Raw genomic sequence first — 144,179 nt, 5'->3', positions numbered from 1 at the left:
TCCAGTTGTATACACTTACTGGTCATGATGAAACTAAGTTGTTTACCAAGTCAGCACACTGCCTACTGAGGTACCATGTTATTCCGTACAGCTAGGATAAGAAATATCTGAATTTTCATGCCATTCATGCCCTGATAATTCAAGAGGGACTCATCATGCTGCCCACCAAGCTGAAGCCATTTAAGTAACGAAGGCTGATGAGGCAAAATACTGTATGGAAAGGGACCCAACAGCTTCCTCAGTGAAATGCCAGAGCCTGCCTCAAGAAACTCACCCTTAGTTCATGCCCTAACAGTCTCCTGATTTTATTAATAAAATGCTTCTTATTGGTGTATGGTTTGGTTAAAAGAAAGTCTCTAGTTGGGGATCTACTTAAGCATGTTCTACCTCTGCTTAAAGCCAAGCGCACCCGTGCGTGCTCTCCCGACACACCACCCAACGGAAGGTGCTTCAGGTGTTGCATTGTCACGGAACCGTGACAAGCTGATGGAACTCTGTGGAGCTGCAGAACCAAGCCCGTCATGCGGCATTTGCTTATTTATTATTTTTACACTTCCCCATTGAAGAAATTTTCCTTTTGTGATCACCTCTTTTGTTCCAACGCTTTTAGCAGCACTCCATTGCATACTTTTCAGACTTACAGATAAGCATACAAGACTGAAAAAAGAGTTGCCTATTTCGAGCCTTGTGTACAATGCATACACACATTTATTAATAAAAACTTGTCTAAACATCTATTTGTTCTTTGGACCAACTCCAGCCTCCCTAGGTAACTGTACACATCTTAGAAACCTTTCATGGAAGATTTAAAAAATAGTACTTCAAGACAAAAAAAGGAAAACAAATACATTAAAACATCAACACAGAGACAAAAGGGGGAAAACAAAGCGGAGACATCCTGTGCCAAATTCACTGCTGGCACAGGTTAGCAGTGTCCTCTTGAAGTCTGCTTTCTGCCTTCTTGCACAAGTTCTTTCATCTCATGGTCTTAAAAGGGAGCCGCAAATCCAAGAGGAAATTCCACGTACGCCCCCAAATATGGGTCACACACTAAAATCCTTCTTAAGAAGGGAACATATTAGCACACAGCCTATTTCAGCTCTCTGTCCTAACAGACCTTCTGTGCATATGCACCTGTAAAACAGGGGTAACAGTATTCCCTTACCTCAGAAAACTGCTATAAGAACAAATGCATTTATGGTTGCCTGGACCATAGTCACGGCAGTAAGTTTACCTCAGTACCTAAAATACAGCCTTGCCTCGTTCTGCTGATCCCTGTGAGCAGAGCAGGTAGCACACAAGAACTACCAAGAGCAGCATCGGTAACGGAGTGTTTTACAACACTATATAGTAGTGGCTGATTCAGTTCAGCAGAATTAAGTTTCATAATAAAAACTCCCTAAGATTTTTTTTTTTAATAAGGTAACAACAGAAGTCAGCTTAAGGGATTGTACAAGAATGACCCTAATTGTATCCTGTGACTCAACACAACAAGCAGTTTCAGAATCTGTCCACATCTGATGATGGTCCACAAATTCATACACAAACACATACACTGGTTGTACCAGGGGCAAAAATAGGAAATTATTTCCAGCCTTGGTTTCCATTTCTGTGTCCTGTGATACTGGGCACATACCACACACAACTGACATGCTATGGCAATAACCCATGCAATCTGTATTAGCTTTCCTCACCTGTGATGTAAGACTGATACAGCGTGTTAATAGGCAGAAGTCAGTTACTTATTGCATCAAACCTCACCTGTAATCCATGAATTCATAAAGATATTACGGGCTATCATCAAGGAAAGAGATGATCTTCATTCCTAAATCTGAATTCCCTGTCTTTCACTGAGCTATTAAGAACAAATTCCTCAAAACTTTCAAAGTAAAGTGAAGCAGAAGTTTCAGCTGCAGAAACGTAGTGCAAAGGTTCGGTTTGGCACTGCAACGTTATGGACAGACAAGATTAGATTTGGAAAAAAGAATCCTATAATTGAACCAGTATTGTCAAAGGTATTGCATACTATTGTGACTTCACAGTAATCAAAATCAGACATCAAGGTTTCTATAGAAGCAGCAATCACAGATTGCAGTAAAGTATACCACTCAAGGGAAAAAAAAATTGCATTTTGGCAATTTCATAGTCAAGTGTTCCTTATGCTCCTCCAACAGTCATTTGTCAGATATTTTCCTGTTTAAAAGGTGCACACTGTTTCTCCTCAGTCCTCGTGAGACTTCTCTGCAATGACTTTGCATTCATACTGAAAAACAGAAGTTGACAAAATTAATAATATTAATTTACGTAACTAATGAGAAAGACTGCTATGAGGGTGATCCTTCTACAAAACGGGCGATAGAATAGCTTAGCTTACACTGCACCCAGGTAAGTTTGGTCTCCCTGAGTTCAGCACATGCACTATTGGCTGCAATTTCTGTCTCCTCAAGCAGCAGAAAGAACAGTTCAGACTTAGGGGATGGCCTGACTCCTCACCAAACACAGGAGCTCTTATTTAGCTCCTGGTCCTGAAAAGACTAGAACTATGCAACCAGGAGCACCGAGCAGAGTCACGGGCTGTACTCCGAGTAACAGTACCAACAGCTCACTAACTAGATCAAAAAGCAATGATTACTGATTTCCACCTTACTCCACATCCACAAGTCAAATAGCTGGTTGGCACACAAGAAGGAAGGAACGACATGTAGCCTAAAACTTGTACTAGAAGGCAATTGACACCCCCCCCCCCAAACTTACCATTGCCAGCTGCCTGCCGATATTGCCCATAGTTATTCCACCAGCAAAAAATATACACGGCAACCAGGAGCGAACATAAAGGAAATCCGGAGACGTGTATCTAGAAAAGAACACACATTTTTGAGTTCAGCATTGTGCAATGAGTAGGCTCCTCCAATCACGTGAGACAAATCCACAAATTTAAACATTAGGACATTTCAACTCATAAAGACATGTATTATAGAAATTTAATTACTCGCAGCAAGTAACAAAGGAGGTTTTTTGATTACAATCCCATTTGTTTAACTAAAAAAAGCACGATACATTGTTGGTAAGGTAGCAATTTTATTGAAATAAGCAACTACCAACTAAAAGTCTCACTTTCATGAACAGTCCAATTTATGTCACACTCAAAATTAAGTGCTGGCAGCTTTGGAAATCATGTCAAATTCTACCTTTTCAGTTATTCTGATTTTATGTTACACCTTCAGGAGACTATCATTCAACCTTACAGGAGTAACTACTCACTGATAAACTCCATTGTAGACCAGAAGTTGTGACACCAATGTGGCCAGGAAAGCAATTCCCACTCCAAGACCAAAGCCACTTCGTGATCGATCAAACGTCCACCACAGTCCAATTGACAAGGCTGCTAATGTGAGAGACAACTGGATATTGTTGGCAAAATCCACCTTCTGTGTTGACTGTTAAGGATAAGCTTGGAAATATCATGTACAAGTGTAAAGCCGTTTTCTTCATTGTGTTTACCATATTTTGGAACCACTGAAAAAACCACCATAAAAAACCCACATCACTAGCTGTGCCAGCTATCACACAGCTATCAGGCGTAAGGAAATAAGCCTTGCTAACTGTGGCCACTACATCAGGAAACTAAAAACTTTTGACACTTCTTCACCTTTTTAGGGTGTTCGCACCATACCAGACAAGGCAGGTGTTTTATACAGACATACAGTACAGATGTTACTGTTCAGAGTAAGGACATCTCATCCTCACCTGGTCCTTTGTTACACCAAGCTTGAAATCTTAAATCTAGCATTAGATTCCTCCAAATGACAGCTATTTAGTGAAAAAAAGGTATTTGTCACTCTTACTTAATTGCAATTTTAATTTACATGCTAGTTTACATTCAGCCAAAAATTAGAAATGTTAACATTTTCTATAAAACAAAATGTAAGTAATGTTACTGTAAAAGTATTCCTGTAAATCAACATTGAAAATCAGCTTTGTCAACTCTGTGATAAAAGTGTGAAGTCACTCCAGATACCTTTGCAGTGTTTCACATTCTTCAAACTGTTTTGGAAATACTACCTCGTCCTCATTATTCCTGCCCAAAACAGATTATTAAAAAGGAAGCTGTCAAGTTTCATAAGCCTGAAAGCAAATTTATGGGATGACAACATAAAAACCCTGCCCTATTTTCTCAACAAAGACCTGGAGAGAGACCTAGAGGAAATGAGAAAGTTCAACTTACTGAAATAAATAATTACAAGGTAAAAATCAATAGCATCAGAAAAAAATGTCAAAGACCAAAAAACACACCAAATATGGCAATGGGCAGAACTGGTAATAAGCTGAAAAGAAAGCAGTCTGGAGAGCTGTCAAGGAGGAAATACAGACAGTACATTAATGATGTGCTGGAATACGTGTTACAGCTGTTAGAAAACTGCAGGAAGGTTTGCTGTAAATAACCTGACCCATGCAGAGAGCAGCTGTCAATCCTCCTGTATTTCTCAAAAGCAGCAAAGCTGCATGTGCTTACGCAACAGGTACCGTCCAGGCCGGTGAGAACCGCAGGACCAGATTAATGCATCTTTGGCAGGGAGAGCAAGGGCTGTGAGGGACAGTGGGAATGACTCTGAGCCTTGGCAGCTCCAGCTCATCCAGCCATGCTGGACAGGACGGCTGGTGGGAACAAAACCAAACAACAACTAAACCCATCCGAGGGCCAGGCCACCTCAGTAAGAATTCAGCCAGCTCTCACATCTCTCACTCAACCTGCCCTCTTTTCCTGGAAATGAGGAGATTCAGTAGCACTCGGTCAGAACTTCTTAGCACAGTTTCTGCAAACCCTGTTGGAGCTGACACTGAAGCAGATGAGAGCTCCAGAGATGATCAACTTTCTAATTAGAGTTTACAAGACCCCAGCTTTCACAGACAGATCCTGGTTTTACCTGACAGAGGAGGCACTAGGCATGACTACATAAAATCACTAAGACACAGCCCTGCCAGTAAGGTGTGTCAGTCCACGTTAGAAGCACCCCGTCACCCAGCATGCCCTCAGCTGCTTCGGAGGGAAGGGACGCCAGTTTCGAGCAGACTGCTGCAAGGATGTACCTGAATAGCTACACAATTAGGAGGAGTATAATGTACTGCAACACACTGACTGCCTTCTAATTGCTCTTACTGAATGATCACAGGAATGGTGGCCACTCTTTCAGCATCAAGGCATTATTTCCAGAACGGGGTAACAACACTCACTTGCTTTGTGTAATCCTGGGTATCACCTGGTCCCAAGTTTTCCCCGTTCTTTGCAAAATGCATGTGCTTCACTGATGACCTCAAGACTGGGTTTCAACCTCTTACTACGGTGTTAAAAGGACATCAACCCTTGGAATGTCTTAAAGCACTTTTCTGTGGTAATGCCTACCACATAAATATTTCCCCACACTGACTTTAATTATTCAAAGAAAATAAAGACTGTAAGCAAGACAAAGCCCAATACTGAGACATTTCTAATGAAAAGCTTTTTCAGAACAAAAAGACATGAGACTTATCACAGCCAATACTGCTACAACAGTTTAACACTGTTAATATTCTGCAATTCCCTTACAAAAATGCTGCACGTTATATCTTTCACAACATATTTACCATGACTGACTATGTGAGCTTTGTTTTAGCAGAAACCCGTTCATTATCACCAATTTCATTAGAATATAGGATACAGCGCTGGCATGATTTATTCCCACAAAGACTGCTACACATCGCATCACACTGGACCATTCTCTCTTAAATTTATGTGGCTCTCCCAGATGTCTGTCCATGCAGGGGTACAATAACCCAATCACAGCTGTGGAGACAGGAAAGAAAAAAGGTCCAGAAGGTAAAGAACTGGCAATATTTAACTAAAATAAAGACTATTTAGATTTCAATAATTATTGTCGCTACTGAAACAGATCTTTTAAGGATAAATCGTACAAAACACACATTGTAAAAGAAGCGGAATTTCAAACAATTTCATTATTTTAAAAAGTCCTGTAAAACTCCAGCAGCATCTTCAACCACTGCAGCAGTGACCTGGCAGAAGTAGCAGAACAGAGACAATTTGAACTAGGGGCGGAGGATGACAGAGCTCTGCACCCTGCCAAAATCTGCAGCCTCACATTATAGTTCAAAAAGAGCAGGAATAGCTCGCAGGCTGGCCCTTTTGAAAATCCCACATGTCAAACATACATGTTTAAATAACTGCAAACAAACACACCACAGTAAGGGCAAAGTGTGGTTTGTAACATCAGGATTTTGTGTCTTCTTTCATTGTTGTTACAAGCAGTTTTTGTTTGGATAATGTTTTTCTCTTCTTCAGTGCTGCTATAAAGGCTCACACAGGAGAGGGAAAGCCAAGAGCCTACCATAGCTGCTGAATACAGAAAGCAAACGGGACTTTCAAGCCCATGGAACTGCCATGCTCTTCAAACATCTCTTCATAAATGTGTTCTCTGCTGCAACTGCAGCTAGAAAGACAACACCGCTGAGGAATAACACTGGTGCTTAATGTTAAACTGGTGCCACAGTAGGGGAGCAGAGTCTGAGTCACTGATACGGACTCCAGTGCCCTCAGCCTGGCATGCTGTTGGAAGTACGTTATGGCAAATGCTCTTTATTCTGCCAGAGAGGAAACTGATCTCCAGGATTCAGGAAAATAAATCACCAGTAAAGCTGGAGAGGAAAAAAACCTCCCTGAGTAATTTTCTTGCCAAAGGCATTGGGCCAAACTGATGACTAACAACACTGACGGACTTCTCTGAAAGCAGCCTCGATCACCACTGATTATAAACATTTGAAATACCTTTACTCTGTTCATAATAATAAACCATACTGCAAAGAAATGTTTCTGTCAATTCCAGGAAGGCTGTGCAAGTATGAATGGTAAGAACATGGGTAAATTATCAGCATTTACCACAGAGGTTCCCTGTTTGTATGCTACCAGAGAAGATAAGGAAAGAAAACGGAGAAGAAAAGATGATAATAAAAAAGAAAGAACTTGAACACCTCAACAGGGGTTACTCCTGCTGGGAAAGGCCAATTAAGGCAGTAGTATCTTTAAGTCAGGTGGCTTAAAAATCAAGTAGTGCAAATGCCTAGTGACTACACTTTGCAAGTCACATCCAGTCTTTCCATCAAAACCACCAACCCACCAGAACCAGAAAGGTGCACGAGTTCCTTCTGAGACAATGGCAAGACCTAGCCTTCACGACATCCCACATGCAGCTGCAGACAGTGTTCTCAGACGACCCAAGAGAGCAGAAGGTGCAGCCTGATGCAAACATGACAGTGAACACTGCAAACCTTACATGGTGCTGCTGCCATTTCAAGGGATCCTGCCATTTCAACCCCCACTACTCCATATATAAAAGATCAAACCTTTACCAGACATGTTTGTCAAGACAATCAGTTTAAAGTAAAAAAAGAAAAACACAGCAAATGCAGGATACAAACCAAAAAAACTAATCTACGATCTTGGCAAGACCACAGAAAGAGGATTAAGACAACTAGCAGATAAAGCAGGTATGTAACTGCTGCCACAACATGCCAAACGTTTTTCCACAGGAGAGAAAAACTGACACATTCAGAGAGATATTTGGAGGGTTTCCTTTCAAATCAAGCTTCTCTATGACATCTGGGGTGCAGTATTTCAACAAAGTATCAAAAAAAAAAGCAATTAGACAAAGGGGAAAAAATAGACTTAAGTATTTTCATTAGCAAAACAGTAATGCCAACTCAAAAGCTTATTTATTGACTCATATTAATACCCAGAAATATGAGCTTCTCATTTTTTTTAAAACTGATCTCTAGGAAGATACCACCTTTACTGTAAAGGTTTGCTAAGGCAGAATCTTCCAGTAGCGGCTGCCAAGAACATTCCCTTAGTAAAGCACAAAACTGACGCATGGGATCAGTGATCTTCAGGGCCAAGTAGAAAGCCAAATTCCATCAGGCTTGTAACATGGACTACATCAAAGAAGAGGAAAAAGGGTTATTTCTTACTACCTACAGTAGACATCTCACTTAAACTAGCTAAACACGCAAAAGCCTCAACTCCCTACGTGGCCACGGGAGAAACGGAGCGTGTTCACACCATCCGACGATACATGAATCTAACCAAGGTGCTCTGTTCTGCAGCGTGCCTCTACAGCCACAAACTGCATGCCTGGCCTCAGCGCCCTGAGACACAGCCAGGTCTCCCAGCTTTACGGAGTTAAAGCGGTACCTCGAACTGGAAGGAGGGACAAATGGGAAGCTGGACCGCAAAAGGGAGCGGACCGCAAAAGGGAGCGGACCGCAAAAGGGAGCGTTACTCAGGGTGGTTTGCTGCGCTCAAGGTGCTGTGTGCCCCAATCTGACACTTCCAGGGTATTTTCAAGGGCTGCCCGTAGAGCACACTCCTGTAATTCAGCCTCAAGTTTACAAGTGGCACAACATTCTAAAGTCTGTTGAACTTCTACTCTAGCCAAGCAGAAAAAGCAATGCTAACAATATTACAGTAAACAAGGTAGCAGAACAACAATTTCTGGACACACGCATGCATATTTGTGATTACACAGGTAGATCAGAAGGATAGTAATAGCTCAAAAAGGGCAGTGATGCTGGAAGAGAAATTTTTACCTTCCACACCTTTCATATAGTTTTTTATAACTACCTATCCACTCTTTCATCTCATGCCAGGCATACATACATGACTGAACTTACCTGACGCTGTCCCACAGCAAGGTGGGACCCACCAAGCTGAGGAGAAGATGCTTGTGATCACATCAGGGGGGAAGAGAGTAACATTTCTCTGGATCTGAAGCAAGTTTAATACTAACGCAAGAAATACGCCAATAAAAAACAGCACTATACCACGAATTACCAAATTCATGCCACGACTGGTTACAGACGAAATGTAGGGGCCACACTTTTTTGGTAAGGTTGGCATTGCATCGTTTTCTGCCATGACTTCTTATGTTCTCAGAAACATCCAACAGACTGACTAAGGAGGATTCACTTGCAATCAATATTTTGACTCTTCTCAATTAGGAGACACCCAAACCCTGAAAAATAATAAAAAAGGGTGAAAAATGCAGCTATAAGAAATATTAAAATATATTTCTCTTAAATAAATTGGAGATTGGTTAAAAAATATGGCTATTGTATTTGTCTGAATTTTCTGAGGAGGCAGTTAGCCATTTGAGAGCAGAACCAACCACAGCTGCAAAAAATGCCTTACAAATAAAACAGGTTTTACAAATAGCTTGCCTACTAGGAGATGGAGGAGAAGGAAACACGTGGGTTGGGACAGTTAGGAATGTGAAACCAGAGGTGAAGAAAGGAAACCAGTATCAGATGGAAGAAAGGCTTGCTTTGCAACAAGTTGTGTTTCTCCCCTCCTTTAAGCAACAACTGGAGATTATGTAATTCAGAAGCAAGTAAACACAGCCCTTAGTTTCAAGTCAGCCCACAGGGGTTCAGAGATCTTGAAGAGACGCCAGAAAACATTTCTCGACTGGAAAGTGAAATCTGAGAAGTATTTTTGAGGACAGAGTCAGAATTTCAGCAATCCTGCAGCACATCCATTTTTATAAACCCAAACTCATCAAACCAGGCAAGTAATCTCCATATAGAGAAGTATTTACCAAAGTAACACACTTTTGGTGAAAACTGCCTTACATTATCACAAACCATAATTGTAATCAGGCACAAAAAACCCTGGGACTGAAGGGAAAAGGAGCCCCCCCTGCCCGTGCACTAGGTAGAGTCCTACATGAGTAACTCTGCCGGCACTCCAGGAACGGCCGAGTTCCCATCCCAATCACTCTTTTTGAGAAAAAAAAAACAACAAAAAAACAAAAAACTGTCCATCATGAGTCTTGTTATACATGGATTCAGTGCCACATTCATGTATAACAACAATTTTGATCGACAGCTTAGCCACCTGGAACTTAAGAAAAAAAGCCCTGACATTGTTTTTAAATTTGAAACTGCCAACTGGCGGCGGCTTTTGTTAACTCTTACTTAAGGCCAGGTGGGCACAACGGGAACCAAACCAGCACCTCCATCCCCCTTCCTCCCCGGCTTCAGCAGATCCCAAGGAAGCTCTCAGAAGATGCAGCAGCAGCGCAGAGGACGCAGCATTCACTTCCGTTGATTGAAAGCCAAAAGGGAAGTTGAGTGCTTCCAGGCTCGTTAAGACACTACAGGTGATGTAGTACAGATGCAATGCCACGCCGTGGCATCCCCCATCACTCAGAAAAAGTTCCAACAGGCAAAACAAGAGGAAAAAAAAAAAGTTCTGAGCACACATAACTTCCCACTGGCAGTTCGGGGAGGCAGCAGAGTCCTCCTAAAAATGCACAATCTTTTCTACACATCTGATTCCCCGCGTTATTTGTAATCATGAACACATCTTGGGGGGAAAGAGGGCAAGGCGATGTCTGGCTTCTTAGTCAGCTTCCTGGCTTGCACTGAGCAGATGTCTCCATCAAGGCTGGCACTAGCACTGCCACGCACTTCCCTCAAGCAAAAAGGAGGTGCTCCTCACTTTGTTTGTTTTTTCCCTCCTCCGGATGGCATGACAGTGGAACTTGGACAATACATTTAGCCTCCGGGAAAGAAAGCACAGAGTCACAAATACATCACTATTTCAGCTGAGAGTCTCCCCTGTCCCTGGGGCTCTGCCCACCAGGTGATCCCAGGAACAGAAATCTTTCCAATACACAGCATTGGAGACCGTAGGTCTCAATCACAAACTCTGCAGGAATACCGTACCTAATGGGGGCTTTTAAACTGTAACGTCCCTTCTTAGCTTCAGCTTGACTAGGAAAACAAGCTAAACTCTTGACTTTCCACTTACTTCACCATCCCAACAGCTCTTGGCCCTTCCTGAAGTCTGCACATCCCTTTTTTTTTTAATGCATGACCAGGGCTGATGTATACAATCCCAGGTTTGGCCCTTAGAGCCTTGGGCAAGAAAGTTCACACTTTTGTCCTTCTCTTTAAATGAGCTCTTCTGCTGCACACCGAGGATCACAATTTCTTTCTTCACTGCCATAAAGCACTTGCTCACACCTTGTGATACATTACTACGCTCAAGTCTCTCTTCTTTCCTGTTACTGAACTCCTTGTCCCTTGGTACCAGCCCCAAACCTTGCACGCTGAATTTCAGCCCATACGTACTATTTACTCCGACACTCAATGTCACCGCATTTTTCCTGTAGGCTGTCTCAGTCCTCTTCAGCCCTGCAAATGGTTTCCAGCTTTGGGTCATCAGCAAACATCATTGCTGCATCCTGTTTTGTGCACCAAGGCCATCAACTAAAATACTGCGCAAGACCAGCCAAAGTCCCTGTCTTTGATGAAATTAATAATTTCCCCGCAGCCGCTATTTCCCCATTTTATACTATCTCCTGATATCTCCCTCTAACGAGACTTTGCTTCTTGTAGTTCTTCAAATACCAAAATTTCCAACTTAATTAAGAATCATCAGCTGTCCAACATGGCAATACTGACATAAACACTGATCGGAGCTTACTTTTTTTTTTTTTCCTAGAAATGCTGATGATCAAAGGTCCAATTTTATTCTGGCATAAACCAGTTTCAGTATACAAAACCTGCATTTACCTGATTTCCATTTATTTAATATGTCATTCAGCAAATACATGACATTTAATTGTGAAAGCTTATCAAAATGTAACAGGACTTTCCTATGCAAGGAAATCACTTACTGCTTTTATACAACCACTGCAGCTGCAAGTTATTCAAGGCACCAGCAACAGATTTTTACTACGAGGTAAACAGCCTCACCACAACAAGGGCACTTGGGTGCGTACACATCAGTGAATGTTTGTAACAAGCAACGCAAGGTCCCAAATTAGCATGATGCAGTAGTTTCTGTCCTGGTTTCTCACCCTACACATATTGTTCCTATTTGTTTTATCCCAGTTTCCAAATTTTCTCTGCCCACTGGCTCTACGACCTTCTGGCATGCCTCAAACAGAGCAACGGGGGAAGGGAGCAAGGTGACCAACACTCACGTAAAGATTCTTCAGTGCCTCAGACAGCCTGAGTTCACGATGCTCAGACACAGCAAAGATATTTACTGTTATCACCTTTCATGAAAATAGAAATTAAGATCTCTGAAGAAGACATCACCTCCTTCTTCTGGACCGGGAAGCTAGCGTGCCAACAGACAGAGGAGACCATGTCTCTTTCCTTTAAGCCTTGTATTTTACTCAGGGTTTCCTCTCAGATGGGAACAGTTCACATGTTGAACCAACACTACTTCTGAGCCTTCATCTCTTGGGAATGCATATTCGAAACTGTAACACCACACTGAAAGCTACAGGCTTGGCACTGCCACAAAGCCTCAGCTGCGCTTCCCCTCCTCGGTGGCACACAGCTTCAGCCCAAGCTTTTTAACGCGCTATGCAAGAGCATTATATATGATTCGCAGGGCAACCACACTATGCCTGGCATTGCGCAAAAAGTTAACAACTAAATTATCACCCTCAACATTTTCAAAACACTTAGTCACTTAACTGTCTTCTAATTAGAAGATCCATCCTGCAAGCGCTCCCCGGTGCGCTTCATACTCATGAAGAGCCTTCTGCTGTGTGCGCGAGTCACAACTTCCGACACGATACAGACACATGAGGAACAACGGAGTGTAGCGGGGGCCAAGAAAGAGAAGATTTATTTAAGCAACACCGGGCAAGAGATGGCAAAAATGGTGAAATGACAAGAAACCATCTGTCTTCTGCGAGGCAAGGCCAAAAGCAAGCCACCCCCCTTCTCCGGGCACCAGGGGAGGCGGCTCTCCCGGCCGCTCTGCTCCGGATCCCCCGAGTCTGAGGAGCCCTGTCCGCCTGGGCATCAAGCCGGTGGGTCGCTTCAGGCCAGCGGCAGGACCTCTAGCCCAGGCCGGGCCCATCAAGCAACACCCGCGGAGGGGCCGCGGGCCCGACCGCGCAGGGCCCAGCCCGCAGGCAGCCGTCCCGGCCCCGCCTGCCCGAGGGAAGCCTCGCCAGGCAGAAGGATCAACCACCGCCGGGGCGAACGGCCCCCGCCGCCCTCTCCTTCGCTCAGCCACTGCACCCGGACACGGCGGGCAGCCGCCGCGGCCCCGTCCGGCGCAGGGGCAGCCGGGCCGCCCGCCGCTTAGCGCCGCGCCCTCCAGCAGCCCGGCCGCGGCGGGGCCCGGCGCCACCCCCGCCCCGAGGCAGGGCTCCGGCGGCGGCGCTGCCACGGGCTCAGCCGCCCGCGGGGAGGACGCGGCCGAGGGCGGGGGGCGCCGCTGCCCGCCCGGCCCGGCTCGTCCCCCGGCGCCTCGCACAGCCCCGGCCCGCCCCCCGCGCCCCGCTAGCGCCGGCCCACCCGTCCCCTCGGCGCGGCCGCCGCAGCCCCTGCACTCACTCGGCCTCCGCCATCTTCTCCCTCCCCGCGCCAGTCCCCGCCCCGCGCAGCCTCCGCAGCGCCCCGCCGGGCCCCACCGAGCAGCTGACGGGGGCGGCGGCGGCGGCGGCGGCGGAGGGGCGGGCCGGGCGCGGAGCCGGGCCTGGCCCGGGGCCTGCCCCGCCGGGAGGGAGCGGCTGGGCGCTCCAGGCCGGCCCGGCCCGGCCCGGCCCTCGGGAGCCGGCCTCCGCGCCCCGCCGCGGCGATGCGAGTTGGCTCTCGGGGGGGGGGCTGGTGAAAAGGGCCGGGCGTGCAGAATGGACGGAGTAACTCAGAAACTTCGCTAGGAGTCTGATCTGTGCAGCGCTGCTCGTCCTCCGGAGAGGGGTTTGTTACCAAGATTTAAACAAACAAAAAAAAAGGCGTAGCGCCGTTAGGCTCCTTGCCCCGTGCTTGTGCTTCCAGCCGCACACGCTGGGGGTCTGGCGATGCAGGGTTGTGCGAGATCCCTGTCACCCGTTTCGGTCGCAGAGAACGGGCCGATGAAACACCAGTGCCCCGGCTCAGACCGCCTGCCCGGCTCCGGCTCTGCGGGGCACCTGGTGCCGCAAGGGTTTTCCCACGGGCTGAATGTTATCGACCGGGGCAAAAATGACACAGCGCGTTACTCCAGAAGCCACATTTTCATCACCAGCCTGGGGCCGCTTGGGGAGAACGTACAATGTGAAGCAGAAAACAGTTTGCTTTCACCCGTCTTAATTAGTAGAGGCATCACAATAAAAAAAGTCCATTTATTGTATATATGTGGGCAGAAGAATAACGCTGTTACATTGATTTATATATGTTATATATTCATTATAACATTGTATTCATTATTATTATTCTGTTAATGAAGGTTTTCCTTTTTCGTTGCACTGATAATTAATACAATTTATTAAAAATATTTGCACGTTGCCTTCCCCCAAGCTTAGTATTTCATTGCAAAGACTTTGATACAGCTTTCCATATTACAAAGTCTGCAGTGATTCAGTGCAGATCCCATTACAGTTCCCAGAATAACAATTGGATAGGATGGAATTTGTAACTATTTACTCCAGCGGCATCTTTAGCGATAAATGTGGTTTCTTCGTGCTGGTATGTTGTGAACAACAGTGTCACCAAACATGTACAAACTCAGAGGAGAGTATATGGGTCTATAATAGACACATTAAGAATGGAAAAGGGAGAGATTTACAGCAGCAGAAACCCATTGTGGTTTAGATGAGCAATAAATGAGTTTTCAAATCATTCAACTTTGGTTTTCGTCACACAGAAACAAAGTCTTTTTATTCTCAGTAATTCCTGCTGAGCTGCTTGCCCTGCCTGTAGTTTAGATAGTTACTTTACTGTACTTGAACTCCAAATTTTGAATTGAGAAAGACAGAAAGGATTTTTAATCAAATAAAATAGCTTCCCCTAATGTCAGATAAATGCCTTTGGCCAGCCACATGCCTGAGGCAGAGCAAAGCGCCCTGTCTTTTTATGGCTTAAAGACTGGGACCATCAGAAAGCCTGAAAGCAGAAACTTTGTGAACATCAATTGTGTGCATTAGAGAGGAAAGTGTGATGTAAGTAGATGGAGACTGCAAATGATTGCTGGATCTTTCCTTCTCTGGACACGTGTATATATAGTGAGGTAATGATTTGTCTATAAATAAATTTGGATTAGTTATAGTCAGGTCTGCTGCTGTGTTTGGTACTATGAAATTATGAGAGCTTAATTCCTACAAAAAATAAACTGATCATATGACAAATATTAGCTATATTGGTAGAGGGGTATTAAGGCAAATATGTGAGAAAATAAATAACCAGTGCTGATGAAAATCAGTGCAACTCCAAGTACTATATTGGCATTGCCAATTTACGCCAGCTGAAGACTCGGTCCTTACACCCATCTGGTTATCCTAGAGCGTACCGTGTCCTGTTGCACAAAAATGGGAGGAGCATGAGGGAAAAGCATACAAAAACATATCTGAATTGGAAATTGCCAAAATAAATACATCAGCAAATAGTTTTGCGGACAAAGGAGACAGACATATGACCTGCAGAGAAATGCCACTTGCCCCGACTTTGACTGGAATTGCTATGAAACATCATGGGAGAAGCTTCTTTTTTGGAAAGCGTAGCGGGGTTGTTTCGTTGCACTGGCTGCAGAACAAGACAGTACAGAATATTCTGGATCTAGTTTTGGGACATAGGTATTTCTCTGGATATGATAAAACTAGCAATGAACAACTCAGCAAAGTTCATACAAAGCAGAGGAGCCTACAGCAGCCACATACTTACAGAAAATGTGGAATTGCTCTCATGTTCTTAGCAGTGGCTTTTTAAAAGTATTTAAAAGTAAAGGCCTTCATAGCTGCCTGATACACTGGTTGAATGAGCCAAGGCCAGTCCGCTTGGCTGAAGGTGTGTCCATAGCAGGACAATAAAGGAAGAGTGAGAAGTTGGGTGGATGGATGGATGGATGGATGAGAAAGACGGTAAGAGAGTAGGTAGAAAAACCTACTGTTGTTATTGTTCTTCCCCTGACCATGCCTTTACTGTGTGGAGTAGTGGGGCAACCACAGAGTGCGTTCAGTGTAAGACCATCTGGGTAGGGGTCTTGTTCTCAGGGATTAGGCCAGGTTTGCTTTCTGTTTGGTATGTGAGTGAACATCAGTGGAGCTCTTCAAGCACAGTCTGCAGATCCTGAATATCTATGGCCATGCTTTAGCAGCAGTTCTCAAGAAGCCTGTTTGTGAAAGATGGCCGATGACCAACAGCAGTTTCACAAGAAGGAATGACTTTCCCTTCGTCCTTCCATGTTCCAGGCAACTGCATCAAGTACTGCTGTTATTTGGGGCCTTTAGCTAGTATTGTAAAAAAATATTGTACATTATAGAATTTTCTTTATCAAAATATTCTTCAGGAAAATAAATCTCCTTTGACGCCTTCTTGGAAGTTCTCCATGTGTACAGAAGGCTTGTGGAAGGCCCTCAGAAATGAAGAATTATAGAACTGGGCATGTTTTCCACAAATGCCTTTTATTTCACCAGCTGAGGCTGCTGTCTCATCTCTTTTATTATCTGCAAAAGAAGGCATCGTAGCCATCCTAGTTAGCACGCAGCTGGGTCACAGGCAAAGATCAGCGTGGCTGACAAGTCCTGCAACATATGGGGAGCTTGTTAGGCACACAGAGGCAGTGTACTGTGAATGAGTCTGGGGTCTTGGCAAGAGCATAGCGTGCAGTGGGTAAGTTCTATAAAACTGATTTTCCAATAGGGTTGGCATTTTAGAGAGGGAAGGAAAAAGAGACAGTAGCAATGTGAAACCAACTGATCACATGCATTCTTACATACGAAAAGGGCTTTTGCTTATCTCAGGTTAGCAACAGGAAACACAATTCTAGGGCTGATATCAAAAGCATTTTTATTTGTTTAGCCACTTGCAAAAGATGCTGGGTTGTCAGCTCCAGAGGCTAAAGGCCTTTATTTATTTACTGAAAGGTGCTGCACGGACAAATGCAGCATGAGTTTCCCTATATTACTTTGCCAGTGTGGCTCAGCCCTATGAGTTTCCAAACTCATTCAGTACTTGCTAAAATAGTTACCTAGGGAGTAAACACTGCCAGCCGTGGTCGTGGTTGCTGAGATATGGAGTCCAGCCCAGTCACAAATTTACCAAGATAACCTCATTGCATCACGTGCCAAAGAGCAGCAAACAGCTGTACTGTAGGACTATGACATTTAAATGAAATATTGCAAATGCAAGGTAATCCTCATCATGTTAGAATGCATCCAAATATGGGATTTTGAAATTAAAGACTTCCTACTGTATTTTTATAGCACCATATGACATCCAGATTCAATGGACAGACTAAAGAGCTGGGACACTGAGCTTTGTCAGGGCATATTTTTTTCAGTGATAAATTCTGGTGGGAAGCAAGGACAGTATGGAGCCTGAAGATACACAGAGGATGTATATGAATGCGTTCCAGTCCTAGATGTGTGTGCGTGTATCATAAATGTGTCACTTGCTATGAGTCAAAATAAGGTCAGTGCAGATGAATAAATATATGCAAAAAGGGCAGGAAGGAAATTCATGTCAAATCAAGCTAAAAATAGGTGGCTGAGTGGATGAGAAGAATGGCATAAGAAATGCAAACAGAAAAACTGCAGTTTGAGAAGGAAAGCAGCCTTGCACAAGAAGTACTCAAAAAGCAAAGATTTAGTATTTTGTAGTCTAATAGGGAAGTTTGGTTAACTTCATCCCAAATTCATATTTATGGAATCTTGTTGGTGATGACAAAGATCAAAGTAGCCTTCTCCACTTAGTCTAAATAGTCCAGTGGAGATGTTTCACCAAATCCTAGAAGATACTGACACCAGTAGTGAAGACATGGCTTTTAGTGGAGTCTCATGGGTCAGCCAGGTTTGGGGTTGCACGAGAAGCTGGAAATATTTTAAATATACGTGCCACTGAAGATAGAAGGAAGTGGTTTCTCTATTAATATATTTAAGGTTTGGAGGTTCACAATTTCTCTGCAGCCATGAAATTGAGATTCTTTTCCTTCCTTCCTTCCTTCCTTCCTTCCTTCCTTCCTTCCTTCCTTCCTTCCTTCCTTCCTTCCTTCCTTCCTGCCTTCCTGCCTGCCTTCCTTCCTTCCTTCCTGCCTTCCTTCCTTCCTCCCTTCCTGCCTTCCTGCCTGCCTTCCTTCCTTCCTGCCTTCCTTCCTGCCTTCCTGCCTGCCTGCCTGCCTTCCTGCCTGCCTGCCTTCCTTCCTGCCTGCCTGCCTGCCTTCCTTCCTGCCTTCCTGCCTGCCTGCCTTCCTTCCTTCCTTCCTGCCTGCCTTCCTTCCTGCCTTCCTGCCTTCCTTCCTGCCTTCCTGCCTTCCTTCCTGCCTGCCTTCCTTCCTCCCTGCCTTCCTGCCTTCCTTCCTTCCTTCTTCCTGCCTTCCTGCCTTCCTGCCTGCCTTCCTTCCTTCCTGCCTGCCTGCCTTCCTTCCTTCCTGCCTGCCTTCCTTCCTGCCTTCCTTCCTTCCTGCCTTCCTTCCTGCCTGCCTGCCTTCCTGCCTGCCTGCCTGCCTTCCTTTCTGCCTTCCTTCCTGCCTTCCTGATTTTCTTTTGCTTTTCTCTTTCTTTCTTCCTCCCTCTCCCTCCCTCCCTTGCTCTCTCTCTCTCCCCCCCCCCGCCCTTTTCTCCTCCCTTTCCCTCTCTCTCTCTTTCGTTCCATTTAACGCATCTCACATCATGAGGAAGGAAAAGATTCTAGCAACGGCATTCGAAAAGCTCTACCCAGTGTCACAAGGCTTGCCGTGTAGTCATTAGCAAGCAATTGCAACACTTCTTGCGTTTGGCAATACTATTGACTGACCTTATTGCAATTTACATTATATTTGTAGAGACACAGACCTTATATTTATGCCTACAAAAAATGTTAATGACTCATTTTAACTTGCTTTGGGATAGGGCAATAAGCCATCCCTATTTTGCTGTTCACTGTACAAATACGGAGTGCGAACCAGTCTGCTCCTGCGGAGTTTACAGTCTAGAGAGAGCAGCAGATTCCTCTGCAGGTGGTAGAGAGAAATAGCACATATGGATTGATCCTTCTGCTCATTTGATGTATCTATTTTAAGTTAAAAAATTGTCTTTCTGGAAAAGCCTGTTTCTTTCCTTCACCTGTTGCAGACGGAAAAGATGCCAAACTTCGTAGACATCTAACTTTTAGGGCTCAGAATAAGGAGATAATGATGTTATCCTGTGTAATTTGTTCAACAGCACAGGTTATCTGGGTCAGCGCTCAGGAATGTTTGTGTTGCAATGAGTCTCAGGCATGGCTGTGTTGGACAGCAATCACTGCTGGCATTGACATTGCTGGGAAGGACACATTACAGAGCAGTTTGAAAAATGTCTGTTTCTCTTAGCCAACGGAAATCTGCAAATTTACAGTGACAATTCAAATACCAGAAGTTCTTGTTTCCAACAAATATTTCCATTTTGCAGCATTCAACTTCCTCTCAAATTTGACCTTTCCCTCAGAAAGCACACAATGCAAAATGCAAAAATAAAGGAACCAAGACCTCACTTAAAACCACATTTTTCCATTGAAAGCAGTTTTAATTAGATATATTCCATCAGCTTTAGTTGCTTTGGACAGTCAGTAAGTGACTTAAGTGCCTAAACATAGGATTCAGGCTCTATCTTAGGAACACTTTAAGGCATCCAGGACACCTGCACGGAGCTGGGGATGTGACAGCCACGTGCAAGACCCTTACCTTCCTGGGGCTGCAGCTGGGGCTGGGGAGGGACACTCTAGGGCATCTGGAATAGCATTACTCGCCCTCGGTTAGGCAATTAGTCTCCGAATCTCTCCAATTTCAAACAATCAAACATCTCATCTGATTTTGTTATTGATGGTCTGTCAGAGCCTGTTAGTGGAGAGAGGTCAGCAGCATAGTGCTCTCAAGTCACACCCTACATTCATGTCGCTCTTTTGGCCCCTCCTGGTCATTTCACACCAGAACAGCCAAAAATCCCTGCGCTGGCAGCTCCATGCCATGCCCTCCAGCAAGCGCTGCGCACCGGGTAGGTGGCTCACCCACCGCCAGCAATGCTGAGTCCTAGGGCAAGAGGCAGTTTGCAATCCAGGCACCTGCAGCAAGAACTCGTGCTCTCCTGGGAACCCTCCTGGCACATGATGTGTGGACTCATCAAGCTTGTCAAGAAAAAAGCAAAGCCTGGTGTTTGGCAACCTGATTGTGCAAGGAACACAGGGATAAGCAGAGCGAGAGCTAACAACCAACTCCACATAACTCTCCCTGAAGCTATAGAAAGACAAGAAGGATTAATAGTTGTCTGAGTCAGCACTATTATTTTTTTGAGTCACAGAATCACAGAGGCAACACTGGAGAGCCATATGCTGGAGAAGGAAAGAAGACAGAAGAACATAATATAAAATGGTAGTGATCAACAGCTCAATGTCCAGATGGAGATCGGTGACATGTGGTTTCCCTCAGGGGTCCATACTGGGACCAGCGCTGTTTAGTATCTTCATCGATGACATTCTCTGGAGATATTCAAAACCTGCCTGGATGTTATCCAGTGCAACCCGCTCTAGGAGTACCTGCTTTGGCCGGGGGATTGGACTAGATGATCTCCAGAGGTCTTTTCCAACCACTGCCATACTGTGATTCTGTAAATAATATAAATGGAATTTATATTTTAGAGGTTTGGGGCCTAAACCATTGAAACCCTTTTCCTCCTTCCTTATTATTTTACTGCTTTAGCTATAATCTTTATGAAATATAAAGAGTTGCCTCTTTATTTCTATAGTGGCCCACCAGTTAGTGTTGGCAAAGAGTTGTTAGGCTGTCCTGGATTTCTGGGCTACTGCTTCAACTTGTCCTTTTCTGATGAAAGCAGGGGTTTAGCCATGTTGTGTAAGATTTGATGAACCAGATCATGGGGTATGAACCATCTGAACTTAAATTTTAATGTGATGGCAAATGGATCTGTTAACAGAGTTGGTTATCTTCTCTTCTACATATTTTTTAAGGTTTAATGAGTAAGGTTTAGGAAGGTTTAATGAGGAAGATTTTTAAATTCTTATCTCTTTTAGTAGAATTATTACACACAAGTTGAACCAAAGTATGTAAGACTTTACGTGTACTGAAAAATATGGACCCAGCTGCATTGCTGATGTGGATCACTGAACTACGACCAGCCTAAACTGGCTCCTGGATTTAGTCTTATCCCTTTACTCCTAGGCTACACATTTTGGACCTGAATTTCTGCTGGCACTGGAAGTTTACCCCAGTGAAGAATTTGGCCTTCATGTTGCAGAGACAAATAAAATCTCAGTATTGTGTTTGTGTTTGGATTGTTCCTAGTGTTTTTTATAGGGACTTTTTTTTTCTTCTTTTTGCTCCAGTGATTCATTTATGAAAAAGGATGATGAGATTCAGGCTTCTGATAGTATTTCCATTACCCAGGAGTTGAAGTACTCTGAGCAGGCCAGGACTTGCATAAAGATAAACACACGTACCCAAATACTTCAATACAGAAAAATATTACAACTTGTGCCCTGTGCAACTTACCCAGCAGACCTTCTGCTGTGGATTTATAGCTGGTGTCACAATACTTTCTTCCCTGGCTTTTCTCCGAAGAAAGCTTTTTCAAGGACTAAATTAATTAAATTCATAGAGAGTTAAAGTAAAAATATTGTCCATATAGATATGCACATATACACATGCATATGCGTATAATTAGCAATGGATTCTTACAGAGATTTGATCTAAATCCAGCAGATTAGATGATCTGATAATTAGTTTGGTTTGAGTTCGGGTCTGCAGGGTAGATGCTGGACTCCAAATAACATAATTAGTTTGCGAAAGGGCACCAGCTTCTCAGCAGTTCACTGTCATTTTCTCAAATGTGCTTCCTGAGAGTTGTATGAAGATCTTCCATTCCAAATAAATTCAAAGCCATGTGTCAGTTGCCAAATTTATTATAAAAAATAAGGGAATTTCATGCACCAGTCTTTTTGAGAATAACTTGCTTATACAATTTCTTGACTCTTAGCTCAGTATTTTCCAGCATTTGAGGTGCAGCAGAATAAAGATCATGTTTTATTCTAGTTATGAAATTTTAGCTGTATATTATTAGAGACTTTAGCAGTATTTTGACGTGCTTGTAACCAGAACATGGGCCAAAATGAGTGATGTTTTGTCATCAGTGAATTTCTGCTGCTTCAGAAAAAGTGATCTTGCCTTCATAACCAGCAATGATCTTACATCTTATATCTTCAGATGAGACTTGTTCTCTTGTTGCTGTGCTAGAAAACTGATATATTTTCTATTTGCTCTATAAGCAGAATTTCAGTTGCCCTGGCTTTCTCTTTTGCAGCATAATAAATAACGAATGTCGTTCAAGTGTTATTTTTCCTATTCATAAATAAGAAATCTCATTCTCATTTGGTGTAGAGATGCTTCATATGCTTTACTAACATTTTATTGTCTGCCTCAGTAACAAATACGCTGTCTATCTGGAAACACTGTGGCTTCCATTAGACCGTTCTATTCATTTGATTCAAGTGGACAATAAAACATGCTGAATGGCAGCGTGTCACTGGTGACTATAGAGCTTTAAAGAAAAACCATTCTGCCTCCTGCTTTTTCATCGGTTTTCCTATATCTGAGCGTACCCCTCTCCATTGTATTCTAATGGAGGCATGGCCTTGTTGATATATTTCTATTAATTTTCAGTGATTAGCCCAGTGTAAAGCCTTGTAAGATAACACTGATTAAATTATTTTTTCCCAAAGGGCAAAGTGGGTACCACAATCTCAAAGACTAGTGAATACTCTGCCATTGGGAAATGTTGGTTAAAAGTATTTTTGGTAAATTATTCTGCAGTACTTGAAAAGCATTGGAAAACTGGGTGAGGTCCTTTAAACAAAAGTATCTGTGTGTCCTTCTGCTCTGGGCATAGATGGAAGAGATGACTGAGAATCAGTGCTAAAAATGGTTAATCTGTGTCTCATATTAGGGGTATGAATTGTTTGAATATCTGGTGTGGTAACAAAAGACATTTCTTCCACTCAGGCTGGAGTTTACTGTGTTGCAGAAGCCCAGTACAAAGCCAGCACCACTTATGTTCCTGTTTGGCTTACACAGTGCATAGGTTTCACGTGCCGCACAGGGATGAGGTGTCATTTGCATTTACATTCACTTTTTTTTTTTAGTCCTACTAGTCAAGCAGAAGTTTAAGAGATTGTAATTCTTCTCTCTATTAACTAGATATGACATTTCAGCAACTTCTGCCTGACATATGTCTGGTTTTCTGGAGTCCATCAGAAGTCCCTTATCCCAAGGGAGCAACTGGACCTTCAGATGCCCTTCAGGTATTAGATATCAACATGTGATTTTTAAGGTAACCCAGGAAATATTTATTTCTTTCTGAAATGCAGGTAGGTTGTTGGTTTTTTTTTTTTCTGTTTATTACATATTTCTTCTATGGGGAAGGAATATTCCAAAGCGTATTGGAAATACACACACACACACCCCTTTCTTGAATGCTTACATTCTGTTCCTTAATTAGGGAGTGGCTGGAGGCTGTAACATAGATGCACCGGTGTTCTTCCAAGAAACTAGTTTTTGAAAACTTGGCCACAAGCGACCGGCGAGGAGGGTTTTCATTTGTGCTTTTTTTTTTTTTTTTTTCCAAGATGGAAGGCCTAACACAGCATTATTACAGAAACACAAAGTGCTCCAGCGAAAACATCCCTCATGCTCTAAGTGATGTCATACCTTGTGTGCAGCCGTGTGGAGCCCAGACTTTACCTCATGGAGGGAAGATCTATGGGACAGCAAGCTCTTTGGGAGAGGCAGCATCTTTTCATTACATGCGAGTGCAAGATGTAGCATAATTGTGACATCTAGAAGCCACTGCAACATTTCTAGGACCAGACTGTGAATCTGTGTTGTAATAAACCTTTGCTTACCCAAATGACCTCTGTAAAACTGGTGCTTGCATGATGGACCATAATAAACAATAATGACAGAAATAATACTAACAGTGCATTTTTGTGGCTGCCTCCCTTTTCTATTACACGGGAAACATTCAGGCCCTACAAGATGGATACAGTATAAAATATAGATGTGTTTTGTTTGGAAGTAGTAATAATGGCAGCACATGCCAGGTAACTAAATGAACTATCTTGGAGAGTGATGATAGTGTAGGCTCAGAATGTTACATCTCTCCACCTCTTAAAATTACGTATACTATTTGCAACAGCTCTTGGTTGAGTAGGAATTTATTTGTGTTGCTCCACGTCCAAGTAAATGTTAAATATGACGTCATGCAGTACTGCTCCATCTCTGGGTGAAAGTACGAGTGGAAAGACATACAGAACTTTCTTCTGTGACATTCCTATCTACAGATACGTATGAATTGATAGAAATAACCTCTTGTAATACGCACAATTTTCTGTAGTTCTAATTTTTATTGTGCCTGCTGCCTGAAAGATGATAAGACTTATTCATAAATTCACACTCCAGTAGTTTGATAAATATATAACAGTCTGAAAAGGAGTTTCTTGGTGCAGTGCATGTTATTCATCAGGTCTCAGTTTTCCTTGGTTTTTGTCCTAAGGCTTATTCTTTTTTAATTTTTTTTTTTTATTTGACATTTTTGGCTGACTTCTCTGATCCTCTTCCGACCAATAGACACAAGGAAAAATAGCACTTGGGACTAAAACTAAAACTAAATATGGCGTGACGAAAAATATGTTTATAACCGTTTATTATATTATCTCTTATTCTCTGTCTGACAAATGAGGAGGTGAGAATATTGTAAAGTGATATTCTATAGCAGGCACAAAGCTTATCAGTTATTTTCCTTTGACCTTCTGCCTTAGAGAATTAATTCACTTGAGCTGCTCGTGCGCTAGAACATTAGGGAAAAAATAATGTTAGCACTAGTGAACATAATCTCTGCAGGAAAGCTGGGCAATTATTCAATGGTCTAATCTTATCTCTTGTTTCATTTTTATATGGCAAGTCTACATTTAAAGTATTAGATATACTGTGCTTCTGCTCAGTACCATCAAACCACGGTAAATAAATGCCGCTAAGTGCCACCATGAGTGAAGGAGCTTATAATGAGAAGTGTGAGTAGACATGTGCACCATTCATCATTCTGTTTGGTCCGATATTGGGGCTCTTTTTATCAGCAGTATTCGTAGCGGTGTCATCACCTCTGGTATAAATCTTCTGTCAGTGCCTGTCGTCCCCGTGCCCTATTAAACTCATGCTCTCACATAATCACTGAGTGACCTTTGGATGTCTTTCATTAACCTCTGACCCAAACCCCGCTGGCTTCTTGTTGGTAGGTAAATCTATAACATGACATTTGCTTACGACTCAACCTTTATCCTTGCTTAATAGTCATGCCTTTCAATTTGTTTTGTTCTGGAGCAAAAAGATAGTTACAATCTTAAAGCACAGCTTGGATTTCAAAGGTTGGAATACAATATTCATCTAAGTGTCTCCTAATAGACTTTCAAATATTTTTTGACTGCTGCTTACTGAATCTTATCAATTGTAAATTGATGCAGGGTGTTAGCCTCACAAATAATATTTTTGTTTCTGTTAGAAGTTTATTTTCTCTCAGATATTTTCTTCTTGCTGTGCTCCCCTAATCAGAGATTAAGAACTGATTAATTCAAATTCAGTTGTGCGGCTGTGCCACATCTTAGCCTAAAATTTCTGGGGCTGGAGATGAGGTTATCTATTACACAGCAGTAATTGTAATAAAAATAAAAATTAATGCAAGACTGTGTTCTCATGAGGATCAAGTGGGCTGGAAAGTAGTTACTCCAATGCTCTATGGTGCCGATGTCTTACTGCAAAGCCTTGGTCAAGCTACTTGCATTTTCTATGACTCATTTACCTCACTTGTAAAACAGGCCATGGTAAAACTGCACTCTGCAAAATAAAACATGAAAAATGGCTTCTATTTATCTCTTGTGTGCTTGGGAACTAGGCTGATGCTCTTATTAACCCTGCTCAGCTAAGTGTGTGTACAGAGTTGAGAGCATACTGAATTATATTTCTCCTCCTTCAGCCCTACCTTCCCCCTGTACATGTGCCCCTAATTACAGTTAACTATAATTAGTACAAATTAACTAAAATTCTTAGTGGTTGTATTCCTGCAAACCCACTGATGCAAGGGGCTCAGCAGCAAACAGGAAAGTAAGCGGTTAGGATTTGTGTGGGCATTGGACATGGGGTGTTCGTGGAAAATTGCAGGACTGTCTGGTGCTCCCTGGGTGAGGGGTGGTGGGACTTGGGCTCAGTCTTTGCAGGGAGATGGGAGAGAGGAAATGGATATGGCACCGAAGGAACTGGGGAACCGAAATGCGGGTATTAACTGTGAGGGAGGTTGTGGGGAGAGAACGGGATGGATGAGTTTGACAGGGGTCTGTCTGCAAGGTTCTGTGGTCCAGATTCAGTCTTTTGAATCACCACAGAAAAGAGTACAGGGCTTCCTGTGGGAAAATTAAGGTAAAAATCTGAGTGAACGTACGTGGAACGGCTCTTGCATTTTCTGCTCAAGTGCTGTAAATCACCCTGAAGCAATGTTAAAATAAGAAAGGATTGGATGACATTATCTTCTCCTCAACTTTATATATACCTTTAATAAGGGTATTTTAGCAGACTTGTGTACTTTAAAAAAAATCTACTAACTTGTATAGTGGCAACAGTGTTTCCTGAGCCATATAATGCACACACACTCATTAAATCCATGTCTTGGTGATTTTGCTACGCGGAAAGCTAAAGCAAAATGCCAGCAGTTTGTTCCTGAGTTTTTCTCTCTCCATTTCTTTTTACTGTGTTCAGGAATGGCAAGTAGGTTATATTTCTCTGTCCTGTTTCAATATGAGGTGTCTCCTCGCGGCTGGAGGGCCCAACTTTTCTCAGCTTGTGATCAAGCACCATCAAAATGGGGAAAATTTCAGGGAACTGGGAATGGACAGATAAGCAGTTTGTCTCTTCTTTAATGTACTGTGTTTTGATATAGCTTTCCTCCCTGTTTTTATCAGTGTTGTCCTCATTTCTCCTTTTTCTCTCTTCATTTTCTTCTTCTCTTTTGATACCAAGGGCAAAAAAACCCTAGTGTTGATATTTGGCACTTCGTAAAATACCTGGAACAAGTTGCATGGATAGCAAAGGGAACTGTAGCAAACCACAGGTGTCAACACATAACCATTCCTGGTGTGGGCTGACTGCCATAACTTCTACCTCTCTGAAAAGAGAGGTTTTCTAGGCATCGGCCATCTCCGCTAGAAAGTGACAACACCACATGTGCTTGGGATCAGTGTCCCATGAATGACTTGGACACCACCTGAAACAACATCAGCTTCCTTGTGCTGTCTGAACTCTGGATACGGGAGATATCAAGGGATGTGTCTGCGGCCCTTTGGTGGGGAGACGGGATGACAGCGTTGGTGTCTGCTTCAGTCCTTAGAACCATCTTCCTCATTTTCAGTCACTACAGAGAAATATTCATGTGCAGATGTGGAACAACTGAGAACTCATTTCCTGACAACACGCTCGTTACATGGATGGTATTAACATATGTAATACAACTTATGTGTGGATAGTTTGATAACTCTATGCCTTTTATTCAACATATATATAATTTTTTTTATCTTTCGCTAAATCAAAATGGGAAAGGATAATGATAAGGTAAGGAAAGAAAAGATTTCCATTCAGGTGTGATAATCCATACTTCCTAGCTCATCTGTAAGCACCTTGCCCTTCCCCAGTTTAACATACAGCTGTTTTGGAGCTCATAGACAGCACATGGGGAGAACATTGAGCAGTGTGATGGGATTGGTTAGATGCCAATTCCAAGAAAGAGTGTACACAAATGTCCTGGTAAGAGGCTGTTGCCAGGGCAGCTCCTTTCATTGGCAAAAGGGAAAAAAACGGGGCAACACACTGCGCTAAGGCCCATTAGTGCCCTCAGGGGGCTGACACAAAGTCCTGAAGTGGCAGGGAAACAGGGGCAGAGAGCAGGGAACCATGGAAAATGTAATGGAAAGGTAATTTCCCCCAGAAGTGCCTAGTGCCAGTCTTCACTTGGGCCCCAGCATCCCTGGTTGTGCCCATGATGTGACCTGGAACCTGGGCGCACATTTGTCATGCTACTTCACAGGGAGCCGTTATGTCAGGTTTCACTGGAAATAAATGTTATAATTGCGAATAACGGTAGCAATAATGATAGTAACAATAAGATACTAGAGTACTGCTGCGCTATAGCTATGGGTCAGAGCAACATCGTGCTAGGCACAGCAAAGCCCTTTCCATCACCACTGGAGAGTGAGACGAATAACGTCACAAAAGCATGGAAATAGAATAGGAAAATAAAGGATTGTAGCTCTCTACTTTTTATGTGATTTACAAATACATTTGGAAATGGTTGTCAGGGTGGCATTTGGCAAAGTGCAGTTGTGAACCTCTGGTAAAAAATGGATTTTGAGGAGAAACATAGAACAAGGACCCTGTCCGACAGACCTGAGTGGGCTTTTTTGATCTGGCTGTGGCAAAGTAGTAGATTTTCAACTGATGATGACAACTGAGAGGACTTGGGACGATGGCAGCAAAGAAACACAAATGAGTGGTTAATTGTGTGACCCACAGGGAGCACTGGAAGACATTAATGGGTATAAAGAGGCCATATTTCCATAAATGACCATTAGTCTTCTGCAAATGTTCCTTGAAATGTAAAGGAATGATTTTCTCTCTCCAATTAATCATCCTAGAAATCCTCCTTCGTGTAATCTTGAAAACACGGGAGAGGACTTAGTATCAGCAAATGTTGCCAGATGTACAACATGGCAGAGTAATGTGTTGTATAAAATGATTTTGGGTGGCAGAAACTGGATAGGAAGCCAAGAATACTGCACCAAGATTTGAGCTTTTCTGCAAGAGGCGTTGCCAGCCTCAGGAGGGAGCACTGGATAATTTATAGGTTAACATTTTCTTTTTATGTGAATAGCATTTTTTCTCATTTATAGTTAATTAGGTTAAGCATGCATGGGGAGCAAGGGAGGAAAGACTTTCAGAGAGAATCTAAGCGATTAGTAAATTGAATGAAGTAAAAGAATCTGCTAAAAGATGTAGCTCTGGAATTAGATATGTTGCTATAACAAGTGTAAGTATCAGATAGGAATTTTAAAGGCTCTTACATTAATTATAGCAGCAGCATAAAAAGAGCTAGAGCATATTTACAGATTTAGCACGTGGATTCTTTACACAAGTAGCTGCTGTTTCATTTTACTAGAGGAGGAGAAACTGTTTGTCCCACCATTTCACAGGTTTATATCTTTTGCTCCCGTTTCTTGTCTCGGGGGTTTTGGCTTGCATATAGGATCAGTTAAGGTGAATTACAAAGTAAAATGAACATTGACTTAACCACTGAGTTTCTTCCAATCTTTTCTCCTGTATAAAATCCTCTTGACATTTCCTGGTTGGCTGAACATTTTTTTGGCAGATTCTGTGCGTCCATCTATCCGCAGAGAGTGGAACAGTTTCACTAAGGCCCATCTTAAAATGCTGCACCATATCTAGACCGGTACAAACTTTCATGCAGATACTCAGAATGATTCAGGGTGTTAAAATCACCTGGGCTGCAGTCAGATTACTGGTATACAGACTTGTCAAATCCATCATCGCACCATCATCTCCCATCTCCCACCACGAGGGTACATGTCTCCTTTGCAGCACAGCACCGCGGGCTCTCTCCCGTCCTGATGCCCCATTTGCCTGAAACAACTGGCTGGTTTCCCCCCCACGACCAGTTCTTTCCTCCCTGCCTCCGTTGGGTGATCCAGCGCACGGCTGTCGTGGCCAGAGCTATCACGTTCCAGGATATCTGTGCTGAGGAAGACAGAATTTTACCAGAAGGAAGACATTTATGAAAAATTAGTTAAAATGCTGGAATGCCTTCCACTGTGTCATTTTTGAAATCACACAGAACAGTTTTTAGCTAATTTTCAGTTTCCTTTGCAGATTACCCTTAAGTGTTGGGTGGAGTTTTTAAATGTAAGCATGTGAGTTCAAATTTAAGCACTTTTATCTGAGAGATCTGATGTACAAGTTCTCCCAGCTGAAGAGCATGCAGTACTTCCAAAAGTCAGGTAGGACTTTGAGTTAAGTACTAAGTATACATGACACCCAAATAATTCAAGTGAATGATTATTTATACTGGAAAACACTGCTGGTTTTATTGCACATGAACAGTTCCACATGAAGAGTTATTCAAAGTGGTTTAAAGTTTGTGCTGTTCCCATAAAAGCCAGTTTCTTTTTCTAGACAGGGATCTTCAACATAGCCTAAAGGAACTGAATGCTGAGCCTCAGTGAATGTCAGGCAGAGATAAGCACCCATTTCCTTTACATCTTTTAGAAAAACCCTGTGTTTATTGGCTTACCTCCAGCTCTAAGTTAAGCCCAATTGCTGCACCAGTTGTGCCACCGTGGTAGAGTTTGCAGTTCTCTCTGTTGGGCAACTCAAAGGAAGATGCACCCCAGGTTGTTTGGATTTACACTGGCTGCATGCTTTTGTGTTTTTAAAAAGGAGAAAATAGAGTATGCACCAATTGTGTGTGGCTGCTTCGTGTGTGGGATGTAGTGAAGGGATGACTGACTCTGGTCAGAAGTAGAGTGAAGCTCGGTGGAGCACAAAGCCCAGACCAGGGGAGCCAGGTCTGGAGCCAGCCAGGAATGAATGAGGGCAGCCCTGAACTGCACTGCCCTGCCCGATGTTGCGCTGACACAACAACATTTCAGAAGCAATTTTGGTTCCTCTGACATGACACGTGCGGTGCAATGAGTTTAAATGCCTTGCCTTAGGCCACGCAGGGAAGCAGCCACAGATGTGGTATGAGACTGGAGCGCCTGGCTGAGAGCCCAGTCACCTTCTGAACCACAGGCCTTCTGTCAGAAGTCAAAGGGAATGCTTTCACACGTGCAAGGGGAAACATCAGAGAACACAACAGTTCATCCAAGCTCATAGTGAGCTTGGATAAATAGGTTTTGGTCGAGCAGCCAGAGCTGAGGACCAGAGCCCAGAAGTTTGAGTTCAATTCTTGGCTAACTGCATCTGTGCCTCTGGCAACTCCTGCAAGTCCCCACCAGCCTGCAAAGCCGAGGCAGAAATGACTTATGGAGTGATTGTGAGAATTAGCTAATTAACATCAGACAAAAATTCTGCCAAAGAGCTGCTCTGCCCTCCGGAAGAGACTGCGGTGTGTGCTCTGTCCAGGGGTTACAGACTGCTCTTGCAGGGTAGGATTTAATTGCAGAAGGGCTCATCTGTTGTGGCTGTGATCATTACTTTGAGGTATTTTGACCCACTCTCTAGCCTGTGTACTGGTCCCAGCAGCTCCTTGAGCAAAGACATACTCAAGCAGTGACTGGTGCAGTGGGAGGTGAGTTTAGGCATTTCGGGCATCATCCAGCTCCCACAATACCATGCAATATCCATGCAATACCTAAAGCATGTCTACAGCTCTCCATGAAGTGATTTCAGCACAGCTAGAAAGCTAACAGGGCTTGACCTTCTGCCCATGTGTTGGTTCCCACACACAGCAAGAAGGGCCACAGCAGGAGGATCCAGGTGAGGAATCACAAGACTATTCATTTCCTAACGTCCCTTCTGCTTAGAGAGTCAGGCCAGTTCACAGGGGGACAGCTTCAGGTGAGTGGACTGTGTGCAGCTGCTGTTTTCTTTGTCCCAGAAGCATCAAATGTCTCCTGTCTTGGTCTGCGAGAAGAAGGGAGGCAGGCACAATATTCTGTCACTGCTAAAAACTGCAATACCTAAGGTGAGGGATCAAGAAGGGATAAGAAGGTTTGATGTGGCATCTCTTCCTTTCAAGACCTGGACCTTACCATTGTCAGGGGAAACACTTCTCCTTGGACCAGTTGTTTTTCCCATCCTTGGGAAGGCATCCTTCCCTTGCACCCGGGCTGTGTCTCTCCTCCACTCCTACACCTGACCATCAGGGCAGTGGGAAGTGCTGGGGTGCTGTAACATGCTGTCTGAAGAACTGCATAGCTCTGCACAGCTTCTGCTGTTCCCTCATGGTATCAATCCTGGAGCCTGTGCCAGTGGATGTACCAAGGCTTGGCTCATAGTAACGTTCCCTTGAGAAATAATGATTTCACTGGAAGAAGTTGCCAGTATATTAAAAATGTAAGGACAGCATTTTTCATGCAGACACTTGCTGTCTGTATGGATAACGAGCTTTCTGCTGCTGCTTTCTGTCTTTTTTGGGTGGGAGGCAAAGGAGAACTGGACTTCATGCTGAACGGACAGTTGTGAGAAGTCGGTACTATTTGGTCATTTGCAAGCAGCTTGCAGACATCAGAAGTAAAGGGCTGTTACATCTCTAATTTTTTTTCTTCCTTTGGGCAAGTGGCCTAACAGCCCAACAGCTGATCCTACCTTTAAAATTTAATTTTAATTGAATGCACTGCTAGAGATGCCTTAAATTGACTCTTTTTGTTTGAATTTCCTAAGGGAGCTTGCCCCAAGACCTCTATCGTAGTGATAACTTATTCTGGCCAATGAAGCCAGTGTGTATTTATTGTATATCTCTCTGTCCCTTCTCTGGCTTCTGCTACCATGAACACTGCAGTTGCTGATGACTAGAAAATTACTCAAGTGTGAACTGTTTCACTGTCTGTCACTTTCCTCATTAGGCTAGTGAGAAAATGTATCTACGACTCTGTCACACACAGCCCTCATTAGGTTAGCAGCACATTGAGATCATTGCCTTTTTTAAAGATGGCTGCAGGAAAATGGCTGGGTAGTTTGATGCTCCTCAGTAATAAGTGGAAGTAGCAAAACTAGGGCTCACTGCACTCTCCTCTGAAATAATTGCATTGTTTGCAGAGCCTGATCAATGCAATGAAGTGTTACTGCTGGGAAAGTCAGATGGCAGTGCATAAACCCATTTCTTACCTCTTACTCTGAGTGGAGGGGGCAGAAGATGCTTGAGGTAAGACTAATTCATTGTGCAAAAAATATTTAGGACACAAAGAGGATCCATTTTTGGCATCTGCTTCTCCTTGTGCCTGTTAAACTGGAGGAACCCTATCGAAGGTAGTGTGTTTTCTTTTGTGTGTCAGTACAGGCAAATTTAGGTCTATCAGCTATGGCTCTAACTGGTAGCAATGAGGGCTACCAGTGTGTTCCCAGTTCCTACCTTGAGCAGTTAGCCAAAGTAGCACTAATCAATATAGACCCATTTTAGCCATTCTCACAAGGCTGGATTTAGACACTATCACTGCTGAGTTTCTGCTAGAAAAGATGCGCTGAATGACAGCATGCCTTCTCTCTAACTAGTGCTACTTTCTTTTTAGTTCACTTCTTTCCCTAAGCAAAGACTGCCACTGCCTTCCACATTGGCATTTCCCTTGAAATTGGTCCATTAACTCCTATATGCTCTAGAAGGACAGGTAGCTATATTCATGCCTGGATTTCTTTATCTGTAGAAAGAAAGAAAGAAAGAAAAAAGAGCAGTAGTAGCAGTAGTAGCTACTGTTGAGCTGCAACATACTCCAACCGCGAGAGCCACTACACAATCCTACTTGCAGTAGAGCCAGAGTGTTGCATGGAACCATTGTATTGACAGACACTGCTACTTGCTTTGCTGGAAAGGGTGCTTCTGAAAACGGCAGTACAGCCTAGCCTGCTGTGGCTGTTACATGCTTGCTTTGGCGCAGTCCACTGGTGCACCAGTTTGATGCAGACATAGTCTAGCTCACCTACTTACTAGATGTAGTTAGCACTGGTAGGTGAAGGTTTTCATGTCACACTGCATACAAAACTGCTCAGAAAAGTCATTTTACATGAGGAACTCCTTTTATGCTTTCATTATAACGTATTTCTATTGCTGATTGCTTCCGTATCATGATCCCAAAGACCTGAAATGCAGTTTACACATAAATCTTTGCACCCACTGAATTTTGACCGAAATGTGTAGGGCAATGTCTGGTTGCCACATGAGACCTGCAGTGCCGATGATCCATTTCTGTTCTGCCATGTAAATGTTCATTCGTTAGCACTGGCATAGAGGATCAGTGATGTACTGTAGTTGATTAGATTCATAGCAGATATGTAGCCCCTAAGGATAAGATCGTGAAAAAAAACCTTATGGCCTTTTTGCTTATTTAAAGTTGATATCCAACTTCAAGTTAAATTGGATATCAAGTACTTGACTTGCTCTCATATAATCTCCTCAATTCCATATATGTATGATTCTTCTCATTATCTACATTTACAAATTCAAAGGCAATTAGCCCTGAAATAGTAGAAAGAAATGTTTGAATTTTTATTTCCCATAAAGTTAATATTTTCTTTTTCATTCAAGGGTGACTTTTGTTTCTTTTGAAGAACAGAAGACAAACGTTAAAAAACAAGAAAGCCCCTCATGGGACTGGAGGCTGAAAAGGACCATTATCATGAAACAGAATATTTACTTCCTAGGCTGGTGATTCAAATATTTTTTGAGAGGCTGAGTCTACACCGGCAGGTAGAAAGCAGCCCCTGATCTGTCATCCACGTGTTGAGACTGCCAGCACTGGGATGTCTGGGCTCTGGTATTTTGTTTCTTCTTTTTCTCTTGGCAGCTGCAGCTCAAGCTGTGTGCAATGCTGAGTATTTCTAGAGGGCAGTCTGGTTTGGCTGTTCAATACCAGCCTACAATGTCACGTCAAAGCACTGACAAACCTGCAGCACACCATCTGTTGTGTCCAGCCCGGCTCTGCGGTGGGCTGGCATTCCGCTCGCTCTGTAGTCAGTAGTAGAAGCTCCAATTTTCATCTGAGCCAAGCTTTGGAGCTACCTGTACAGGAGCACCTGTGTTCAGTCAGGTGCTGAGTGGATGTTAAGGAACATGTGAGCTCAAGAAAGGGCTCGAATTCACATCTAAAACATAATCCTGGTGTAGCCTATGTGAAAAAAAAGCCGTTCCAGTTCCAAAGGAATTTTCTTAAAATCCAGTCACTGAGCAGCCATAGGATAGGAGCCAATTTCTTGGATTTTGTTCCTTTATATCAGGATCGCACCACTTTGGTCAACAGGAAAGCTTGAGTTGTGACTGCAGTGCCTGGTTAGGAGGGGAGCTCTGGGAACTTCTCTCCAGCTCTCTTCGCCATCGGTATGGTATGTTCACTGAAGACCAGGCTGTACACCCCTACGCCCAAAATCAAGCAGTATTTCACATGGCTCATCCCAGCTTCCCAAGGGTGAGTAACAGGTTCACACTCTGTGTTGATTTCATAATTGCCTTCAGTTTTATATCAGCAATTAGGTTTCCTTTCCACACATAACTTGTCTTCAGACACACTAACTTGTCAGGAAAATAATTCATTTACAGTGGTATTACTTAGTTCATCCGACTTGCTGATTGTGCCTTATTAATGCCTAGGTACAAGACTGGTTTTTTTCTTCATTCTGACAGGGATTCTTGGCGTCTCAATGAGCAATTAGTTTAAAGAAGCTGTCCTGGGGAGACAGAATTAATACTAAAAAAATCCAAGCCCAAACCTGTAAATCTTCTACATGTTTGGAATTTTGCACATTTTTTTAATTCATTTAAGGATACATTATTAACTAACAATCTTCCCCACGAAACATATCAGCTATTAAAAAAAGAAAAAGAGTGATAGTTTTTTCTTAAATGTTTTACAAGTTTATTTTAATAATTTTCATCTAAAGTAAAAATATAACATCATAATCCAAGAGCTCAAACAGTGTCCTGTTTAACAGATGATGCTTCAAGAGTTGTTGGGTTTTGTTTGTGTTGCTTGGGTTTTTTTTTCATAGAATGACATTTTCATAAAGAAATTTCCTGAAGCATAATTATCACAGGAGTTTCCATTTGGACTTTTAAAGAACTGTTGGTGGCTCCAGTTTCTTTTTCTTTTTATTAGAGCTGGTGGGAGCCAAGACTAGGTTATTGGGTTTTTAACGTCTGTAAACTATGCAATACCTTCTGCAGTAGGAAAAATAAATAAGTAACAGCAATGCATGAAGACATTATATGTAACATGGCCCAAACTAGTATCTCACTAATGTGTATGTAACCTACTTTATAGAACCATATCTTAACCAGGCTAAGGGCTTAATTATTATTGATTAGTTCTGCCCACTGTTCCAATATCGGTTGTTATTGAAATAATCTCCATGTCCCTCATTAAACATGCATCTGTTTCCATGGGAATGCATTTTTAAATAAGAAGTGCTCTTTGAATATTATTGGTTTCACTGGTTGTTCAGGCACTTGGTAGTGTGGTCGCCCAATCTGTCATAGTTAATCAACTCGCATCTCTTAACACTGGCTGCAGTTATCAATGAGTTGAGGATTAATATTCTGGGCGAAGCAGATGATAAATCATTTGTATATAATTAGTGTACAGCAAGGTTACAGCTGACATGAATTTTTATCTTAATTATGAGAGAAATTTGTTCCATTAATTTAATTTAGTTTGCATGAGTGGCTAGACACCTAACAAAGTTAATCTTACACCTGTCATTACAACATTAAAGAGAGTCTCATTTTCAAGCTGTAGACACAGATACTCTAGCATACAAGGATAATGTTGCTCATTCTGATGTGAAAATAGATGATCGTAGACAGAAGATACAGAGCCTACTCTTTTTAAAGTCTTCCCAAAGGATTTATGTGCGAATATTACAGAGATTCAAACCCGGTTACCACTGTACTGAAAAGACTAATTTGCCTTCAGTCTTCCTTCTGTACTTCCTCATGAAAGAAGCATGCAGTACTTACAAAAAAAGGGAAAGATTTCCCCCTTACTTTTATAGATACGTGTTTTAATTACTTTAACTATATACACATAGTTAACGTGTGACAATGCCATAGCACTTGTATGACATGATATCTGCATTAATGGCAATGAGTGAGGAAATATGTGCTGCCTGCAATCCAGCCTTCATATTTATATGAAAAAGAATTATTCATAACTTCATCTACTACACAAATGGCAATTATGCAGGCATTTCTGAGGTTTCAGCACACTGAGTAAACCTAAATTCTGTGTTAATTATCCAAGCAATTATCAAGTCTGATAAATCATACATGATTGATAGATAAGGTGGGGCTGTTTGGGTAACAGGATATGGTGTTAGTTATTTTGCTGATAATTAACCAAGCACCTAAATGAAAGAAGACTATTTGTGGCATCCCTTATAAAAATGTTTATCTTTATAGATTTGTTGATTATAGTTATTTTATTCTGGTAGGATGACTTCGGAAAAAGAAAAGCCAATACCCGAGTCTTTTTACAGCTAATGAGATGAGACTGAATACAGTGGAGACAGAAATATCACTGAAAATTGCATTCTGCAGTAGCTCAAGTCCAAATACATATTTGTAATACAAGCCACAGTCTCCTTCACATTTGCAGCATAAAAATAACCCTCGAACAGAAACATTAATTGAACAGTAACTCAGATTAATGTTTTGTAATATTAGTTCACAATTATTACTCTCAGCTAGGGTCAAGAAGTATATAGTTGGATATTCACAAAGAAATGACTGATTTAAAAACAAAGAGCTCTAATGGAATTCAATAGTGCTTTTCAGTCATTCCAGTTGGCATCTCTATTACCTGAAATGATTCACAGTCCATTATGGGAGCTTCCATGCTAATAGAATGTCTATCTTCTGTAATACAGACACATCAGGGCACTAACTGAGAATCTGTCACAATGAATTTCATCTAGATTTCACTTCATCTCTTCATGGACTGTAAAATTTGCTCTTGTACAATGCCTAAATTTACTGTGGGTAATTGAGAGAGATCTATAGATGCGGCACACGGTAAAAAGCATTTTTCCAAAGATCTATTGTAAATTGTGTAGATTTGGTTCAGCTGGGAAAAGATTATGAAGTGCTGGACACTGGTCTCTACTAATTAAATGTTTTTGGTGAGCTCTGAAAATATTTTGAATGGATCATGGTGAATAGAAAAGAGAAAACAGCAGCCTAGTTAAAATGTCTTTCTTGCAGCTAGAAAGGCAATGAAAAAGCTTTTGAAATTTAAGAAACCCCAAAAAGACATAGGCAAATGAGGGAAAGTAGGCTCCATTACCCCTTGTAAGACTTATGGATCACACCAAGTAGACCTATGATATTTTTTATTTGTCTTGTGTTTACATAGTGCAAAGTGGGATATTATCCACTTAATCTGACTTCCTTTAGTTCTTTAGAAAATCCTCCTTAAGCAGGGCAGGCAACTCCATCTTATTTTTGTGACTGAGATGATTCATCCTAACTGAAAATGTTGCTGTTAAGTTCTATGCATGGACTGTTGATAAAAAATTAAAATAACGTTTAATGCGTGGGTCATTTTTTTTCCCAGCTGAATACTTGCTGCTCTGCTCAGGAAATAGTTATGCTGAGCATTTTCAACCATTTCTGTCTCTCTCTCTCTTTTTTTTTTTTTTTTTTTTAATTGTACTTGTTTCCATTAAAAGCTAAACAAAATTATTGGTATCCTTACTGATCACAGACTCTAATATTTGTTAGCCAATTACAATTGTGATATATTCTATAGCTTTTTTCCTAAGCAACAAACAGAATAATAGCATCACGCTCCACTGCAAGTGAAGTGATCTCAGCCTTTACATTAGGAGAAAATCAGAATGGTATGACTGCAGTTCATTACTGAAATAGGTAACTGATGAACTGAAAAGACAAAGGGCATTGTTAAATGAAATGTCATTATTAGAGCTGCTCATGTTTAACAAATGTACTGTAAGTTAATTCAGTGGTGTTTTCTCCAAAGTTCTCTGTAGGATGTTCACTGTTCATGTTTATGTTCTTCACATGTTCGAGGTATTTTTATTTTCTTTGTGGAAACAATGCTAACTAAATCTTAAATAAATGCCAGTTAAACTGTTGCAAAAAATGATACATCAACTTCTGTCCAAGGTTTACCTCTGGAGCTATTGCTCACCCAGTGATCTCTGAAAGACAAGCTCTTTTGAATACTTTTAAATGCTTATTTACATTATGTTTGAAAAAATGCCTTGTTTTCATTGAAGGAAAATCGAAGGCAAATTCTGAGTTTCATGGGGAAAAGATATAGTCTTTACGTTCCAATTCAGCAATCTATGACTATGCAACAAAGCACTTTGGCACGTGTTTAATGTCAGGACCTGAAGCATCTGTTTTAATATGTTGCTGAATTGGGGCCTTAAAGCACAAGCAGAATCTTGGACCTCGTATTTTAAGAGCTGTGTAAAAGTGGTGTTCTGATATTAAATAAAAAACATATCATACTTTCAGCATCTGTGGGAAACTGTTTGCATTGCCCCAGAGGTGATAAAAATAATTTATGGACCTCAGTATTTTTCACAACAAGGAAATGACCTCAGCTTTGGCAATCTGAGGTAGTTAGTGAAGCTTTTCTGCTACATTTAAGGATTTACATGAGCTACATATTCTTTGACCTGTATTTTAGATTTATTGGCAGATACATAAGTTACAGTAAATAACCTAAAAAGCAACTGATGCTCTGTGCATTTTGTGCATGGACTGATTGACAGATTAAGAACGGCTGCTTCTTCACAAGTGATTGAGACTTGTGCCCTCGCTTGTTATAAATATGACTGCTGGCGTGTCCTGCACATTTTTAACCAAAAATTTTAATATAACTGGAGGATTAAAAGCATATTCAGACTATAGTATGTGTAAATATGAGCTTGAAAAGAAAATATGTAGTTATGCGTGCTATAAGGGCATTCAAACTCTTGAGAGAAGCCTTGAAGCCCTCTCTTCTCTGGGCAGTCCCACTGGCTTGATACGTCCCACGAACAGGACTTTAGAGTCCAAGTCTGTGTTGCAGAACATTAATGGTCCAAAAGAGGTGGACAAGAAAGGTTTCTCTCCTTCTGCTGTCACACTATTGACATTCAGATCAGCATTGTTAATAGCTGAGGGCTTCAGCCAGAGCCTGCTACTGTCTTGAACAGGTTTTGAAATGAAGCTCTGGGCCTCGAGTGCTGTATGCAAGGCACTCTTTGAGTGCTTTGCATAATCATACAGGATTGAGTAATTACCTTGGTAAGTGATGGAGGGAGAGTCATGCTGGGTTTCCTCAGGTGGATCAAGCACTGAGAAGTAAATAAGGGAAATAGTGTATTTGATGGTCTGGCATCTGATTGGAAATCACAAACCCCAGAAGAATATTTTTTTCAAGACACTGCTATGGAACTAGGCTATTAATGACATTAGGTAGATATCCCTAATATCTTTCCAGCCCTTTTTCACTTTAGGCAAGGAACTTAAAAGTTGCAATCAAATATCTCTACTGACATCTCCATCATTTGCCTGCTGGAAATCGGAAAACAAACAGCCCCCACTCCCATACTTCCACCAGAAGTAAGATTAATTTGAAGTGTAAGGCAGGACTGTAAAACTTTACTCTCAATCTCTTTGTTCCTGTGGCTTTAAACTGACATCTTATTAACCGTTTAACGCAGCTTTTCTGTGGTAAAAAAAATTGACATTATAAAAGTTTTAAAGCAACCCATGGCGATATATCTTCATTCTCTCAGATGTAGCACAAGATACATAATAAAGAATAAAAGTTTACTCACTTGAAACTGAGCTTGATCCTCATCTGTTCAGCTATGCATAGGTTTTAAATACAGATGCAAGAAAGAAATTATAACAATCTCTCTGTTCTACTGTTTCTATGACCAAAAACATGACAAACAAAATAAAGATGACTTGGATTACAAACAGCTATGGATGAATTAATATTTTCTGCTACCTGAATGTGCCACGGGTGATCTGTGCACTGGAAATGAACCTTGCACTGCTTGAATATGCACGGAGCTCTATGAGCTCTCTGCAGCGACACCATCCAGCAGGCAAAACACATTTTCTCGATTTCCACCCATTTGTTTAACTTCACTGCCATCTCCTGTTAAAGAAGGGAACGTGTAGCGCAGGCCCGGGAAATATCTGTGATGTGCCCAGGTATCGATTGCCATAGCACTTCTCACTCTTCCACATTTTAATGTGCTGTAAAGAACCGGAGGGAAATATTTGCCCATAAGGCTTGTATCCCACGGGACACTAGGCTACCTCTACTATTGTCGGGAGCTCTTCTAATAGACTAGAAGGTGCTGTGTTCCTAATAAATTAGGCGTTAAAACGGCCACTGACCAAACCTGAAGCAAGCCTGGCCCCTAGTACAGATTGCTGCTTGATGCCATCCTGTGCATGTTTATACCCCGCCCAAGGGAGCGTTTTGTTGCCATCACATCTTGCGAAGACGCCAGCAATACCATCCTAAGTAATGCCATCATTCTTTGTGCACGCTTCCCCTTCTGCATCTTCCTCCCCCTCTTGCTCTAGAGAGAAAGCTTTCCTCATGTTCCTTTTCAAAGTACTGTTGCTCTATGTTCCTTCAAACAGATCCTGGAAAATCCCATCTCTTCCACTGAGCTTTAAAGAACTTGGAAGAACAGCTTGAAAAGTAATCAGTAATTAGAACATCTCTCATTCGGTGCAATGGAAGCGCCAGCAGTTTATTAGGCAGAGAGGACGGGACCAGATGGATCATCAGCTCTTGTCATTCAGTATGTCAGGTAGTTCCTTCCACTCTAATTACTCAATGTTGGCATTTTCACTGTATTTAACAAATAGAAGTACTCAGCATGGGTAATGGGTTGCATCCAGAAAACAAAACAAGACAAAACAGGGCTATATATAAAGACTATGAATTAAAAAATAGAGTTTGATTACGGAATAGAAATTAAAAGTGGAAAATATTCTACCACTGTTGGGTGTAGTTAGAGATAGAAAGCCTGTAAAATCCTGACATTTTCTGTTACTTCCTATGTTTGCTTATCCAGCTTTCACTTAATGACTTCATTCTTTGGCCTGATTCAACATAAAGCAACAAAAACCTTTGACCTCGGTAGGATTTGGATGAAGCTGTCATTAAAACTACTGCACACGCTAAAGTGATATTTGAAGATTAACCTAAATACTGTGTTTAGATAGTTAATCTGATGGCCTTGAAAGGTAAATGATGCTATTACGCAGTTATATACATTTATTACAAATAGTATATTTTTCCTTTGCAGTGTCAGAGATAGGCTCTTGGCAGAAGCATGTTACTAATCTAGCATTAACTCTTTCCCCATAGCAACACCTCCTATCTCCTTGCTTTTCTGATTCTTTTTTTAAATTACTAAAATGCTTGATAATCAGTACTGCTGTAGAAAAAGCAAGATACAGTCTCTCTCCCCTTATGCTTTAGCAATAAAATTGCAATTCAGTCCTGATCGCAGAATATCTGCTGCTATCAAAGCTAAGTTACGAACTATGTGGCAGAAAAAATGTAGCTTGGTTTTCATATACTCTATTAAGTGTAGACCTGGCAGTTAGAAAAATCTTATTTTGCCTTATAAATGGAGTGAATTTGATATGGAATTCAGTGAAAAAGCATCAGGATGGAATACCAACATGCCAGTTCCCAAGTAGAACAACATCCCTCGGGGCAACGAGATTTGTATGAAAAAGTATTATCCAGCATTGGGTTATCTGTTAGCACCAGAGTGTGTTCTGGTGGACAGAATATATTAACAGTCATACTCGTGTCCACATTGCCTGAAAAACCTCTGTATGAGACATGGAACAAAAATCTCTTAAAATTAAAGAGTTAAGTAAAACACTTTGGAAAGAGGTTAGTCTAGAGCTGACCACGGCCAAAGGCAAGATATATGAGGTTTTTTCTTTATGTTTTATTTCTCTATAAAGTGTTTAAAATAATTGTTCTGCCTCTAACTCTTTCACCATGCACCACTTCTTTTCTTTGGTTACTATTATGAAACAAGTAGATGTTGTCCTATGAACATCCACTCTTTTGCAGAGCCACCCAGCACCTATGCAGGCAGACTTTCGTAAACCAGGATCTCTTCAGAACTGGCTCAACATCTGAAATTCTGGCTCAACATCTGAAATTCTGCCCCTGCTGGCAAGTTCATGGGAAATTGCTGGGACTTCTGATTTAGTGCATGGCACGTGAGCTGCTGCTTGCCGTCTCACTTTGGAACTCCCAGTTCACTTCATCTTACTGAAAGCAGACTTGGCTTTTTCTCTCTCCCAGAGACCAGCAGAGACCTGTTTTCTCTGCACAACGGTGAAGCATGCTGCTCCACTTCATACACACGTACAGAAATAAAGGCAGGCGACTCCTGATGTGATGTTCTGAAATAGCATATGCAGCTCATTTCATCTTACTTGCTAAATCAAAAAACTGCAGGATTTTTTTCTGCTATACAAATGGAGAAGTATAGCAGAAGGATCACCGACAAGGCAGCCAGCTAGGGAAGCAGAAACTGACAAAAAAAGAAAATGCATTGTCAGATTTTTCTTTAAAAAGCAGTAGAAAGGGAGCTGGGAGAGAGTCTAGCCAGAAGAGATGAAAACAGAGAAGTGGCTTTAAACTTAGTAGAGCAATAGTCAACATAAAAGGTAATTATTCTCTCTGTGGAAGTTATAGTCCCTGAATTAAAGGGGGCAACTGCATCTTCCCCTAGAAGCAGTTACTGGATTCGGTCATTTCTGCTCCACACGGACTGTGCAGAACTGCCGATTTGTAGCATTGCTCAGTGCTCACTGCTCAGCTTCCCACCAGCCCTAGGCTTCCCAAAGTGAAAGGAAGTAATTTCTGCTAAGTCCATCTGCAGGGAACGGAAGGGTTTACAGGACAGCATTTCAGTTTACAAAAAGTCTGAATAAAGAGAAGCAACATGTCTCTTCAATCACAGCTCATCACAGCCAGGGGTATGGTGCTAAAGGAGTACCGGCAAGTTCTAAGAGCAGGACCAAGAGACAGAAAGGTGGAAGAGGTTATATTCCCTACACAGAGGCAGATTTTGGAGAGAAGAAGTAGTTGCACACCTATTTCTTGTGCTAAGCAAAAGTAACACAGATGCCAAGAAAGAGGGCAGCAGCAATGGGAAGCAGAGCTTGCTGGAGCTTTTAGTGCTTGCTTTGTGAATGAGCTGCTGCCATTCCGAACACACTAGATTGGACAGTGTAGGGGATAACCCAGGTGTTTGTGCATTTCTAGGAACTTTCTTCCTAATTTCAAAAGTCGTGGAAGTTACAAGGCATCCTTTTCCACCTTTGGTTTCTAGAAGGCATAGTCACTAACAAAAGGGCATGCTTTGGGGATATGCAGTGTAACTCCAGACCTACTACTTCCAGCCTTTCAAACTCACAAGAATATAAACTACTGGAGACAGTGGAGAAATTGCTAGGAGAATTCTACAACAAAAAGACCTCATTAGCCTTGAACTATAAAAAAATCCAACACAGTCACTGGAGTCAGCCAAACTGCTGCTTTTGAGTTGACTGATAAGAAAAATGCTAACAAACTTGGAGGTAAATCTTTGTCCTAAGTGGCCCTGCATAAAGGATGTGAAGCTGTGTAACAAGGCATTGCCAATTCTCCCTATTTTTGTTATGGGCCTTCCAATATTTGGTGCTTGTTTCAAGCGCAGCTCCTGGAATCAAGAGATTAGGTGAAAGTCTCTGTTTTAATTAAGAAACAAACAAGAAAGGTTTTCTTCATTATGTGGTTGCTGGAAACAAAAAATATCTCCGAGGGTGCAAAAGCCAAAACAGCAGAGAGAAAAACCTTCATACTGATATATGATTAAGCTATATTGAATCACCTGATTTAAGTTGATTACATTACTTATGGAGACTGAATTTTTAATGTTCACTGTTTAGTAACACTGATGATGCCAAACCCAAGAGAAGATTTCTTTTTTAAATGACCCGTGCTTTAACTAGCAACAGAACAGCTTCAGAGAGATCCAAGCTCAAGTCAGTTGATTCCTTTGTGATAGCACTTGTGAAGGAAAAAATGTCAGGTAGCACCGATAGCTGATGTTACCTGTATGACGGCAACTAAGCAGGATATACAGTATAAAGACAGAGCACGAATCCCCAGCTGTTTCCAAACTGAGTTCCCACATGACTGACATTAGATGCAAAAGATAATGTTAATAGTATCACTCTGCAGCACACAGAAAAGGAAATAATCTTGTCTGGAACATGTAGATCTGCCAAAGAGGAATCTCCGCCTTCTGGCATGCGACATCCGATTTTTGGCAAGACTGAATTGCAGATATCTGATGCTAAAAGCAAGAACCCTCACTGAAGTTGACTCTCAGTTGTAAACAGTATACACCTTTCTGGCCACAATGGGCATCTGGTCTTCCCTCCGAAAGGACAGAAAGCTATCAGGAATCAGTGGAGGCTGCTTACTGTCTCTGCACGAGACAGCTTCTTCCAAGCTGCAGAGAGCCCTGAATTTGATGAACCTTCACTGTGAATGGAACCCTACTAGGCTGCCTTTTAACAACTGAGCTAGAACCTGGGTCTTCTGGACTTGGGTCTCTCTTGCCTTCTATTTTTGACTTCTTGCCCTCTAAGAAGCTTTAGAGGTCTTGTACAAATTGGAAGCTTAAGCTTTTGGAGCTGTAACTGTTTCCTCCCTCATTCTTTTGGGCAATAACGGACCTTTTTTCTAAGTTACTGTTTAGTATGAGTGATTTTTCTCTGACTCATGAACTACTGCAACCTTCCTCAGTATTCCTCACTGCACAAAACAGTAGACTTGCCACTCGGTGTTTCTCCTACAGAGTGTTCCACATTGAAAAAAGCTTACCACTTTTAGATGGCATCACAGGCTGCTGGGAGATGGTGGGAGGAAGCAGGACATATCACTTTTCTTTCAGAATAATCACCATACATTATGTGCAGACTTATTCAGACATGCTGCCCAATTTTATGCTAGGCGATATTCTGATTATTATCTTTACACTTTGGAGATGCAACATTTTATTGTCTTATTAAATCAAAGATTAAATCAGTATTATGAGGACCAGGTTCACATGATAAATTAAAAAATAAGCTGGTAATTATATGACCATGTTCTTAATGAATTATATACTTGAGTCCCACATGACAGTTAAGAACATCCATGGTTCCCACATTCTTGACCTTTGTCTAATTTTTGCCAAGGTATCCTGAGGTTTAGGGGTTTGCACTGCTTTTGAAGTGTGAGAGAGTTTGTGCAAACTAGAGCCTTAGAAAACCAGTTCTTCACAGACCAAGATTCCAGAAAGTGTTTTCTAAGCTTATTATAATTACTGCTTTTATTAATTCTTAACTAAACTCACATTAACTTGCTTTTGAACTTTAATCAAATGTGTGCTTTCATCATTGTGAAAAAGAACCTATTCAGAAAAATCATGTATTTTATTTGTTAGCACAGTCAGGTTCAATTTGTGCTGAAATCAGCTATGATTTGCCAATAATAGTCAGGTTAAGATCCATCCTTTTTCCTTACCTCTGAATAGCTAGAATGGTAAAAGGTAATTCTTTTTTCTTAATAATTGCTTCTGTGGAAAAAGAAAATCTTTGAAGGGACAGCTAAGCCAAGTTTCTTGAACACGGTAAGAAAACACCTGGATCACACACAGAAAAACCTTGAAATGCCCAGTGCAATAAAACTTGGGACTACATTTCATAGTGCCCATGAAATCAGCTCCAAAGCCTCCTAAAAAAATGGCTCAGAACAATTCAGAAAATGTTCAATTCAAATTACAAGAACTTCTCAGTTATTTAAGGGATAGTGGAGATAGGGTCACTGTCAGCTCAGATGTGTTTTTAGGAAGTTCACTTTTGTACTTCTTACGCATAACTGAATAATGAATTAAAAGATATTAAAACAGGCTTTATATTAATATTAAAAGATATTGAGACAGGCTTTCCAAAATACAGGCTGTACACCACGAATATGTTTTCTAATGGCAGCAGAATATAGTGATGTGCCTGGCGTCACCAGATGGTGCTCTTCCACCAATCTTCGTGTAAGATTTGATTCTTAGAAAGCTCTGTTGTTCTAATGGCGGGTTCGGATTATGCCAGAATCCACGGCTTAGAAGTAGTCTGAAGGTGGAAGGAGTAGAGTGAACCATAGCAAAGTTTGGTTTTCATTTAGGGTTAAGTTGCAGTCAGGCTGAAATTCGTAAAAAGCATTGCTCTGTGGGACTGTTTCACTTCAGATTGCATACATGTATAAATTATTCAAGTTAAACTTGATGCCTACCCAGACAGTAGACAGCTAATTTTTTTCTGCAGGCAAGCTGCATTGTAAAGCAGCTTGTAAGTGGATATCTTAAAGGTGTGTTATTAGTGTCATAATGAGACTTTAGTGTAAAATAAAGATGGAGGATTGGAAAAGTTAACATTTTTCATCCATTTTTTTTTTTCCCGGGAATAAAGGCTGTAGATTATTTTAAACGTAATGAAGTGAAATAATTGTTGATGCAGTGCTTGTAATTCACAGAAAAGGCAAAATCCTGTTTACTTGAATAAAACAGCAACCAGATAAGTGGGAATGTCTTTGTTACTTTGCAGGCCTTGCCACTCAGTCTTCAGCCTATTTTCCTTTTTGCTTAGCTCTGTTCAAGGCTAGATTTCAAGTGCTCACCTTGTGTCTCTATTTCTGTCTCTTCACCCTCTACATCACTGATACTTTATCTTGCTCCTCTTACTACTTCTCTGCCTTTTCAATTCTCATCGCAAAAATTGACATGGAAGAAGAAGAGCCAACGAAACTCCTCCATTTTAGATCGTCTCTCTCTTGGGAATGAGGTGTACCTGAGAGAAGCCTGCTACTGTTTCAGATTATCTGGCTCCATTGGAGAACTTAACTGTTCATTCTTACATCTATTTTAAGTGAAGGATGTGCCATACTATTATCACACATAGAAGGTAAAGTCTAAATCCATATATTTTGCCCAAAAAAGCCACAGTGAAAACATATAGCTCTCTGCTCCTTTGTAAGGATTTTTTCCAAGACAGCCAGTAATCCAGCAACCTATATTCTTTTGTTCTCAGAACATCAAATAAATCTTAAAGCGTGATTCTGTTTGGAAAAGTTTTACCTTTTGAAAATATAAGTTCCTGGGCTTTTTGTTTTCCAACAATTCCAAATCAGATTTGCTCAGTTTAAATATAAAAATGAAACAAAACATTTCTTCCCAGTGCTACCATCACAGACACAACTGCGATCTGAAATTTAATATCCTGGCCCAAATCGAGGACTGCATGATGCTCTTACAGCACAATTGTTCTCATTTTCTTTGTACCTTCTTAGGTAAAGGCTCGATGACTCAGACTTAATTAGTTGTTCCACGGATGATACGTGAGTCAGAAAAAGCCTCTTTATTCTCCCATCGATTAATTTCTCTGGACTGTAACAGCTACAGACGCACTGAGACTTTCAGAAGAGAAGATGTGTAACGGCACTGTCCTGAACAAACTTTACTGTGGGTAATTGCTCTGTGCCAGGGTGTACTGTGCCTGCCCTTGCCTTGACTTTGCAATGTAACTCCTCAGTAGCCTGATTTTCAAGGAGGGCACAGTAGGCACTCTCTGAACATCAAGCCTCTTATAAAGTTTCTCAAAAATCGAAGTACCCAAAATGAGTAGTTCATTGAATATTCTGACCAGTCTTCCAATGTTGTGGCCAAAATCATGACGCTGCAAAAGTCTGGTAAAAACTTCAGTATTAATCCGATAGTTGGTTACAAAAGTATCTTATTCTCCAGACAGACTGCTATGGGAGAGCTAGTATAGATGAAACCGTAAGGAGGACCAGCCACCAATTTTGTCAACTTCTGTCATGTAGACCATGAGGGAGCTGTGGGGTTTTTTCTTACCAGAATGGCAGCATTTTCACTATTGGACCGTCTTGTCCTCTACAAATTCCACAGGCCATAACAACTTTCCTCCTCTTCCTGCTTAAAAAAGGAACTCTTGTGTGGCCCTTTGCTAACTACATCACCAAGAAGGTGACCCTGAACAGGAGCTTCTTCTGTTTTCTTATCCATTACTCCCACCTGTTTCACCTGTGTTCACATTGGGTTTGGTTGGGATGAACTTACAGCTTGGTGAGCTAAAAATGTTCGTGTTAATATTGCCAATCTTAATAAAACAGTATTAACAATGACACAAAAATAATTTTCAAGAAAAACGTCTTTCTATCTCCCTGTATGTTTTAAACTACTAAATGCTGAGACTAGGAATCATTCCAAGGAGAGACTAGATAGGATCTTGGCTGGAGTGTACCTTCAAGATGTCATCAATGGATGTGATAGCGAGCATGTTTAAAACATCACTATTTAATGTTAGATGTGACTGCTGAAAGGGCACTTTACTGTTTCTTGCAAAACATATCAGCCTGTTTGATGGGATGCAATGGTCTGCTGCAGCCTCCAACACAATGGCTGTTGTAACAGGTCTGTGACTTTTTCATTTCACAGTGCAGAGTCTCACTTCCACCGATGATAACTGGGAATTTGCAGTTGCCTACTGAATGGTTCATATTACTTCTCAAGCAATAGATGAAGGGGACCTGAATAACTGTAAGGAGATGGGATACTTCCAAGAGAAGAAATAAAAAAGAAGAGCGAATGTACAGAGGAAGATATTGCTGCTGTGCCTGGCAGTACTGCTGATTCCAGAAAGCTAGATGAAAACCTTCATGGCAGGAATCACTTCATTAGGGACCAGGATGGAAGTGATCTCTGTGCTAGAGCTGCCAGGCAACAAAATGAGTTGAAAACGGACCTCATCCAAGATATGAACCACAGAAAACAACGCAAAAATTGACACTGACTTTGGAAGGTTTGTGTTCAGTCCCCTACAGATGGCTTCGGCTTCTCCTGTAACCAGGAATACAACTCAGAAGATGGAGTCATGGCATTACTGAGGTCTACAGTCCTATCCAATCACTGGGATCCTTTCCATCTACTCCAAGATCTGTCCATGACACTTCGTTTTATGGTATACATAAAAGAACATTGTACCCTAACAAAAAGATGCTGTACAAAGGACCATTGCGCAGTGAGTTATACTCACTTTATTTTATCTATCATACAGAATTTATGGAAATAAATCTGTCTTTTAGGCCTTCTAGCACAGAGAACATTGGAAAATTACTTGTCTATCTATTTATTTATCTAACTGTTTATCTAACACCCAACAAAGAGTGAAGCCCTTGCGGTTGCTGCTATAACCCCATTTCACTATTTCATTCTTGTTATGAGAAAAAACAAATACGTGCTAAAGGATACAGTGAAACCTACTGCTACATTTTCAGTGGTGACCAAGTCTGATGTTGTCAGAAATCCAGACTGAACAGCAAAATAAATCACATAGTTACAAAAAAGGGGAGGAAACTCTTTAGCTTCATGGGGTCAAGATTAATGAAACTGAAAAACCAAGACAGGATTGTTCAAAGCAGCTGCACCAAGAGCCAGAGCTTACTTACCTTCACAGATCAAAATAGAGCAGGGAAAAGGAAAAGAAGACTAAAGCTAGAGATTTGCAAGCACAAAATCTAAAGATCTGAAGGAAGGAAGGGTTTTCTTTTTTAGACAGTACCCCTCTTGGGACTTTTTTTAAACCTAATTGGTATTTAGAAGATTGATTATCCGAATGTCATAGGGGACAACAGCTCTGTCTGGATAACCGGGTGAATTTGCATCACAATCAGGTATTGGGAAGCAATGCCTTTGCAGAGTATTTTATTGAGGTTCGAGTCATCAAAGATGAGTTGTAATGACAGCAGAGATACATTTTTTATTTTCATGCCTTTCCTTTTAATTTCCTAACCATATGCCAGGTATAGGAAAATTCCAGCCTTCGCTGTAAAGGAGGAAAATGTTTCTAGTCCTTGTGGTCACATAGACGTAAAGAAAGTTAAAAGAACCTATTACTTTTCTGTAAGTATATCACTTCAAGCCAGGTTTGTGATTTTGGGCGCCAGCTGCATGAGTTTTAAAATCCCTAGGAGTTAATTAGCCCTGTCTCCCGTCTTTCCTTTATGATGCTTTAAAAAGCCAGAGAAACAGCTAAGTTTTCCAGGGTAGGTTTGATCTTTCCTTGTCTGATACTCATTTACTACTTAAGGCCCTAGTTTACACTACCCTTGGCTTTTTATTTATCCTTTTTCTTTAACGTGTTTCTTTGAAAAAGAATTGTATGACCATAGCACGGCTCAGGAAGCTTTTTTCCAAGTTGATGTTTCTATTCAGTAGTTATCTTACAACCTGCGCTGGCTGCTGCATCTGAAGGTCATATATGTCCCTTCCCAACACTCTTCTGTTTCAACCGTTCTTCTTCCCTGTTTTTTGTTTGTTTGTTTGTTTCAGTCTTCCTCTCCATGACAATCAAATTAGAGCCGTACAGCTCTCTGTGAGGAGAAGGCAGACAAAAAGCAGAAAGCCTGTATTGCTCTGGTGACCATGTTAGCCTCTGGGGCTGCATAACAGTTTTCTGCAACTCCAATTAAGACGTGGCTTGTGGTTACACCAGTACGCAGCCTGAGCCAGTCTGGCATATTTTTGCCTTTATTATTCTTGTTTTGATCACTCTGTCAGGGCAGTAGCCGGTATGAACTGCTCATGTGTGCTCTGCTGCCCTCCAACGGATGGAACCGGTGCTCCAGCATGGCTTTTCTTGTTCCTTCACCTCCCTGAGATGTCTCTAATCACAGCCCAACTCAGAGTTTATCTTTGATAATGCTCTGTGTATGGTGAAGAGCCTGGAAACTGAGCACCTGGGGTAGACTTGAAAGGAGACCAGGTATTTCCGAAGCTGTAGTCAACAAGAAAGGCTACCCTCCCTCCAAGCTGTGGGTGAGTTTACTACCAGGCTGTTATCACCCACTAAATCCTTGGGCATCGGAGTAATTTTATTCACGAGCCCAAAGAGTGGTGGAGCTGGAGCAGGGCATTAGTGACCGAGCGGTGTCTGGGCGCAGCTTTCCAGCCCCTGGCCCTGCCAACGCGCGCCCACCACAGCGCAGGGCCTGCCTGGCGCTGGCAAGCGTGCGATGGGAGGCCAGGCTCCAGCACACCCCGGCCCTGCCCGCAGGCAGACACCCACCCTCCCAACAGGGCTGTGCTTAGGACACAGCCCCGCCAGGCGCCCGCTGCCAGGGGACAGGGGTAGCACCGGGGTAAGGGGGTGTGAAGGGACCTGTGTGCAGGGCAGAAAAGATACAGTTAACCCCCCCTCAGCTGATGGGTCACCCAATGAGACCCAGCTGCTAATGAGGAGTGTCAGCGCCCTGTGGGGCCTGAGAGGCCCTGAGGCACCCCTCAGGTCACAGAGCACTCAGGAACTTGTCCTCCAGGCCGGTGAGAGGCCTCAGGTCCCCTCACAACAGGACAAAAAAAAAAAAAAAAAAAAAAAAAAAGAAAGAGAACGGCGAACGCCACTAAAACGGAGGGGAAGTGCCCAGCAGCAGCGGCTGCGGGCGGGAGGCGACGGGCCGTGAGGGGAGGGCGGCGCGGCCCAGGCGCGGGCACGGGGCACCCGGGGGGCCCCCAGGGGCGCCGCCCGCGGGCACTGGCGGGCGGGGGCGGGACGGCGCTCCGGCGGTTGCGCTCCGTGCAGTCAGTCACATGAGCCGCCGGGGAGCCGCGCAGCCCCCGCCCTCCTTCCCCCGCACCCCTTTGGCCGTGAATGGCACGGCCCGGATGCGCTTGTACGCAAGGAGGGTGCGGGCGAACCATTGAGCGGGGGCGGGGGAACCCGGCAGCCACCGGCTGGGAACATCCCTTCGCCCGGGCGTTGCGGCGGGGGGGAGCGGACGTGACAGGCGGAGCGGCTGGGCGCAGGCTGCCGGAGACGGAGGGCGATGGTCGTCCCCAAGGGACAGGAGTACCAGGCGCCCCAGGAGGTACCGTAGCGGCGTCTCTCCCAGCCCCCCCCCCTACCCCCACCCGGGCAGAGCGGCGTTGGCGAGGCGCGGCCGCCCGCTGCTCCTCCGGCCCCGCTGCACTGGCTTCCCCGGGCTCCCCGCCGGCTCCTTCCCCTCCTCGCCTCCCCGCGGATTGCGGCGCTGACCGGCCCTCGTCGCCGGGAGCCCGGGGGTCACCGCTGTACAGCGGGCTCGGCCCTGCGCCCTCCCCGGCCCGCGGCCCCCTGCGGTGGGTCTGTCGGGACGTGGGGAGCCGGGCCCCTCTCCGCCCCGCGCCGGGGGGAGGCCCTGTGGGGCTGCGGGCAGCGCCGGTGTAGGTCACCTTCTGTGAATCATTACGTTTCCGTGTCCCCTCTGCTTGCGAGGCTTTTCGGGTTTCCGTGGTAGGGAGAGGAGAGGAGGAGGCTGTCGGAAAGATTTTGGGGAAGAGGGAGGTGGGGAGGGTTCGGAGGTGAGTCCCTGCAGCCCCTGAGGGGGAGACCTAAAGCCCTGTTAGCTGTCTGTCTGGCCTAGGTCTGAGATGTTTGGGTGCCTCTAGTAAATCGTGGAGCTGTGGGGTTTCATCCGGTAAGGTGGGGACAAAATACTGCTGTGCTGATGAGGCTTTGGAGCACTGAAACTATCCAGACTGCCCGTGAGATTTTACTTTTTGTTACTGCTGTACTGTGAGTTTGCTTGAAACTGCATGACGCAAAAAGTGGAATCCCACATTAATTTCTCCTCCTTTTTTTTTTGGAAAAAGATTATAGAAGCATTAAATTGCGTAATTAAATGGAGTATGATTTCATGAACCCTGAAATGGAAAGAAATTTGCAAAATGGAGAAGAAATTGTCTTATGGCAGTAGGAGCAATCGGTCTGGCTGGAGGCAAGCAGTGGACCAGGAGTTTGAACAGCAAAAGCAGATTAAAGTATTTAACTGGGTGAAGAAAATGCGATGCTAAATCCATATAGAAATGCATTACTCATTTCTTTAATGTCTTTGAAATTGACAACCGAGTTGCTGATGGAAGTCAAGGTTTTCCCTGATAAGTGGTCTATGTTAAGATAAAGTTTGGGGAATGTTCATTTGAAGAATGAAAGAGAAATAATGAACTAGTGTTGTGTTGTTCATTTGTCAGGTTGAAACAAGAGAAGATGAGGAACAAAACATCAAGTTGATTGAAATTTTGGAACTGTTGGTGGCTGCTGGGTATTTTCGAGCAAGAATCAAGGGGTTATCACCCTTTGACAAGGTGAGATCAGTGCAGTATTTTTAGAAAGCTTTTTTAAGTATATGAGGATTACATATTTTTTGTAAGTTAGTTTAGCAGTTCTAGGTGACTTCAAAAAAAAAAAAAAAAGACACTTGCAACACATGAGGCTTTCCTATGTAAATAATTCTGCAAATGACCCAGTTTCAGGCAGATAGGACCTCTTCAGTCTTGAAAAACAATTTTGTGCGGCAAGGCCTGTTTTAAAGGAGACAATTGGGTGCAAGCTAATTGCTGGTGTGCTTTTTTGTGGGTGTTGCGGCCTAACTTGGAGTCATATATGGGGAATTTTGCCCCTTTCTCAGCTGCAGTTAGAATAGCTAGAAAGACTTGATACTTGGACATAGCATGGTGATTTTAAAAAGAAGTATTCATTAATGAGAAATGAGGAATTATTTGTCTTGAGGGGCTCTGTGTAAGAATGGAGCAGTTAGCCTAGTGAGATTATTTTTGGGCTGTTTTTACGTGTCTTCAGAGTGTCGTGTATGTTAACCTTTCATTGTCCTAGGCAGGAAGTATATGTTACTGACAGTGAGCAAAGTTCAGGTTGAAAAGAGACTTCTGAATTGTTTTAGTGCTGACTCTTTGAGAAATTCCTGAAGAAGGGTTTGAAAACACAGCACTTCAGCAGCCTTGAAATGGACTCTTCTGTTTTCTGCTGTTTCTTTGGTCATAGCACAGCCTTACTTTGCCAATGCAGTTTTAGTTTCTTCAGACTGCTTGACATTACTGACCTTAGCTGCTCGGGAGGCTGTGCACACAGGCACAAAGTAGGTTTCTAAGAGACCGCCTTAGGATGTAATATCGTTGCGTTTATGTGTAGAAATGGATGTATCAGGTTAATACTTGCCTAAATACAATTGCAAAATTACCATTCCATGACAATGCCCAACCTTTACAAAAATGAGCATTCCTATTGGAAATGATCTAGCTGCTAGTATAAAAGAGATACTGGTTAACTGTTTCAGAGGGCAATGTGAGAGGGGTAATGTGTTAGAAAACCTTGTATAGAACACCCTAAGTTGCTGTGTGATGTTGGTAAGTTATTCCACATTTTAATCCCTCTTCCTGTTCTTTGCCTTTGCATCCGTTCAGGTTATCTTGCATATGTTTATGCAAGGTTGTCTTTTTAAATATTTATGTAATCTATGTAAAGATGAAGTGGCTCAGGAGTTTAAATGTGCCTAAGTATATGTAGGAACAGGGCCTGAAATAGAGATTTCTACAGAGCTGGGGATTTTGGTACTGTGCCTAGCACTTGGTGTTGCATATGTCAGCAAGCACAGAATAATAGTAGCGATGGTGTATAAATAAAGGTAAATATATGAATACAGAAATTATGATCCTTGATAAAATTTTGATAAGGGCACTTTTTAAAGATCATGACATTTAACACTGCCCTGTTTTATCTCTTGGGCTTTTTTTAATCTGCGAGCTGTTTCAAAACTAATCTATAAAGCTAAGAGAGGAATTTAGAATGTCATTGACTGCTGGGTTTTTTTCTGTCGTCTTGTATACGTATATTGTATGTAGAAGTTGATGTATGCATCTATATGAATTTCAGTCTATATGAGAATACTGAGGATGGAGAAAATACTAAGCTGTAGTTTCTAAAATAAATAAAGTCTTTAAGATGTATTTGGTTTTACCCCTTCAAATTAAAAGGGAACTAACCATGCTGTTGCTCCTTTGCTAGGTGGTAGGCGGCATGACGTGGTGTATCACTACTTGCAGCGTTGATATCGATGTTGATTTATTGTTTCAGGAAAACTCTACTATTGGTCAAAAAATGTAAGTTGATTAAACGGCAACTGTGGTATTTTTTTTTCTTCTTGGAAAAGAAGCAGCAGGTGGGGGGAGGAAGTTTGCTTGTTTGTAAGAAAGATTTCTAGTCCAAGTTTCCTGCTTTTCGAGACCACCAATTCTCAAAACATTGCACTAGTTTCTGGCTTTCTCAGTCTGTAGTTCCACAAACTTTATAAAACCAGAAAGAAGCTTATTCCAAAAAAGGCAGTGCTGTTCCCCTCTGGGCTGCCATGTTCTTATATCCCTGCTAAGCAGTGAAAGCGTTTATGTGGCTCCACATTGAACTGGATTGGGAACTGATCCAGATTAAAACCTACCAAAAAATAGAAGAAAAATAGTTTTAACATGAATCAGTTCCTGGATTCAGTTCTCTATGCAGCTGCACAGATGCTTGTGCTGGCACAAGGGGATGATGCAGAGGCCAAAACGAAGGGCAGAGGGGGACCACAGTGTTGGAAACTAGAGTGCAACATTAGAAGACTTTGCTTGAGTTTGTTATGTCTGCAGTTCTGCTGTGTGAGTAACCTGTAATTCTCCCGTATTGGTTCTGGGTTGGAGCTGTTGGCATCAGCAAACAGAATTTAAAGCATGACACTGTTGCTGAGGCAGTTACTGCCCCATGCTGAGGAGGAAGAGTTCCTTCCTGATAGTGACCCAATGAGACCATTTTAGTTTGATTTATTTCTTAGGCATGGCATTTGCTCGTAAGCCAGCTAATTCCTGTATTAGGGAGGTTGTAAAAATGGTTTATGCTGAGAAAGGGAATACATTCTAAACTACATTATGTCTTTATGCATTTCTGTAATAAAAGAGCTGTAATTAAAATTTGCAGGAAGTGAGAATAGTCTGTCAAGTTACAGTTCCTTGAAGAGTCGTGTTTGCTTAGTGTAGTTGAAAAGAACATCTTTCTCTGCTGTTTCCTTGAGAGCCGTTTAGCATCGGCAAGGCTATTAACACATTTAAAAATAAAGATTTGGGTTATTGCCGTTAAACTGGGAGATGCTCAAATCATCATAGGTAACTGACTACATAAAGCATTGTTAAGTGTACAGAACTAAGTAGAGACTAGGAATGAAGATGGTGTGGTAGGTTTTATAATTGCCAAGATTTTATAATTGCCATCTTTGTTATCCTTAAGAACAGCAGGATGGGAAACAGTTAAGTTGTTCTGAAAATGCTCTGTTATCTTTCCAGCTGACTGGATGCAAAACTGGCGAAACAAACCCAGGCTCCTCTCCCAAAACAGCAACAATGATTTATTTGTAAATCTTAAGTGTTCAGAGTCACACAAGCATAGCCGGGTTTGATGTCCCTGTAATGTTTATATTAGTGGTGGGTCAGCGCTTCTGTGATGTTGTGAAGATAAGGAAAAGTTGTGTTTTCTCAGTATTATTCTGAAGACATTTTGATGGTGCCCTATTATTTAGTTGCTGGGTTGAAATAAACATGGAAATATACATTAGGAGAGGATCTTGTGTCTATTGGATAAAGAATTTTTTTTTTTTTAATTGCATTTGCTTTGATCATGCTGAGAGGCACTGCTGTTTTCATGTTGTAGAATAATATGTTGTAGTATGGTGCCATAGTGGAAATTGCCTTATAAGGGTTATGTCAAAGTTTTCACTTCTCTTAAGAGGTATAACTTTTCAAGCTCTGTTCCCAGACTTTGGTCTCTGTCTAGTATCTCTTGCTCCCCTTTTGTCCTTCCAGAGTATCAGTTGTCCATTTGGGCAGTACTGAATACCACTGAGGTCAGGACTGGGCCAGTTAATTTTTTTCCTTCATGGAAAAATAGTTTTAGTTTTCCCAGTACAGTGTTCACCCTTAGTGCTGACACCTGCTTTAAAAAATGTGCTTGGTGGCATTGGCAGTAAAAAAATACCTTGCCCTAAAATAAGGGATTTGGTGGAAGCAGGGTGATGTTCTTGTAGATGAATCCTTTATGTTAGGGTAATCCTTTCACTTGACCAGCTCTTACCTGAGCTGTAGAACGAGATGGTTGCCAGCAAATTCAGGTTCACTCACCTCAAAACTGTGAAGTGTACACAGTATTTATTTAGTTTTTAGATGTAGCATATATTTAAACTCATAAAGTTTCAGTAGTGATGTCAAGATAGATTTTTGGGTGTTTGGCTAAACAGATTTTTAAGTCCTTACATTTGATTCTGGACTCTTATTGAGAGCCTATCTTTTACTTATTCTAACTGTCCTTAAAGCTAATGTTTCTTCATGTCTGCATATATTATAATGCACAAAGGTGTTTGTAGATATATCTTACGTGGGCATTTCATCTGACCAGACATGCAGATCTTAAAATTGTGTGTGTATTGCTGTAAATGAAATCACAAGCTAGGAGCCTGCAAGAGGAGTTTAATCATTTCCTCACAGACTAATAATATATGTATATAGTACCATGTAAAAGCTATTTTGTAAATGAAAGTTTTGATTGCTTTTCACAGCTGTATACAACAGAAGCCCCCAGAGGGAACCTTCTAACTGTGTTTGCAAGAATAATTTGTAATTTACGAAAGAAAATTGTAGCATATATACACACGTGTGTTTTTGTTGTTTTATGATAGTGCCTTAACTGAAAAAATTGTGTCAGTATTACCAAAAATGAAGTGCCCTCATCGTTTGGAACCACATCAGATCCAGGGACTGGATTTCATTCATATATTTCCTGTTGTACAGGTAATAATTTTGTGATGTATCAATACTTTGCTGAAAAAGGCCGTAAAACATGCATAAAAATTTCAACAAAGATCTGTGTAATTGTTTGGCTCTTTATTTAACTTTGAAATGGATAATTGCAGAGAAGCAATTGAAATGAATGTTTTTAAAGAGTTGAGTGATGTTATGGACAATAGAATTCTTAAGTATAGTTTGGTCCATGTTTAAGAAAAACACAAAACAAACTCTTTAAATTCTTTGAAATGGAGTCAGAGTCTGCCTTTTGTGGAATGTCTGCTTAAAGAAACTGAAGTTGAAGCTTGTTTTGGAATCTGATAATCTACTTTGCCCGACTAGGAAATAGAGCAAATATCTTACAGTCTGTTTTAGCTTATGGAGTCAGTTATGGAGATAGTAATTCAGTCAAAAGGATATGAATAAGGCAAAAGCCAGTTGGGGTTGTTTCTTTAAGCATAATTCAACCTTCATTCATATCACTTAAAAACTGTATGGGTAGAAAAATAAATTGCTCTGACGTGTGATCCTATTACTGTGTATTTGTTGAGCACCACTAACTGGCCATGTGCGTGCTCATAGTTCTCCATTTTATTAAGGTTTAAGCTAACACGTGATGTATTCCAGTTATGCGTGGTATCTTGAGAATCCTTGGTATGTTGTTATCTTTTTTTCTGTTTTTACTTTCATCTGCACACAGAAATGCATCTTTGATAAATAGGAAAGATGAAGACTGTTAAGCAAGTTTCTTTTTCGTTAGGTATCTCCTGCCTGTAAAAGAATTTAGCAAGTAAGAGTTTAATCTAAATTCCAACTTGTAAGAAGTGGGGAAAACTTCCTATTGTCTCTTTCTTGTTATCTTCTAGTAGGCGGCTCTTTAGGAAAACCGCACTTAACTGCACTCCCCACAAAAGGTTATGTGGTATTATTGTTATACAGCTTGCAAGCTGTGTTGGTGCTGCCGAAGATGGAAAGTTTGTATGTTGTTAATGTGAGTTTTTACTTCTAAACTTGTGTTTTCCTACCAAAAAAAAATAAATAAATCCGAACCTCAGTTAATTTCTTGCCCTGGTCACTTGATGATAATGATCATGATAAGGAATGGTTACATTGATCAACTAAGACTTCTCTCACAGGAAAAATAATTCCTCTCCTAAAGTGAGAACATGAGCTATTATTTCTGCTGTGAAAACTGTGGCACTAGATATTCTCTTCTCTGATCTGCTTTATCCAAAATCCTGATTTGGGATATTTCCTCTGGAAAGGAGAAACATTAATTCTAAGCAGGGAGGAAATCAACTCATAGATTTCTCTGAGCCGTGATTCTCAGTATTAGTAGCTGGCCAGTAGGTGGTATATCTAATCCTTACTTGGTGAAGAAGTCTCTCTTGATGAGCTTAGGTTTTTGTAAGTAGAGGATCTTTTTTTAGAAATTGTGGCTTTCTGTCAGATCCCCGTGAAGTTCTGCCTGTCCAAGATACTGTTGGTTCCTCATTTTGTCCCAGCCAAGATAGACTTGCAAGAAAACTTGTTGGTGTCATCAGTACACTGTGTTCTGAAAAAGACCATGCAGGAGCTGTAATAGGCCGAATACACCATGGCATGTAGGAATTATGTATTTGATAATGACACTTTACTCAATGACCTGTTAAATTCAAGATTTCACTTGCTATCTGTAGATTTCAAATCAGTCCCCAAATAATACAGAAGCTCTTTCCTCCAGTTGGCATTGTGTCCCGATAGCTCTTACACTGTGCAAGTTAGGCTGGTGAACTTGACGGGAGGCATTTAGAGGAGTCCTTCCCTACAGGAAGAAATCAGATTGAATTGGCTCCCTGCCATAGGCTGTAGCAGACCTTAAAAAACCAACCAAACAAAACCCTAAAAAAGATACCAGCGGGCAGAGATGATGCTGTTCTTCCTAGTAAATTCTGCTTGTGTTCACAGAGAAAAGCATGCACACAATCTTGTGTTGAGATGTGCTTTGTAATTAATAGTCTGCATTTTATCTCTCTCGTTGTCATCATCTTCCTCTCGCTTTCCAGGGGTTCATGGTTATAGCACAGAAAACAGTTGCTGGTTCAAACTTGGATCCCAAGGTTGATTTGATCTCTTATGTGACCTCCTGCACAGGCTGTTAACAGCTGACAAGATTTATCTTCTTGAACATTATTTACAATGTACTTCAATCTTTTGTGGCTTTTTATGTGGTCTTATAAATGTCAGAAGAAGACTTTTTTTTTCTTACACGGGCATGTGGTTCTTGAACAATTCATAGGCTTGAAGAGATGCCTCTTTGTGGTGGAGCTGTAGTTTTTGAAAACAGTAAGTGATATGTAGTAGCAAAATTTGATAGAACTGCATATAACCTAGCTGTAATGGGTTCTGCCTGGAGTACAGCCTCACTTCATGAGAGGAGGTTGTGCTCCAGGTAGTGTCTTCTGGCAGAGTATGATGGACTAATGATACAAGACAGGTTCAGTGTTGGGTCCTGACACTGACAGCCCAGAGCATTTTCTGTTCAACTTGAATTCCTTCAAATTCCAGCACAGCTCCAGCCTGTCTCCTCCCACTCCAACTGATAGAGATGAGTGTTGTGAACAGTTCAAGCTTGCTTTGTAGAAGGATGGCCATACCGTAGCCCACAGACTGTATGAAAGCCACCTGGACTACCCATTTGTTTTAAAGTACGCTCCCAAGGGATGCTTTGGAGTAGAGAGGGATGAACCTGTATGCCTGCAAAGTATAATCCCATTTTTGTATATGTGCTGCAAATTCAATGTTTCCTAGAACTGAGTGATTTATAACTTATTCAGTATGGCCTGCTCAGTAGAAGGACAATATCAATAGCTTTTAGAGTACATTAGAGTTTTGGATCTTTTGAATGTAGAATAGGGTGTATGTTGTGCAGGCTGGTGCAGCTGAGCTCTTGGCCTGGTGAGCGTGAGGTGTGCTGGCTGTTCCATGGTACAGCTGAAAACAAAAAGCCAGAAAATTGTCATTCCTTTATTTCGTGGACTACTGCTGTATATTTTTCTATATTATGCTTTATTCTGTGTTTTGATATTGTAATGTTATTAATGGTTAACAACTAATGAATACTATAGGTAATATAAGTGCTTAGCATAGTGAAATGTAATTTGTTAAAACTTATTTTTAGCTTAAGTAGATTTCTTCTGCTAGGAGGTAGGGTTTATGCAACTCAGTTTTTTGGGAGGGCACTTAAGGGGTTTTGGGGGGGATATTTTTGGTTTTTCCCCCTTAAAGATGCAAGCTGAAAGAATAATGTTTAAAGTGGCTCACATCCATTTCTATTCCACAGATGGAATTATTTTCCTTTTTGGAATGATTTTATTGAAGATGTAAATATTTGGATTACAGAAATTCATTTGGCAAAATTCCAATGAACTTTGCTTATGCTTGTGAAGATTTCACATGGTTTTGTTTATAAATCAATGTTGACTAAGAATTCCTAGTAGTTGAAATTTGCAATAGAATTTTCTTTCCATACTTACTATCAGAAATCAATTAGAATGTAAAGGTAATTCAGTATGTGAGACATTACAGTGCAAGCTATATAAAGGGGAGATTACGCAGCAAAATTTTGCAGTACATGATTTACAAATAACACTCAGAAAAGCAGGCTCTGCTCCAAGGAGCTTATAAGGGAAGGCAATTTGATCTTCTTTGGACTATTGGATCCCACTGTAGTATGAACAGTATGGCTCATCGGGGTTTGTATGGTTCAGTATAGTTCAACAGAAGAGTATTTAGGTTTTTATATGTAAAACTTTGATTATAAGAAAAGCCATGTGGTTTCTTAGCTCATGTATTATCTTTTTGCTCTACTGAGCTTTTTAATAGATAGAAGAGCAGCAAACGTGAAGTTTAAAAAATAGCTAGTGCTGAAACGTTTTGTTAGGAGTAGGTCCCTGAGTTACCGTAAATGTTCTTGTTTGTGTGCTTAAAATGTGCTTTTAGCTTTTAACATGTATTAAAAATAATTATGCAGTAGTTAGGTGTTTGCTGCTGTTCTTCTTCCCCTTTCCACTGATAGAATTTTTTTTTTTCCCAGTGGCTGGTGAAACGTGCAATAGAAACAAGGGAAGAAATGGGAGACTATATTCGTTCTTACTCTATATCACAGTTTCAAAAAACTCATAGGCTACCAGAGGTAAGATCAAGCCAGTTCTTGTTTCTGTTATGTCAAATATTCAGGTACAGTCCCAGCTTCACAGCTCTGAAATCAGCACAATATACCGGTGTTACCTTTGCTATCATTTTGTTAATCAGTCCTAGAGGAATCTGTGTACAAATTCAGCTGGGAAAAAAATGAAAACGTTATTATGACACAGAGTTCATAGATAATGGTTTATTAGTTGCCTTAGTTTTTCTGCAATATTTGGTGCTTCTCTGTCAGTCTGGCTTGCCAGGTAGCTCACTTAGGGAGTGGATATCAGGCTCTGTGCAGTGTATCCAGGCTAACCGTGTGACTGGAGCTGCATTGCCTGAAAAGTGTTTGAGAGCACCAGGCGTGCTGTGGAGACGCTGATCTAGCTAAATGAAAATTGATATGCCGTTTATGCTTTTTAACTTGTCTTTTGTTGGAGAGTGCTCAAAGTCAGCTCCTGTCTCCCTATATCCAAACCCCAGCATTTGTTCTTGTAAACCAGATTCCTAAAAAACTTGATTCAAAAACTGAACTTGGGGAAAGCAAGAGAGACAGGTTTGGGTTAAAAGGAAATACATTTGTCTCTGTACAATACAATTGCCAGAGGAGTAAGAGGTGCAGTTTTGTCGAGAAGTGTAGTGGTAAGAGTAATGTTGCACAGTTTGAGACACCTTGATCCCATTCCTTCTCCTTCTGGTAACAGTCAAATGCTGCCCACTTTGAAGCTGTGTGCTTAGAACAGTGTTGTGATCCTCTCTTCTTCCTGTTCTTCAGTAATGCTGTGAAGTTTCCTTGGTGCAGGAGGAGAGCTGGAAAGAGCTTGGATTTGTGCCTATAGTGCAGAGCCATCTGTTCCGTTCATGCATATCCCAAGGCAATTCCCTATGTAAATCTAGAACCCAAATTTCGTCTCTAATTCACTAGCAGCAGTAAAGGGAGATGTCCCTAGTATTGGGAAAGGCAGATGGATTTTATTAGCTTGGGGTGGTTTGGATTTTGTTTCAGGGTGGGGGGTTTTTCATTGTTTTCAATGCTTAGAAACTAAAATAACAGTAGGGGAAACTTCTCTTTTCCATGTTAAGCCCATCCCAACTTCATTTCTTCATAATGTAGTAATGATTGGAGATCCCGGAGGTGAGCTGGGATTGCATTTGTGTCAGGTACTGTATAAGCGGTACTGCTGATCTGGGTACAGTTTTAAAGACCTGCCTGCCTATCTGATGAGAGAAGCAAGTACTTTCTGCGTTGCAGGAAATCACTAACTTTTCACCAAATAATTGGGCAGCTCAGCTAGAAACTATTTGACAACTTTGTTTGCTAAACTCATTACAATGGTTGCGATTTAATCTCCATTCCTGGTATTTTAAATCCCTTCTGTTAATGTTTTGCAGGATGATGAATTTATGCAAAGAAAAGAGAAGGCCATCAAAACTGTTACTGATATCTTTGTAAGTATGTTAGACTTTGATGCTCAAGAAGCAAGTGGGTTTATTAGTGAAATGGTGGTGGTTAATTCTGTTTAATGCAGCCAGTCCTGGGTTTTCTTGTGAGACTGTCCCAATTAAGTTACATGTTGAGCTTCATTCTTAGAACAGGTCTCAACATACCAGATTGAAAACCTTTTAGGTGTGCACCATACGAGTAGATAAATCATATTAGCTGCCTGCACAGAGAGTGCGGAGTTCCACGCTATCAAACAGCAGTCATAAGGTAGCTTACAGGCTATTCAGCCCTCAGCAGACTTAAGTGTTTGTTTGACGCTGTCAACAGTTGGACTGGTTATGTTGAAATTAATCAAATCAAAATGCTGATGATCTCCTCAATTTAAATGTCTGCATTTCAGAACTTATCTTTTTTTACTTCTTGTAAGTAGCAATGAAAGTACACACCCTCCTTTGGAAATGTCATGTGAAATACATAGGCTGTATCAGTGTCTCATACCTAAATTCAGATGCCTAGCTAGCAATTTGAGTTTCTGTCCTTGCTGTCTCTCTAATTTCCCTGTTTGCTTAGGACTGTCGGTTTACCATTTCTGACTCCCAGCAGTTCACTACCTTTTGTTGGGTTTTTTTTTTTTTTTGGACCATCTTGATAAATTCACAGGCCAGCATTTGAGAACGGATGAGAAATCTGGGTATGCTTTGAATGGGACACTTCCAAGGCTCTTCAATAGGTGGTGAAAATCAGTGCTATTTCAGGTAGCTCTAGCCAGGCACCCTGAACTTCTCATCCATGGTTAGAGGTGTCAAGTGTCAGTGTAACAAGCTATACGATAGCTTGCATAATGGACCAGACAAGTCATCTTACTCTTTTGTCATGTTTTGGAGGCAGCTGTATTTCCATGTTAACCACCAGAGTGCCGCTGAGCCTAATATATGTGCTTGAGCCACAGTGTGTGTTTATAGAAAAACATTGCTGTGAAAGTCTCCAGGTGATGACCAGTGCAAATCCTTTGTTAACCTATTTGAATAGTTACTCTTGCTTTGAAAATTTCAGTTGCAGTTTCGAACTGTTGTTCCCCATGGCTTGGTTGATTTTTTTTTTTTTTAATTTTTTTTGTTGTTGTTGTTATTAGCAGACTTACAATGAGTCTTTCACTCCAACCACCAATACTTGTCTTTCCAGTGAGATCTGTTTTCCATTCTACAAGTTAGCTCCCCTTGAAAACGGCTATTATTGTTTTGTTTGAGCTCCTGTATAACCCTTTAAATTAAGAGAGTGTGCAAACCCATGTAAGAAAGCAGATTCCAAATGTGCGTTGTATCGAGCAGCACTTGAAATTCATTGAGCTTCTCCTTATTTTTGATTTTTCAGAATGATTGTCCTGATTTTTCAACTGTTTCAAGTGTCTCCATTTTCTACCTGCATGGTCTCTAAATAGCACTAAAGATTCTGTATCCAAGTGGCTGATACCAACCTTGTCACTGAAGAGACAGAAACAAAGTAATCACAATGCTGGTATGAGACACCAGTGCCTAGAATTTTAGTGTCACTTAAAAATATACAGAAGATATTTGATTAACAGTGATGAAGGGATCCCTTTTGGTTGCTGAGGAACAGAGGTGGTTTCAAGGTTTATTTTATGTTCTAATAATTTGGCTTTTTAAGTTTATTCGGTTTCATTAATGCATTTATTCAGAACAACTTGTCTGCAAAGAAGGAATGCAATCTATTTTCAGCGTGCAGTTACCTACTAAATGTCAGGTCCATTCAAGTGGCTTGTCCTAAGTCCTGTGGTGCTTGGTTGGGTTTCCTTTACGCATCTGCCTTCATGTTTTCCACAATTCCCTTTTAGGGCTTGGTGAGAATGACATGGCAAAGATGAAGCTGGTACGTGTGTGCCAGATCAGGTGTTTCTTTGCTGGCTGAAGACAGTGAATGGGTTTTCACTTGCCCCAGTATATTAAGGCTGTTACTTATTCATAGGTCATGGTCCTGGAACTAGATATGCATGTGTCTATTTCTGCAGCTAAGGGAATAGTTCCATATTCAGGGTCCAAGAATGAAACAGATAATGGAAAGCAAGAAAAACAAGGTACGGTTTAAAAAGTGTGGTAGTCTTTTGAACCATTCAGGTAGCCTGTCTGAATACTTCTGAACAGCTCTCCTGCCTTTGAGTGTGCTGGCTGCTCTCTCCAGTTTGGTTCTATCTTCAGGGTTGATAAAGGTGTATTCTTCAAGGTTGATAAAGGTGTATTCTTCAGGGTTGATAAAGGTGTATTCTTCAGGGTTGATAAAGGTGTATTCTGTCTTCCCTGGATCACCGATCTCTAGTTTTCAGGTGCATCTTCATGGTGAAGTTTTGACGTTAGTTCATAACTGCTCAGGGTACCATTACACAAACACCTCTTCCTTGAATATATGAGCTCTGTCAGGATTATATCTTCTACAGCTGGCACCTGATCTGGCAACAGAATATTAGTTCATGAGATTTCTTAAGGCATCAAGGCAGGAGTGCAGCCTAGAAGAACACACAGAGTGAATTTTTAGGGCAGAAGGTGCGCAAGCATTCCTATCTGTCCCAGGAACTGGAAGAAGGAGGAGGTGGCTATTCGATGAAGGCTCTTTTACAGGTCACCTTTAAAACATTATGCATTGGAATTGGAAGAGAAATCCACTTTCCTAAAAGAGGACCAGCAAGTGTGAAAGATTAGTCTGTTGTCTGAATTCATTATTTTAACTCCGGTCTAAGGACCTACCCTTCTCTTCTCAAGGGGACAATACAGTGAGATTTACGGTCACGATCAGGCCTAAAGGTTAGAAAAGGGAATATAAAATATCAGCAATTGGTTATTATGCTGCTGAAAAGTGACTGTCTAGTGAACTGAGATTATCTTGGCGGTGGTTTTGTTCAACTACTCAATTATCTGATGCCAAGACTAATGTTTATGGTATGATGTTTGCACTTTATATAGCATAGGTATAATATGGAATGCCATCCTAAAAGCTGTAATTACTTTTCTGACTTACATGGCTTTTCTCTAGGTGTGAAAGTACATTTTGTGGGAGATTCTTGATCATGAAAAGCTTTCTGATGTGACAGTCAAAAATGTAGCAAGATTTAATAGCTGGAAACAAAGGTGACAGAAATTGAGGTTAGAAATGAAGTAAAAATTGCAAGGGGTAACCGACAAATTCAGGAGAAACATGCCAAGGAATACTGTCTGTTTTCACTTGTTTGAAATGTCTACTTTGGGATTACTTGTCTTTGAAAAACATTGAAAGCTGTTTTGGCAGTGTTATGGTGCAGGAATTGCTTGTTGAAAATACTACTTCGTGTGGGACAAAAAGTCAGATCAACCAAAAAATAATTCTCCTTTTTTATTTTCTTTTAGAATCTTTGCAACTTTTTGCATGGGGTCTTTTGTCCCATGTGAATAGTGTTTTCTGAAATTTAATGTGTATGTGGAAAGCCCAAGCTTTGATTTCAACTTTTGTTTTTGTAATGTGTTTGTTCTAAGTGTTCTGAGCCTGGCCCTCAAAGGATTTAAAATACATGAATGTGAAACAGACCAGGAGAGAGGGGTGTGTTCCTTTTTGATGCTGGTTATTTGGTGGTGGTGATAAGGTTTTCTCTTCTGTGATGAGAGCTGGAATTTCATTTCAGAACAGGAAGAGAAAATTTCATCTCATTGATTGAAGGGGACACTTTTTAAAAAAATACCAATTGGAGTAAAAAGAAAAAGTCTTTTGAGACCACAGGTTCTTGATTAGTTTTTTTCAGTATCCTTGCTAGCAAGATAGCGCTAAATACCAGACTTCAGTTAACTTCAAAGTCTTTATTGCAGCAGCAGAAATGTTGCGTTGCAGACTCATTGCACCCTAATCTTTCACCAAACCAACAGCAAAAATAATTGCAGTCAAAGTAAATGTTGTCTTGGTTCTGATTTCTAATTTGGGGAAAGCTGAGGATCTCGTGATTATTTTTTGTTTGGTTTGTTTTTTTGCTTTGTTTTCTTCATGCTTGAGATAGAATAATTTTTCTAATATTGTTGTATAGACTTTTATAATGATATAGTTGATCTATATGGAAGGAGGAAGATAAAAGGTACTTTAATATGTGCCGTATTTACAGTGCTATAAAAGTTGTGTTTGTGTTAACAGTCAGGACAGTGGCTCTGTGCTTTTGTTTCCTTTGTTGTTTTTTTTTTAATTTGGAAGTAGCTCTGTCGCCACAAAATATGAATCCCTGTTTTATTTGATGGGCTGTTGTCCAGCTATAGGATCACATTGGGATAGCATGGGATTGAATGATTTTTTTAGTATCAAACTTCTTAAGATATTTCTGTTCCTTAAATTGCGATAAAATCTGCTTTAATTCCATTGTAACCTGTGATCATTGAGAGGATAATAATTACATTTAATTGTCTAGTAAGAGATTAAAAACAGAATTAACTCACAAAGGAGGTAACACTTCTAGGCACTGGCATTATCAGCTAAATCATGGGCCTTTTTTTTTTTTTTAATGGATGTTGCTTGTGTTATTTTTGACTCTTCTTTCAAATGCGGTGGAGGAGGTGGTTGAAGAAACCGTGTTTGTTGTTAAACATTTATAAAGAATTTTTAAAGTCTGGAAAGACAGGTCCTTTAGCAAATTGTGTAGAAGTAAATTTGGTAAGATTTTTATCATGTAATTCCAAAAAGAGAAAGTGAAGGATGTTTATTTGTGTGAGTATATTGAGTTGGAAAGCAAAGAGTGGTATACAGCACTCTGGATAACAATTCATCATTCACTTCAGAAAAGCCTTTTACAAGCTCTGAATTCATTCACTGTCTTACAGGAGGTTTACAAACCCCAGAGAAAATATAAACGTCAGAAGGGAGCTGAAGAACTGCTAGATGAGGAATCAAAGGTTCATGCTACGCTTCTGGAATATGGCAGGTGAAAGGCTTCATTTAATTGTCTGTGGGGTTTGTATTGTGTGTATTTAGAAGCATTCTCTTTAAAATTTGGATTGTGGGGGATTTTTTCCTTCTACTTGAGAATCAAACTGGTTTGGATTTACTCCTGTCTGGTTTCAGATTTTGTTTGCTTACCCTGTAAATTCTCTGGGGACTGCAGAGTCCTCGTGTGTGGAAAAATGTTTTGTACAATGGGAGCCCAAGTTCTGACTTTATGTTGCTAGTAGGGTATGTTTATTTAACACATTTGTTCTTTGCTGCTTAAAAATGGCTCCAATTCACGATGCTTCTAGGTAGTGTCTGTCAGTCAATATTGCCTCTTTGCAAGCAGTCCCCAGAAAGTGCGGGGAAAGGAGCTGAAGCTGTTACTGCTTCATTTTGTAGTTCTGATGTGGTTGCTCATCAGGAGGCTGAATCATGGTTTAGTGCTTTGTCTTCTTACTTTCTGCAGACTTCCGTATAGAGACAAAGTTACCGAGGTTTGCACTTACCAGTTACCTTTGAAAGTCCCTCTGTTTTACCGAGAGCTCTCCAAACATGGAAAAATAATGTTACAGAGTTTTTTTTTCTAGTTTCTATTTCCAGTTTTCTTTTCACAGTTTAGTGATATGGACAGCTTGCCTGCTGTCTGAGCTCTTAATCAGTGCAAATGACACTTGAATTTGGTTTTGGGTCTTTTGTGGCTGCTTCTCCCGCAAAGTCATATTTTTTTTTTTATATTTTCTTTTTGGTCTCACTGTTTTGAGTACCTTCCTTTTACCCTTTTTCTGCATGTCTCTTGACACACTGTTGAAATCAGTGCGTGTCCTTGTTGCAGATTCCTTATAATCTTCCCCTTTTATGGTGGTATTTTGGGAGGCCAGTGTGGACAAATTAACATCTTTCAGTTTATTTCCCATTTAAGTTTCCCATTTATTTCCCATTAAGAGCGAAATCCTCTAATGGAATTAAACTATTGGTAGACCTCTGAGTGTCCCGTTACTCAGCAGAGGTCTTCTAACCTAGTGTGGTGGGTTGACCCTGGCCAAAATGCTATCGCTCCCCCTCCTTAACTGGACAGGAGAGAGGAGAGGAAAAAAAAAATAACAGGCTTGTGGGGTTGAGATAAGGACAGGGAGATCACTCAGCATTTACCATCACGGGCAAAACAGACTCAACTGAGGGGAAATGTAATTTATTACCAATTAACTCAGAGAGGAGTAATGAGAAATAAAACGAAATCTTAAAACACCTTCCCCCCCCCCCCCCCCCCTCTCCTTCCTTTCCCAGGCATAACTTTGATCCCGATTTTCCTCCCTCCTCCCCTCCGGTGGCACAGGGGGAAAACAGGGAATGGGGGTTAGGGTCAGTTCATCACACTGTTGTTTGCTGCTGCTTCTTCCTTCTCAGAGGGAGGACTCCTCACACGTTTCCCCTGCTCCAATATGGGGTCCCCCTCATGGGAGAAAGTCCTCCATGACTTCTCCAACGTGCGTCTTCCCACGGGTTCAGTCCTTCATGAACTGCTCCAGCGTGGGTCTCCTTCATGGTGTGCAGTCCCACAGGAACCGCCTGCTCCAGCATGAGCCCCCTTCACGGGGTCACCAGCAGCAAACCTGCTCCAGCATGGGCTTCTCTCTCTCCCCGGGCCACAGGTCCTGCCAGGAGCCTGCTCCGGTGCAGGCTTCCCACGGGGTCACAGCTTCCTTCAGGCATCCACCTACTCCGGCGTGGGGGCCCTCCACGGGGTGTAGGCAGTCATCTGCTCCACCGCCCATGGGCTGCAGGGGGACAGCCTGCCTCACCGTGGTCTTCACCACAGGCCGCAGGGGAATCGCTGCTCCGGCGCCTGGAGCATCTCCTCCCCCTCCTTCTTCACTGACCTTGGTGTCTGCGGGATGTTTCTCTCACATATTCTCACTCCTCTCTCACTCGCTGCAATTACTGATGCACAACAACTTTTTCACTCTCTTAAATACGTTATCACAGAGGCGAAAAACGCTGTCGCTGATGGGCTCGGCCTTGGCCAGCGGCGGGTCCGTCTTAAAGCCAGCTGGCATTGGCTGCATCTGACATAGGGAAAACTTCTAGCAGCTGCGTACAGAAGCCACCCCTGTAACCTCCCCGCTGCCAAAACCTTGCCACGCAGACCTGTTACACCTAGCATAAGCTTTATATAGAAATGGTTAACTGTAGAACTTTTCCCTTCCTTCCACCACCAGTGGAGTTCAGTGCAGTTATCTGAAGTATAGCAAGCTGATTTAAAAGCTTGAGATGACTAACTGCTCTAATGAGCTTAATCTGTTCAAAACACCAAGAGCTACAAGGAAATACAGTGCCTCTTCTATATATTAATATATATGTTTGTATATGTTAAACAGCTAATTTTGTTAACACAGCATTCACAAATTCTGTGGTCTGTCATCTTGAATGGGTCTTACTATTTTTTTAATGCTAGCAAGGAGTTAGGCTTGATCTACCTCATCCATTTTGGAGTCCAATTCCTCCCTCCCCAATGAAAATTATTCTGTATTTGGCATGTGGATTTCTTCTCTGGCTCTTCAGCGGAAGACATGCATGCTGAAATCTTTAGATTTAGATCAGGTCATTGATACTTCATCAGTACTCCCAACAGGAATCTAAAGAGCTGGTTGGGAAAAACAAAGCCCTGATGTACTCCTGTTCTGTTTATTTATAGTTTCATGTACAGTTTCAGTGTCATTACTGCATATTGGTGTTAACAGACGTCTCCTAATAAACAAAAGGAGTATAAAATAGTTTATGCAGTTTAAGGGATTTTTTGTGTATGATTTTTCTAGAGTAATTTTAGGGTTTTTTTTTTAAAAAAAAGGCAAAACTTGAAATCACTGTACAGCTTGAAAATTGAAATAAATAGAAGGTGTTTTTTATAAATCCTCACAAATTTTTAGCTTTAGGTACTGTGGAACAGTTAAGACCTAAGTAAAGCTTGTTTCTGCTGGAAAACAGATAGATCTTTGATATAAAAAACAATGAAAGTGGATGGTGGAGAAAGTTTAAGTACAGAAAAAGGAAATACTAATAGAAAAGTAGGAGACATTGGAGATACAAGGGAACTGCTCTTCTATTGTATAGTGTGCATCAGTATGTAGATATGAGGAGTGGTCTGGGATTAATAAGAGGGATGACCAAGAATTTGTGAGCTTTTGGGAAGGAAAATAACTCTTCAAGACAGTATTTGTTGAAGTGATCTTGATGGTATTGCAGAGCCCTAGCAGAAGAACAACAGGAGAAGAGGTGTTCAAGGGCATTTATTTAAACTGGTGATATGAAGGAAGGACAGTAGTTACTAAAAGACAAATACAGTTAATTATTTAGCTATTTGATATGAAGAGCTTAACATGAATTGGATGAAGTGGGAGAAAATTAGGATAGTAGCAGGATTTGAATGTATTCTGGTAATGATTTGTTAATGAATTCTCAAAGCATAAAACTCTTACCAGAAAACTATTTTTGATATCGTGCAAAAATGAAGAACATCAGAGAAAATGATGTTAGTGAGACAGACAAATACCTGCTTCATGTGTTTTGGTAGAGAAGGAAACCCTTAAGGCAGGTGATACTATGTCTACTGTGAGCCTAGGTATAAACTAACAAGAGTTCAAGAACTCCAAGATACATACAGAAATCTGTGGGAGCAGTAGGGATTACTGCCCACTCTTCAGCACTGTTAGGGGAACTAGAACACTGCTGAAAAAGGCGAATAGTAAATTTTTTGTAGATTTAGGGGTACTGTTGAATATTTTTAGGATTCAAATAGATAAAGTGAACCTTTCATTCTTTTACTGCATGTAGATGGCAGTGATAGAAAATCATGAGTAGAGGATTTTTTGTTCTCCTAAATGCCCCTTGTTTATCATAAAAATGGCTCTTTTCAGAGCACACTAATCATGGAAGTTAATTTTCTCAGTCCAGCAAGTACTATAGGGTCTTGCAATGTCCCAACACCAAATGCAGCATTATTCAGATACAGCCAGTGATAGTGCCATATTCTAAGTTGGTTTTTGATCCTGTGGCCTCCAGCTTAGAGTTTATCACAGATGAGCTTGAATGGTGGCTAGAGTGGCTTGAGTGTGGAGAGATGTCGGCGAGCATCTTTCCACCCGGTTGCATAGTCTGTTTTAGCTAAGGGCTTTCGTTGCCCCATCTCTGCATGTTATCAGTCTTGAGCAAAGTACAAAGTCAGTTGCTGTAACAGATATGGAATGTTAAGCCGGGTTCCCTGTTGATATAACTGATGGTTAAGTTTTTTGTTCTTGCTGTTCTGGTGCAGTTCATTTCTTGGATGCAGTTATCTGTGTGAACATAAAATCGTGCTCCAACAAAAAGCGAGAACAGGTACACACTGATGGTGATACTACTCACCAGTGCTTCTGTGCTAATACAGCTCTATGCATAGTCTGTGAGAGGGTGGTGCTCTGCCACGTTCCTTACACCGCTACGTGGTAAAATGCAGGAGAACTTAATGTTGAGGAACTCTTGACAACTTGGGAGTTACGCTGTAGTAAAATATGACTGAATTTACCCATTGAGTATAAGTATTGGATAAATGGAGAACTGGTGACAATTGATACTGCTGTTGAGAATCACTTTTAACTTTTAGCCATAAAAGGATTATAAATAGTCCTGCTTCTGTGGGAGTTAAGGAATTAAGCAGTTGTAGCTGTAAGTTAGTCCATCAGGAGCATCTCTTCTTTTCATATCTGTGTACGTGCTGGGTTGAGTGCTTCGTTACACTGAAGATGATTCCTTGGTTGTATTTAAAATTTCTTTCTACCTGTTTTTTTCTTTAAGATAGTATTTCCAAAATAACAACATAACTCAAATGTCAATTTTTCTTCTCCCTCAAAAAAAACAGATGAAAAAAGTTTATTTGCGTATAATTGTAAAGTTTTGAATGCCATACTTCAGAAGGAAATTGCAGATTCATCAAAGCACACAAGCATGAACGGATTTTTTGGAGTAGAGATTGCACTGATGATTTCCTGAGGCCTTTCCAGAATTCAGTAATATACAGCTAATAGCCCAGGGTTAACTTCCAAATGGAAGGAGAACATTGCTTTTTCCTTTCATGAGCTTTACATGACAATATTTTGTGAACAGTCTGGATTTGCAAATCATGATGGAAGGAGTAGATGGAGCTGAAATTGTTCTGTAAACTGAAGAAGCAGGTACTGCAGCATATTTATCTGAAGCATTCCAAAACTAACCTGAACCTGGCTGTTGGTTTTGTTAAACCATTCACTTTTTAGTGCATTTCTTATGTTGAAAACTGGTAGAAACTTAATGTATTTGTGAAAATTGTAAACAACAATGTATTTCTTTAATGTTACTGTTGTTCTTTTAGGAGATACGGATTTAGCAGACAAGCTGGAAAAACAGAACAGGTAAAAAATATACTGATTTTTAATACTCAGATTGTGGGAAGAATTGCATTGTTTTCATTGAAGTGACAGTTACTGTAAGATCTTAAAGGAATACAACAGAATAAACAACTGTTACTTCTGTTATTGCTGTCTCTTAAAATGGCTAACTGGAGCTAAAAATCTGCATGCCATGAAAGATGCAGTTGATTACTGTCTCCTTTTTTAAAGGGTTTCCTTTATCTGTACTCAAACACCACATTTTGCAAACATTTTTCGCTTAGAAGAAATGGGGTTTGGGTGTTTGGTTTGGTTTTTAAAGTGAGGACATATCCTGTCTGTTTAATGACTGTCTTTTAACTAAGTGTTCCATGATGTAATCATTAAAGAGTTTTTGGTTCGGTTTGTTTTTGGTTTTTTGTTAAAGAACATTCAACTTGGTAAGAAATTTTGTAGGGATTTATTACATAACAAGTTATTTAATGTGATAGAAACATGATACCATGTCATAAATAAATCATAGTGCCTCTTGAAAAGTAGCATCCTTGCTGTGCTTTTGATGATTGTGAAATCGTAAAATGTCCTTGTCAGAGTATTTGCAGTTTTATTATTTCAGTGCAGATATTGCTTTGGCTACAAGCTTTTATTAGAGGCAGAGATAATGAAGAAATGCATTAAGCATGTCATGGACCCAGCAATATATTAAGTATATGAAGGTTGCCCGTCTTCGTTATCTCATTATCGCTCATACAAATGTAGCATTCAAATTTTATAAATGGAGATGTTTCCCAATCTAGGCATACCTCTTTCTCCCTCAAAGTAACTGCCAGACTGCAGTCATGTTTATAGAGTTCATCTTGTTTCTTTGAAAATATTACTGGCTCTGAAATACTGCCTATTAGACGGACCTCATGTTTGTTGTGTGGATTGAGCCTCCAGTAGGGCAGAAGTGGAAGATTAAACAAGTTAGTGGTGCAGTAGAGTCACCTAGAAATCGAGTCTTTCTGTCACCAGTTCTCATTGGTGGTACAAATTCTTCTGAATGAACTAGGCAATTTTACACTTTTTTATGTTGCATGTTTGTTACCCCAATATTAATTTATAAAAAAATGATTATTTATGTAACAAAATTTTCAGCTTTCTACTATAGAGCAGACATCATATTCTGGGGTAGCTCGTTGTCTTGTGAGGTTGGTAGTTATCAGAAGGCTGTGGAATAAGGGAATCTTTGCCCCAGATGTGTCCATAGGAAGCCACTGCCTTGAACAGTTGAAGTACTTGTGAAATCAGTGAGGGTTACGTTTCAGTTGGCATGAACTGGAGTGTGAGGTTGTTCCAGTAGCTGAAATGTTTTCATAACAACAGAGCAGCTATGTTCCAATTTTATCCTTGCTGTATTTCTTAATAGTTTAGAATACTGGAACTAGATAGAATATTTTCTTATTTTTTCTTTAAAAGGCTGAAGATAAAAAAGTGGCGCTACCTCCAGGGCTTGCAGCAGCAGGAAAAGCTGAGCCTTGTGATGAAGATGACCTTCAGGCTGCTGAAGAGGTGTGCCACATACATAGTAGGCAGGGATGTTACTGACTTGGGGGGAGGGCAGCAGTTATCACTGCCCAGTCATTCTCTGCGAGAAGGAAAATTTACCTGCTTAGCTGAAGTGCAAGTTGCTTCCCACAGGAGAATATAGAACCTGAAATTGATGCACAAAATTAAATGCTCGTTCGTGTTTAATACCGAAAAATTCAACTTTCATTTTGGAATCCAAACATTTTTAAAAGGTCAGTTTTTGGTTGATAGTGGGAGCTGAATACTCTGAGTGAACCTGTACTGCTATAAGGAATTTTCCTTGAATTTGGTAACTTTAGCAACCCTTTCTTTAATTTTTATAGAGTTACTGTCCCACTACATGCATTAAAATGCACATGTTATAGGATACTAATTATATACATGTGTCCCTGTCATTAGGCAGAAGTAAGTTAAATAATGAAAGATAATTTGTTATGTGTAATTCCTCATATTTTGCCCTAGCTTCGCATTAAAACTCTGATGACTGGAATGGCTGCAATGGCAACAGAAGAGGTAAGCAGCATTTAAAACCGATACAGCTTTGTTTAAATTCTGGTTGATTATGGCAATTATTCCTAAAATCAGGTTAATGGTGAGTCTGAAGCCTTGGAATGACTGCGTTTAAATTTTTGTGAAGGGAGTGCAAGAAAAGATGTCTGGGTTAGGAAGACAGTAATTTTTATGAGACTGATGACTTAATCGTTTGTCTTGAAATGATAAAAGTATTATAAATAAATGCCTCTTTCATATGGTTTCTGCAAGGGGAGTTTCAGGGGAAAGACATCACGGTGCAGCTACCCAAGATGCAGTATGATCTTATTTTATTCATCTTGCAAAGATATCCAGAGGAGTAATCATTTTACTGGGGAGAGTGGAGGAAAATTGTATGTGTTTCAAGGTGTTTTTCAAAGCACTGATAAATATTTATAAACACCATTAGTCTAAGACACTGAAAGCACTGGGATATGTATCTTGTTTTCTTAATTGGTTGTAGTTAACGATATAACAGAACTTGTAGGCTGTTGTAATTTTGAAAATTCTTACATTTTGATTTCTGGGTGAGAGGACTGGGAAGGAAGTCAGTTGTTAAACATTGTTTCTGCTTATGTCGAAGTCACCGAAGAAAAGGTAGTAATTGGTCTAGTCTCAGAGTTGATTGACATGCTTTCTACTAAATCCACTGTAGAATTCAGTTCTACTTGGAGACTGTTTTAGTGCATGCTTCCAATTTGAAAGGTGCATTCTTTCACACATCTGCATTGTTACAGTTTGGCTGAAAATGTGGTCTAATAGAGAGTTTTATTACTGAACATGCAAGATTCAGTATACAGAATACACTTAGAAGTAAGTTTTTGAAAATCTGAATTCAAGTTTGCTAAAGGGTTGTGAGAAATTTCCATCAGTGAAGTTTTTTTGGGGTGGAATGATTCTTGGTCTTTTTTTTTATGATTAGAGATTTTTATCCAATGTAAAGGTTTTGTACATTTCTGTTAGAATTCGAGCTTGGGGAAATTGCCATGTAAAAAGCACAGGCAGTTCCAAAACTCCAAACATTTTCTTGTCACAATTGCAGGGCAAATTGACAGCAAGCACAGTTGGCCAGATTGTTGGACTCCAGTCAGATGAGATCAAGCAAATAGTGTCAGAGTACGCTGAAAAGGTAAGTGTGTTACCTGGCTGTGGTTGATAGCTTGTTAATGTAGGCCTTAAGCTTGCAGCTTAGCTGCCATGATTCTCTTGATGGAAGAACACTGTTTCATAGATGCTGTGGGTAGCAGCACAGTCAGGGTTCAGGAAAGTATTTTAATGAGATTTAAACATGCACAAGCTTTTGGTGTGACAGTACATACTCCTGAATTGCATTCCCGAGTAGCTTGAGTTTAAGCACCTGCTTAAACGTTTTTGTGAATAAAGAAGGACCTGAGTTGATATCTGTTCAAACTAGAGGCCTAAACTCTTAATGCATTTTAAAATGTTCAGTGTTAAGCACAGAAATACAGTTCTGTGGGCCTGCTCAGAGAAAAATATAGGCCTCCTCCGCTCATATTTTCAGACACTGGGATCTTGCTTGCACTGAGCTCCAATTCTCAGTCGTGCCCTGGATCTCTAGTTTTGAATCCAGTACCATCAAAACCAAACCTTTGTTGCTTTTAGAAGTCATGGCAATTAAATGCACATATTCGCTCCATTTATTATGTTCAACTGTGATTGTTTTTACAGTAATGTGAAAAGAAAATCTGGCTCGTCAAGCAATTAATACCTGCAATACATCACTGCCAGATATGAGTTATAGGTCGCTCTTATTTGTCCAATAGTCTTCTCATATTTCTTCCTTTTTGTTGACACGTATGAGGTATGGGGCTTTCCCATTTGGGAGATAAATCCTATAACTCAACAGAGTCTATAGCAAATTCTTGGCCTTTCTTTATTATAAAGGATTGCAAGAACAGAAGCCCAAGGGTCATATTTCAATGTTACGTTTCTTCTGTTCTGAGAGAAGGCAGCAGGACCTTGACTATTGTAGTAGAACAGTGATTAATACTCTGGAAAGTAAGAACTGATTGGAGTCAAACGAAAACCACATCACTTTTCAAATCTATTGGATGTGACCAAAACCCCTCTCTGTGTGTGCGTACGTGCACCAGGAAAAGAGAATTAAGGATGTTATCAAACAGTTTATTGAAGCATCAGCAATGTTTGGATATAGTTCTAATAGTTTTAACCCCTTGTAACTATACATTGTCTGAAGAACACAGCAGAGCTTATTTGTCTACCAGGTTCTTACCAGAATCCGCTGGCCCAGTGAAGATAGGTGGCAAACAAAACTCTAGAGCTGAGTTGTCGTGTGCCAGGACCTTTCTTACAAGATGGCATTTTTGCAGAAGATCAATGCATACAGTTTTCTGCATTTGTCCCTCCTTTCTGCTGCTGTGTTAACTTGCTAACCAAACTGGAGGGAAGAGTCTAGTGTCATTCCTCACTTTCTAAAAATCCTGGCAGAAAATTATTAACGTGGCTTTTATCTGTCTATTCATCACCAGCTTTCTAAGGCCAATTATTCAAAGTAGCTTTGATTTTTACTGTGTTAAAAGGATTCTTTCTCTGAGAATTCACAAGTATAGTCATATGTAACAAGTGGTTTTGCTAGGAGTGGAATAGGAGGAAAAGCTTGTCCCCTGGTAAACTGGAAGAATGACTACGACTAGAGAAGTGCTGTCTCAAAACTACCCCCTTCAAAAGTGCCTGAAGGAGAATCCTCTTCAACAGCTTTAAATGCTGTTGGCAAGTTGCTTATATCTTGAGAAGCTGACTCAATATTTTTGGACTTCTAGAATCCTGTATCGGAGATTACTATGCACCTTACACAGCCAGTTTCAGCCATTTAGTGTGGTTAGGGGTTGTTGTTCAAGGGAGATACAAGATTGGATATTTTTGTATTTTTTGGTTTGAGGAAGCCCTCAAAGATGAAGTGAGATGCAGTGATTTTTATCTTTGGGTTCCCAAGCCTCAGGAAAGTGTCAAGGAGAAATGACAGCAAATTACATTGACATGACTGCTAAAGATCTATGTGTAACTTGACTAAAAACAGATTTGAACTGTTGCGGGGCTGGAGACTGTGTTTTGTGGTGTTTTGTTTTTTTTTCCCAGTGGGCTTCAGACAGTGGACTTCAAATTGAGGCAACTGTGATGGAGTTAGTCACAGATCTAAACCTCTGAGGTCTATTTGCTAGTAGGAGATGACTGAACATGAAGAGATAAACAAAATTATTTACTGCTACAAAGTTTGTGGGGGTTTTATAGATTTTTTTATTTCCCCTAAGAATGTGAAGTTCTGTAGAGTAGTGATTGAATTCTGTAGTCATTGGAAAGTTTATAGGTGTGTGAGAGAATCTCGTTACAAGAATAACATTAATTGCATGTATTTTCTTCCTCCTTCCCGTGGAAAACTTCTACATGTGAACAGTGGGAGGCAGGCTCTTAGGGTCTAGAACTAGCCATTTATTTTGGCTAGCGGTTTTTGAGCTGTTGTAGATTAATTAAATAACCTGATGCGTAATTAATATGGCATTTTAACTTAACAAATTCTGCCTAGAAAATGAGGCTACTAACACTTCTTGTTTAACTTGTTTATTTGAATTGGGTAAAAACTTTTAGGGCAGTTGAGCAGCTGCAGAGAACGAGGAAGAATGCAGAAGTGAGTCCACACCTGTCAGTGGTGGGGGTAACGTGTGTTAACAGAAGAGTTGAAGGATGTACCCACATATCCCTTTTTGTCACGTGTAATTGAACCTCGTGTTTTGAGATAGAGTAGCAAATTCGTAATCTTAAAGAGTCAGAGACACTGGTGCTCAGATACAGCTTTCTTGAACAACAACAGTGTCAAAAGCACAAGTAGCTTCTATAACTTGTGCTTTCTTCCTTCTCCACAAATTGGAACCCAATTCCTCAGTACCTTTAAAGCTGCCGTGTTGCTGCAGAGCAGATCCTTAGCCCACCTGGACGGCACGAGGCTTAACCCTGGCTTTTTCATTTGCAGATCAGAAGGATTTTAGTGCCGAAACCACTGTATGATAGTGATGGTTATTTCCCACTTTCAAAAAGCAAGCTTTAACAGTCTGCTTCTTGAGGCATGACCTTTTCTTTGTGCCAAAGGTGTACTGTATCGACTTGTACTATTTTAGCAAGATCAGTCTCAGACTTGTTTAGTTCATGTTTTTTTCTCTTGCATTTCCAGTTATCTTGATTTGCATGTTATGCATATTAGACTCTGGTGAGAAGGATGATGTCTTAGAATGCATGACATGATGAGGAATGTGATTTGGCTAAATAATGAGAGGAATAAGTAAATCTGAGTGTGTATTTGGTGAAGAGTTGAGTGTTATACAGGTGTTGCTTACAGGCATTTTTCCTTTTCTAGCAAACAGAAAGAAACTACATGAATTCTTGGGTTAAGATGTCAGAATTGGTCTTTTCTTGCTGTGGATGTACAAGTAAAACAAATCATTAAGCTGCTCTTCAATATAAATAACAGAAAATGGAGACGAGGAAGACAGGTTTTGCCTTGTATTTTCACTTAAAATTAAGCTGTTAATGAACAACTGCTTACCCATCTGCCTAGAGTGGATACCAGGAGCAAACTGGAGTGTTTCATACTTCTTGTAACATTTTTGTTGATTATGCATTGTAGTGGTTGTCAACATTTGGTAATTATTCAAAAACCACTTAGTATTGAAGTCTTTGACAGACTCTGCAAATTAGCACCTGAAGTACTTGAAAATTAACTGTTTTTCTATGAAACACTGGAAAATGGATTAACTAGTAAAAAAAGTCTGAGAGCATGAAGTAAATTACCAAAACAGATGGATGTAAGTATTAAAGTGAGGACTTTCAAAACGTGCAAATAATCACTTGGACATCTAGCTGTCAGTGATTTATAACCATTCTTTTGTCTACTGCAAATATACAATTTCTGTTATAAATGTTATTCCTGGTAAAGAATGTTTCTGGCAGCTTTGCTTTCACAATTCAGAGAGAACAGGAGACTGGATCCAGATTGCTGTCTTCATTATGTATTTATGAGACACTTTCTTGGCAATGCATGCTGGATTGAGTAGTTTTCAAAGACTGGTGTCCATAGTACATAGGCACACACAAAAAAAACGCTTAGAGTGGTAAATGTATCTACCACACGGAGTATGTCATTGTCATTCAGCATAAGGGTGCATGCAAGCCAGTAATTCAGACTCTAAGTACTCAATTGTTCAAGGCTTTTGAAGGTTCTGGGTCTATTTCTTGTGGTATGGAGCATCTCTGATTCAACACGTTCCGTAAATAGCACTGCCTAAGGCGGTTTTTAGTGTGGTTGTATTTTTTCCATTTAAGACTTCTACCAGGTTTAACTGTAATGCTGATGCAAAAAATCATTTATTTGTTCTGGTATACTGTAGTATTTTCCACCCGTCCCAGGGCACCTGACTTTATTTCTAGCGTACTTTACCTGTTATCTTTGGGATAGAATTCATTTGTTCAGCTGCTTCCTTATCTTGATGCGAGATAAATCGGTAAGTCATTCCTTCTGTTACATGGTGGGACACAGGTCTTGATAAGGAATATCACAGCTGTGTCTCGCTTTGGCATTTCCTGAGCTGTCAAAGAAGCAAAAAGTAATGGCATGAGGACCAACAGGCTGGTGTTACTGTTTATTTTAGCAATCTGAGCTTTCCGCTGAGGAGCGACCAGAGCGGCTTGGAGCTGCCCAACAACATAGAAGGAAGGTGGCATCTCTGAATAAGCAGGTTTTGCAAAAAACCAAACTCCTGGAAGAGGTAGGTGTTGTGTGTGTAATAAAGAAGAAAACATTGATAAATGTGGTTGATCACAAAGTTTTTGCCATCCAGAAAAGATTTGCAAGCTATCTTCTGCACCAGCAATTTGTCATGCTGAACATTCATTTCAGCATCTCTGAATGTCGTGCTTGCACATTTGTTACTAAGACAATGTGGCTGGTTTTGTATTAAAAAATTGTGTAGCCCTGTCTGAGGAGCAGGCTAGCTAATCAAACGTGCTTTTCCTTGGTTTTTTTGCATACTTCTCTTGAAGAAGAACAGAGAGAGTACCTCCATTTGACTTGTTAGCTACAGAGTTGAATGGGCTGGTTTCAGTTTCATGAAACAATTTAGGAAGTTATCTATGCTGCAAATGACTTTTTATCACTTTCTGTCCTTTATATGAGCCAGCTTGTCTCACTGACAAGTATTTTGCTTGTCTGTTTGTTTGGTTTTTTGGGGTTTTTTTGCAGTCAGTGCTTGGTTCACATCTTCACATTTGTTTTAGGGAGGAAAGGCTCTTGAATTTGTGATTGGTGTTCTGTTCATGTCTAGAAGTAAGAGCAAGAACCACCGTTCCTGTATTTCAGCGTACTTACACTATTGCCATTAAACCAAGAAAAGTGTGAGTGGGAAAGCCGTGCCATTAGTGAAATGCTGGTTTTAATTACGCATGCTGCTGGGACCAGCACCATGCATCTTTAGCTTGCAGAATCTGATGAAAACACATTGCATCAAGAGTCAGTAGTTGGAAGAGGTTGCCAAAAAAACAAATAGTAGTTGAGGAAAGACTGTTGCTGTTGCGGATGACTTCTGTGTTTGATACTCTGTCAAGTACAGCGCTGCTCCAGCAGCCTTCATCTGGATTTTTTGTTTTGTTTTGCTCTGCTCTTGTCAGTAGCATCTTAATTCCTTACATTTTAACCAGTTTTACCTATGAAATGTTGGGGGTATGGGGTTCCAAAAGATAGGTGTCTGTATGGCACATTTTATGAGACAGTGTTTTGTTCAGTCTTGGAAACAACAGACTTAAAAGGATGGTAGCTTTGAAAGCCTTGCCTACTATGGTATAACTATGGGAGCACTAGATTTTAAACCTTCCTGCTCGGCTTATTAGACCTGACTTTATTTATTTTGAAAATGAGAAAAAAATAGTCTCAAACAGTGCAATATTTTATTTAAAGGTTATTTATCTCTTCAAAACTTAAATCTCCTTTCAGTAAAGCATATGCTGTGAACCATTTTTTTGAAGTCTCTGACTAGCATTGAAGTAACATTAAGTTTAAATAACGCTATAGAAATAAAGCTTATGCACAAAAAAATGGAAAGACCAATTGACTGTTCTGTTCTTTGTTTCTCCCTTCTTTTTTTCCAAGTTTAATAAAAAGCTTTATGAAGAACCAGTGCAGGTTCTTCTTAAATTATTGTGCACAAAAAAAACTTTCAAAGGGTGGAGTATGGCAGTGTTTTAACTGGTAAATATTAGAATGCATTTCCTTCGGAACATGCTGAACTAGTTTCATTCTTAAACTGATGCATTTCAGTTTGCGTTGCCCTCTGGCATGCCCCATCTGTTAAAGACAGCATTTTTTCATAGTCAATAACACTACAATTATTTAGTAGAGGCTCTATCCAATAAATTACCATTCTGTTGGCACCCATTTTGTAAAAGCTGCCATTCATTCTAGGACCTAATACATCTAGAAGGTCAGGTGGAAAATGTTTGCTGTCATTAATTAAATATTCAATCAGAATTCTTGCAATCAAATGTTCTCAGAGTAGATGACAAGAAAAGACAGTGTTTGTGACAGTTGGCCTATTTAATAGATACCCATTATTAACAGCTCAAATATCGCTATTCTCCATTACAGGTGTAATTAGCGTGAATATAGAATCAAACTCTTTTCTTTCTCTTTCATGATAGTTGCAAGCTAAATGTACTGATCTGCAGGCAAAATGTACCGAAGCAAAAAAGACGTTAACAGAGGTAATCTTTCTGCCCCCGCTGCCCCCCCCCCCCCCCCCGTACTGGTTCTAGCTGAATCATTTTTGAGAAGTTCTGTGTGTAGAGGGATGTATGAAATGGTGAAGGTGCTTGACCACTCGTTGATCCCATGGTGTGGGAAAGCTAACTACCATGAAAAATTTTACGTGTGGAAGTGTATTTCAACTTATTATTAATTGCAACCCTTAGGTAAAGAGTTACAGTGAAAAGTTGGACAAGGAATTGGCAGCCTTAGAAACAATAGAATCCCAAGCAGATTCTAGGTAAGTTTCTTCCTTTGTGACCTTTGAAATCCTGAAAAACGATGCTTTTGAAATGAATCATTAGATATCTCTTGCTTTGTCAACCTAAACAAATAACTAAAATTTAAAAATTAAATAATTCTCCAGCTCGCTTTCCAAAGACAGGAAAATATTACCATAGTATTCAGTCAGAATGAAAAGTGCCAATCTGTAGTTGAAAATAATTGCAGATGTTTAAAGGAGACGCATTTGACAAGTAGGTGAGGCCTTCCTGATTATTTCCTTCATATTTGAAGCCTTCATCTCACATAAATTAAATAGGACTCTCTCTCAAAACTTCCACAGTAATGAGGTCAGAAAATAGCCATCAAGATACTCAGTGTAGTACTAAATTTTTATTTTTATCTTGGTATATCAGTGGTGATATTTGGGTTTTTAATTTACACAGATTTTATTGGGAATTTATTTAGAACTAAGCTTGTTCTAACCTCTTTTAGTTCTCCATCTATTTAAATTAGAAAGTAAAAATCTAATGTGGTTTACTGGATCTTCAAATTTAGCGTATTACAGAGTCTGCGAGCACTGGTGGCCATGAATGAAAACCTGAAAAGCCAGGAGCAAGAGTTCAAAGCACATTGTAGGGTAAGTTTTAGTTTCTTATCTAAGGATTCGTTTAAAAATTGGTAAATAAGCATTATATTTCTTCCTGATCTGTTGTCGCTTTGTGTGTCCCTGTCTGTCATCTGTCCCCCTTCCCCTTCCATTTATGGGTATTTCCAGGTTTATATTGAACATTGCCACCGGTTTGATTTGTGGCAGAATTATGTTGCCCAGTTCTGCAGTGTGTCATATCTGCAACAAGGCTGATGATTGAGAAGGTTGGAACTGGGTTAACGAGAAGGACTTACCCCCTGCCCTGGGGCAGGGAGGTGTGAGGAAGGCTGCCAAGGGGTCTGAATTAGTGTCCCCTTCAATGTTCTGGTGTTCCATGGAGCTCTTTGGTGCAGGGCAGTTCCCAGACATGCAGTGCCCGATCAGCCTTGCACTGCTCACAGCGGCGGCTCTTCTCATTCCCGTTACCTTTCTGCTGAGAGCAACGTGGGGTGGGTTGACAGGGAGCACCAAAATGGAACTTGGAGATCGGGCTGTACTAGATACCCGCCCGTGCTGCTCGCAGCCTGGACTGGATCATCTCTTCTTGGGTGATGCAGCCCCCAGTGACCTGAGGAGGGGTACAGCGCCAAAGAGGAGGGCTTTGTGAAGGCCCCCAGCCTCGGAGCAACCCACCAAAACAGACAAGACTGAGATGGAAGCTATCGCAGTTCTCGGAGCATGTTTCAGTTTTACTGCTTAATTGCTGTGTTTGGCTGTCCTGTTGGCTGCTGGGTTTATGGACTGCCTAGAAATATGATCAGAGAGAATTGTTTTCATTTATTGCTGTTTAAACAGTGGTGGATGGGATTTAATAGAAAGAAAAGAAGTAAAAATAAATAGTGCCCTGAGGCATAGACTGAGCATAGGAACTTCATTTCCCCGTACATACTCCTTTGGAAAGCTCTAAAGGATTGTAATGGAAACAACCTTGCAAGTAACTTCAGGGTCATTCATTTTGACAAGTGCTGTACTTTGCGGTCCCCTGTTGTGCTGTTGCTGTTGTAATATTCCTTTGCTTCCTCAGTTTCATTTTGTGTTGCTCATTAGTTGTCTTAGCTGGGTCTAGTGTATTTGCAAGAAAGAATTAAATCTGTTCCTCTGCTTGATAAAAGCAGACGGATTCATGCAGTGAGTAATAATGGATGCCTTACCCTTAAGCAGGGAATGCTGTTTCATCTTACAAATTTAAAGTGTGGGGTCAGCTCCACAATTTTGTTAGAGGTGTGTGTTGTCAAGCTCCTTGCTCTCCTGTGTTAAGAGGAGTTAAAAGTAACATGTTTTTGTTTGTTTGTTTTAAAGGAAGAAATGGAGAGACTTCAACAAAATATTGAGAATTTGAAAGCGGAGGCAGCGGAAAATGGGGAGGAACAGGTAAAGCAAATGTCAACAAGTTTTTATTTTCATTTTGTGTTTTAAAATGTTGGTTTATGTCCTTCTTACTTTTGGGACATTCTCGTAAGCCTTGAAGTATGTATTGCAGTCTCTGGAAAATTCTGTTCCCCACTGGTAAAGCCCCAGTTCAGCTAATACTCATGGAAATACAGTAGGCTGAAAACAGCTGTAGCGTTCTTCGTTGGTCTTGCAGAATCCATGGGGCTAACTCCTAGATGCTTTTGTACCTTTTACGTCTGTCTTTGTAGCACCAGAGAAGAATCTGTGGATGTTGTGTTAAGAGCAGTGTATACCTCTGACAAAAACAAGTCTTCTTCAGAAAGCATGTTCGTATTTTTTCTTAAAAGTGGGTTTAGTTGACGGTTTCAGTGGCTCAGTACCTTGCGTGCTGTGAGCAGCTGTCAGAAGTTAGGCTTTAACGCAGGTGCGTCCAGACTGATGGCAATGAATAATGAATGAACAGAAAAGGAAAAGCTTGAATTACTTGTATTTTCAGCAGGTAAACATTTGATACGTTTACGCCTCTGAAATGAGGTAGATGACAGGTTCCATGATGCTGCTGTCCGTCTGAACACAGCATAAAAAATTAAAATGTAAACTTAAATTTTTAAACAAGAAAAAATTATCTTCAAGTCCACAATCCAGGAAATCTGGAGTCCCTGTCAGAGGGTTTGTGTTCTGTCCTGGGCCATGCTTGTCCTTAACCCTGCCACTGGATCAAAGTATAAACATTCAGACAAGGAGTACAGACTCTCTTCTGATACATACCTTGATTTGAAGTGTGAGTGTTGTAAAGTGGTGGAAAAACTGTTGACAAATCTTAAAATAACAAAGGCTTAAAAGCTAGCAAAATGCACTTGTTTACAGTAAGGTTTTTAATGCAGATTGTGAATCGTTGTTAAAAAAAAAAAACAAAACAGAAATGGTGTTACTGTGGGAGCCATTAAATGGGAGATGTACAGACTGGGTTTGTTTTCTATATTTGTCTATTTTTGCACTGCAGCTCTCGTTTGCTACTGTAATACACATTTGGTTTGGGTTCTCAAATTCTAGGAGCCGAATAAGATCATAGAACAGCAGTACAAAACTGAGAAAGATAAACTTCAAAAGATCCGGCTGTTATTGGTGAGTAACTCTGTAAATTTACTTGTTGACATTTTTCTTACCTTGTAATGTCTAATACTTCTTTTTGTTGTTCTAATTTTAAGAAGTTTTTTTTTCTGTCAGAAATCAATTACAAAAAAATTGAGCCTCAGCCAAAGGTTTTCTTTTTTTTTTTAAATTAATCATTTAGTAACAAAATATTACTGGGGGGGTTTCATCCATTTTAAGAAGAGAACAAGAAGAGGCTTTGTTTTCTCCCCTCCTAACTTTCTATTCAGGCACGAAGAAACAGAGAAATAGCCATTTTACAACGCAAGATTGATGAAGTACCCAGCCGAGCTGAGCTAACACAGTATCAGAAGAGATTTATTGAACTTTACAGTCAGGGTATGTATATCAAGCAGGAAGCCCTGAAAGGAGGGCAGTTGCATTTTAAGCGTATGGCATGTAACAACAGCGCTCGCTAATTCTGTGGTATTTTAAGGGTCTCTTGGCATTCATGTTATACACCGTATTTTCAAGGTTTATAAGCTGGCTATAAGCATTTTCCTGGGGGTGAAATTTGATGCACAAGATCTCTGGAGTAAACTGTCTGCCACAGGTTCGGTCATTTAGGTCAAGGACCAGTGTGTTTACAAAGTCCTTAATTCACCATTTACAAATAAGGTTGCTGTAAGTTTGAATTGTGTTTAATGAATTGCTCTCAACATTAGATTGCTTTCATTGTTCTCATTGATGTGAGGTATCTGGTTCTGAACCAACCAATGTCAAGAACTACAAAGTAAAGGCAATTTCTCGAAGGGATTGTTTTCTTTCATTTTTGATTTATAAATATCTTGGTAGGATCAGAGCACAAATTGTCTTTATCTCTTTTTTTTTTTTTTTTTTTAATAAGAAGATATAAAATGGGGAAATGTGCTCAGTTGTTTTTGGATAGGTATGTGTTTGCTGTGTGTGTATGGTGTGGAGCATGCACACTGAATACAATTTTAAAGTTGTTCCATTAAACTGATAACAGACCAGTATACTTATGGTGTATATTTAATGTAGCTTGTGTTTTAGCATAAGCTAAAGTTTCTACCAAGAAGAACTAGTTAATGTTTTAAAGATACTCTGCATTTATTAAATGCATATGCAAACCAAGCTCTTGAAGGTTAGGAAGTTCTAAAATTGTGGTCTAACTTTGATTCAAATCCCTTGCCCTGATGAGGCATCTCTAGTGACAAAAGAGTTGTGTGCAGTCTTCCAAGTGTGTTGTGTGCCTCCAGGCATGAAATAGCTGTACTTCTTTAGCGAGCACAGATCCAGTACTTCCTTCCCACCGCTTTGCCTCTGAGTTGGTATGTGGAATCCACTCATAAAAGATCTGTGACTACCAGAGCTGCTGCTGCAAGAAAGGGAAGAGCTGCATGAAGGAAATGGTTTGGGAAAGGCCTCTTCCATTTGGCAGCAGTCCTGCAAAAACCAAGCTCATTACACCTGAAGTAAACTCTTGGTGATCCGTGGGTTCGTGCAGCTTTTTAAGAAACAGCCTGATTTCAGCATTTGGCAAATCTTCGTGGAACATGCTGAACAGCCCTTACTAATTTGTCAACCTATCCCAGGCTTTCCTGAATTCCTCGGTGCTTTCAGGCTCCCAGTACTCAGTGTGTTTCTGGAGGCTACAGCATGTGCAGAACATGTGTCACAGTTGTTGAGAAAGCTCTATGGTCCCGAACATCTTGCTACTGCAGAAGTAGCCACTGCTGGATTTAGTCACCAAAACATTCAGCTTTGAGCTCTGGGTTGCTGTTGGGCTCCAGCTGGAGGAGAGAATTGTACAAATGAAAAGTTGGAATTTCTTTTAAAATTTGGATGTTCAGTGACGACGTGATGTGGGAGGGAGGTCGTGTTGTCTGTAAATGGTTCCATTCAAAAGTTCAGTCCAGTGTATCAGTTCAGTAAAGGTCTACTTTAAAGATGGCGACTCGTTAGCCTTTAGAGTTTAATGTAATGAGCATGATTTTACTCAGGTTTATCTTCTTTAACCTGTATGTTTTTTCCAGGTTCAGGATTCTGGACAGATCTTAATATAGTAACCATAGTAATTTTTGCCAACGGGCCTTCTCTGTTGATCTCTTTCCTTGGGAATCGCCAATACCTTGGGTTTCCTTAGGCATTGAAGAACTAACGAATAGACGAATGCTTAGCAGATTTGAGTGGCAGTCATCATGTTGTAGGCCCAAAGGGAATGCATGTCTGAGCCTTACCTTCCCCACCAAGCTATGACCAACATCTGCTGTGATCACCTAAACGAGAAAGTATTATTTGAAAAGAAAGTATTATTTAATTCTATCAGCATGAATAGACTGTAAGAAGATAAAAAGGTTTCAAAACAACAGTAAAAGCTTTCTCGGGCCTCTTGCACATGTGTAGCTTGAAATACGTAGGATAATGCACTTGTTTCCCACAGAATACTATCAGATTATCTGTTTCCTCTGTGTCCCTGCCAAGCCTGTGCCTCTCCGCCCCCATGGGCAAGCTATGCGGGGGCAACTGTCAGCAGTACAGCAGCCTGTAGGGTGTAAGGGTAAAGCTTACGACGGCAGGATGAGCAGACAGTGGTAAGGAAGCGCAGCTGATAGTGCAAATGTGTGTTCGCCTAAAGGACTGTCAGCAGTTGAGGCTTAATTTGGACACTGAGCTGTGTTTCTCAGAAAATCTGATAGCTGCAAACCCTGCTGGAGATTTACATGCAGAGGGAATATCCTTCCAGAATGTATTAAAGGGTGCGTTCCATTATTGATAGTGGAAAGTATATTATATAATGCCTACAAGTATTTTTACAGATTCCATTTCACCTCATGCTCTTTTGTTATTCTACCCTTTTTTTTGTTTGCAGTCTCAGCAACTCACAAAGAAACGAAGCAGTTCTTTACTCTTTATAATACACTGGATGATAAGAAAGTATATTTGGAAAAGGAGGTAAGAAAGTGTTATCACTGTTTTCTAAATATTCAGTCTGCGGAGGAGATAAAGAGTTTTTACTTGGATTTCACCATATTCAGTTGTGTCAGAGCAGAGTTAACAGTCTTTGTAACTAAAAAAGAAACTCTTACGATTCGCAAGAGTATTGCCAATGTTGATGGGGAAATGGTCTGTGTTGTGAAAGAAGTGCTCTTAGTACAGCGTGTTTAAACTACTCGCTGTGCTCACAAAACATGAGTAACATTGGATTAGCAAATGTCCTGTCTTGGTATCGCAGGGCCGAATTGCCCTCTCTTCCTGTTTTCGGTCCGTGGCTTTCGTTATGAACCAATGCTACAGCCAGTAACTGTGGAGAGCAAATTCCAGCTGCTGTCAGCAACACCAGAGTTAGTTCTCAGGGTCTGAGCCTGCCTACGCTGAAGTTGCCGGTGATTTTACTGGATCAGGATCAGAAGAGTAGTTTTCGTGAAAGCGACTTGTTTTTTCCCTCCCCTCTCTCCCTACTATAGAGTTTGCCTCTTTCTTGGGGGTGACTTAATCAAGTGATTTACATTTTCTTTTTTTAATGACAAGCATGTGATTTCAGTGAAGATCGAGAAATAGGAGCAGTCAAGACTTCATGTATTTTAAAAGTAATGTCATAATTTTTATCATGTTTTGATACTGCAGGCTTCTCTGTTTATTCTAATAAGAACAGATTAGTTAGTTCTGCATTACTGAGATATATTTGTTTAGTTTGTGAGACAAGCAGTAGTCAAATGTCTGGCTGTGTAAAGACACTTTATCTCCAGTTTTGAAGATGATGAGCAACCATTTCCCTCCCTTAAGCAACTGGTTCAAATACATGTGCTAGATAGTTTCCAGTTCTTCAATTCGGAAAAGTCATTAATTTATGTGGCTTCTTTAGAGGGTGCATGATCCTGACAGTTGCTTACTGCAGGAATAGGTTTCAATACAGAAATATTCTTTAACAGTTAACCTGTGCTGCATGTACTATACCTGCGGTAAAACTGCGAGGAGAGCCAGTTGGGGAAGCGGGAGAAACTTTTGGCAAACAGCAGCCCTTCAGGACAGAATAGCGTTAGGCTTGTTCACTTTTACCCTTCCTGATTCTCCTACTTAGTTCTACAGTAACTGAGTACAGTTTACTTGCTGTCATTTGGTAACCTTAGGAAGTGCTCTACGTGAGTCTGCTGGAAAGCTCACTGATGTCCTGCTTCCGTGTAGAACTTACTCAGAGATACAATACCTTTTTCCTTTGGCAAACATGAAAGACTGGGCTGCTTACAGAGTTTTTGGAGACCAGGGTGATGAGAAAACCCCACAACCCAGAATACTGTTTTCACACTACCATTCTAAACTTTAACGTTCCCAGTTTACCCCGATAGAAGTATTTTAAGGCACGACTGCAGTGACAGGGTAGGTCTGTCACTTTCTTTTGCAGCGAAGTATTATACTGCTCTGTGAATGTTGTCAGAATCCAAGCTGCATTGCAGTAAATTTAACTTCTGTGACTAGGTGATTTAACAACAGATGTAAATAATACGTGTGCAGACATCTCAAGTTCTGCGCTGAATTGAGCCTTATGGCTTTTTCATTGATGTGTGTGTATACTTTTTTAATTTTTATTTTTTGAGTTAGGTCAGTGATCAGTACAAAGCAGGATCTACCAAAGTTTGACTTGTGGTGATGATTGTCGTGTGCTCTAGAAATACCTGATTTCTGGGACAGGTTTCAGTTTAGCATGAGACAATGATGTTTCTAAAAGTTATTGTACCTGATGGTCCTTAAGACCCTGAAATAAATTATCTTGGAATTAGCGGTGTAACTTACCTTTTCGTCTCCTGAAAACACCATTAAGGATTTTCCTTGAAAGTTTTTCAAACATCAACTTCTTGCAAACCAACAATGATGATACCATGGGATGTCAGTTCCGTATGGAATGTTCAGGAGCGTAAAAAGCTGTAAAACTGGCATCCCCGCACAGGAGCGGGTGGTCCAATGGCTGCCAGTGAACGCCTGACCCAAGTTTAAGAAGGTTATAACATGCTTTGTTTTTCTGGTCTTTCATTGGTTTTATTTTCTTATTCCAAATGGTGAAACACATTCATAATATGTAATACCACAGGTTGCAGATAACAATACACCAGATTTAAAATACCATGTTAAGAAGCAGCTGTAGAATTCATATTACTTGAACGTCTCCCCTAGCTTAGAGTTTAATACAGATATTTTATTTTTTTTAAGGACATGCCTGCAAATTTAAGAAGCATGCAGAGATTGTTTTAGAAATGGGCACATAAAAACCAGCCAACAGAATACAGAGCAGCATTTCATTGTTGTGTGAATTGGGAGTACTCTTGCCAATGTAAATCAATGCCTTTTTTGGGGGAGTGAGTGAGTGAGTTTGGGCTTTTTGAGTTCCAAGCTTCGCTTACACGGATATAATTTCAAAACACAAATAAATTGATCAAGAGTTTCTTTTAGCTTGATGTCAGTCACAAGAGAGAGGTCTGAATGTCTTCTGCTGCAGTCTTAGCTGTTAAATGTGTAACGGAGTTGAGGTTGCCTTGTGTTGCATTTAATATTAGAACCAAGGTTTCAGCAAGTAAATATTGTCTCGTAATGTACAAAACATGCCGTTGGCATCTGTGTCTCACAAAGATTTCTGGAATATGCTCGTGCTTTTTCATGTCTTTTTTTGTTTGTTTGTTTTTTGTTTTTTTTTCCCCTTTTCTCCTCCCCAAACCAACCCTTTCATAAAATACACTGAGCATAACTGCTTAGAATAACAAGAGCAGGAATCGTTATGCAGTGGAATTTTGGCTGTAAAGGTTGTCATTCTTACTTGAAAGGTGACTGTGAATTAATACTTTAATCATATTTTGTGAAAGATTCATTTTTTTTAAATGCTTTAAGACTAGTTTTTTCATAACGTCTTGGACCTTGGGGTTTATACACTGACTTTACTGTTTGTAATGTAACCCATCAGCGCTCTTACTACGCGCTAGTCGTGCAGCGTTACTTTGCATTACTTGAATGTTTTGCGGTATAAACTGTAACTACATTTTTAAATGCATGCTTATTGGGAATATCTTGAGGCAGGGATGTGGGCTTGGCAAATATCCATGAGTTGTGCAATAATTATTTCCTCTAAGTAGCAGGAATTCTGGAGTCTTTTCAGAATTTGGTTATTTGAATTTTTCAAAGTAAGGTCAGGAACAACTGCGGATTCTGCATGCTTGTGCTTCAGCTGTCTCCTTCAGATGGAAGATTTTAGATTTGGGGAGATCAGTTTTGCTTTCCATAGCAGTGAGGCAAGTGATTCTGTTTGCAGTGCTGGGTTGGTTTAGTACAGAACAGAACACTTTCAAGTATTCATCAAAAGGAGAAATTGCTTGGAAGGTTTAACCACAGGAGACTTGCAAGAAGTACTCAAAGCTGAGAGAGAGGATTGCATTAATTACTGCGTGGTGAATTTTAGGGATTTCAGTAATATGTAGAAAGCAAGGAAAAAATCAAAGGTAGGTATATAGAAAAAAATTCAATATATAGTTTAATTAGTTGGGGGAGTTTATATCAGGAGCAATAGAATATTCCTGTGATGCTGTTAGATTTCTTTCTGTCTTGATTCAGAGCAATGTCAGTATCTTACAAGAGCAGCCATGCATGTGAAATGCCATTCTGTGCTTTTCAGAAGTTCATCTTTTAGCAGCCTGTAAAATACACAGAAGCAAAGCGAGTAATGATGCGTGGCTGTTGGGAAACCTGTAACACTCATCTGCAGAGTGAAAGCAGTGCAGGAATTCACCCGCTGTTCCTGCGCTGGTTGGTGGGTGTTTACAGTATTGTGTGGAGATACTGGTTCCAGTCTCAGAAGCAGACGTGGGGGGAGGGTTGCTGTTTGGGGTTTTTGTTTGTTTTTGTTTGCTTGTTTTCCTGATGCGATGCTTTGCTTAGGCTGATGAGTTCTTCTGGACACAGCTATGCTGCTAATGGCCTCAAAGCTGGCGACTCCAGTACTGTTAATACAGTCGGGGCTTCTTTTGTTTGGGCAGCGGGGAGTTATTGCTTGGGGCTATTTTGGTTTTGTTTGGTGGGGTGGTTTTTTAAAGATAGTTCTTCATTTGCTATCCTGTCCGGCTTGTAAGCGTAGTCAGGGATATGCCTGAGTGAAACAGTTCTGCTCTGTCACTACAAGAGTAATTATGCGAACCGAACGGAGCCATAGCATATGCTTGCTGAACACTGGATGAGTACCTGTAGGTTACTCGTACGTCAAGTTTCAGCCCATGTTGAACACATGTACGCGCCACGTTACCTCATTGCCTTAGTTTGGGAAGTCATTGTGCTAGAAGATTCTCAGTGGTGTAGCTGGGTCTCAGTAAAATCAAAAATGTCAGTTGTCATCTGAGACTCGCTTCTGCTTTCTGTGGTCCCTCCACTGGGATAGATTTTACAAATACAAAAGGATGGTGGTTTCTCTTCTGAAAGAAAGCTCATGGTGATTTTCATACAGCTGGCTGTTTTGTCAGGGCTGTATCTATATAGTCAACTTTTTGATCTAAATATAATTTTATTGTCCATGAAAACTCATACCAGAAAGGACAAATGTATATTTTCTTCTTCTTCTCTCTTTTTTTTTTTTTTTTTTTTTTTCCTAATTCACAGGTTAACTTACTGAATTCTATTCACGACAACTTTCATCAGTAAGTAACGGACCTTTTTCTCTTGATGGTTGCAATGAGTAGTACGGTCAGTTGAAAAAATGGGAGTGGGCATGAGTTATAGAGACCAAAAATTTGTTAGAAATTTTTATAAACATAAACTGTTTTATAAAGATAGTTTATTAATTCTGTTTAAGCCAATGTTTAGGGAATCACAGACTTGGAATTACCTAACTTTTATAGCCAACGTATGTTTTTAATATCTGGCTCTTCAGTTGCAGTTGTGGAAAGAAATTCAGTCATAATTTTCCTGGCATTAATTTAAATATTTTTCTCCATTTTGTGAAGTCGTGGTTATTACATTATGTACAAAACGTTAGACTCAGACATATTTCAGACATGTTTATTATAAGCTAACTGTATGTAAAGGTTTTGATACAGCATGAAGTCCTTAGGTAAAGTCACGGTTCCCATGGAAGTTCGAGGTCAAATACCAGTCTGTGATGCAGCCAGCACTTACTTTTCTTTGTGGCTTTTTGACTTCAGGGAAAAAAAAAAAGTCCAGTATGATTTTTTTTTTTTTTGTCATACCAGTACAGTTCAGGAGAGTCATGGGGAAGGAGATGGCTATTTAATAGTTTTAAACAATTCTTCTTATTATATCTTTTTATAATTCTGCTGTAAAATTCACAACTTCTTTTGTTGTTGTGGTTGGTTTTTTTCCCCAGAGTTATTATCTCTTTACCTTCTTTTATACGCTTGTGTCCTGTATTTGGTCAGAAATTTGATATTTTTTTTTTTAAATAATTTTTTTTCTCCTATTGTGATACCCAAAACTTTATGACAGAAACCAGGAATTAAGTATTTCAGATGTTTTCCTTTGCAGCAGGAATTGCAGATCTGTTTTGCTTAGTGATAAGATCCTTTTTGATTCTGTCCAGTCAGTAGACACCAATACTGTAATTGACAGATGGGTTTGCATTGTTCTTTTGTTGGGTGGGTGTGGGGAGGGGATTGTGTGTTTTCTTTGGTTTGTTTTTCTTAATCTGTTTAAGTATGTCACAAGAGTAAAATTACTTCTGGGCTTTCCCTATTAGGGCGTGAAATTATTTTTTAGAATATTTGCTGATTTCCTAGTCCTCTGCTTGCCACCTTCACAACAGCTGCTTTTCTTAAAAGTTTGTGCTTTTAACTAATTAAAATAATTTATTTCTGTACAACACATGAGAGAAAGGAACAGACTTGAGCTGACAGGGAGAACACCTGTGATGAGCTCTGTAGTCTCTGTTCCCATTACTTGGAGAGTTTATACCAGCAGAAAAGCTGCACTGTTACCTGAAATCAGTGATTAAAAAGATGAATTTTTATGTAGAACACTAAGAATATGACTTCTTGGGCATGGGTAAATATGCCAGACAACCGTAGATGAGACACATCCCTGTCAGTTGTTACCTTTTTCTCTTTCCAGAGCAATGGCATCTTCCGGTTCTCGTGAGCAGTTTTTGCGGCAGATGGAGCAGATTGTAGAAGGCATCAAACAGAATCGAATGAAGGTCTGAGACTCTTCTCACTTTCTTTGCTAGAACCTGGGAATTATTTCAGAAAAGCCTCTTGGATAATAACTGTGCATGGAGAATCCTTTATGTGAGGTGCAAATTAAGTAAGCAACTAACAAGTATTACTTCTTTTCACAAGCATGAGAAACTTCTCACCCCTAAAATGTTAATGAATAGAGTAGACAGAGGCATTGTAACACCTCTCTCCTGACAGGAGGCTTATACCCCTTAACTTCGTTGTTGGCAGCGTAGTGATTCAGAGGCTTGAAACAGCTGTAGGTCACTGAAGGCAGTGAGAATTCCTCCGTTTGGAGTGCGTGGGCACAGTCAGACCTGCGTCTCGGGCACGGCTTCTCAGGCAGCTGGAGCTGATCGAAGCTGCTGTCTGCTGCTGAAGAGGGTCAGCAGCACCTCCCAGAGTCCCAGCCATCAGCTTCCCCTGTCTCAGTTGCAGCGCTCATCTGACACCTTCTTGAATCCACTCGGATGTTTTTTCATTGTTTTCAGTGTTTTTAACCTGATTTAGAAAAGGCTCAGCATTGCTGATGAGCGTGGTGTGCCCACATAGCAAGTGAAAGGGGTTTGTGGGTGAGCAGGGCCCCAGTGCTCGTTCAGAGAAGACAAAACTGCTCCTGGTAACATCGGGGGGCTGTCTTGCACAAGCACAGGCTCAGTGAGCTTGTGTTAAGTGGTCCCGGGGAATGCAAGCATGAGGTCCAGCAGCAGCTCCAGGTAAAGCTGTCCCCAGGCATGTTTGTGTACAGTGGATAGGCTTAAGTACGTCCTGATAACGGTAGGTACTAACTTGTAGCTATTGTGTTGTTTCACTCTCTTATTTTCATATGCAAATATATTCATCTTTTCCTAAGTCCCATAAAATGGCTCTGAGATTCATTTCTCTATAGAGCCAGAAAATTGTTGGTAGTGGGCTATAGCTGTTCTTTATTTGAGTTTAAATGTGAGTATGACAGACTATGAATCAGTATATACTAGAGCGTGTGCTGAAAGTGCAGTCTGTCCAGGTATTGGGCTGTTTTATCTCGACAGCTAAATAGAAACTTCAAGTGCTAAATATGATAAGCATGAATATATAAAAACCAGAAAGGGATAGAGCTCAAGCTGTAATAAAGCTCTTTTGCACTAATAAACTCTATTGAAAAATATATGACACTTACTATAGACAGCTGTGGTCGAAGAGGAGGCCAGTTCATTGCCTTTTTTTGCAGTGAATTATTTTTATTTGCTTGACTTGTTATTTTCGGGGAGGACAAAATGACAGCAGAAAGAACAGTGATACTGGTGGCTGTGTGTATGGATCATCTGTCTGTCTCCAAGGCTGTTGACATAATGAGTGACTCGGCATCAAACAGATTATGAAAATACTTTAGAACGCTGCAGTTCTGACTAGCGAAGATGAGCTTGAAGATAATTACATTTCTTTCTTTGGAAGAATGACATTATTTTAATTGCTGAGCAAGGAACTGCCCCAGACTGAAACTGCCCAGGAGCTCAGTGTTTTATTTTCTGTCTTCTCCTCCATTACACACGCAGAAATGTGCAACAGCAGAACAAACGCAAGCTGTGAAGGCAGGCTGGGAGCTCTGCTGTGATTTACTCTGGGCCTTGCAGTTGAACTCTGAAATCTTTGAAGTCCATAAAATCATTCTGGACTCTGTTCCTCTGTTCTCAAATGGAATCAGAGGTTTCAGCTGCTTCCTATACAGATAAGGGAGAGGGAAGTGAATAGGAGCTATCATGTCAGATGGCTCATGATTTTGGGGGAAAATATGATTTCAGCATCTCTGATGGTTGCTGAAAAAACGGCAGCTCGTGTCACTTGTGCTGTATTCCTGCTCTGGCATATTGTGAGAAAGCTCACGAGTGCCATTTCGCTCCTAGGTGTAGGTGTCCAGAGATCAGCAGGAGGTGGCAGTTACAATTAATGGAGAAAAACATGAGTTTCTGGATGAAAAAGCTAAGCTTATCTTAGTTGAGAGGAAAAAAAAAATGGATTGTTAGTAATGGAGTAGATAATCATTTGATACCTTCTCATAGTTGATTTCTCAATGCCTGTGAAAATACTGACAACAAATGGATGCTAAGAAAGTTTTAACCATTCAATGGTTCCTTGGGGAACAGCTCTGCAGCAAAAAGGAAGGTTTTCCTATTCTTCACGTAGGGAATGTGTTGGAGGGCTTTTTCAACAGACAGGCTAGTTGTACGCTGCAAGGGTTATTCATCCCCGTGATGGTTTAGTCTTATCTATTTGACTTCTGTCTGCAGCGCACTAGAAGTGCTCACAGTCAGTTTCACGATTCACTCTTAAAGTACATCCACTTTAATTGTTTTCTGTGCAGCCCTGAAGACCTTATGCCTGAAGAGAAATTTCAGTTTTCAAAGCCCATCATTCTGCAACCGCATCGTAAAAGAGGCCCGAGAGGAATCAGACTTACTTGTTACCGAGAATGAGTAACTTGTGAACAAGTGTTTCAGTGTGATAACAGAAATTCATGAGACTTTCCGAGGACAGAGCAGGCCAGTTTCTACTGAGAGGAGTGTGTCGAGAGATTTGTCATGGTCAGGCATAAAGGAAGCAATTTGTCAAAGGGTAGTTACAGACCTTATTTCGTCACAAAAATCTAGTTCCTAGATGCTTTAGCAATGCCATTTTTAGCCTCATCCTATAGGAATAGGATGCATGTGATAATGCTTTTTTCTACATTAACACATTTGATGCTTTTTTTTTCCTCCAGCATAACTTTAAAAACCTACTGGCCCTGGTAAGTTATGTGAGGAGAGATTCCCTGATGTTTTGGACAGCAGGTGGCTTTTTAAAGGAGATGTACCTGGTTAGCAGTGTTCATACTCAGGGAAAGATTTGGATCTGCTCATTTCTTTTAGGCATAAGAGTCAGTAAGATCGATGTTGATAAGTAAATCTAGAAATAACAGCAATTTCTGCTGCTGTGGAATTACCTGCTTGTTTGGGCTTTAGGGGATTCTTGCAGTTTCACAGAATCACAGACTGAGAGATAATGCGAAAATAATTTTGTGGAGAGGAATGCAACAGAGCTTTTTGTACGTGGCTGTGCCCTAGCACCAGGAAGGAGGGAAAGTTTACTCTCTAGGCTAGCAGAAAACTTGTCTGTGATGCTGTGATGGAAGAACTCCATGAAAACTACCCCTGAGAGGAAGGCAGTCTGTTCTGTGATAAGAGCCAGTCCTCTTCACAGTTAGGGACTTAGGTTATGTTTGTCACAACTGTGACACAAGGAGAAGAGACTTCTTATGTATGGGTCTTGAGCAATCACAGCATTGCATCGGAAGGCAAAGATGTCTCCTGCCCTCCCCACTTGAGACAACTAACAACCAACCAAACAAGATCTCAGTATTGCATCAAAAACCTTTTTTTTTTTTTAATTGGGGGTGGGGGGTGTTTTTTGGGGGGTTTCTTGTTAATTACTTTCACTGTGTCATCATTGCAGTAGGATTGTTCAGTGAGCAAGAGCTCTGGCTTGCAGAGGCGTTCGATTCAGTCAGTTTAATTCCGAATGCCACCTATAGTGCTGCTGGTACTGGGACTTCAGCGTTAGGTTTTTAATTTTCTCTAAGAGTTGGCCTAAATGTTTGTTGCATTTAAAGCACGAGCCAGGGGTATCATTTATGAAGCACCTGTCTCCCGTTGTCTGTTGTAGATAGTTGTTCCTTATACAGCATATACGTGTGCACTTACATACTTACATACGTCTGTACTCCTTACACAGTGCGTGATCTCTTATCCTTCTTGTGTCCTGACAGATGGAAAAGAAGAAGCAAGAAAACAAAATGCGAAGAGACCAGTTGAATGATGAATATTTAGAGCTTCTAGAGAAACAGAGGCTTTACTTTAAAACAGTGAAAGAATTTAAAGAGGTAAGAACATTTTTTGCCAATGTAAACTGTCAAGTGTTCAGTGGCCCGTTTTGGCTTGACTTGCGCATTAATATAAGCACAAGATTTCCTGGTAAGATGCTTATCGCACCGTGTTCACGATGTCACTTGGAGGTTATCTCCACATGATTCTTGGACTCTGAATTTCATTCTGGAAATTCTTTTTTCCCTGATCGAGTAGCACCCCTCCATGTTACAGGGGAAGGATAATTTGTACCGAGCAAGCTGTGTATTTGGGTTTCCAAACAGCATCTCTTGAAGATCTGTGAGCAGTTCAGTATTGGAGCAAAGAGGGTTGTGGAAATGTGTGTGAATAAGGAGGGGATCCCAAGGCCCAGTAGTTAGAAATACCTTTAGGAACCAGCCTTGTTTTCTGACCGCTGAAAGCACCATTTAACATTTCATTGATTTAGCCTTTCCTGAGCTTTTCATCATAATGTGCTTCTGTTAATTATTGTCTCCATCCTAATGAATGACGAAGTGGTGCTGCCAGGCAGAATTGTCATTTGGCTTCAGATGTTTGAGGAAAAACATCTTTCTGTAATTCATCCTGCTTTGTTCTGAGACAGTTCCTTCCTGTTTCAGACTATGTGCTCTGGGAGGATGTCAGGGACTGTTCAGCTGTTTTTCTGACACACGGAATTTTACGTCCTAGTTGCAGAAGTTAGATGGAAATTGTGTATTTTTATTTTTTTTTTAATGGAGGCATCCACTGACTACTGAGGGAGCTTTTACTGAACCTTGCTGTCCTTAAAAATAAATGAAGTCATGGTTGTGATACTGAACTCCAGTTGTTCCCTGAACATTGACTTTTTTTTGCAAAATGTCTTGTGAAGTCCCAGATCACCTAAAAGTAATCTCAATTTCACATTTATTCAATTTATAAGTATAAAGGTGGATTTGCTTTAGCTACTTGTAACAACTTTAGATGAACGGCCAAGCGGCATTCCTTTTGGCTTGGATGTGGTAAAGTTTAATGAATCAGGCTTATCTTCAGCTCATCGCTCATTCCAGAATACTTTGGATTTTGGAGATCTTTCAAAATAAAAGGGTTTAGTTTTGCTGATGGGAGGACATACCTAGTAAAGAGCAACTACCTCCTTATCTGTCTGCTTTCTGTTAACAGGAATGCCGTAAGAACGAAATGCTGCTCTCCAAGCTGAAAGCTAGTTCTTCCTGAAGAGCCCCAGCTGGTGAAGTTTATAGATGATTGTTCAGTCCTTTGAATCTCTCTTGTGAGGTGACAGTTACAACTGCAATGTAGATATATATAGATATATATATATAAATATATACACACAGCTGTAAAAGTCTGGTTTTTTCCCAGTATGTATTCAGTTTTACATTCCTTCCTCACATGGCTGTATTATTTGTTGTTGCCTCCACTACACAGTAAAGAGTTAACACAGTACAGCAAAATAGAAATATTGTCTAATTTTATTTATTTGGGTTTGTTGGTTTTTTTCCACAGTAAGGACAAAGGGGATGTTTTTAATTGGACTCTTAACACTGAGTTAGGTCAAGATTCTGGAGTAAGTAGATATGTAGTGTGGAATATGTCCAGTACGCAAGATGAGCACTGCGGAGTGCAGTAGTTCATTAATTTTGGCCAAAAAAAACCCCACAGAATGAGATTCTTGAAACTCTCTTCACCAGCTAATAACTTCACATTATTTGAATTTACACTCTAGCCATAGATAAGATTCCAAAGGATAAAAATTAATTTCTAATGGTTAAGACGTAAGAAAATGGAACCTACCTTGGATAATTCCTGGTGTAAAATTATAGATCTATATTTTTATAAAGTCTAGCTGTTGTATAAATTTCTTTGAAATTTCATTTTTTATATATAGAGAGTGTGCTTGTTAAATTAATAGCTCCAGGAAAAAACAGCTTAATCACTAGGAACATCACGTTATCCCTGGCTGGGATGGAAATCAAAGTCTGTCACCTGTAATATAGGAAGATAAAGATTCAGACATTCTGCTCAAATGAACTGATGCTCACCTCTGAAGACAACCACCAATTTACCCTGCTGAAGATTTGCCTGTGAAAGTTCAGAAACTTTGTGGAACACTTTCTGAAACCTTTTTATATCTGTATATACAGTATTTTATAATTCAAACAGTTGCTTTTTGTACTTCCTATCAGGATTTTGGACTGACTTCTTAACGTACATCACATCTCCAGGAGAAGAAAAACCGTGTTCTGTTTTTCCCAGTAACACTGATGGCAGTCCTGTTCGATTACTTTCGATGGCAGCAAATACAAAATAAAGAATGTTTGGAATCCGGTGACCCTCTGCCTTTGCGTTTTTGAGGTGGAACTTGCTTCAGAAGCCTGAGTGTGCTTTTGAATTACGAGCGCGTTAGAAGATGAATTGTGTCCACACTCACGTGTAAGGCTGTTCTCTGGTGTCACGTAGCAATCGGTAACGTTGGGTTTTCTCTTGCTGCTTTTGGTAAGCCTGGTGTTTTGGTATTGGGCACAAACTGTCAACCCTGGTACATGCGAAGGAGGTCCATGGAAGGTTGTGTTTGTCTTCCACAAGCATCCGCTTGAGATACAGAATTCTCAGGGGAGACGGCACAAGTTCCTCACGCTACAGTACCTGATCTGCTCCTCTGGAGTGCGACAGGAGGTCTGATACTAGCGTGTGAATTTGTGCAACCTCCGTAGCATTGAAAGTGGAGAAGCGTGGGCATTTGTCAAGCCTTGTGTAAGGGGATTGTTGACATTCCGTCCAGGTAAAATGCAGTGAGCTACCAGAACTGTGGTAGACCGGTTCAGTGCCATGTGCCTTCTGAATGAGACGGTGTTTTTGTGGCAACCTGAAACACTTGTCGTGTTCCTTCAGTACAAACAGAAAGAAAACCTTTCTACTGAGCCAGCTTGTGCCTTACTCCTCCACACTCGTTAGTGACTGACTATAGACAGGCTGCTCCTCTTCTGTCTATTCAAAAAATCAGTCTTCCTAGTGAAATAATGAAGGCAAAATTACATTCAGAGTACCTTCGAAGAAGGAAATTTGCATTGAGTGCTACTTGCAGATTTTCTGTAGTCAGCTTTGATATTAGGAGGCATTATTTATGTCTACACACTTTGCCCTCTAGAAAAACTGTAATTCTCTTTCTATTTTGTAAATTGAATAATTTAACTTTGGCACCAAGGTAACCTGTTTGTGAATTCAAGCTGTGACGCATTTGCATGCCATGCGCTTCTAAAAAAGTAACGGATATTTCAATTTGGCTTTGTGATTTTCATCAAAATTGCTGTAGTATCAAGCAAAATTTCCAGGTGGGGTAAGTAATGAACTTCCATGTAGAACAGATGATGTGATTATTTGTTCAGTATAACATTAAACGTTATGCTTACCTGTTACAAATACAGTAACCTGGAAACTTTGACCTGGAATATAAAACCATTAGATCCATTGCTCTGGCTGGGAGCTAGTGATTTTGACTAAGATATAAATCTGGGGTGTATGAAGAACCAGTTACTGCTCACAGAAAATAAATCAGAGTCCAGATTGTAATTTACTGTAACGAGTCAATTTCTTTCCGCAATAGATGGAAGTGCAGGGCAGAGGGACCTCTCTGGGCTTTCAGATCCCAGTGTGAAAAAGACAGGAAAGAGGCTGGAGAGGTATGGAAAAAATGCTGTCAGCTGTTCCTTGCTTTCTGTCGCAGGCTGTTATGTGTAGGGGGTGCCATTTCTGCTGATGCCTGGGGAGGAACCAAAATGAGGGAGGCACTTCTTCTGGCCAACTTCATTTCTCCTCCAGCTTAACTTGGTGACTGTCTGGCGTAACCAGTACATCAGGCTGACCCAGTCAGTTCTAGTGTGACGGAACAAGTACACATTAGGCTGCGGCTGCTCGTGAGAAGGGGATTTGTGGGACCGTATCTGAGGTGCTTTGACGCTATAAACGTGACACTGCTGCTAAACGGGAACAACCGAGTTAATTTTGGCTGTTGGTAAAACGACGACAGCTGTTTGTTGAAGTGAAGGGCAGGGGGTAACTTCTCAGTGGAGCTTTGAAAGGAAGGGAAGGAGGGCAGTGCTTTAAAGGGATGCGTTTCCTTTTAGTCAATGAGCTTCAATGTGTGTACCATGTCTTTGCTGGGGATTGAAGGTCTTTTTGCATAATTATTACATTAAGTTTTTGGTCTACAGAATTAAAAATATTTTTAATGCCCGCAGTTTGGTGATTGGAGCTGGGCAGCTGAGGCACTAAATCCGAGTGTCAATGCAAAGGACTGTACAGCCCTACAGTGAGCAGTATCTGTCTTCATTGTCCATTTCAGCTGCTTGCAAGGGGAATTTTACTCGGTATTGCGGGATTTCTTTGACCGTTTAACAGACAGATCTTGCCCTGAATTCATTTGGTGTTACCAGGCTTGTAAAATAACATTTACAGGACTTGTAGCGAAACTTTTATTTTTTTATTTGATAGAGCTTGCTCAGAGCTTTAATTAGCATTTCAATAAATTTAATTATTTTGATATGCTGATGAATAAACTGCTGTAAAGTAAGTCTCCTTTTTTTTTTTCAAAAGCTGAGAGTCTCTGAACTTAAGGCATACCTTACCTTTTAGACCGTGACAGCTTTCTCTAAATGTAGATCCACCATTGTGCTTGTAAAATATTGTTTGAGAGTGAAATTGGTGAGCTATGACAAAATTAAGCATGACAAAATCCAGATATTCTTTTTGTTGCAGTGTATCAAACCGACCCGAGTGCTGCACCAAGTCACTATTGATTTGAATAAAAAAATCTTGGAAGTCAAGTTCAAATGTGACCAATATTTTCTCTAAGGTTTCTTCCCTTCTTCCCTTCTTCCTCTTTACTTCATGAAAAAGCTGCTTATTGAAGTGTGACCTTAGTGTGTAGGCTCCTGAACCCAACAGTATTTGGGGGAGAAATGTATGACACGCAAAAGCATTTCACTATGTGGCAAAGTAGCAGGTTGTGCTCTTTATACTCCAGAGGCACCATGGTACAGGTGTACCCAGCCACATAGCAGAACTTTGCTGAAATTTCTTCAGAAACACAAAATTACTTGCATGAGAGAAAGGGTATTACTACTTCTTTTAGGTCCCACTTTGTATGGCTGCTGGCACTCACATGAAACAAAGAGCTGGAGAACGGTGCTTTGCTGGTACACCCACCTCCTCAGCGCCAGCTTTGCTAAATCAGGCGTGGAAGTAGGGCACACGTAGAAGGTGATACACAAATGTTTGGGTGGTGGACGACATACTCTTAGGACAGCCTTTTATCTAAACAAATTTGTGAGCACAAGCCTGTTTATTCAGGCCGTGTCAGCACAGCTCCGGCTGCAGCCTGTGCGAGCTGAGCCGGCTGGCATCAGGGCTGCTCGGGCTCTGGTGCCTGGCGCTCGGGGCAGACCCTGCCTCTTCAGCAGCTCTTGGGGCGGGGTTGGTGGCCGCTTCCCACCAGCAGCATGCTCCTGTCACCAGCCGCTGCGCATACCCGGTGTCTCGGTGACTGTGGTGTGGCCCAGCTGATGAGGTGCTGCTCACAGGGGTTCGTCAACGTGTGTTCTCGGGGCCAAACCATCTCTTTTTGCATCGGTCTTCGTGTAGGAAGGGCTTGGGCATTCTGTAAACCAGCTAGTTTCGAAGGAGAGACTGAAGTATGACTGAAAGACCAGGAGCTCCTGGGTACAGTCATATATTACTGAAGAGCTTTCATTGGGGAAGCTGTAGCATGGAGGTGGGTTTCGTGGAGCGAGGAGGAGCACAGAACGTTACTGGCGTTTTCTGTTCACATTCTCTGATTTCTGCACACTCTGTGGATTCCAACAGCGAAACAAACCTTAAGTTCAATACAGCTGCAGGGTTCTCGGAGCCTTGCTCCAGGAGAGAGCAATGCCTCTGCTGAGCAATAGCCTCAGTGAGTTTTTCTAGGAGCACAGTGTCAGGAGATAAACCTCGTACTCTGCTGTGTACCAGCAGCGATGACTGGTGTACTCCAAATTGGCAACTTCTGTTTGGGGAAACAGATGACCGTATGTCTAGGCGCTGTCAAATAATGTTTCTTTAGAATAGCTGATTTTTATTTTCTTTTCCTATTTCGATATTCAAGCTACTGTGTCATTTAAGTTAGTTGGCAGGGGAGTTGTATTTTCCATATTTTCTTTGGTCTGTCTTGAAGCCAAGGATAACAAAGCAATAACGCAAGACGTAAGCTCTAATGCTTGAAGTGCCAGAAAGAGGAATGCTCACATGCCTGATCTTACTCTTTCGTCTTTTTTTCAATTAAAATGAAGTTGTAAGTTTTAATAATGAGAGTAATTAATCACAGAAAGATAGTACCAAGGGAGGTAGAAAATTATCCACAGTTCCAACTTTTTTTTTAATCAAGGCTGATGCCTATCCAACAGTTGTGCTCCCATTGCACCAAGTGACTGGATTTGGCACACAAATCAGTGGGTACAACGCCGTGCCTGCCATGCAGAGGGCTAGGGGATGGTAATGCCTTTTCTGGCTTTAAGCAGGAAGCAGCATCCAGCAGGATGGGCCAAACTCCCAGATAATGCATTTCTTTCCCCCGCACTAAGCTCAGATTCCATATGATTAAAAACTTTGTTTTTTAAAAAAATTTTAAAAGTATTTTAAATTTTGACTCTGTGCAGCTGCTCTTCTAAATGCAGCCCTGCACAGAGCCAGCGTGGGCAGCTGATTTTGTTAAGAGCTTTCTAAAACCGCACTGCAGCGAAATGACAGCTCCGCTTGTTTGTCGTCGCCTCTGGGTGAGTCTGAAGCCAGGCTGCTGTCGGTGGAAGCCTGTCATTCTGTGACAACTCACTGCTGTCACAGATGCTTGGGTGGGCAGAGCACTGAGCTAGTTATCTTGAGAACTTCTCACAGTAAGATTACAGAGGCTCAGGTTCACCTCCTGAGGAAGCTAAATTCATCTTTGAGGAGGTGGAGAGCTACACTGTGTGCTCCATCGGCAGCCCTGCTACCGGCTCCCAAGCCAGCTGGAGACAGCCCTGCTGCCCCTTCAGCGTTCGCAGGGATACCAGTGCGGCGTGCGGCTGCGCCGTACTGCACAGTCCTCTTCTGGCTTTATGGAGTTCCTCATACCCCAGACGCCAAGCCATGGTAAAACATACCCCAATATCTACGTCGCTTCTTGGAAGGGTTCCGGCACCACAGGACGTCCAGTCAGCTGGGACACCCAGTTGGAACAAGCATCGCTGCTGCTGCTGCAGCCACCGACTGTGATGGGCCTTAACTTCAGTGCAGCAGGGTCGGTGTTAGATCTGCAGCCAGTAACTGCTCATCTTACCAGGCCAGTGGGATACCGGCACTAGAATTTGGCCAAAGCGTGATTATGGAAACTTCAGGCGTGGCCACACGCAGCAGATCTGTATGCTTTTCAACAACCAGCTGAAGATGATGGCTTCATCTTCTACCGTCATGTCATCTGTGTGGCTTTTACGGTTTTTAGAGCAGTGACTATCTTACATGAAAAATTCAATTCACTTGAAAAATTCATCACTGGTTCCGAGTAAGGCCTGCAGCTTTGAGGAACTTTTAGATACGTGTCTGCCTTCTGGTTTAATTAAGCCTCCGAACGCTGTTTGAACGGCAGCTATTCCATATGCAGGCAAATTGGGATTCACAAGGGAAAGAGTTACTTAAGTTGGCATTTAGAAGTCTGACCCACTATCTAACAACTCTTTGAAATTCTAGGTTATTAAAATTTCTTAATTCCCACTGAAATTGAGAGAAGCATCCTCTGCAGGTACAGAAGATACACAGGTGGCTGTGGCTGCAGACACAGGAGGTCACACTGGAATTTCACAGTACGGCAGGGTGTGAGGTACAGCAGTGCCTGATCTCACCATACGCTCTGCTAGAGAGATGAGGCCCTTAGGAACTGGAGGAATGTGCGCTTTGACGGCATGTATTTAAATCACTCAGGAGCTGGAACTTGCCTCGGTCTAAGTAGCCCATATACCTGACATTAAGCCCGGTTTGACATCACCAGGTACCTGCATCATTTCAGGCTATCCTGCGGTAAACTCTGCTTTAAAGTTAGGCAAGTAAAGGCTGAATCATTCCTTTGTTTTTCAAACTGCACAAGCTACTCGCTGATACCGCTCTGACATGGCTGCTGCGTATGTCAGGCCCTAACAGATGGAAATGCACCCAGCTGCCATCGCCTGCGAGGGGCTGCCGGGATACCAAGGCTTTGGCAGGAGCTTTGTGGTCAGCGCTTGCATCGATGCGACGGCCGGCAGCTTGGTAACTGTCCGAGATGAGGCCGGATGTGACGCACTGCAATGAGATCAAGATGCCAGTGGCATATAGTGCCAGAGTGGAAATTTGTGACTTTTCGTCATTCTGTGCAGTTTTGTGTTGTTTGCCCGAGGGTGCGCTTTGAATCAAAGGGTTGCTTAAGCAGTGAAAACACAAAACTGGCAGAGTAAGGCAATGTAAAAGGCTAAACCTCAGCTTCAAAAGGAGTTGTGATGTTGCCCAGTCTCACCAGAGCTATGAGGTTTTGCCCTTACAGCACCTAAACAAAGTTTAGGAGGACATGCGAGAGGGTGCTGGGACTCCTTGTCAATAAAAAAGCTGCCACACTAGAAATGCTCAGAGATGCTGTCAGCATCGCCCCCTCAAGGAAGGGGAGGAAGTAAAACCCACTAGAGAGAGAGAGAGACTTGGCAGTCTGCATGGAAATGCTTATCTTTTAATTCTTTTTTGTGTATATATTGTTGGGTGTTTGTTAGATCTTGGAAAAACACTTTAAGGCTTGGTTTTGAGTCACTTTGGAGTTTCTGGAGTCACTTAGACCTGATGCAAGCTGACAAACAGTGGACTTCACTCAGGTAGGGCGATGAGCACAACATCCATGGTGCAAGGACCCCAAAAAGCGGAGTGCCGATACCCAGCGACCACTGCCAAGCAGACATGTGTTGCTGCCAGCAAACCTGGTGACTGAACACGACACGTTTGGTGTTTGTAACACAAATGCGTGCTTAGTTTTACGGCAGCATGAAATAATAATTCATACAGTGCCCCTTCCCTTGGAGGTACCGGGTGTCGACCTTGAGCTCACCACGGTTTCAGACGACAGGGAGAGCCTGAGCCCTGCAGGGTGAGGGAGCACAATGCAGGTGAAAACTCCATGCTAGGTCCTCCTCCTGTGCAAGCGGTGCGAGCACATTCTCAGTCACTCGGAACAATTTTACACTTGGCTCTAAAATGTCACCTCACCCCAGGGGACATAACCGACCTGCATTTCACCAAGCCTTCCCGTCAAGGACTGCTGCTGGCTAGAGAGCACCCAGCCCTTCAATCCCATTCGGGTATGCTTTTGAGCTGCTTAGACATCCCTTTTCATTTCAGATCAATTCAACAACTGATTGAATACAGCATGTTTATTCCCTTCCAAGTACATCTCAAAAACGAAGCCAACATCCTGCCCATCTCACAAACAGTTCAGTGTTGCTCAATTAGCAGTTCCCACCGGTGCCTTTGCTAATGATGAGCGAGGTACAGAATGGCACCTGTAGCTGGCTGGATGAGATCAGTCCAGTCGGATTTGACAGTCGTGGTGTTAGACACACACAGCGCTTCGCTTGCAGACCTGAACAGGTGTTGATTCAAAGAGCCGACAGGAGGTATTCACGGCTTTGATCTTCTTTGCCAAACCCTGGAGCAGCATGTATATCTATCGCCAAAGGGGAACTGTAAACTGTCAGTAGGTTTATATCCATCTTCTTTTTCACTGCTTCTAAATCCCTCAAGCAGCTCTTGCGCATGAAAACTGTACATATCACAAGCATGTTTCCCTCAAGAAATCCCTGTATTATGCCACAAAGGAATCATTTTCTCCTCTGTGTCCCCTTTTATCTCTGCTTTACAAAAAGGTTCTTGAAGGCATTGTTGTAATTTTTGTTAAATGCTGTGTAAATGAGAGGATTAAAGAAAGAATTGGAGTAGCCAAGCCAAAGAAAGATGCTTTTCCAGATGGGTGGGATGTTGCAGGAACAGAGGGGACTTATTAATTCAGTAATGAAGAAAGGGATCCAGCACAGTACAAAAACTCCAATTAAGATGCCAACCATCAGAGCTGCCTTTTTCTCTTTCTGTTCTCTCCATGTTTCTCCATCTGTCTGGAAAGTGATAGCTGCATGACGAGCTGTAAACACCATCTGTGGTTCATGCGAAGCTTCCTTCACCTCAAAACAAAAGCAAACACGGATTCTTACCAAGACAATTTGTTTGAGGTATTACTTTTAAATGACAGCACGACATCTGTGCACCTACCACAAAAGGCCCCAACTCCATTCCTTCCACGCTAAAAGAAAGAAAACGCCCCAGAGTGCCAAAATTACCAGACTTGTCATCATGCTGAAAAAGCTGCTGTGACTGACAAACCAACCTAGATAAAAAGTAACCGATGCCGTGTGTGTTGTGGGCATTCTTTTTCAGTTTGTTTTGTTGGATGCCTTGATACCCCAGTGACTCCTAGCCTATACAGGGGGGGTCTGAGACCTTATTTGGAGGAAACTGAGGAAGGGTGCACTTGTGACAGGCCTTGCCACACAAAATTGTTTTTCAACACACACCTGCCTGAAATCCCATCTCCGGTGGGTGCAGGACCTTGGCACTACTCTGCAGAAGGGACAGAGCATATCCCACAAAACTCAGCTAAATCTGCAAGAAAATTTTTCCATCAAACCCTTTTTTTAATGAAAGAATGGGATTTCATTTAAAGGAAAGTCTTAAGAAATGTGTTTGATCTTTGGTAAAATGCCGATATTTCACCACCCCACCCCCCCCATCATAAATGCCTGAAAAAAAATTGAATATTTTGGAAATATTTCAGTGGAAAGTAAACCCGCCAAGAAGAGTCCCTTATAAAAGACAGAACTCGGGTGCTTTCTGCTCCTCCTTGACAGAGGCTCTCTCACCACAAGCACTTCTCCCTCCCGGAGAGGGACAGAACAGCCTATCGCACCAGCTGCAGCCTGGTCACAGTGCCAGCACAGGGTATGACAATGGGAGCATGAGGATGCACCTGAAATGACGTAACCTCCGGCACTGTGCCACCATTTTCAATTAGCTTACAAAATACTCTGGTAGTAATTAAAGAAAAGCTTTGCTGGAGAAGCAGCATTTTGTGGTCCTCATTTTCTCTCTTCAGTCTCCTGTCTTTTATTTCATTCAGATCCACTTGGTATTCTCAGAAAAAGTACTCCATTGCCAGAAAAACACCTTTTCCATCAGCCTTCAGTTCAAACGCTGGCTTCAGGAGAAGTTACACAAGGGAGGGGAAAATGTCAGCATCTCCAGGCTGCCGATGGTGCTTCTTGTCTCCTCACTTGCTAAGGGCAAGATATTCATCTGTGCAGTGAGTACAGCACAGAGCTCTGGGTGGCAGCTACAGCGTGGCAAACAGATTCTGGGCACAAGTTATTAGTGTGCTTAGAGTCTATCCAGAAAAACGATACTCCCTTGTGATTTTCATCTGAAGTTTAAAGTACCTGCGAGTTTAAAGTTCTCCTAGGCACTACAGTTACGACGACAGTGCAATAAAATAAACAGTTTAAGGATGCAACCTGAGGCTCTAAAATTTGCCTAAGTGATAATTCACAGGCACTGCAAGACTTTGATACCACTCCAGAAATGGCTTGTTGTTAAGTTAGCTACATATTCCACACGTGCCACCTTTGTGCAAGCTTTATAGTAGATGGAGGGCCGCTACTTAAAATGAGCACGGCAGTTCCGAGAGGGAAGCACTGGCAATGGCTCAACAATCACTCTTCAAGATGGATATCCCTGTCTTCACCCTCAGACGTGAGACGTGGCTGCAGAATGTAAGAGCCGCAGATTATGGGCGCAGGCCAATAATGGAGGGAAATGAAAATCACATCTGTCCTGACAATTAAAATGGGACACCCCTCATGTAGCAAGGATCACACCATTTGTCTGCAGAAGGACTTGCTCTGCACATCCTTAATCACACTCAGGATGAATGTATGACATGAGGACAAATTTGTGACAAGCAACCCTGAAAGATTACATCTTAGCCCTGAGGAATAGCTAGGTAAGTATGCCTCTTGGGAAGAGCCATACAAAGGACTTTGTCACTAGCATCGGGCGTAGTTCAGTACTGTATGTAACCTTCAACTTTTACTCAAAAGATAGAGCTTGCAGAGTGCCATCATCAAATCAGAGCCTTTTCAGTACTTCAGGTTTTGGAAGGCTTGTGACTGAACTGCAGAATTTACTAGTAGTGACTTTTTTCTCACTTAATTTCATACTGTGAGAAAAAGTTACTTTATTTATTTTGATAGAAGATATCATGGTCCTCAGATGTTTTCCCTGCTGAAGCATGCATTTACAGGCCTGGTCAAGCTCCTTCTGAAATCAGAGGTGTTTCCACAAACTCCACTAGTTGTTAGATCAGGCCTCTGAATACTAAACAGCAAGTGAAAATAGATCATGGCTTTTTTTTGTAAATTACAGGAGAATGGTTGTCTTCCTAGCTACATAATTTCTACCTTCTCTGTTGTCATAGCTGTTTTTTCAAATATTTTTTTACTAGTTATGCCTGGGACTTATGAATAATGTTGTAATAACAGTAATAATAATAGAAGTGCAAATAGCAGCCTGGTGCTTTAGGAAAAATAATGGGATCTCTCATGGAACTTTCCATTAAGTAAACTGTGTAAATATCCCTGGCAGACTGGAGATATTTTGCTTCAATTTTCCGTAAGAAATCCTTTGAAAAGGATACACAAAATGTTCTTGAAAAGGTAACCAGCATCCCTGCTCAGCACGGTCCTTCAGCCTGTGCCTTCCCCAGGACTTACACAAGCGCTTAAACCTGGGAAGCTGCAGGAAAGCTCCGCTTTCCGTGACCATCAGCGCCCAGCGCTCGCCCCGCACGCCGCTTCCAGCTGACCGGCCGCGCACGCTGTGACCGCCCCGCGCTCGGCCGGCTCTCAGCCAGGCTCACCCGCTCCCACACCTGCCCCTCCGGCAGGCCCAGCACGGGGGGTACCCTTCCAGGTGCCAGCCCCCGGCAGGAGCGCTGCCACTCGGCAGCCAGTGACCCACTGCCCAGCTGCTCCTGGCTCCCACTATCGCACACGGGCCCAGCCTTGACAGAGGGTTTCTAGCGAGGTCCTGTGCTCAACGCCCCTGTAAGTGCGTCAGCTTCGCTGTACTGTGCTCCCTCCCTGCCTGGCCACCATATACACCTACTACAGGGCTTCCAGCCTCTCATCCCTGCTGTGGAGACTGACTCATCAGAGGACAGGTTCACTAGATTTTTTTAAAGTTAAACATAAATGTAATCTGAAATGCTATTCATATCAGAAAATAAGTAACAGTGCAGACTGCAAAGCTGGGAAAGTCCAACCTTTCATTATAATTTCATTTTTTTTTTAATTTTTATTGCTTTCTATATGATTTGCTGCAGACCTGACTCATCTCCCTGGCCTGGTTGGTGCGAGATTATCCTTGCTACAACTATCAGCCCCCAAGACTAAGTTGTCAAGGCTGTTTGTTATAAGCCAGCCCACACAAAGTACATGGAAAGTAAATTAGTCTGCTGTAGGCAAACGCTGTTGCAGTACACAGTGCTGGCAGGGGAACCATGCTAAAGGATTCCCTCCCTTATGCAGGAATGGGGTAATCCACTGTAATTTGGCATTGTCTGAACAAGAGCACAGGCCAAAAAGATTACGTAGCTGCTTTCCAGCCCTGCCAGTTGTGATCTTCTTGAACAAAACACAGCTCTGACTATACCAAATCTGCAGTTTCCAGTGCCAATCCTGGAGGCTTCGCATGACTCCAGTTGCTAACACAAGTCATAATACCTGGCCGTTATCCCTGTGCCACATGGAACAAAGGACAAGCCCAGTATAAAACGTTTCCCTCCATTTTGGGCCTACTGATGAGCACTAGCCATCAGGCTGTGACAGGGGAAAAGGTGGTCACAGACTGTAAATTAAAGCAATCCATGAAGGTGGCTTAGTTTATACTGGGGACATCTCTCATATGTGAGCATCTCTGCACAGTGTGGCACACTGTTCTCACTCGGTGGCTAGCAGCACGCTACAACCCTGGCACAGATCTCCTTCCATCCACACAGGCTCTGCTCCAGGAGCAGCAGGGAAAAAAGCTAGTATGAAACGACTGCTACTCTGAGGCCAGAATTAGTTCTGAATTTGTGAAATCAGCTATTTCCAGGACAACAGGCTCTGAAAAGCACAGAGACAACCACTTTCCAGTGAGAGTATCATCAAGTTCAATGAAGGAAAAGAGCTCTCAAGTACAAATTCTTCTACCAACACAAAGGAGTCAGGGTTTAGTTTCAGAACTCATTCTTCTGTACGCTGATCAGCAGTTAACAGTTCAATGCCACTTCTGTTGTTTGCCTGTCCCCAGTAAATGACTACTACTGAATGGCTGTGTGTTCCCAGACCTGCGTGTTCTCAATTCCTGTGTTCCTAGAAGGGTTATAAAAAATTGTGTCACCAAGGACCTTCTGATGAAATCCCTTGTTTTAAAGTGTTCCTTACAGCTTTAATGATTGTTGTAAGTGGTCCTTCATGGCAGGTACTGTGTATGTTTGTACTGTGCCTCCAGGGTCTGCAGTAACAAAACAACAGCAAAGATAAACATCAGTCAAATCTGGCTTACTACCACAAATTCAGAGTTTTGCCTATTACAGTGTGATTCAGCACACAAAAAGATCATTACTGCCTCGGTGAAGCTTTGGCACACTTGCTCTTTGAACAAGAGCATGAGAAACTGAAATGCACAAGGAAGGCTGAAAAAATAGAGATGTCTACTCTTTCTTGGATCCTCCACCAATATGACAAACAGTACAGTTGACAGGGAAAACAACACCTGCTTTCTCTCACAGGATTTTCTTCTGCTGTAAGCAGGGAGAGCTCTCCATTTCTCTCAGAAAATCGCTAGCCACTCCACTTTGCTTCCTGCCTCACCTTTCCCCTACCTGCTATCTGCTGCCACTCTTCCAGACAGTTGCACTTTGTTTCCTGACCCACCTCTTCTACTTGCACAGTCAGCGGCAGAAAGAAGAAACAGAAGGCCTGTGACTCCTTCAGAGAAGGAGAATCTGTTCTCTCTCCCATTTTGTCCTGACTGGTGACATGGGTTGGAGAGGCTGAACGGGCCACGGTGCAGAACCCTGCACTGTGGGAGCTCTGGGGCCTGATACTATCCGAAGTGGGAAGGACTCTCAGAAAACTGCTAAGGTTTGGATCAGGTCTAATTACTCATATACTATACAAGGTAGTTTGAGAGGGGAGAAAGAAAAAAACCAAAAACAACCAACAAAAAAAACCCACCCCAACCATGGACAGAACTTGATTTTTAACTCCTCACATGGAAATTTAATCCTTTCTCTGCTATTGCTACATGAAAGTAATCCTGACTTTCAGATTCTGCCATAAAATTATGCACCAGCCTAGTTTAGGGTCCCAATTCTGCAATTTTTTGTTTTGAGGGAAAGTCAGAAACATGCTCTCACTAAAACTAGAAGCACCTCAGATGTTTCATTTCCATCTCCCCCACTGGAATTTTTTTCAAAGACTTTTGAAAAACTGTTTTTCAAAAACACAACTAGAATTTTAACCAAAAATCACTCAAAATAGTTATTTTGTAACTATTCTGTTCAGAACCTCTGTAAGAGCATCGAAACATTATGTATGCATGCCAGCTCTCAGCTCGGAGGAAACTTTTCTGTGTGTTTTTATATATATATATATATATATATACACATACATACACACACACATGTACATACACAGTAGCAACCTGCAAAGCACTTCGGCGCCTGGCTCTGTGGGCTGAAAAATACCTAGCAAAACCATGAAGGTATCATCATAACTGTTCCACTTGGTGCATTGCTTTCTTCAAGGCATTTCTACCAGCATGTAGTAGATACTGGCAAGTATCAAATCTTTCCCTCCTTAAATTAACTTGCTGGTATTAACCAGCTACACTGCTGGGTATACCTCAGGCTATAAACCGCAGCCCTGGCACGCAGCTCCAGCTCAGTGCTACCCGACAGCTAATTCCCGAGTGCAACACGGACGTCTCTCCCAGCAGGGATCACCGCTGTTACCACTCACCTCCAGCCTGGGAAGCCCTGCCAGCCTTTGGCATCGGCTGCCGAAAGCCGCTCTAGTGATACTCACATCAGCCACTGCTGGGCACCCAGCATGAGAACTGACATAGCTGCAGGGAGCACTTGGCACCCAGAGTGAGTGACAAAAGAAAAATGTTGCATCTGAAGATTGTTCTCCAGAATTCACTGAGAAACTACTGCTGTTCCTGCGGCCACGATGGAGCCTGCTCTGTAAGCTGAAATAGATCAGGATAAAACTCAGTGAATAAGTCTCAGTAGAAAACTTAGAACTGAGAAGAAATGCATCCTGCACGACAGCTCCCTTGATCCATGGGTTCCTTTAATGCACATGTGTGCAGCTGGGCATCAGCAGAATCCTTTAGATCACGAGTAGAGGTTTGCATGGGCATCACAAAAGCCTTTTGATTTAAGTCAGCAAACGAAGCTGCTGGGACAACAGGCAAGGTTGCTGCTATACACCAACTGCAGATCGAAGAATCAGCATTATGAAAGGAGAAGCGAATATGTCAATCACGGCCAATATAAGAAAGATGAAGAACTACTGGCTTGAGCGTCTGCTGGTATTGCAGTAACAGCTATACTGGCAACCCCTCCAAAATGGGTATTCAGCTCACACTGACAGGAGCTCTTTTGTCAGTATAGCCTAAACCAGCTGCCAGACACTACCTCAGCAAAAAGCCCTTACCTGCCAGCCTAGCTGTGCTCACACACAGAACTACGACAACTGGGAGCCAGGCTTTCTGGTGATAAAACTGACAGACCAACAATGTGTCTCTGTATAGGCTAAAATTTAAGCAGCAACACCTCAGCTCATTTAGCTTCCCAGAATTTTAGATTCCAACTAGTCCTGTATGAGTATGTGTGTATGTAAAAGATAAAGCATGCAAACGCACTGTAAATATTCAGTTAACTTTTGTGCTTGGAAAAGGTCATACATTAACTCCAAACAATACATTCATCATACTTACAGCAACCTGAAAGGAAATTTGGTGCAAACAAGCGGATGAAGGCTGTAGAAAAAAAAAAGAATGCCTCTAGAGGAGACATTCTCATCTTTTCTAAAACAATTCCTGCTTTTGCGTAGAAGACAGCTTCATCAATCAATTTATGTTATAAACATCTTCAAGACATGAGAACCCAAATCTGCAAGTCTGACCACATATAATTGCCAGTGCTGTTATCTGTTGCTAGAATCAGGGGACACAAACCTACAGACTTTTTTATTCATGACCATAACAACATTTCCTACCATGACTCCAAATCAAAGTTAGAGGGATTTAGCAGAGAAGTGACACTCTGCAGGATTAGTCACAAAGAAAATGCTCCATTTCTCCTTGTGTACCTTTAACATCCACACAGATCATCTTCTGTTACTGAGGAAGGGACTGGACTTGGCAAGTACAACATGCAATCACAAAAATGCACTATAAAGAATCAGTTCCTCCATGGTTAGGAGAGGGTATGTGACAGAAGGCAGAGGGAGTTTGCACTGCTGAGCACCTTGGCGACATGGCATGGGTGATAGCATCATCACGCTGAGAGCCTGACTTTATGGGACACAAGGGCCAACCCCAACCCTTCCACAGGACACAGCTTTCCTGTCACCTAGGTGTACCCCTGAAATGAATGAGACCTCCCACATGACTAGGACTTCGTGGGATTACAGGCACTGTTTGGAATAAGGAGGAGGAGGACACGGTTTTTAAGACAGCTGGTAATTTTAAAATAGAAACAATTAATTTCTCATTGCTTTGAAACCATGCAGTGAGCAGTATGTTCCCAGTATTCAAGGCAAAAAAAAATAGCCCAAACACATAAATAAAATGTATGATTTGCTTATTAAAATCTCTCCAGACACTGATAGATCCCACACAATGGCTGTGCTCGTAGATAAATGTGCATGCATTTAGTCTGTACACAACCTAGGGATCTGTTTATGTCTTTGTTCACCCCATCAACATGGTAAAAAAATAAAGAGGAAAAACCCCCAAGGAATGACAAATTCAGACTAAAGAGGTGATTTTTAAATGACCCTCCAGTCTGGCAGTGATTGCACCTACACTTACTCTTATGGCACACTAAATGAAAACATGAGAATAAAACTCTTCTTCAAGAGTGGCGCTTTTTGACTGGCTAATTACCGCTCACGTCTGGTCTGCAGCAGAGCTAAATTCACACGAGAGCCCCATGGCACTTCTCATTCTTCTCGCTGTGCCGAAACCACCAGTGCAGGGGTGATGGCTGGGAGCAGGCGAGAAGCAGGAGCGCAGGTGCTGGGGGAGGCAGCGGGGGCTCTCCCCCCGGTTCCCCACCCTTACCTGGGCAGCCTCGGGAAGGGGCACCACGGTGTTCTTCCTGCGGCCCCCTATGCGGAACTTGGCCGCCTTGTAGATCTTCCAGTAGACGAAGAGCACCACGCAGAGGGGCAGGTAGAAAGCCCCGCCGGTGGAGATGATGGTGTAGGAGGGCTCCTGGCTGACCTGGCACCGCTCCTGCTCCGGGCTGTAGGTCTCCCCCCAGCCAAAAAGGGGGGCAAGGGAGATGGCGGCAGAGAGCGCCCAGGTGAGAGCGATCATGACGTTGGAGATGCGGCGGCGGGTGAGCAGCGTGTACTCCAGCTGGCGGGTGATGGACCAGTAGCGGTCCAGGGCGATGGCGGTGACGTTCCAGATGCTGGCTGTGCAGCACAGCACGTCGAAGCAGACCCACACGAGGCACAGCTCCCGGCCCAGCCGCCACCGCCGCCCGGCTGACAGCTCCTTCACCAAGCTCAGCGGCATCACCAGGGCTGCCACCAGCACGTCCGACACCGCTGTGGAGGCCACGAGGTTGTGGGGCACCCGGTGGAAAGCCTTCACTCGCAGGATGGTCGCCAGCACTAGCAGGTTCCAGAGGAAGGTGGCCACAGTCAGGAGCACCAGCAGGGTCAGGATGAGGACGGTGAAGATGGAGAAGGGCGCCCGGCCCCTCCACGTGCTGCCACCCACCAGCACGGCTGCAGCCGAGGAGGCGTTGGTGTCCACGTTGGCTGACGAGGCGTTGGCGCCCATGTTGGCCTGACACTGGCCCCGTGGGACACAGGTGGTCAGGGTCTCCGCCATGCCCGGGACTGGGGCTCTGCCCCTCGCTACTCCCGCACACGGGCACTCTCCCGCTTCCGAGGCCGCCTCAGCCCCACCGCAGGCAGGCGGGAGCCCACACCGGCGGGCGCCTCAACGCAGCCCGCGCCCCCCGCGGCGCCGCCGGGCCCCCGCTGCTGCCCGCTCCCGCCGCTCCTCACGCCCATACCGGGCGGCTGCAGCGCCGACGAGGAGGCTCGCCGGGCCCGCGGCGAGGGGCAGGCGCGGGGGGGCGGCACCGCCGCTCCCGCCCCGCCCCGGCGGCCGCCTCGGGGGCGGTAGCGGAGCCCCTCCGCGGCGTCCGGCCCGCGCCGGTGTGGCGGGAGGCGCCGCCCTCGCCGGCTTCTCCCCACAGCCGCTGTGAGGCGGGCGGACACCCTCTTCTTACGGCCCCCATCAGGGACGGGACACCCCCTTGTCCTCACAACCCCCGTGAGGGGACGGGACGTCCCCTCCTCACGGCCCCCGCCCACCATGCTCCCCTCAGCGCTCCCGCCAGGCCGTGGCCTCGCTGCGACGGAGCGGCCCCTTTCCGCCGCCACCGGGCGCAGCCTGCAAGGTTGGTGGCGGTTTTCGTACTGAACACGGGTTATTTCTAGGCTGCAGCATTTAAATGGATTTTTTCCAGTTAAAAAAAAAAAAAAAAAAAAAAAGTATCTGAAATGCTCTTAAATTGTTGAGTGGACAGAATGTCTTCGTCTTTACGCCTGTTCCAGGGCAGGTTTGTGGCGCAGCCTCTTTTCTAAGGGCACGTGCCCAGCCTCTGAAAACGCCCTTCTCCTTTCCAGTAACTGCCCTGAAAATCAAGAAGCTTCAAAAAGAATTTTAAAGCTGTTAACCTCTTCTAAAGCCTGTGATAGATGTTAACAGGGTGGTCTGCACAAAGGAGACATAGCAATGAGCTTTGCCACTGCCTGAGTAATAAATGGTGAGAAGTAGTGTCACAGGTTCGTATAGCAACCTGGGTATTATATTTAAGGTGTGTTTAAGGTATTATATCCAAGGTCTTTGGGAAGTATCCTTTATCCCAGCCTGGTGTCCTTTACAACCCATAACCAGCTTTTCCACCACCTTTGTTTCCCTTTAGTCCATTCCAGTACCATCTCAGTGGGAGTTACCGGACAAAACACAGGCTCTTTTTTCTTACCAGGTCGTATGGTGCTGTTGAGAGATCTCCAAATGGGTTTGAAGTCGTTGAGGGTCAGAAAACAAGATCACAGAAGGTCAGTGAAGTTTGTTTCCTTGCAAATAGCAGCACACCTACAATCACAGACTGTAATGGGGCAGTGTTTAGGGACTGGAGATCAGTTGCTCATTTTTGACCTAGAGAAGGAGTATTTTCTGGGTCAGAATAGCCCTATCTAAATGAATGCTGCTCAAATCAATGTTCTTCACTTGTGTTCACCTCCACTGAAGAAACAGCACCATCTGACAAAACACAAACATCTCACAGCACCACTGTGCTACCCACTGCAAGCAGGATCCAGCTTGCCTTACTCAGGGGTCCCAACTACAAAAGCTGGAACGATGATGAAATATTACAGAAATGAAAGACAACGGCTTTAGTCATAATAACCAAGCTGTTTGGTTCATTAACTTTTGGATGCCACTTCACTCACCAGATGAACAATCAAGCAAATAAATCCTGTTCTTAATGCAGACATGGTTTTAGTTGTTCTTTCCTATAGCGATTCTAAGTGCTCTAGTGTAAGCCAGCAGCAAAGAGAAAACTATCTGCATTACTTAACAGCTTTTATTATTAGGAGAAAAGGACTTCTGAGTGCTAAATGTCTCACATTTTGTCACTTGAGCTTCCAATGGGCAGAACCCAAGCGAGCTTGTCAAGAAAAGCCTTTTCACAGTACTGCTGCAAGTTAAGTCTAAAGCAGCATCTGAAACAATTAGACACTGGTAAAAATTTGTCAGGGCTGGCAGACAGTATGCGGCTGCTTCACAAGCAGCTTCGCATGCTTTGTCTTTATAGTGCTCCTTTCTAATTTGTGTCTCATTTTGTTAGTTAATGCCACTTTTTAAATGCCAGCTAAAGAATTACTGAACAACAGTTTATTCCTTTAAAAGGCACACGGCACACAGACCTAAAAGCAGTAAGGGAAACAAGCAGATAAAGCCCTTTAACTTCTAAATGTTTCAACAATTGTCAGTCCAGTTCTGTGCACTTAATAAAGGAATAAAAGAATCTTGTAACAATTTGAATAACTCAGCTATTAAAGAAAGACTGCAAACAGACAGATAGACAAAACTCAGACTAACTGCAAAAGTTTCATGTTTATGGGCCTGAATGGGCCAGGATATGATCTGTTTGTTCCTGCTGGAAAAGAGGTTGTCTTTTACTTGTGTGAGGGTACTTCATTTGTGGGTTGTGGACTATGTGTGGGCCACCATTAAAGCAGCCCAGATGATCTCAAAATCTTCTTTTCCTAGAAGAGTGTGTCCCATCCCTGTACTATTTATTATAGTGTACCTTATGTGCCACATCCTGGTAGTTACACTCCAGTTCACACGTCAAATGCATTGAAATCTCGTACTTTTTCCTCCTGCTTGGCTGAAATAAACTAGTCCTATGATACAGAGGCTTGAATAAAGTCTCAAAGGGATTGATTTTTTCTCGATAATTACCCCATTGCTGTCTTGTCCTGTGAATGCAAAGCCTTAGGGCTCCTCCAAGATTGCTATGGCAACACATTACAATGTCTCAGAAACCAGGGTATACTTTACAAGAGAGAAGAGGGAATTTTAAAAAATGAGGAGACTTGCATGCATTCATGTATTCTAAGTAGCGGAAAAACAAATAAACATTGCATGAAATGGTAAAACTGAAAAAACCCCAACGCCAAGAAAGAGACAAAACAAAACTAAACCACACTTTTCTTCTCCTACTGAACTAAAGGAGCACCTACTCTACTTTTTATGTACAGTTACAGTATTACAAGTTGCTCTTAGTGTCAAAGTGCAGTGAAAACAATGAAAATCCTTTGTTTTATTCACTGATACTTTCAGTGACTTCAAAAACTACAGTCTGCATCTTCATAGCTTCTTCTTTCAATGAAGTACAGCAGGTGTATCCTCAAAAGATAACTCTTAACATAAGTAAATAAATATGTGACTAAGGAATTGGAGCTGGATGATAGAATTAACAGTAAATACAAAATAACATCATCTTTCCATCTGGATGTTTGGAGCTTTGTGGGCTGACAAGTCTGAGGGATGCAAAACACAAGGGCAGAAAGTAATGTGCTTAAAAGTCTAAGAGCAGAAATACTTTACCTCTTCCTTTGTATCTGTTCTCCCTTTTCCCTGGTGACCTGGGAATTGCTGAGAAAAGGACTTGTGACAGAGGTGAGGAATTGCAAAACATATTTCCTAGTCCTTATCACCTTACCAAGCTTCACCTGCAAAACTTACTCTCCTGGCTGCCAACGTTGAAATGAATCTCCTCAGTCTCAGTCTTGTCATAATTTTATTTTTTTCTGTCAGTTTGAAAGTTCTTAACTTAGCTTAACCCTCCCCTCATCCTTCTGATTCCTGTCCAAGCTCCCATTTGTACAGCTGTGCTAAAGAAGCGGCTGTCTTCACCAGACAGCAGCCACCCAGGCCAGCTTCATTATAGCTCTCTGTTTTCAAGCACTTTCAAGGACAGCATGCTGCTTAGGAACAGCTTTGGAGGATGATGATTCATCCAGATAACAGAATTCCAACTCATTATGTGAAGTGATGCTGTATTTTTATAGCAAATACATAAAATTTAAATATAATTTACATTTTTCAGAAATTTGCTTTTAACTGTTAGAGATTGAAGCAGATTATTTTTAAACCATTACAAAGGGACTACACTGAACTTGACTGTTTTGAATCATTTTCCATTTTTTCTTTTAGATACAAAAGTCCTATGAACGCTTCTAGTAGATGCAGTTTTATTCCATCCTCTGTTCTCTGCTAGCTCTTTAATAGAAAACCATCCTCCTTTATAAAGCATTTTTCATAAAAGTTTTCTGCAATTATTTGACAAATATCTAGAAAAAAATTCAGCTCAAGGGTAGAATAAACCCTCAAGAGCCTTTTGACAGCTGGTTCTGTATTTTTATGATTGAAAATGTGATGGAGGATCTAGATGTCACATAAATGCTAGCTAGTATTGATTTTATTAATAATAATGAGCAAATCTTTGACAGAATAATTTCCATTCAAATATCAGTTTTATGTAACCTATGAGGATGCGAGCCTCTAAGCGCAAGGTTTTTGGACACGAGGGGTAGTCAGCAAAGACCCGTGCACCCGCATGAGTTAGGTTTGCCACAGGGGTGGGGGGCACCTATGTTAACAGGTAACGAGCCCTAGTACAGCTAAAGCCAACACATGAATACAAAAGGGATTGTGTAGGAGCAGAGTTGCTGACATTGGGCTTTCCTCCTGTTAAGAGCAGCCACGTAAAACCCCCCTCAACTAATAATCTATAATTGGGTAAATCTAATCTGTTTGACCTTGACTACTGGTTTCTGCTACTGCAAATAATCTTGAGGAGGAGCTAGATTTTTTTTTTTTTTAAATTATTATTTTGACTAAATACAAGACATGGGCTTTCCACTTGTGGATTTTAATATTTTTAAGTGTCAGATTCAAAGTTATTTAGGAATCCACATCCACTGATCTCTATTTTAATTGGTGTCTGAGAAAGTTGCAATGCCCAAATGCCTTTGATTCTCATTCTAGCTCACTCCAAAGCTGTGCAGCAACTCTTTTCACAGTTGTCTGAAGTTTGGCAGAAACAGCTTGCTTTCCTTGGTTAAAGCTGCCACAAAACATTCCCCATATGGGCCACCTATTACTGCTACTTAACTCCAGTGCCATTATAATGTGGAGTGCACTAAAGCAAGGCCTTTGAATTTATCATGAGTACAAGTCTGGAGTGTATGTGTGTGGTTTATTTCTCTGTGCAATACTTTTGAAGAGACAAGTTTCACACTCATACTCAAAAAGTTCTTTAAATGAGTTTAAGATTAATTAAAACCTGTATACCTTATTGACTAGTTTGCACCTGAAACAGCATTGGTGGAGCGTCACCGTGAGTAGATGATCAGTGTACGTCCCTTCCAACTGCAAACATTCTGTTCCATTAAGTATCCTTATTTACAAATAATCCCTTGCTGAATTTATGTAGAAAGTGGGACAAAAATTTGTGGAGAGTTTACATAAAGTTAGAGTAGCACATGCTTGCAAAGCACCAGAAAAAGATTTACAGATTTTTGCGAAGAAGTGGAAAATACATTTAAATAATCATTTAGCACTTCATAAGATTTGTTACAGGCCATCTGCAGCTAGGGCTCAGTACAGGTCAAGGATTATTTTTCTAGTATTAAAGAATTACCTGTTTTAGTACTACAAGCCATTCGGCTAGCTTTCCTTCTGCCACAATTAAGAGAGGAATGTAAATATATCAGTGAATACAATTTCTATGGGAAAATTAAGTTGCTTTACGGGTTTTGTTTGTTTGTTTTTTAAAAGCAATGTCATTTTAGGGTTACATTTGTGCTCTAAAATTACATTTTGTAGGTGTTACTATGTACCTTCACAAATTCATTTTCAGGTCCCTTAATAACAATTAGAGAAAGGTGCTGGGCAGAACCTACCTACTAGTCAAGTCTGTTTTCTCTTCCCATACAGAAAGGGTTTTATGAATTAGAAGTGACAATATATCAAGAACACTTATCCAGAGCTTTTAAGACTCAGTAGCTCCTACAAATTCACATGATCTGTCAACCCCCATGAATGAACATCTATGTTTAGTTATGGAGAGTAACACATTTAATATTCCTGTAATTCTCAACATTCATAGGTGATTGCAACCACTCACAGAGGAGCTCAGAAAGCCCTGAGTGGCTAAGCATCTTCAGGTGACAGCCAAACCAGAGAGGAGCATTTGGAAGAACTTTTGGAACTGTTATACAAGATTTTGCAGAGCCTATGATGTTCTTATTTTTAATTCTGACTGACTGGGAAAAAATAGTAAATGGTTGTTTTTCAGTGTCGTAGCTTACAAAAGCATTTGGGAAGACGGACTGCTGTTGTAGAGTAGGCTTAGATATTTTTTTGAAAGGTGAATGCAGTTCTTAAGCTGGATGACAGCGATATAACAAAGTAAGCGTGTGTCTAGACAGAACCCCGATTTTCCATTTGTCTTCAATTCTCATAATGGGATCCTTCCTCTGCCTCTCCCCACAACTCCATATCAAAAGTTTATCGTGGTGGCTAAGAGGAGGAAAAAGAAAAAGGTAATCTCTTCCCCACGTGGCTATGCAATAAAGAGGTTTAACACAAGTGACGTTATAATATTTATGACTTTGATGCAAGCCAGAAAATTTTTTAGAAGCAAAGAGCATTCCAGTTCAAGAGGCAGCATTCTTATTTTCATGGCTCAACTTCTATCAATCTAGAGCAAACAAAAGCATCAGAAACAGTTGGGTGAATTCTCTGGTCAAGCCAAGCAGGTAAAATCCTAAGGAAATCAAGCTAATGGAGCAAAAGTCAAGAGCAGAGACAGAGTTTATTCTGCTGCCTAGCCAGTTGATTCTAGGCTTCTTTCAGCTTTGTTTTAGTTTGGGGAAAAAAAAAAACCCTCACCTTTTAAGGGCTAATAACTGGGTCTTTTCTAGTCATCAGGTCTCTAGATCTCTGTAAAATCCCTTGTAATTTTCTGGGGTTGAAGTAATTGGATGACTATCTCCTGAACAGGACAGTGGTAGAACTTAAGACAAGAGTCACGGATGTGCTGCATCCCGTCACTACCCCACCTTCCTTCACAGTGGGAAGAAACTGGTGACCTCTCCTAAAATCTTGGGCTTTTTTAATCAGAGTCCTTTTCACCCTTCCTGGGAGAGCTTGCTTCCCCTGAGCCTTAGATTACTGGCTTGAAAGCAAATCATTAAGAGTATTTAAAGCTTTGGTAGCTTACTTCAATTGCGTCATCAACTCATACATGAAACAAAAAGCTTAATTACTGCCAAAATATAAACATATTTACAGCAGACCTAAGTAGATAATACCATACCCAGTTCTCAAGTATTCTTGCTTTTACACTGTCGATAAACATGCCCTCTACCTGTGACATTCACTCCAAAAAATTTGATGGCAACACTTTCTGACTAGTCTTGCGCTTGTCTGTAACTCAGCAGCATTATGGCACAGGAAACTCATATCATGACAAGATTTTTCATGATTATGTGCAGTAGCTCGGCAATGGAATTCTCCTTTATGGGCCTGTTCCAAGAACTGTCAAAAAAATCTTCCAGTTCAAGCAGGACAGTTTTGATCACCCCCTTAAGTGGTTTAAAGAGTCCAATTTCTTTGTCAAGGTTCTCAGAGAAAGAAGGCAATTTCTCAAGGCACACAATATTAGTCCCCAACCTATCAGTCACTGTTACGAGACAAGCCTTGAAAGTCTGATGGCTGAGGTCTATTAACTGCTCGCAAGATTGATAACAGGGTAAGTTGCAAAGGAAACGTTACATTTCCAATCAGTTCGACAATGTTTTAAACTTCCTGCAGTACCGCAGTAGAACAGATGCTGCCCGATACACACAGATATTTCATCAGAAACTATTTTTCATTTATGATTCCATAAACAGAGAAAGGTAACTGCATCTGCACAACCCAGCAAGCTGAAGCCAATTCCCACTTAGTCTCAGCTCAGGAATCAGATCAGATTATTTCAAAGATTTCTTTGTACTAGGGTATATAAGAAAATGCCAACCAAATATACCAGGGAGGAGTTGTCCAGGCGCGTGCCAACCCCCTATTTTCTAGTTGTCCTCTTACCAGACTTTAGAATTCGACAGTGCCTCAACTTTTCCAAAGAAAAACTTACGTGGAGCTGGAGGTTGTCCAGCTGCCGGGAAAGCAGTCAGCCTTCTGTTCCCAGAATGACGAGGAGCAACAGAAAGGCGCCCTCCGTGAAGCAGGTTTTTGCCTACATCAGGAAGGGGCAGGAATTCTGATGCGCTTTGGAGCCCAACCAGTTCTGGCTCTGCAGCACTTGGTCCGACAGGCAGTCACTGACTGGGCCCATCATCTCAGCTTCTTTCCTGTTCCAAACAAACACTCCACACTACTTCATTTCACACTGCTTGTGCCCACAGGAGCACACTCTGATCTTTACAGCGGTTTACTGCAGCTTTGCTTACATCTCCTTCCAAGTGATTGATTTTGCAGTTCATCTAATGAGTCCTTTACAGTTAATTTCACTATAATGTAAGCTAATTCCCGTACTGTAACTGCACAGCTTGCAGGTGTACACAGAACCCTTCAACTGTATGATGCTGTAGATCTCACAGATAATTCTTTAAATATGCTATTAATAAGCAGGCATGAGAACTATTTTGACATCTATTATTTATAAATATATAAGCAAACCCAGAGTCAAAGATTAGAACTCAATGAGCCATTAGTATTGCTTACAGTAACTTCAGAGCAGATTCTGCTTTTTCATTGAAACCCTGGAAGCATGAGACATTCAAATCCTAGCAACTAAATTAATCTACCTAAATATTTTGACATACCAAAAGTTCTTAGTGTCGGACCAGTCAATTAAGAGTCTTGAAAAGTCCATTAAGGCTTAAAGTCAGCTGCTTCACAAAAAAAGGGAAAAAACCCGCAACACTCAGTTCTGAATGGTGGAAGCATTAGCAACAGAATGGTCATACTATCTTCCCTCAAAAATGATCTGTTTTTTCTAAGGGTGAAAAGAAAGTTTGCCAGTGCTTTTCTGCAATACTTCAATGCACATATTGTAGTTTTAAATCTGACATGCTACTTCAGAAGATCTAAGCAATAAGAGTCCATTTTATACTGGAATAACTACATACGCTTTTGGATTCACAGCTGGTCCTGGGTTACATTTTAGATGTAAATTAAAAGCTGCTTTACTGTAATCACACAGGGCCCAGATTTCTGGATTCCGTCACATTTTAGTCTTTCCCTGCATTGACAGATGTACATTTTTGAAATATTGTTGCCCACCACCATTGCAGCCTCCTAAGAACAGTTACCTACCTCTACAATGGCAGAGATATTGAATAATATATGTAATATAGTTACTCTACTGCTGCCCAACTTGTGTATTCTTTTTGTACTTAGCCTCCATGTTTCTTCTGTTTGCAATCTGTATTCCACCCTCTTCCATTTCAGGCTTTTGTATTTGTCCCTCAAAATATCCTTCTGGTACCTTTATACCCCCTTTCTCTTACCGAGTCTCTCCATCCCCTCAATCCTGTGGGACTATCTTTGACTTTGCCCATCACTGATTTGATAAAAAAAGCAATTCACTTTTGTAATTTACAAAATACAACTGCAAAAATTCTCACTGCATCAAGGTTATGGAGCATTTTAAAAAAACATTATCTGGGCCAAGTGCTTCAATTTATGTAATCTGCTTTTCTTAATTTTCTTTGCATATTCATAAGAGAGTACACTAGACATTACCAGATAGATAAATTCATATTTAAAGAGAACATGAAGGAAAACCAAACATTTCACTAGAATGTTACCATTTTATCACAACATTAAAAGAAACAGTATGAAGTATGTTCCAGATGTGGTGTAAGAGAATTTTTTGTTTGTTTTTGTCTTGGACACTGTATTTGTGTACAGATACCAGACTGAAATTAATCACAAGCTCACACAGCCTGAATTATTCATAGGTATGTTCTGTTCTAAAGGAATCTTCCTATATTCTGCAGCATATCTGACAGACAACGCAGAGCTCCATAGCACTAAAAACCTTGCAACGATTCACGTAAGGAAAATTTTTTTTTAATCTCGCACTGTAACCTGTCCTTGCGATGTCCATTCCAACAATTTTCAGAGGCGTGCACAAAAAAGAGTAAATGTGAAGCAAAGTCTTCTATAAAACCTAAAGTATTTTTTCTTTCTTTAATAAAAAACTCTGTTATATTGACTTCAGATAATTACCTTCAACTATCTTCTTCCTTACAACAAGTATGACAAAATTAGCTGGCCATATTCTCCCTTTCTAAGTTTAGTCTCCCTTCCCGAGACTCTTCCTGAACTGAAAGATAAAAGATGTTCCCAGAAACAAAACCACAAAGACTCCTAAAAATGTGAATAGAGCAGTTTAAATTGGAAGTAACTGCCAGATGGTTTTGATCAAGGTAGTCTATTCCAATGCCACAACCCGTTTTAATTAACGTATGATTAACGAGAAAACTGCCGACTGTCCGATTTCTTGCTAATGTGCTTGAAGATTTTGGCTTTGTGGACGTTCTTCGATTTCTGGTAACCAAATCCCCCACCTCCACCTCTTTTCTGTAGTCTTCTGCCATGGTTGCTGTTCACATCTGGAATTTTATTGGTTAAAGAATTTAAAAAGGAATAACTTGAAATGTTGCTTTTTAGGGTAAGAGTTATTAGTGTGAGAAAAAATAGCAGCATTATATAAAAAAGTTGTATTGCATAACTACAGACAACTAGAACTTGGTCCCTGTGGTTCTAAATAATGCTTCTATTCCTCCAGTTGTCCAACCAAGTTGGCCAAAGTGTTTCCAATTCCATCCACAGGCAGGTTTGACAGTAATTTAGGCAGTCTTCTATTTCGTGCTCTTGCCCCGCTACTACAATATTCCATAATCACTGAACTGAAGCACGTACCTTCCAATGAAAATAATTTAGCACGGAGGAGAACAGTACTCTAGAACACGTATGCACATGGACATTCCAGTATCTGCTACCCCACAGCAACTGAAGCACAAACAGCATGTACATGCACTAAAACATGGATGTTTGTAGGCAATTTTTGCAGTTGTAGTATTTGCTATTTAACATTTTGATTAACTACTGTTGGAGCATGATGCATTCATGAGATTAATAGCAAAAAAAAAAAAAAATTCAGAATTTGCAGTAGCACAGGAACTTCAGTAAGTTGCATTTATCATTTATAAGGCAGAAATTCAACTTTGAAACACTGTAGTAAAAGGATACTGAGGTCAACAAATGGAGGAACTTTAAAACCAAATGAAAGGCTGACTTTGGGAAGATCCAAGTTATTGACGTCATAGATCTGCTTCAGAGAATGGGAGTCATAAGCTCTAATGTAAGCTTTGTATGCTTCCTGGGCCGATTTGTGAAGGAAGTAGTTCTTCTCAATCAGTTTTTCCAGCTGGCCAGGACAAAATAACAACAACAAAACAAGAGACATATCCAATTACAGCTGTAGCAAGCGTATAAAGTATATTCAAGCAGATTATCTACTGTGTGAGCTGCAGCAACATTGACTACGTGCTTCAGCAGAACTGCCCTGTGGCAGTGGAGTGTGCACATACCTGTATCAGAACGCTTTCACAGATGGCCAAAAAAAGCCTGATGCTGAATCACAGTACAAAGCCTCAGCAATATGAAAGTCTACAGAAATATTAAATTGGGTTGTCCCAAACAAGTTCATCAACTGCAGCCACACCATGAAGCTATGTGTATTGAGAGTTAACGGACAGTGACAGTACACTTCCACGTCAGACAGCTAAACTGCACCGTTCCATGCAATTCTACACATAGTCTTACCAATCACAGTGCAAATGCATTGTAAAACACGCAGTATTAATTCCAAGACAAAAAGGCAGATGCACTAGTGTAGACTGAGACGCTTCTTGGGGGCTAAGTTCCCAATACTCTTTAGATCCAAGTGTCTCATTTGACGCTTAACATACATTAATTCAGTATACTAAAAATAAGTTACATCAGACATCTTACTTCCTAATTATTCTTAATGAGGAACCTCATTCTGTAAGGACTGTCTCCACTGTTTCTTGTACTTGCTATTTCAAATTATAGTTACTGCAAAGAAGCTTCCCAGACCTTTTATCAAAAGAATGATTCACAGAACTAAACAATAGCAAGCCACATCTACAGAACTACCTACGCTATTTTATTCAACTTTGTGCTCCATAGCTATTTTTGTAGCACAAAACAGGTTTAGCTGATGCTGGGCCAGTTAAAAATACACCTGGACTAAATACGAACATTTCTAAGTGTTGGTACTGCATCTTGTCCGCACAATGAAGTCTGGCTGAATCGTCTTATAAGACTTATGTTACTCAAATTAATCTGAACATACGTAACTATTCAATAAAAGCTACCGAAACCCGTTTGCTATGCCAGGCAAGAACATTCTGTTCTAAAGTTGAAAGCAGGTTTACATCACTGTGGTTTGGTGATGTAATGCGAAAAAACAAATCTTACAAGCAAATTTGTACCATATAATGATGACAATTTAGCACCAGATATTAAAATTCATCTTTAATTTCTAAATATTTTGTCGCTTTGCTGTCATCAAGGGACAATACAGCAGGATTTACTGCACAGTACTCATCTAGGGGAACTTTTCCAAACAAACATACGTATTTTTAAACTGCAGTTGTCATAGACTTAACATTCTCCATGTAAATTATTATACAGCTATTCAGAGTAGCTGTAGCCTGAAGTCAGTTCATACCTGAGACTGGATGTCTGCAACTTTGGACCAAGAAAATTCAAATTCACTTAGTGGTACCTTAAAAAAAAAAAAGAAATAAAATACCAAAATTATTTATGCTGCATAAATAGCGAATGTATGTGTTTAAGATCTAAGACAAATAGAAAACGACCTGCTAGACAACAGATTTATTTTTTAATACCACAGCTGTCTCTGCAGAGTGCCTTTACATCAACATGACAGTATTATCACTGCCTTTAAGCTACAGTAATAAAGACGCTCAGTATGACACTGCTACTACTTCAGCTTTTGCTGTAGAAGCTCTTCCACTGTAGTTACAAGTGGCAGAACTCTACAGTGAAAACAAGCCTATAAAGAGAACAACCAAGAACCTATGAGCAGTTCTATCACATCAAAACGATCACTCTCAGAAGGCGGCTACGCTTCTTTCGGAATTGAAGAAAAATGCAACTGACTCTTTGAATAGAAAAAATAAAAACTGCACATGCAACATCCAAGTTTTAATTTCCTCTGGATGGTCAAAATCCCAGTATCCTTCCACAGAGAGGTCATAGGAAATTTATTTATTTTTTAGTAACACAAGTTGCACAGTTGCAAAGCAACTATAAATACACTCAGTATTTACCCTCGTGCTGCTGACTTTAAACAAGTCAGATGTTCCCTTAAATATTTTCTAAGCAACAGAATGCTTTTTGCTTAAAAAAATATTAAAGATTAATCATTACAGTTTTTGCCTTTAAAAACCTGTTGCACAGTAAAAAAAAAAAAAAAAAAAAAAAAAAAAAAAATCTAGACTAAGTTTACCCTGGCTTGTTTTAGGTAACGAAGAAAGCCCAGTTCTTCTGGTCGTAAAATGAGCAGAGCGTGTCCTCTACCGTTTATGCCTCTGGCAGTTCGACCAACACGATGAATATATTCCTTTTGGAAAGAATAAGAAACAGCAAGTCCAATCAGCCTTTCAAACATGTAATAATCAAATAGATTCATAAAAAAACCCACCCAAATTTAAAATTAATACAGTGTAATGCATCATCTGTTATTTTTTGACTTCTTAGCACTGACACATGCATGAGGGAAACCAAGCACTGAAGATGCTGGAGACAGAACCTGTATCTTAAAGGTATTTTACCTTTTACTGAAGGAAAAAATCTTGGTCTGCTGTAACTGAAAATTGAACATTGCTTTTGACACATTTGCTGTGTCAAAACTTCCGAGTTTTTTGAGTTTCGCATGTTTACACTGGACATTTATTCAACTAAGAATGCTGACTTTTAAATAAGAATCAAATTTCCACTGGAAAAGCTGTTAGGAGACTTAGGGGTGCATATACAAACTCATACTCCTCCTGAGAAGTGTTTTGTTGTTTAGCTGATTAGATTTTAAATTAATTTAACAGCAAAAGAATAATGTTTTAAAAAGCAACCCTCAAAAAGGTAACGAGGTCTCAGCTAGGTGCAGCATCTCCTAGCAGCTGGTGAAAGAAGTGGAAGAAATCAGTGACTAGACACGAACATGGCTGAATCCTGACTTCTGTCAGGCAGCAATTTCAGCTCTTCTCTGCAATTACGTTTGTAGCTAGGATTTGGTTTGTTGCTGTGAAGTTTCTCTATTTCCATAACTTACTTTTGGATCATCTGGAGGGTCATACTGGACAATCCAGTCAACCTCAGGAATATCCAATCCTCTGGCAGCAACATCAGTGCACAACAGTATTCCAGATTCTGCATTACAGAACTGGAAAAATGTTGTAGTACGTTTGGTTTGTTTCTGCTTGCCCTAAAAGGAAACAAACACATTAAAGATGAAATATCAACTAAAAAATCCAACAAACTACCAACTTGTAAGCATAAATCTAATTCTCCACTTCACATATCACTGCCAAAAATATAAATTATTTGGGGCATATTTTCATATCAGGGACTTGTACAGAGCAAGCAGGACCATTTTGCAGCGAAGGAACAATGCTACCGCAGTCAACAGTAGTATCTCTCAGAGGTTACACTGTATTTTCCAAAGCATTAAGAATTTGGTTGCATAAGCATTCTTTTCAGGAGGGCTGCATAAATGCCTGAAGTTCAGAAAAAGGACATTTGCAAGTCCTGCAGTCTGTTAGATACATCACAGGTGAAAACCCAACCAACCAAAACCCAGACTTTTAACAGTTCTATCAAAGTCTAGCAAAAATATCCTCAAAAGAACAAAATAAAAAAGGACATTTGTAGTCAGTAATAACTATTTCATGAACTTTCAGTCAATTCTTTCTCCTAAACTACGCACTCTGTGGTTTCGACAAAAAATGTAAAATAGTTTTTTTTTTTTTTTTTAAATTTTACCAATTACCATCATCCAAATGGTAAGAATTGGCATAGCAAAAGCAAACATCACCCTGGGCTTTGAAAAAGCACCCAACAGTTCAGGGATCGGTGTTTGGATTCCTCTGACACTAGCTTTGCTCCACAAATTGAGTTCTAGTGCTTGTGAAAGGCAACCCCTTGGAAGAACACAGAAAGCTTTCTACACACAGAGCGTAAGCCAACAGCAGTGTTCAGCCCTGGTTTGGAAAACAGCAAGATTGACAATACTGAAGTGTTGTTACTACACAGTCTTTGCTTTATCTCCTTCCTCTACAGACTAATCAAGCTCATCACCAGTTCTGTGAGCAGGGTGTCTGTTCATCAGAAATGGGACTGAAACAAACAAGGCAAATGTAAGGTCAGTAACAACTTACAGGTACTGCCAGATTAAAAATAAATCATGAATTTGAAACTTACATGAATGGCCAAAACAGGCAGATCAATGTAGTTGAGTAATTCATAGTGGTACTTCACTGACATACACGAAGAAAAAAATACCATTAGTTTCTTCTTCCGGTTCTTCTTGAGGAATGTGAAGAGTAAAAGGAATCTTTTTTCAGATGGACACACTACATACCCCTGGAAGATTTTAAAATATTGTTAAATACAGTAGTATGGAACAAACGTTTGTTTCAGCAATACAGTTACATCAGGGAAGTGTTATGTTGTGAAACAAATACACCAAACAGTTGATTTTTTCAGCTATATTGGGCCAAACCATTCAATTTATTGTCTGTCCCTCACCTTGGTATACGAAACTCCTAAAGATGATGAATTCTGAAAGAAACTTACTGTACTAACTTGAAATACAAAGAAGTAATTTTTAATTAATTCTCCAAACGAATTTAATTTCAGTGAAAAGTAATTAGTTTAGACAATAAAAATTCATTTTGAGAACTCAAGAATTACTGACATTAGGCATGAAAAACCTGCACAGGGTTCTCAACATTTTTTTTTTATGATTTCAAGAATTTTATTTTATGGAATTCTTGCTACTGGTTTACTCTTAAGGTAATACATAGCTACTGGTAATTTTCTAACAACACTCATCACGTCAACTGCACAAACACAGAAACTGCTGTACAACTCCATTTAGCTACTATCTGAAGCAGCAACAATGAAATACATCTGAGGTATATAAATCTCTAGTCAGCAGCATGGAAAATACAGTTGGAAAGACAACTGCAGCTTAGGTATGTAATACAGATAGGAACAGACAAGTGTAAGTAACTGTATCGCTATTTCATCAGGTTTTAGATCATCTGTCCTGCAAACATTGACTAGACACATATAACTTACTGCAGTTGGCAAACTAAAGCCCTTCAGAGGCAACTGATAGCTTCTGCCCATTAGGATGGTAAACACCCTTTAAGACAGCGTTTGTACAACACAGTTAAGGGCACATAGGACTTGGTATGTTCGCAGATCACACCCCTTTTAATAACATTTGTGTTTTACCTGCTCAAGACCATCTACTGTTGCTGTCTCCTTGTTATCATCAACCCCAACGTACAGCGGCTCTTTCTTCAGGGAGATCTTTGCCAGATCTTCAACCTTTCTGGTTTGCGTAGCAGAAAAAAGCATCGTCTGTCTGCGTTCTGAAAAAAACATTTATTTTGAAAGAAAGCCTCCGTTTTTAAAGGAGAATTCAAACAGCAACTCCATAAAATCTCTAGACGCAAACTTCCCTGAGCAAGTCTTCTACTTTTTGCAATTAAATTCTAATTCAAACATACTGCTACTGATGAAGACACAGGTAGTTGTATTACGGACTGTACAGGACTTTTACGTTGTCTGCCCTCACTCCCCAAATCCTACTAGCTATCAAAACACAATATTCTTTCTCTCTGGGAAAATGTTAATAATCACTTGCACTCCAATTTAGACACAAAACAATGATTTAAACAGAGACCGACCTTGTAATTCTAACTCTACACTGATTTCATTCCTATTAATATTAAAATGTTTTTGTTTAAAAAAACCCAAAACATGCTAGAGATTGTGCAAGAAAAAACTTAGCAGAACTGAAGTGCATTGTTACTGTTTGTCTTGCAAAACCCGTCTAGAAGATAAGTTTGTACATGCCCGTCAGTCACGCGGCAGCCGTCTGTACTGACCCCTCAGTGAGTTCCATGAGCGGGCATAGGAAGTCTCCTGCCTGCCTACCAGCTCTCCGCTCAGAGATACATCCTGATCCTGTAACATTTTCTTGCTACAGGAGTACACAGAAAATGCAGCCTGTTCCATTTCACAACTGCAAGAACAGTAGCAATTGTTCTTGCTGAACAACTGGTGCCACCTTTTTTGATTTTTTTTTTTTTTCTCTATTTTGAAGTGTCAGTTTTAAAATATGATGTCCTTGCTAACTGGACAAAACCAAATTAAACTCAAAGTAAAAATTTCTTTTAGCTATCATTTTCCACTTAATGAAAAACGTATCCTTCTTCCACTCTGCCTTCTCTTTCTGTTTTTAGCACCGTTCATTAGCATTCTTCACAGGATGTTAATTATTAGATTTATATATCTGCATTTCAAACATGCAAGGGTTTAAACGTGCAGATTTCAGAGACTCTTTATCAGGGAGCGTAGAGATAGGACAAGGGGTAACGATTTCAAACTGAAAGAGGGAAGATTTAGGTTAGATATTAGGAATAGGTTCTTCCCTGTGAGGGAGGTGAGGCCCTGGCACAGGTTGCCCAGAGAAGCTGTGGCTGCCCCCTCCCTGGCAGTGCTCAAGGCCAGGCTGGATGGGGCTTGGAGCAACCTGGTCTGGTGGGAGGTGTCCCTGCCCATGGCAGGGGGGTGGAACTAGATGGTCTTTAAGGGCCCTTCGAACCCAAACCGTCCTGTGATTCTATGATTTCTATCGGTTGTTTTTTTTTTTTTCCCCTGCATTTTGGAAGTTAAAGGGAGAGCATTGTTGACCCTGAGAATGTGTTTAATACATCAGTTACAAGCAATAACTAAATGAAAAATTAGAAAAAGAAAATTTTAAAGTAAATACTTAAAACTTCCTTAAGATACTGTTCTTGGAGGCATGAAGAAAATTTGAACTGCGTGTCAGAAGACTCTCTTCCTTATATTTAAGCCTTATGAGGAAACAATGAATTGCAGGAAATAAACAGGCAGAGGAAGATGAATGAGAGAACGTAGGCGTTAAACTAAAGAGAACTTACCTGAACAGAATTCCATCCTCAAAGCACATATGAAAACTCTGTCCTTCAGATAAATGATGGTAAATACAGTAATATATACTAGCTATCAGAAAAGACAGAGTAATACAATCACACTGAAGTGCATTTACATAACTATAAAAATTAATGACTTCTCTTACAATAATTGAGTCATAAAGAAGACATAACGTTAGTCAAGTGATTTCCAGGAAAGACTTTTTTTTTCTTACTTGGTAGAAGTTTTATGATCTGTTTCATTTCTTCTTCAAATCCAACCTCCAAGATACGATCTGCCTCATCAATTACCAAACACTGCAAGTTCTTATACATGAAACCTGGGGTGTTCTAGAAGATTAACAAATTCAGAGTCAGACAGGGACAGGAGTTTTATTATGTTTTAGTAACGCAGATTAGATATCAATATTTTAACTACCTGCATATGATCCAGCAGTCTTCCTGGTGTTGCTACAATGATGTTGATTCCATTTCCAAGCTTCTGTGCTTCTGCTGATCTGTTACTGCCCCCCATTATCAGACCATAGGTGTGAACGTGATGATTCATAACTTCTTTAAGAACCCCGTAGGTTTGCATAGCAAGCTCTCGAGTAGGAGATAGAATAATAACACCCGTTCCTAAAAAATACATCAATTGGACAAAAGTTACAACTCGTCCAATCCCCCTCTTAGCCATGTCCTGAATGGCTGTGCCACAGTAAAATTCAACCGGGAAATGAAGAGTCTTACCATTTCTAGGCATGAATTTCAGCTTGTAGATGAGCTCTACTGCAGGAATAAGAAACGCAAGTGTTTTGCCGCTGCCTGTTTTCGCAGCTGCTAAAATATCCCTGTATGCAGCACAGTTAGAGAAAGAAGTATTTAGTTGATCGTACAGAGAAAAGAACAATCCTATTTTGAACAACGCTGACAATGTAGAAACGTAACATGGCTTAAAGGAAACCTGTAGAGTTGGTATTAAGAGCTTGGTGGCAGATGTGGCCCACAGCAATTGGTCACTATGCCTCTAGTGACAGTATGAGACAGTGTTTTTCAGACTCACTGACAAGATGACTAGTGAAAACAGACTGCCTTGCTTTCAAAGCCAAAGCAGTTTCCATGAGCTTAACCCTAAGTATCTGTTCACACAACACAGATACATACTTTGAGTATTTGTTCACACAACAGATATACTTTGTTAAATTCTATTAATATCTATAAAAATACATAAAACATATGAGAATGTATTAAAAAAAAACCAGTTTAGCAGCAGAACGTCACAGTTCAGGTATTTAGCTCGCTAGCAAAATTTACACAACGTTTGGGGTCACTCTAGTGAATAAAAAGGTGTATTTCTTACCTGCCTTCCAGAAGCGGCTTAATACTTTTATGCTGAATTTCAGTCATGTGCGTAAACCCCATGTCATTTATGCCTTTCAGTGTATTCTCACTGACAATACCAGCCAGGGAAGCAAAAGAATTGTCTTCAAAAGCACCTGAAGTGAGGGGGAAAAATAAAAAATATTCAAACTTATTTCTTCAATGGCATCTGTCCTCTGGGATTACCCAGTTAAAAAGGACCTAGATGAAAAAAATCAAAGCAAGACTTGTTCTTATTCCTTTCTACCATAAAATCTGAAGACAGTGACAAAATACTCTGTATTGATGTGTTCCTAAGAATACTTCACAGGGCTGTTACACATGAACACGACCGCACTGATTCTCCTGCCAAACGTACTAGTCATACACCTCCATCTCGCTCTTCACTGACTTCTGCCTCTACAGTTAAACATATGTATGTATATATGTTTTAAAACAATCTTCACTAGTAATTTTAAGACTAATGGGAGTGTGTCTATAACACAAATTTCAAGGAACAGTAACTGAGTAATAGCTGTACAGCTGCCACTGTCACCTCACCTGTATTCAAACACCTGACTTAAAAAGCTGATTTGAAAACTGCAACTTGCTCTGGAAGAAGGCGTTAAAAAAAAAAAGAACCCAAGATACCTGTTACACCTAGCGGTAAACTGGGCACTTCATCCTCCTCCCCCTCCTCTTCCACTTCTTTCTCTCCAGAATCCTGCTTATCTTCATCTTCTACCTCCACAGGTTCATCTTCTTCAGTTTTCACTTTTTTAGTTTCTGTAGCTAAAGCATTATTTTACGAAGACAAGTCAGTCAGAGATGGAAAGGACAGGTTCACCATTAAAAGTTGTTCCACTGAATGAATTTCTTTAGTCTAAACCACTCACAAATGTCACACTTTCTTCATGGGGCAGGAGGGGGGCAGAAAGGGAGGCAAGGTTTCTGTGGAACTTTTTGAGGCAGAAAACAAAAAACTCAGAAGCTCCTAAGCACACAGTTCACTTTGCACAGTAAAACTGCAAAGCTTCATGTATGCTACATGGAATTTTCTGTGGAAATGAGGAACAAGTTACAAAATTCCTTCCTATCTATTACCCAGACATCAAGTTTCCAGCATGGTTTGTGCTCAGGTCACGCAAAATGTAATGTCAGTTCTATGAATCCTCAGAGAACTGCATGAAAACACCTGTTTGCATAACCATGAGCAGCATCAGAAAGAGCAAACACATAAAAGTTTCAAATACATAAATACCTATATGTTCATGTATATATATATATGAAAGCATAAATATATATAAAAACCTAGCAATATTTGCAGAATGCAATTTTTGGGGTAGTTTCCCAGTATACTTTGGTTTCATAATATACAGATGTTGCCAAAGGCTGGATGCATTGCTAAAAAGATGTACTGGCTGGACATTCAAGCACAGAAAGCACCCATCTGTCAAAGCTCTACTTTGAAAGACTATATATATATTTATTTGTATAATAAGCAAGCAAAAACATCTGAACTTAATGTTACAAAACAGTATCCTACGCAACAATTAAATTGGTGGCTACTGGTTTAGTACATATTAGCGTTCAAACGTTACAACCGGAATAAGAGAACAGGAATGCTGAAGACCTCCAGCGCTTATTCAAGCGTACACCGGACCGACACATGGCACTTCCCACAGTCCGCCCGACAAGTCCCCTCCCACAGGGCCGAAACGAAAGTCGGCGCATTTTGGGGTCTCCAGGAACAACCCAGCCCTGGGAGAAAAGGCGCGTTTGTTCCGATAACGTACCGGCTTCTGCCTTAGCCGCCGCTTTCCTCTTTTTCTTCTTCTTTTTCTTCCCCTCCCCGCCGCGGGGGCCGGCAGCATCCGCCCCCTCCGAGGCCGCTCCGGCCGCCGCCGCTTCCACCTCAGGGGCCGCCGCCGCCGCCTCCGTCTCCTCCTCCCCCTCCTCCGGGGGGGCCCGCGGTGCCGCCTGGCCCGGTGGAGACACTGCACGGCGCGGAGACACGTTTCGGAGAGAGAGAGGGAGGAGAAAAAACCCGCAAAGTCAGCGACGGCTCCGTAAGCGCTCAGCCGGGGAGCGGCTCCGCAGGGCCGCCCGCCCGCCCGCCCGGCCCGGGCCCGGCCCCGGCCCCGGCCCCGGCCCCGGCCCCGGCCCCGGCGTACCTGCCCCCTCGGCCGCCCGCAGCTTCAAGTTGCGCTGCCGCAGCTTCAGGTTGCGCTTGTGGATCTTCTTGCGGAGGAGCCGCATGGGCAGGTTGCCCGCGGCGGCCACCGACACCGACATCGCCGCCGCCTCCCTCCGCAAGCCCCGCCACACGTGCGGGCGGCGGCGCGGCGCATCCGGGTCCCGCCGGAACCCACCGCCAGGCCTGACGGGCGGCCCGCAGCGGCCTCCGGCGGACCGGCGGAGACAGCGCCGCGCCGCGCCTCGGCGGGGGGCAGCGGGGGAGGGCGGGGCTCTCGGCCCTCCCGGGGCCGTGCGCGGCCACGGCTGGGAGAGCGCTCCCTGTGTCCCCTGCTGTGCGCCCCTTGCCGTGTGCCGTGGGGCCCCCGGCCCGCCCGCCCCCTGCGGCTCGGCGAGCGAGGGCGGAAAGCGCCCCGTTTTACCGCGAGAAGGGGAGTCGCCATCTCCGCCACGGACACCCGCTGCCGCGCAGTGCCCGGTGGCGTTTAACTCCAACGGGAGAAAGAAACGCTCCGGGGCATCCACCTGTGCGGTTCCAAATTCAGCACCTCCGAGAGAGGTGGTTTTGGGGACACCGTGTGTGTCCCCTGGTGTGGAGGCCGGAGTGGCTGGAGACACTGCTGTGTGCCCCACAGTGCTGCCAAACCGCAGGTAGCAGCTGAAAGGGGTGATGCCGGGTGGTGCTTGGCTCCGCTGGCATCTCCAGGCAATGGTGCAAACTTTCATGCCGACTTCCAGCACTAAACTGGTGATACTGTCATGCTTGTGGAATCCCACACACCGACCATGGGGGTAAAGGGCACAGCTGTGCTTTCGGTGAAGTCCTGCGTCTTTGGTAGCCACCTCGTCTGCTGTCTGTTCCTCCTGATAGGTGCAAAGAACATGAAAATCCCCTGGATTTTCACCAGCCTGGCAGTGCTCGCAAGCAGGCCAGATCTGGGAGCCCGTCACTTCAAGGGCATGGTTTCTTGGAGCTCTGTTAGGTGGCGCTTTCCAGCTGGCCAGGTGGAGCTCCCGGCTGCACCTCGACTCCAGTGATGGGCAGGCATGACCTTTCCTTCTAGTGTCTTCCTGCTTTTTGGCTCTGCATCCTCTTCCAAAGGGGGATTCCTGCAGGCTGAGGTGCAGCACCCTTCAGATCCTTCTCGACCAGCAGATGGCACGAACAGTTCAGGGATTTACAGCAGGTTGCTTTGCCTCTCGAACCAGGCATCACCGTGTGCTTAGAAATCTGAATGATTACAAATTTTGTAAGGTTCAGCCTGCAATACCTTGCTGTGGTACAGAATAAACTGCAGAACTATAACTATGTTCATTTCAAAGTGTTTATTGCGTATAACACTTTTTTTTTAAAAAAGCTGCTGATGTTAGAGATGGAACGACAGTCATTTTTCATCATCTGTAATTGTTGTCTTGCAGAGAGGTCACACGGATCACCAGGATGAGAATTAAATTTTTTTACCAGAACTTCAGAATATGAACCACGTGGTCTTGTCCAGACTTTCACAGGCTGGGTAACAGGTCTGTCCACTGCCTTATTAAGTTGAAAGGATAACTGCCACCTCCATCAGCTGCGTTTGAAAATAAACGGAACCGTCCTCAGCTAGAAAGGCTTTTGGTACAAAACGCCAGGGGAATTCAGTTCAAGGCTGTTTTAAGCAGGTAAAAGTTCCTTACCACAGCTCAGTGTGATTTAGGTTTTGGATGTATTTTCTTCCTGGCTACCTTATACTGTGTCTGCAGAATATATTTTTAAGTGGATTTGGGTTTGGTCTTCCTCGTCTGTACTGATTTATACCCGTGTGACTAACTTTACTATTTGGATTCAGATTTAACACAAGCAGTGCTCCTTTCTGTAATATGGTCATTGTGAGATAGAGGGAATTAAAAATGTGAGCAGGAGGGAGCTGACACTCGTATTTACATTGATGCAGGAGAAAATTACGTCCTTCAGGCATGGCACAGTCCACATGTTCCTACCTTAACCAGTACTGCCAGGATCATCACTGTTTTGCTTTCACCCATATCATCGCACCCCCAGCTCTGCCAAGAATTAGGACCTGGAAATACCAGTCTGGTAAAACCCTCAATAAAGAACTCACCTCAGTGTCCGTGTTTGGTCCTGGCTGACTTGGCAAGTCTGTGAAATTGCGTTAGTGTGGCACGAGGTGCCGAGAAGTTATGTTAGATCCCATTGAGCAGAATATATTGACTGTGTCAGTTGGCTGTTATCAGCGTGGTGCACAGAGAAAACTTTGTTGTGTTTGTAGATAAACGATGATCTTGCATCTGTGTAAACAGATGTCATGGCATTGTGCATAGCAATTCAGAAATTACAGATT

General features: G+C 41.5%; 4 protein-coding genes across 6 annotated transcripts in view; 1 reads left to right on the top strand and 3 right to left on the bottom strand.

Annotated features, from left to right (window-relative positions):
• The window catches only part of INSIG2 (insulin induced gene 2), a 14,094-nt gene extending 649 nt beyond the window's left edge, over positions 1 to 13,445 (bottom strand). Inside the window, exons 1-6 of one of the 3 annotated variants that reach the window (XM_086465460.1) lie at positions 13,417 to 13,445; positions 8,719 to 9,059; positions 5,697 to 5,821; positions 3,262 to 3,428; positions 2,755 to 2,854; positions 1 to 2,263 (exon numbers count right to left, since the gene is read on the bottom strand). The exon at positions 1 to 2,263 is cut by the window's left edge and continues 649 nt beyond it. In XM_086465460.1, coding sequence (XP_086321586.1) covers positions 2,222 to 2,263; positions 2,755 to 2,854; positions 3,262 to 3,428; positions 5,697 to 5,821; positions 8,719 to 8,962 — 678 coding nt within the window. In that variant the 5' untranslated portion in view covers positions 8,963 to 9,059; positions 13,417 to 13,445 and the 3' untranslated portion in view covers positions 1 to 2,221. Of the gene's footprint in view, positions 2,264 to 2,754; positions 2,855 to 3,261; positions 3,429 to 5,696; positions 5,822 to 8,718; positions 9,060 to 10,020; positions 10,074 to 13,416 lie in introns of those variants that run through there. The other 2 variants (XM_086465461.1, XM_086465462.1) reach the window with 2 other exon arrangements.
• A 39,334-nt stretch (positions 13,446 to 52,779) lies between these two features.
• Positions 52,780 to 102,231, top strand: CCDC93 (CCC complex scaffolding subunit CCDC93). Its single transcript, XM_086465646.1, has 23 exons — positions 52,780 to 52,821; positions 53,963 to 54,076; positions 55,791 to 55,885; positions 58,480 to 58,591; positions 62,661 to 62,759; positions 64,148 to 64,204; positions 69,038 to 69,138; positions 74,524 to 74,563; positions 75,998 to 76,090; positions 76,571 to 76,621; positions 77,682 to 77,768; positions 82,318 to 82,434; positions 84,359 to 84,421; positions 84,629 to 84,702; positions 85,242 to 85,323; positions 86,635 to 86,706; positions 87,781 to 87,852; positions 88,110 to 88,218; positions 90,713 to 90,795; positions 95,470 to 95,507; positions 96,934 to 97,018; positions 100,819 to 100,932; positions 102,077 to 102,231. The coding sequence occupies exons 1-23, from the start codon at positions 52,780 to 52,782 to the stop codon at positions 102,128 to 102,130; spliced, it is 1,854 nt and encodes a 617-aa protein (XP_086321772.1). The 3' UTR covers positions 102,131 to 102,231.
• Positions 102,232 to 110,841: 8,610 nt separating this feature from the next.
• On the bottom strand, positions 110,842 to 120,229 carry LOC104350830 (5-hydroxytryptamine receptor 5A). The gene is made up of 2 exons (XM_009956763.2): positions 119,447 to 120,229; positions 110,842 to 111,174 (listed from the first exon to the last, which is right to left on the bottom strand). The coding sequence occupies exons 1-2, from the start codon at positions 120,227 to 120,229 to the stop codon at positions 110,842 to 110,844; spliced, it is 1,116 nt and encodes a 371-aa protein (XP_009955065.2).
• A 9,996-nt stretch (positions 120,230 to 130,225) lies between these two features.
• Positions 130,226 to 141,936, bottom strand: DDX18 (DEAD-box helicase 18). The gene is made up of 14 exons (XM_086465370.1): positions 141,816 to 141,936; positions 141,438 to 141,638; positions 140,293 to 140,433; positions 139,643 to 139,778; positions 139,033 to 139,133; positions 138,722 to 138,921; positions 138,519 to 138,633; positions 136,574 to 136,713; positions 135,533 to 135,694; positions 134,385 to 134,537; positions 133,566 to 133,679; positions 132,762 to 132,818; positions 131,255 to 131,432; positions 130,226 to 130,614 (listed from the first exon to the last, which is right to left on the bottom strand). The coding sequence occupies exons 1-14, from the start codon at positions 141,934 to 141,936 to the stop codon at positions 130,472 to 130,474; spliced, it is 1,962 nt and encodes a 653-aa protein (XP_086321496.1). The 3' UTR covers positions 130,226 to 130,471.
• Positions 141,937 to 144,179: the final 2,243 nt, after the last annotated feature.

Source organism: Leptosomus discolor, chromosome 5 (assembly GCF_034619465.1).
Source record: "Leptosomus discolor isolate bLepDis1 chromosome 5, bLepDis1.hap2, whole genome shotgun sequence".
Classification (NCBI taxonomy): Eukaryota; Metazoa; Chordata; class Aves; order Leptosomiformes; family Leptosomidae; genus Leptosomus; species Leptosomus discolor.
This window is presented reverse-complemented; position numbering and strand designations above follow the sequence as displayed.

Bases quoted from the DNA above. Each gene is read 5' to 3' on its own strand.
- CCDC93 (XM_086465646.1), top strand. From the start codon at position 52,780: ATGGTCGTCCCCAAGGGACAGGAGTACCAGGCGCCCCAGGAG. The intron at 76,091-76,570 runs GTGTGCCACATA...ATTTTGCCCTAG, and splicing joins ACCTTCAGGCTGCTGAAGAG to CTTCGCATTAAAACTCTGAT. The intron at 85,324-86,634 runs GTAAGTTTTAGT...TTTGTTTTAAAG, and splicing joins AGTTCAAAGCACATTGTAGG to GAAGAAATGGAGAGACTTCA.
- LOC104350830 (XM_009956763.2), bottom strand. From the start codon at position 120,229: ATGGCGGAGACCCTGACCACCTGTGTCCCACGGGGCCAGTGTCAGGCC. The intron at 111,175-119,446 runs GTAAGGGTGGGG...TTTTGTTTTGAG, and splicing joins CCCTTCCCGAGGCTGCCCAG to GTGAAGGAAGCTTCGCATGA.
- DDX18 (XM_086465370.1), bottom strand. From the start codon at position 141,936: ATGTCGGTGTCGGTGGCCGCCGCGGGCAACCTGCCCATGCGGCTCCTC. The intron at 136,714-138,518 runs GTAAGAAAAAAA...TGTTTTTTTCAG, and splicing joins GATCATAAAACTTCTACCAA to AACGCAGACAGACGATGCTT. The intron at 130,615-131,254 runs GTATCCTTTTAC...ATAAAATTCCAG, and splicing joins TCCTCCATTTGTTGACCTCA to ATGTGAACAGCAACCATGGC.